At 43.0% G+C, this 144,179-nt stretch overlaps 8 protein-coding genes, 1 long non-coding RNA gene and 1 other non-coding gene across 17 annotated transcripts in view; 5 read left to right on the top strand and 5 right to left on the bottom strand.

Annotated features, from left to right (window-relative positions):
* bco1 (beta-carotene oxygenase 1) overlaps nucleotides 1-14,007 on the bottom strand; it is a 68,776-nt gene extending 54,769 nt beyond the window's left edge. Inside the window, exons 1-11 of one of the 2 annotated variants that reach the window (XM_060044872.1) lie at nucleotides 13,850-14,007; nucleotides 13,563-13,691; nucleotides 13,314-13,443; nucleotides 13,032-13,179; nucleotides 12,477-12,627; nucleotides 11,780-11,994; nucleotides 11,254-11,505; nucleotides 10,077-10,179; nucleotides 9,752-9,846; nucleotides 8,206-8,317; nucleotides 7,502-7,676 (exon numbers count right to left, since the gene is read on the bottom strand). In XM_060044872.1, the coding sequence (XP_059900855.1) occupies nucleotides 7,531-7,676; nucleotides 8,206-8,317; nucleotides 9,752-9,846; nucleotides 10,077-10,179; nucleotides 11,254-11,505; nucleotides 11,780-11,994; nucleotides 12,477-12,627; nucleotides 13,032-13,179; nucleotides 13,314-13,443; nucleotides 13,563-13,691; nucleotides 13,850-13,913 (1,545 nt within the window). In that variant the 5' untranslated portion in view covers nucleotides 13,914-14,007 and the 3' untranslated portion in view covers nucleotides 7,502-7,530. Of the gene's footprint in view, nucleotides 1-7,108; nucleotides 7,677-8,205; nucleotides 8,318-9,751; nucleotides 9,847-10,076; nucleotides 10,180-11,253; nucleotides 11,506-11,779; nucleotides 11,995-12,476; nucleotides 12,628-13,031; nucleotides 13,180-13,313; nucleotides 13,444-13,562; nucleotides 13,692-13,849 lie in introns of those variants that run through there. The other variant, XM_060044871.1, reaches the window with a different exon arrangement.
* A 3,133-nt stretch (nucleotides 14,008-17,140) lies between these two features.
* LOC132452692 (TLC domain-containing protein 4-B-like) lies at nucleotides 17,141-32,097 on the bottom strand. The gene is made up of 7 exons (XM_060045427.1): nucleotides 31,793-32,097; nucleotides 28,662-28,831; nucleotides 25,218-25,307; nucleotides 24,917-24,975; nucleotides 24,562-24,656; nucleotides 20,746-20,819; nucleotides 17,141-20,247 (listed from the first exon to the last, which is right to left on the bottom strand). Exons 2-7 carry the CDS (start codon nucleotides 28,814-28,816, stop codon nucleotides 19,899-19,901), a joined length of 822 nt encoding a protein of 273 aa, XP_059901410.1. The 5' UTR covers nucleotides 28,817-28,831; nucleotides 31,793-32,097; the 3' UTR covers nucleotides 17,141-19,898.
* Nucleotides 32,098-33,736: 1,639 nt separating this feature from the next.
* Nucleotides 33,737-109,289, top strand: LOC132452695 (uncharacterized). 2 transcript variants are annotated; one of them, XR_009524469.1, is made up of 4 exons: nucleotides 33,737-33,855; nucleotides 34,084-34,257; nucleotides 36,861-36,902; nucleotides 107,470-109,289. It is a non-coding gene; the product is annotated as an uncharacterized LOC132452695 (long non-coding RNA). The 2 variants fall into 2 exon arrangements; XR_009524468.1 differs by lacking the exon at nucleotides 107,470-109,289 and adding an exon at nucleotides 38,705-39,052.
* Nucleotides 82,103-110,349, bottom strand: LOC132452694 (receptor activity-modifying protein 3-like). The gene is made up of 4 exons (XM_060045430.1): nucleotides 110,024-110,349; nucleotides 97,732-97,761; nucleotides 91,168-91,330; nucleotides 82,103-83,805 (listed from the first exon to the last, which is right to left on the bottom strand). The coding sequence occupies exons 1-4, from the start codon at nucleotides 110,073-110,075 to the stop codon at nucleotides 83,550-83,552; spliced, it is 501 nt and encodes a 166-aa protein (XP_059901413.1). The 5' UTR covers nucleotides 110,076-110,349; the 3' UTR covers nucleotides 82,103-83,549.
* LOC132452691 (uncharacterized) lies at nucleotides 91,811-97,497 on the top strand. The gene is made up of 9 exons (XM_060045426.1): nucleotides 91,811-92,561; nucleotides 93,011-93,169; nucleotides 93,690-94,284; nucleotides 94,406-94,482; nucleotides 94,625-94,814; nucleotides 94,985-95,106; nucleotides 95,201-95,429; nucleotides 95,517-95,663; nucleotides 95,738-97,497. Exons 1-9 carry the CDS (start codon nucleotides 92,253-92,255, stop codon nucleotides 95,986-95,988), a joined length of 2,079 nt encoding a protein of 692 aa, XP_059901409.1. The 5' UTR covers nucleotides 91,811-92,252; the 3' UTR covers nucleotides 95,989-97,497.
* On the bottom strand, nucleotides 96,250-97,137 carry LOC132452693 (P2X purinoceptor 7-like). Its single transcript, XM_060045428.1, has 2 exons — nucleotides 96,710-97,137; nucleotides 96,250-96,554 (listed from the first exon to the last, which is right to left on the bottom strand). Exons 1-2 carry the CDS (start codon nucleotides 97,135-97,137, stop codon nucleotides 96,374-96,376), a joined length of 609 nt encoding a protein of 202 aa, XP_059901411.1. The 3' UTR covers nucleotides 96,250-96,373.
* A 791-nt stretch (nucleotides 110,350-111,140) lies between the features above and the next one.
* zmp:0000000991 (mucin-2) lies at nucleotides 111,141-124,450 on the top strand. The gene is made up of 5 exons (XM_060044705.1): nucleotides 111,141-111,419; nucleotides 114,666-114,766; nucleotides 114,931-115,069; nucleotides 117,223-117,268; nucleotides 117,925-124,450. The coding sequence occupies exons 1-5, from the start codon at nucleotides 111,316-111,318 to the stop codon at nucleotides 122,803-122,805; spliced, it is 5,271 nt and encodes a 1,756-aa protein (XP_059900688.1). The 5' UTR covers nucleotides 111,141-111,315; the 3' UTR covers nucleotides 122,806-124,450.
* Nucleotides 124,451-125,053: 603 nt separating this feature from the next.
* Nucleotides 125,054-129,627, top strand: LOC132452231 (protein MFI-like). Of its 6 annotated transcripts, none has more exons than XM_060044708.1 (11): nucleotides 125,054-125,233; nucleotides 125,450-125,505; nucleotides 125,629-125,725; nucleotides 125,963-126,125; nucleotides 126,241-126,294; nucleotides 126,532-126,736; nucleotides 127,573-127,703; nucleotides 127,840-128,016; nucleotides 128,278-128,333; nucleotides 128,712-128,753; nucleotides 129,538-129,627. In XM_060044708.1, the coding sequence occupies exons 3-11, from the start codon at nucleotides 125,710-125,712 to the stop codon at nucleotides 129,579-129,581; spliced, it is 888 nt and encodes a 295-aa protein (XP_059900691.1). In that variant the 5' UTR covers nucleotides 125,054-125,233; nucleotides 125,450-125,505; nucleotides 125,629-125,709; the 3' UTR covers nucleotides 129,582-129,627. The 6 variants fall into 6 exon arrangements, with proteins under 6 accessions (XP_059900691.1, XP_059900689.1, XP_059900693.1 ...); XM_060044706.1 differs by having other exon boundaries at nucleotides 125,059-125,233; nucleotides 125,963-126,055; nucleotides 126,527-126,736; XM_060044710.1 differs by lacking the exon at nucleotides 129,538-129,627 and adding an exon at nucleotides 129,326-129,511 and having other exon boundaries at nucleotides 125,059-125,233; nucleotides 125,963-126,055; nucleotides 126,527-126,736.
* Nucleotides 129,628-129,835: 208 nt separating this feature from the next.
* Nucleotides 129,836-129,907, bottom strand: trnac-gca (transfer RNA cysteine (anticodon GCA)). Its single transcript has one exon. It is a non-coding gene; the product is annotated as a tRNA-Cys (tRNA).
* A 116-nt stretch (nucleotides 129,908-130,023) lies between these two features.
* On the top strand, nucleotides 130,024-132,029 carry pomp (proteasome maturation protein). Its single transcript, XM_060044712.1, has 6 exons — nucleotides 130,024-130,181; nucleotides 130,471-130,568; nucleotides 130,877-130,937; nucleotides 131,296-131,397; nucleotides 131,504-131,597; nucleotides 131,748-132,029. The coding sequence occupies exons 1-6, from the start codon at nucleotides 130,179-130,181 to the stop codon at nucleotides 131,813-131,815; spliced, it is 426 nt and encodes a 141-aa protein (XP_059900695.1). The 5' UTR covers nucleotides 130,024-130,178; the 3' UTR covers nucleotides 131,816-132,029.
* The last annotated feature ends 12,150 nt before the right edge of the window (nucleotides 132,030-144,179 follow it).

Here is a 144,179-nt window from a genome sequence, read left to right as displayed (position 1 = left end):
ACAGACACACAGACACAGACACACACACACACACACACACACACACACACACACACACACACACACACACACACACACACACACACGCACAAAAACAAGATGTGAAATGTTAAGGATCAGCCTCACCAGCAACCACTCCCTAATCAATCATTATGCACAAAAAGACGGTCTCTTCTCTGACCAAGAGAGAGGATTCACACCAGTTACCCAAGCACAGCCCAGGTGGCTTAAGCGCCCACACCGAATGTGTGTCTGACGATTTGTTTAAGAGGAATAAAAGGATTCACTTGTTAAAGGACAGATGCTGTTGTTCATTCGCCCTTTCCCTGTTGTTGACACTCTTGTCCTGTTTGTCCCCAGGCCAAGAGCAACTAACACCTTTAGGCTAGTGACAAACAGTCAGAAAGGGCTTTAGTTTTTGAGATACCCCTACCGGAGGTAGAACTAAACCCAACAATGTTTTTCCTCATCTCTAAGGTCTCCCATACATGAAAGTGATTCTTGGCTAAAATATTTTTACTGCTAAGATTGTGAAATTGACAGATATTGTTATATACCTCCAAACAAAAAAAGGCCTAAAATATAGCCTGTCCGTATGGGAGTTAAGACAGATAAACTAATGCAGAATGATAACACAAGCTCTGAGAGCTTTGAGACTTGGCAAGTTTGTAGCCAGGGAGTCACTTCACCTACTGGAAAAACCTGGATGTGAATATCTTGATGCATGAAGTAGATGGAGACCTATAAACACATACCTAAAATAAGCGGACAGTGAAAAAAATGATTTCTATGCAGAATGTTATCATTTACTTTGTAGTTGCTTTTCCAGGCATTATCATAGGAACACATAAGATGGCTTGTTGGAAAGGTGGGATTGTGCTGAATCCAGCAATACCAAACATCTATATATGGTATGAACAATGAAAATGGTATGTCACTCAATGTATGAGGTGTCCAAAATGAAAGAAAATGAAACCAGTCCAATGCCCAATATCAGTGGTCAGAGGAATGTTGATAAATTCAATAATACTGCAAATTAACTTACATGAGGTAAGTGCTGCTGTATATTATAATACATTTAATGATTATATTTTTAATATGGCACATTGTATTATATAGTTCATACAGAAAGAAAGATCCAATTGAATCAGGTTATAATTGAAAAGAACACCTATATCAAAATATTTACATCCACTTGAATTTCTTTGTAGTCAAGTAATTACTGAATAATGGGAAATAATGTTGGCAGCTTTGGTCTCTCCAGACCAGAAGTGGGCAGTAGAACCCACTACCCCCTTGATGTGACCTTTGATTTGACCTTTGATGTGACCAATGATGAAGCTAGCTACATCATTGTCTTCATGGATATTTTCCTAAACTGACAGGTAAATCATTGCATTACAATCATTACATTTCATGTCAAAAGGCTGACCTAGAATCATACAAGTAAATTAGTGCTTAGCCCTCTGTAAAACATATTGAGGAAAAGCATGGAGCAGGTAGAGCATGACAGTAAATCATATGTCAGCAGTGATCGTCTATCACGTTGTCAATGCAGCAAGTATGTACCAAACACCCTGTATGATTTTGTGAACTGGTGTGTTGATTCACGTGCCCACAGAGGTTACCAAACATGTGATGATGACCCAGCTTCGAAGGACAATCTGTGTGTGATAGCAATCTGTCATGATCTCATTGGGCAGAGCCGTCACATCCATACGTCAATCACACTGGGACTCGCCATTTTGATTCATCATGAGTTTGGTAGTAAGACACTCATCGATGAGCTCAGTGCAATGGGGCACTGTGTTTCCTATACAGAGGTTAGGCATTTCCTCACATCTGTGGCAGCAGACCAGATATCAAGGACAGAAAGAGGTGTCTACATCCCAACAGGCCTCACTGGAGTCGCTGAACATGGAATTGTTGATGCAGCCATCGACAACTTTGACCAAAATGAAGATACCCTGGATGGGAAGCATACAACTCATGCTATGGCTTCTGTTGTGTTCCGAAGAGGCCAAGTCTCCACAGCAGATACATGCCTAGCACAGGTTCCAGAGAGGTCCCTCACCACCTTAAACACATTCGACCTGAATGGAGATACACTTCACAGGTACTTATTTTTGACATTGACATTTTTTTTAAATCAATTTTTATGTTTTAATGTTATGGTATCCACTTATTCACATGCACTGCTAAAAATATAATGGGTGGATGAAATGTTTAATAGTGAAGTGAATGTATGCTGTGAAGTTTTAAAGTGATATAATATTCAATGCATATGATCACAAGATTATCCTCTCATTTCAATTGACAGATACATCAAATCAACAAAGCGACCAGAACCACCTGAACTTCCTGAGTTACTAAACACAAACACAACAGTCTCTAAAGCAGCTGAAGACAGAGATCTGGTATGGAAGCTGTCCCGAAATGTAATTGAGAATCAGCAGCATGTCCCTTCATGGTCTGCATTCAATGCCTTCACGTCAGACACTGCTTGTTCAGTAGCCAGTGTACTCTACATGCCCTTCATAAGAGAATCACCCTCAGAATTGTCCACCATCTATACATCTTTGATAAGACTTGTACAGCTTGCTGCAGACCTGGGACAGGACCATATTCTTGTGACTGCAGACCTTGCTATTTATAGTAAAGCACAACAGATAATGTGGAGCAAACCACTTCCTTTACAAGGAAAGATCACAATGAGACTGGGAGGTATGCATATCACGATGGCTTACCTGGCAAGCATCGGAAAGCTGTATGGCGATGGTGGACTCTTTGACATACTTACTGAGTCAGATGTGTATGCAGAGGGAACAGCTCGACAGATGCTTCAAGGGAAACAGCTGGCAAGAGGAGTAAGGAGCATAAAGCTAGCCTCTGAGGCTCTGTTCAGGCTCTTCTGGAAAGCTGTGTGCAATGACTGAAGAACAAGAGCAACTCCTACGAGATGTACAGCATGCATTTCATGGTAATGACAAGGCCACTGCTCAACAGTTCATCGGTGAGGTGGAGACTGAACTCCATGAGATTCAGAAGAAAATCCAGAAGTTCACAAACGAGGGAGTTAAGCAATCAGCAACATTTGGATACTGGATAATGTTCCTAAATGGTGCTGATCTGTTGCTACGGATCCTTCGCTCAGAACGCGAAGCTGACTTTCAACTTCACCTGAATTGCATGTGTGAAGTTATGCCTTGGTTCAGAGCTGCTGGAAGGACCAATTATTCCAAGTACATGCCTGTCTATGTTGCAGAAATGAAAGCTCTTGAACATGAACAACCAGAAGCATACACATTCATGCAGCAAGGTGGGTTTGTTGTTCGCCGGTCTGAGCATCGAAGCTTCAACTGTGTGGCATCTGATCAGGCACTGGAGCAAACCATTAATCGTGAAGGCAAGAGTCAGGGTGGAGTTGTTGGTTTTACATTGCGAAAGGGAGCTCTCACAAGATGGCTGATGACAAGACATGTGACCACAGCATATGTGGATGCCATGAAAGAGCTTTGTGACACTGATGCAAAGGGCCAAAAAGTACACCAGGAGCATGGAGCATCCAGAACGGAAAGAGACGAGAGAGACATACAGAAGATAATGGAAGCTGTGGAGCAGAGACAGAATCCTTTTGATCTTGAAAGCATTCCTGAGGAATTGATCAATATTGCAAGTGGTCAGGTTGCATCTGAGAAGGTTGCAAAAGGGCTCTCAAGCTTCCTCCAAGATGGTGCAAAGCAGAATGCCGTCTTTATTGAAGAATGTCTGGCAAAATCAAAAAGAACAAAGAGCTTCTGGGAGCCTGAGAAAAGAAACCAGTGTGCAACCTTCAAGGATATGAAAACATCAGTTGGAGTCCAGTCTAGACAGGTTCACATGGACTCAGATGTGCTCTTTCGAAGGTTACTGGCTGTTTCCAAGCAGCGAGAGGTGTCCATGGAAACTGTGATGTCTCATGAACTCGCAGCTGTCCCGCCCTCTTTGTTTTATGATGATGGAAGCATGAGGAAGACAACTAAAGCTGACCTTGCCAAGAAACTGGAGGCTGTTGTTGAAGAGTCACAGCAGCTGCCAAATGTTGACGTACCATCAGCATACATCATCGATGGCATGGCTCTTATACAGACTCTCCATGATTCAGCCTTTCAAACATTCAACGACCTGGCCGAGTGTGTCTGGAAAAAGATCACAATGTTAATGGGAAAGGAAGGCATCAGCTGTGTTGTTGTAGTGTTTGACAGATATGACCATCAACACTCAGTCAAAGATCTAGAGAGGCAAAGAAGAGGCACCATTCAAACCACACGAACACATATCATCACAGGACAAGCAAGTGTTCCAAACTATAGGAAATACCTTAAGATAAGTGGAAACAAGGCTGCTCTATGTAGCTTTGTGAGTAACTACATCACAAGTACTGGGCCGATGAGACTCTCTTCAAAGAACACAGTTATCTTGGCTGGTGGATTTGATAATGGTGAGGAAGTAAAGAGGGTTAGGAAGTCAGGCATCGACAATTTGACAGAGCTTTACAGTGACCAGGAGGAGGCAGATACGAGACTGGTGTTACATGCAATACACCTTGCAAGGTCACATTCTCGTCTAATAGTCAAATGTGATGACACAGATGTGCTGGTTTTGCTGATCTACTATACAAGCAAAGGAATGTTTGGATCCTCTGCAGTTTTCATGCACTCTGGACATGGCCTGAAGGAAAGATTCATCCCAGTCTGTTCAATCACTCAGAAGCTTGGACCGGTTCTTTGTGATTGTTTGCCTGCATGCCATGCCCTCACAGGTTGCGATACAACAAGCAGCTTATACAGAATTGGGAAGACCACTGCCTTCACAAGACTGAAGTCCCATCTGAGTGAGCTGAAGGAAATTACTAAGTTTGGACTTTCTGGAAGCCTGCAAGAAGCTTTGCCTGTGGCAAGAAAATATGCCCTGCTCCTGTATGGCCAAAAGAAAAGGGTGGATGGACATCTTTGCACCAATCTGGATGAGCTGAGGTACACACTTGCATCTACCACAGATGCATCTGCAGCAAATCTACCTCCAACAGAAGATGCCTTCCAGCAACATGTGTTGAGAGCCTTGTATCAAACAGCAGTGTGGCGTCACAGCCACCTGGCCAGGCCTCATCTCTGGAACCCAGTTGGTAGAGGATGGAAGCTCAGAGAAGATGGGTCCATTGAACCTGTGATGTTCCAGAAGGAACCAGCACCTAAAGAAGTCAGAGACATCACCCATATGTACTGTAAAGATGGAAAATGCAATGATACCACCAAATGCCAGTGTCTTGCAGTGGGATTGACTTGCACTGAGTTTTGCTCTTGCTCTTTTCCAGACTGTCCAAATGTGACTCATTTTGTCACTGATGATGATGTGGATGAGTGACAATGAAATGTTATAGTTTAAGTAATAGTTTTATTAAAAGGCTCATCAATGCCAAACTGCAATCCTGACTCCTGGTCTCCTGTGTGTGCTATTGCCAGGCCCTAAGCCATAACTAGACTCGCCTCAGATAGGACACTACAGCACATTGCAATGCAATGAGTTCTTTCATTTGGGACAGCTAAAACATCTAATTATGAATGGTTGTATGGTTTATTTTATATTATATATATGATATATTTATATTATATTTTTATATTTGGTTGGCTGGATTTAGCGCAATGACATCCTTCCAACAAGCCATTTTATGAGTTTCGAGGACAGTCCAAGTAGTCACTGTAAACGTGTCATCTTTCAATTTCAGTCTTTGTTTCCATATGAACTGTATAGATATATACAGTATATATACAATGTGCTATATTATTTGTGTCATTATTAAATGTGTAGTATAGAGCAGCACTAACCTCTTACTTAATTTGCAATTTGCAGCTTTGGACTTTTATATCAGTTTCATTTTCTTTCATTTTGGACACCTCATACATTGAGTGACATACCATCTTTATTGTTCATACCATATATACATATTTGGTATTGCTGGATTCAGCACAATCCCACCTTTCCAACAAGCCATCGTATGTGTTCCTGTGATAATGCCTGGCAAAGCAACTACAAAGTAAATGATAACATTCTGCATAGAAATCATTTTTTTCACTGTCCGCTTATTTTAGGTATGTGTTTATAGGTCTCCATCTACTTCATACATCAAGATATTCACATCCAGCTTTTTCCAGTAGGTGCATTGACTCCCTGGCTACAAACTTGCCAAGTCTCAAAGCTCTCAGAGCTTGTGTTATCATTCTGCATTAGTTTATATGTCTTAACTCCCATACGGACAGGCTATATTTTAGGCCTTTTTTTGTTTGGAGGTATATAACAATATCTGTCAATTTCACAATCTTAGCAGTAAAAATATTTTAGCCAAGAATCACTTTCATGTATGGGAGACCTTAGAGATGAGGAAAAACATTGTTGGGTTTAGTTCTACCTCCGGTAGGGGTATCTCAGAATTTGGGGGGCATTGTCACTAGCCTACTTGTTGAAGTTAGCCCCGAAGCGGGAAATAACCTTAGTTTGTCTTCAATAAATGTAATTTAATTTAATTTAATTTGAAACAGAATACAACTATATACATTTCTTTAACAAATCTGAAGCTTGTTACTTCGTGTACACCCTGCCGCGCACAAAGACAGTTTGTCCTGCGCAAGAGCACAGAACCGCAGATATTTATCTCAATAACAAGGTTAGTGACTTGATAACATACAGGGAGAAACTGGGAAACTAGACTCTGTCCATTTTTACAAGGCCTGAAGATAACGTTTTGGAGCTTTTCTTTATCCAGTGAACTTTGGCTACTTTTCTTCGTCACTGTCCTGGATTCTTCCAACATATCAAGACATATCTGCAACCAATGCGTCTGACCCAGGGGGTTTGCATTGGGCTAGCACCGTAAAGCGCTCAGTGCTTGTACTTTGTTCACAAGGGGTAAAAGCCTTTGCATCTGATTTTTCAGATTCTTTATCTCAAGTGGTTTGAAGTTGACTATTGGTAACCGCCTCAGCCCCTGCCAAAACGCATTTAATATTAATTTTTATAGAAAAGTTATTCAAAAAATAAGCTACAACGCAAAGGAAACACATAAAAGACTGAATAAATTCAACTTAGAATGTTTATTGATATGCATATGCTGGAAAACAGACAATAGTATGTCAATATACAATGCTGTCGATAAAATATCAAAATTCATAAAATACAACATTAACAAATACTTGAGGTATCAATAACAATCAATAACAAATCTTTCATTGTTCAAATAAAGAAATACAATTGTAAATACATCAATCGATAAAACAATAGACGTAAGTCAATATGTTTAAGGGTAAGTGTAAGTTTAAGTATTTTTGAGTAAACAATTGATCGATGTTGTATTAGTTTGAAAAAACAACAGTGCATGTATATATATACTTATATATATATATATATATATATATGTATATGTGTATATGTATACATATATACATATATATACAATCACACCCACACACACCCACCCACACACATGTGTTGCTGGGACTATTGCGGGATGAAATATCCGTGCATGTCTCTATGGAGTTCGTTATTCATGTAAGCCCGAGCGACCTCCTTAAAAGTCTTCCCGTCCAGGACCAGGATGAAGCCAAGCTTTCCCGGGACGGTGCAGACCGAAGCCAGCACCACTCCTGTGAGGGGAGAGGAAAACAAGCCTTTCATTAGACCAACCGAAATGAGCATATTAATACATTTGGTGTATACGTATAAACCATGACACTTATTTATAATATGTATTTAAACTTTCAGAGTAGACGTTATCGATCTTCCCGTTGAAGGGACGCTGCTTTAGGGCCGTATATGTCTTGCAATCAGTTAGTTGAAATTATATCAACACAGTACCATATAATTCATGCAACATCCCGTTTAAGAATCTTTGAAGCAATTTTGCTCGTACCTTTACAGACAATGGGGGCCGACGTGAGTGTGTGCGTGTCCTTATCCATTGCCTGTTCATCGGTCTTATTGAATGGAAGTCTGAATGTTTCTCTCAACATAACAACCAGTAAGCTGCAACTTGAAAACCTTTGATTTTTGTAAACCAGTCGTCGGACCCTCGACAGCCAGCACGTTGCCCAGCTTACGGTACTTGGACCACAGATTGAGACACACACAAACACACACCCGCACACACACACAGTAGAAGTATGAGTGACCCACCATCATCCTCAGACTCGGCATTGGGTCGGGGGATGAACACAGGCTCCGAGGGCCAGCAGTTGTCCTCGGCCCATCTCACGATCTCCTTGGTCTCTGTGTCCAGCTTTCCGAGCTGAAGAAAGGGAAGGGGACGGGCGATATACGTTTTAGGAGGAGCTGAGGCCTGAAGTACGTGTCCTCAGTCAAAAAATAATGCAGGAGATCTAGTTAGGTTATATTTTAAAATTATACAAATCAAACGTATATGAAGGACATGAAGTCATTTTTTAGGGACCCATATTGACATTTTAAAAGCTATGAATTGTTTTATTTGAGAGCATCATGGGAATACACAGGGAGCAATTTACCAAGCATACATTCAATCAGACAATGAGTATGCATGATGCAGTAACAGCAGAGGAAACAAAGGAGTGACCATCGTGGAGAGTTTTGAATAGGCAATGGCTGAAGTCGGCCATGGAGAGACTAAGTTAATTTGCAATACACTATGGGTGAAGTCGTTGCAATACACTATGGGTGAATAGCTCCACAGAGTCAGTGAATAGCTCCACAGAGTCACTATGCATTGCAAATGCATAGTGCATTTGCAATACAGTATGGGTAACTGTCCTGCAGTTCCTTTAGCTATAGGACAGTTAAAGGAATCTGCACAACAAAGAAGTCAGTACACAGGTATGACCTCAGTATCCCACTTTGTGGCTACAGTGGAAATGCAAAATACAAAACTCTTATCCTCGAGAGAGGAAGGCAAACATCTCTCGGTCCAGGGAGAATCTATACGAATTGACTAGTAATTATGTAACTTAGATAATTTGTATATTTTTAGTATATATATATATATACAATGTTGTCTGATGATAATAGTAAGAATTTTGCATTGCCACCGTAGCGAGATTTGAAACTGAGGCTATGCCAATCTTGTGACCTCCTTTATGGAGATTCCTCCTAGTTGTCCAGCATTTCCGCAGGCATGTCTACTTTATAGAATATTATTTGGCCTCTCTGGCCACGCCTTTCCATAACAGTCTCCATGATGCTCACACCACTCCACTTTGTTCTGTCAATATCAGACCTAACCGTTTCCATAACTCTGTTTGTCCTGTCCTTTTAACTGGATGACGCATGAGGAAACATAAAAGCCACATCACATCCAGTGAGGAACGGAAAGCCATTCCCTTCTGAACCTCTCATACGGTGAATTTCTCCCTCAGTGGCACGGAATGATTGTTTGATCGTTGGACCGGACATTTTCAACCATTTCCACTAGAACGGCTTGGGATGTGCCTTTTTGGATGTTCTTGCCTGTTGCGGCAATGCTCAAGTCCTTAACTTCCCGGCTTCTGTTACGTCAATTGTCAACTCTTAGTTCTGCAAATGGCTTCCTAGTTCTGTAAATAGAACGCTGGCAGGAACAAGCTGTTTCCCACATGGAACTATTCTCTGGTCGTCAGCAGGAATCTGCCATATTGTGATGCATTAAGCTGGATGTGGCTGTAGGGATCAAGTCATGCGGTCGTTTAAAAACAGAGTCATGTTTTAACCTTACCTCTGTGGCCACTGCAGACTCTTCTGTACAGGCGGCATAGACAAAGCGATGCTTCTTGCCATTGAAGTCATAGTTAATTCTGGGTAGTTCCAAACCTATGGGAATGCAAAATCGTGTTTTTTTTTTTAAAAATACTTGGATTCTAAATTAAAACTTAGATTAGGTAATTTTAGCAGCGGCTTCTACCCAAAGCCTTTTTTAGTTCATGTCATTAATGGGCAGGTAGGTGCTATGCTTGTTGCTCAGGGACGGCTTCAGTTGGACTGCAGATATCGGGGTTTGAAACCAGAACCTTTCGGCCAGGTATGATAGAGTCAAGGTTTACCTTCACAGAGCACTTCAGGCGTGCATAACAGCTTTCCGTCTGCCTCCTTGACAGCGGTGGCTGTGGTGAGCGAGTTTGTCACCAGGTTCTGTCCAGCGGCCCCCTGAAGACCATAGGAGACACACAACGACGTTGGGAGTTAGAACCTCTCTACTTTAAGGGGCAGGGCTGAGTTTGAAGCTCCCTTTAGACTGCAGCCATCACGTTTGTTCAAGAAGCAGTCAAAATATGTCAGCAGTCTGCCTAAGGCAGGGCTATTCAACCTCCTTAACAAGTGGGCCAAAAAGGAAAACCGCTGGTGGTTCATGGGCCACACATACAAAACTTATAATGTCAATTAATCGATCAAGTAATCGATACCTCACGCCCATCCCTAGTTCATACGTTGTAAGGCCAATCCTGAGACACTCATGCAGCTTCTCACTGGTCATGGAGCAACGTACCCTTGTTTTTTCATATGAGAAAACTGGCAGCAAACAAGCCGTGATTTGAGTTGTAGTGCCTCTTCACCTTGTATTCCTTCATCATGGAAATGGCTTTGTTGCACACTAAACACACCGGTTTACTACTTGTGGCGGATGGCAAAGTAAATAAATATTTTTCAGTCCAAATCGTTTTGAATTGGCGTTTTTCAACATCAACCTTACGTTTTTTGGCTTGGAAAGAGACATCTTGGAGCTTTTGTTAGCCTTGCTAAAGTGAGTTTCTCCGTGGTCCGCAAGCATAACATGCAAAGTGAGCTTGATTGAGGCAATGGCAGGTGTAGACAGAGTGGAATCCTGTTGCCGTAGCATACTTTGCGTTTATTGGCTGGTCATATATATTATATTACACGCAAACCTGATTTGCAGGCAACAATTTTCCAATTTTTTTATTTATTTATTTATTTTTTTTAGGTCTGCAGGCAACCTCTTGCGGGCCATAAAATAAATAAGAAGGGCCGTATTCGGCCCGCGGGCCGCTAGTTGAATAGGCCTGGCCTAAGGGGTTGGGGTAGGTATGGAAGTGCTTATAAAGGCATATTTTGACAATGCATCATGGTAACCGGAAGGTTGCTAATTCGTCGTCGGTGTGTGAATGAATGGTTGCAAGTCGCTTTGGATAAAAGCCTCAGCCAAATCCCCTAAATGTAAATGTAAACGTAGGTGTGTGCAGGGAGAAAAGTGACTGATCTTACCGAGTCCACGTGCAGAGGGAGCGCGTATCTCCGGTAGACGGGCTTGCTCCAGCCCTTGCTTTCGGGCTTGTCCTTCTGCTTCTGCAGGTAGAACATGTCGTAGAGGCTGGAGTCGTCGTAGCCGATGACGTCGAAGATCACATGGCCATTCTCCTCGAAGGCGTTCACGTGGTGGTAGATCACCATTTGTCCCGCAAAGTATTTGGTGGCCACCTCTTTGCCGGTCTTTCTGTCTATCAGGTGAATCAGCGTCTGGCGAAGAAGAAGAGAGGATATCCCATTATATCCAAAGTCCTTAAATACAATTAATCAAATATATCGGAGCAAGAGAAGTCAAGTTGTTTGACGGAAGATTTACATTGAGGACCAAAAATCAAGTTAGTGATTACACTAAGGATGATATTAGAGGTCAAAACTCAAAGCAAGCCACGACTTAATCCAGTTTGTAGTACAATATAGTACAAGTTGTATCCATCAGACATAATCACGATCACTAAATGCAACTCTAATGGTTTTCACTGATTACATTTTCCTCTGGACAGTGTTTGAGACAGCTCGCCCAGTTGACCCCGCGCATGTAGGCGGTGGCCATCTTGAGGATGTCCAGTTTGAAGGGCTGCTCGATGAAGATGAAGTAGTTGTCGGTCATGCCGAAGCTGTGGTAGTAGCTGGGGCTGAGGAGAGATCGGCAGGGCACCGTGCACAGCACCTCTGCCTTCTTCAGCGGAGACTTGCCCGTTTCTGGCGGGGAAATAGACAAACAGACGGGTGTTGGGTGTCGCTGGTCGCTGGTCGCTGGTCGCTGGTGCTAGTTGAAAGTAGAAAGTAGCTGGGCAGTAGCTGGGCTGTAGAAAGTAAACTGTACGGATTTGTGGAAGACCGGGTCCAAAACCCAGACAGATCGACGACCGGGGAAATATAAAAGCCAAAGGCCGGAAACACACACTTTTCATAAAGTATCCTTACATGAATATATAGTATCAGGTTTTGCATGTGTTCGATTGATATCAAATGCTGATCTGCAGGTGTCTAATAGTCACTCATTTCACCCTGTTACTATTCTGACTATGCACAAAAGTACAACTTTAACTATTTCAATGCTGAACCTTAATAACAGCTTTGATGGTTTGATGTTATATGGCATTGAGCGGGTATCGGGTAATGCGGGTATGAAATCGGGTATGAAAACAGAGGAAAAGTTAGATTCCGTCAGGCGTGGGTACCTGTTTCTGGAGCGGAAGGCACTTTGAACAGAGTGTACTTGGTCTTGCCCTTTTCTGCTATCGAGGTGCCAATGTTGTAGGTATTCCCCTCTTTATCGTAGTGTGGGTGGGAGGTGACCATGTTCACCGCAATATACTTCAGATAATCCACCTGGAAGGGGGAGATACAAGACAATATGACCCATTTTGTGTATAAACAATCATTACTCTATGGGTGGGTCTTAGGGTGGAGGAAAACACCAGCTAGTCTGTTTTTTTTTTATAACGTTTGTCTGAATATGTCCACCAACTACATATTTATCTCTGGCACTCAACAACACAGCAAGATGAGATAGTTTGGCGAGTTGGTGAAATGTACTACTCGTATTTGCCCCTCCATTTGTTGCTTTGTTTTACCTCCATAATAAGATGTGTGTGTCCGTCTGTGAGTGTGTGTGTGTGTGTGTGTGTGTGTGTGTGTGTGTGTGTGTGTGTGTGTGTGTGTGTGTGTGTGTGTGTGTGTGTGTGTGTGCATGCGTGCGTGCGTGGGTGCGTGCGTGCCAGTGAAATTATTACCTTTTCCTGAGTTACCAGGGTAAAGGGATCAATTTTGCGGATGTAATTTGTTTCAGACGTGGCAAAGTACTCATTTCCGTATCTGATGAAGTTACTTGCACCGTTGTCCGTGAAGTCGGGTACAGTGTGGTTCAAAAAAGTAATCGCCCTATTTCATGAAAGTAAAAATAAATGAGAATGTAGGTTAAAATACATTGCTAAATAGGCCGATAATAAGTGTCAGTAACCGGTAATGGTAAAGACATGATTGTAACATTAAATCTGGCAAAGTAAGAGTCTTACTTGACTATGAAGTTTTTGTTTGGATCTGGATATGCCATGGTTCCCATTTCAGACACAACGATTCTTTTGGCAGCCATGTTTGCATTATATGTATCGCCTTGAAGGTATCTGCTCCTGTATATGACTTGTCCTTTAAAAAAAAATAAAAATAGCATTGAAAGTTGAGTAGTAACTAATATGTAGTATTACATTCCAAAAACACATTATCACATAGGGGTCTCCTTTAATCATGACGCCACTGAAACATACCATCCTTGAAAGTGAAACTCTGCATTAAAGCCATCCCGTCAAACCAATGGTTGTAGGTAGTCTCCCCAACGGTGAACATTCCGGGGCCATTGCGCAACAACGTGCCGGTAAGCCAATCAGGAAGGCTTCCTAGAGAGCCACACAAACAGAGATACACTTAGAGGCGAACAACACGTGACGTATCGGAATTAAAAGGAAATATTGATTGACGCGCCGGGAGCGCGTTTAGGCTGTAATGATGTAACGAGGCAATAATACAACGTTAAGAAAGGAAAAGGAGACGCTACCTTTGACTTCTGCGGTGTAGGGCTCCGGCCTCTCCTCTATGTTCCTTGACAGGTGAGGGTCCATTGTTGCTGAATGCTGAACTGTGTGGAGACTTCGACAAAGTCAGGCATTTATAAAGGTATCTCTAACCACTCCCTTTAAGTCCTATTGCCTGGGTGGTCATAACTCAAGGCACGGCTAAGGGCTTTATCTCGAGTGCTTATTATCTTCTGACTTGTAAAGTGGATTTAATACAAAGTATGGGACTATCGGTGGTTCTTAGAATCGATGATAATAATAGGCAAAGGTTAGCCAGGCAAAGGTAGTCTACTTGTAATTTCGTTGCGTTTCCTAACCTGCTCGTTTATGATAGCCTTCGTGGAAACCCGCAGTCACCCAAATCATTGGATTTCTTCGAAATAACTTTGATTGATTTATTGAAAAATTTTCCCCGAATTCCCAATAGCCTACAAAGGTTATTAAACCCGTGCATACGCATCTATAACTGACCTGGAAGCCACGTGTTTATTTGGTTTGCGGTCAGCCCTTTGTGCTACCAATTTTACATTTATTCATTTATTTTTAGATTTATTTATTTAAACGACAAATAAAAGTTACTGGAAATGCTATAGGCTAACCCACCTCCATATTTGGAGATTAAGGGCAAAGGCTAGGACAAAGAGGTCCGGTTTAATTCTACTATGAGGATACACACGTAAACTACCAACAAAGTGTGCGAATCTTAATACCATTATAAACAGGGCATTGGCCTTAGTCCTACCTCACTTTATGTATTGTTTTCAGTGATGATTTGGAGATGAGGATAATCAACACAAATGTAGCATCCTATTCCTAAAAATAATTTTTGACAAAAATTCTTCATACAAAACAGTCTTAATTGATACCGTGAGTATCTGTGTAATTCATTGTTTAAAGAGATTGTAGTTTGTCTACCAACACAAAGATAATGTAGCACTTTTCTCTGCGCTATGATTATTAGACTACCTGTGATGCGCCACTGTCAGGGGACGCTATGCAGACTATCCTATCATAGGTAGCCAGTGGCGTAAATATCGACGGTGCAACCGGTGCAGCTGCCCGGGGCCCAGACGGCGTCAGGGGCCCATGGAGGAAGAAAAAAAAAAATATTGCCCAGTGCGGCAAATGTGTCGGGGGCGCCTTCTGGTGGCGCCCTTAATTAATTAACAAAATTAATTAAGGCCCCCCCCCCCCAACTGGACTAACAGAGGTGGTTCTAGATTCTACCCAACTCGAAAAGCCTTGTCTTCCAAAAAAGCATAATCACAAGCAGGGCCGACGGACTGCGGGGGAAAGTGAGGTAGTCGTGGGGGGGCCCAAGGCAGAGGGGGGGCCCATGGCAATTAAAAAAAATATATATAAATAATAATAATAATAATCTGTTGAATTATCCACCAGCTCATAGTGTTAGTAGTCGCACACGGCCACGGGGGGGGGGGCCCATCAGTACCTCTTGTATACAGGGCCCAGGATTTGGTGCAACGGCCCTGATCACAAGAGCCGTGCTGAAACACGTGTACATCTTGAGTTTAATTTGAGAGAGGGAGAGAGCTTAGGGCCCAGAAGGATTTCATGATGGCAGCAACCTGAGCCTTATTTGTGAGTTGTTGTAAACAATAAATACATTGAAAACGTATACATTGGCTGATCGACCTAAAGTTAGGGCTCGTTCATAGTAATAGTCTCAAGTTGAATCTGCTTGGTTTGTCTTGCTTTCGTATTTGTCCAATGCCCTCAACCTGGCCACTCACGTAAGCTTCAAGTCAGTGTTCGAGGTGACAGGTGGAATTTGGACCGCAGTACCCATTTCAAACGCGTGGTGTCAATGGTACACATAGTAGCCTACCTTTAATTGGTAGGTTAGACATGCTACAAATGGCTAAATGTATGCTTCACTGCTGCACAATTAGTATTTAATCAGATTGATGAATTAATGACAGTAAATCTAAACCGGCAAATTATCAGTCCACAAACCTATTAAAAACCAAGTCCTACTAATCTATGCCTCGGTCAGGGCGTTAGGATTGTTGAAGGTGTCGTTGTGTAGGTCTATGCTATTAACCTACATCCAAATGTTATCGTAAACTGGGTAGGCTAATGGATGCGTGACCTGTAGATTTTCATCTACGGGGAGTCTTCCAGATGCAGTTTTTATACAATGAAACAACATTGACCTCTAGTGGCAGTATAAAAGCACTGCGTGCTGTCGTCTCTTCGTTGCGCCTTGGGGGGTATGGAATGCCTGTTTCAGCTGTTGCATTTATTTAATAGGCTTACGTATAATCAAAGTATGTTGATGCACATAAGAAAATTCTTCAAACAAGGGTAGATTTGCCCATCATTTGGTGGTGAAAATGGAACTATTGTTATCAAAAATCAAGGTAGGCCTAACATTAACAATTATGAAGTCAGGAGATTGGCATGAGCTCAGTATCAGTCTTCGTGTCAACAGTCGCAATGCAATTGCCAACTCACTTAACACCTTTCAATTGGTGAGAGAAAGGAAGCTATCTCTTGGTGCTAGGATCCTTTTTACAAATGTCTTTTAAGTAGTCACAATTAAAGACACAATGTTAACAACGCTATATAATTTGTTCATAATTGTATCTTATCATTTGGATACATTTTTCCGCGACAGAACCTAACACCTCTCTGACTCATGGCTGCCTTTGTCTCCCCTCGGGGAAGAAACGGGTGTTCTGAGCCTCGGTGTAACGCATGGCTGCATAACACTTCTTCTGCTTGTCTCCTGTATGGCTAATAATACTCCTGATTGTGTGCAATAGCTGTCTTCTACTCACTGCTTATACTATTCATTATTTCCTCTGTACTACAATTGACATTAGTTTATATTTGATCATTCAATTAAATGACATTAAACTCACTGCATAATACATAGCCAGGTTGATGTACAAATGTTGATACAATTTTATGCTACACAACTTTTGATAAGCAATGGACTGGTTGACCTACTTCATCCAGCAATCAATTATATGCAGCACAACTGAACATTTTCCTCAGTTTACTCTTAATCACCAAATATTGAGGTGGCATTATAATAAAAGATCGAGGAAAGTGTTTTTGCTCAACTGCCGCACATACACTTGGTTATTTATTATAAATACCACAATATATGTGTAACATGGTCACTGGACAAAGAATGTAACAAAACATTAAGCGGTTTATAATTGGCTTCACGTGTGAAAAGCCCTTTATATCAGCCGAATAAATAGGCCTACGTCAAAGCAAAAAAAGGCAACAAAACGATGAAATACTTTATTATATTCAGTTTTTTATTTGCAGAGCCCAGATTGTTATCAACTTTGCTGATTCGATTTCAAGTATCATATCCCACCACAGGCTGTCCATGTGCTGGATAGATTTTCACTCTATCGGCATCGTCACCAACTGTGGCGTACATTAGGTGGCACAAGGATATGCTTCAGGTCAGACGCCATCTGTACATGTACCTCGGCAAAAATAAACACAAAAAGATTACAAAAATATATAGGCCAAACGACATACAGCTTGCCAACACGCGTTTTGTCTGGTTAACTGTGCAATACCCCATCATGCAATACCACATGCAGTAATAGAGGGTGCATGACGACCATATGCCATGCATAACCTTGCATACAGAAACCACTGGTATTTTATGTACTTGGAGAGCCTTTAACAGACATATTATCTCCCAATAATATCAAACCCAGAGCAGACACAGCCACTTTTAGACATTCATTCATTTACAATCATTCAACATCATTAATCCCTTTCTACTCCCAAAACCCATTTTCTTCATCAGGTGATCGTTCACTATGTTTTGCCAAGCCAAACTCAAGCCAAGCCTCTGCTTTAGTTTGTAAGGGGACTTCAATGCATGAAAGCAACAGCGAATGAGAACTTCAGAAACAATGGAACAACAAGGAAAATGATGGCAGAGTTTTGGCACTGTCATGTGCAAATCTCCATGAGGTTGGCATGGTGACATGTTATCTCAGATTCTCGTTGCTAAACAGAAGTTTGATAACGTTGTGGGGTAAACCCCCTCTTGAAGTACTTCCAGCTGTAATAGTAAAAGGCTTGCCCATGTTTTTTTTTTTTTTAAAACAATCGTTGACGTGGTTTATATGCCCGGCTTCAATAAATAATAAAACGTCCCTCTTATAGACATTGGCAAACAACGGCGAAAATCACCAGCAGAAAATAAATTGAGCGTTAAAAACTATCGTCCTGATTCTGAGAAGATATCAGGAGTAAAAATCAGTTTACTTTGCGATGACCTTGGGACCTTGCTATTTTTACCAAAGGCATATAGGCAGAAAAGGCTATGCTTTACATACCAAGGCCAAACTTCAAAACTTGGATCCGCTGTTTTTGATGATGGTTTAAAGAGGTTGTATGTGTAGATTAAATAAATACTTCATTTGGAAGATTAGGTCAATTTCAGAAACGTTTTTTCTTGCATTCAACACAAACATCAATAAATACATACTCAAATGTCAGCATCTTCTGTAATGAATAGTTTAGTTTTAGGATATGATAATGCAGCATTTTGATTATCTTATAAATCCATACAAAATAAGAACAAAAATCCCAGGGAAAGACGGGGTAAGAGGGAATGATCAATTGCACCGTCAGGAACAACAGGAGTTTTGACGTTGAATGTTCATCCCTTTGGCATCCGATCCGATTGGCTCAAAACCAACAGTAACTAAATAGCTTGTGAATCAAACCAAATTATAATATATTATAGATACACTGGACGGAAATGCATCAAAAACCCAAAAGCTACAACTGATTTGAAATCCTGCAAGCACTCACACTAGTTTTGTATTTCAATGTATCTCAGTGCATGTGTAAACTTGTTGCCAGGTATTTAATTCTATGTTTCCCTGTTGTGTCGGATTTATTTAGTTTCCTTCACTGTGTGCTCACCATTTGGCCACTTTGCACTGTACAGCCCTTTTGTCTACTACAGTCGTCTATGTAAATCTGCACCACCAATAAACTTCATTTGATTTTTTTCTTATTTGTATGGTCATAAGATACAGGCATCAGAGATTATACGTGTGACGTAATGTTAAGGAGTGGATGATGAGTATTTTGCAGTAACCACTGCTTTACCGCTGTTTCCGTACAATCCGTGTTGACATTCACGCTCCTTTATGGCAAGTCCTATGGCAGTCAGGCTACTGGGCCACCAGCAAATAAGGGCCCAGTCCGATGAGGTCATTGCACATCAGTCTCCGTTAAAAAAGAATCCACAATCCAAAATTTGACGTCTAAATAACGTCTAAATAGAAAATAAATATACACTTATAATCCTAATGTTCTTGAAATATTAACCTACCCTATGTCCATAATTCAACAGGGACGTGTGTGCTTCGTCCCTTTTGTCCGTATTTTCACTTGAGATTAATTCTTCAACCTCTCTAAAATAAAAGCAATGGCAATAAAATATCTGCAGTGTAATCCCACAGTGACGCGACAACAGCTGGATTTAATAGCGGGAAACCAGACACAATCTTACCTCAATAGGAAATGTACATCCTGTATTCCACCACTATTCCCCAATAACTTGTTCCTCAAGGTCCCCATCAACAGTGACAAAAGATAAAATGCATTAAAGAGTCTATATTCTTTCTGAGCTTCCAACTGTGAAAGAGTAAAGTGAAGGATTGGGCCTAAACCCCAAGAAGCCTATCAAGTACGTTTCCCTTCCCATGACAAAATATGTTCATCAAGGTTCTTCTCCGCTTTCCCTCACCCTCAGGGGTAAGAAGAAAGAAGAAATCAACACAACCATAGCATTAGCCGTGCAGGGTATTATCGTTCCATCCATGGCTTCAAATCTGTCTGGTGTGCATGACGTCCACAAGTGCACAAACCACAACTCACTGCTCCGAGACCTCAGCGAGACTTGCCCAGCCCCTTTTACTCTTCAACACAGGAGGTCCTTAGTTTTGCAGGACAGTTTTGCAGTTTCATCGGTCGCCGATTTTTTTCGTTTTCGGTACTCCTCTCTCCCTGTTAGTCCTTCTTTCCGTTCTCCTGGGGTGGCGGGTGTGGCAGCTGGGGCTTGAGGCCGTGAACCTGTTGTCCCTGCTTTCCTGCACGCAGCACCCGGCTACATCCGCGGGCGATCTTGTGCATCCACATGACGTTCATGATGTCCAGGCAGATGCTGGAGCCGATCCAGGCCACGCGGCCTCCCCAGGGCACCAGGTAGTAGGCCGCCGTGCCGTACACCGCGCACATGCGGCCGTAGTACACCGGCATGACGGCGATGCGCACCGCGAAGAACACTGCTGCCATGGCGACGCCGTTGGCCATGTTGGACCGTGAGGCCCTAGGGTAGCCGAGGACCTCGAAGAACCAGCTGGGGGGGGGGGGGGGGGGACCAACGACAACGTGGGGAGAACAGCGTGAAGGGGTGTGGTTGGGTGGGTGTGTATTGGGAGTACATAATTATTTGAAAAATATATAGCTTCCTACGACCCATTTTTAATTTTAATTTGTACTCACTATTTTTGACACGGTGAAGCACATATCAAAATGATGTACAGCTCTACCACCTGTGGCCCTGCTATAATAATTAGGCCCCCAAACTTTTCCACAGAGGTGTCATGGCACGATAAACACTTGTGTAGCTCCACAACATTCAAATCAGATACTTTCCATTTGTGCTGTCAAACGTATGGCATCTTCACTAGGGTCGTCTATACTGGCGCACCACACTAGAGAGAGGTGACCGGCCCCATTCCTAAATGGATCAGACTCCTAAATGAGTGCGGTACACCTATGTTTGTCTCCTACCATGACACACCTCTGTAAAAGAAAAGGGTCTATGCCAGGTTGAGGGTTAAAGGTGACCTACCGCTGATTGACACACGGGGTGGAGAACTCCGCGAGCAGCCGGAAGTTAGCAAAGTAAGGCAGCGTTCCCTGGCCCTGGAAGGACAAGGTTAAGAGGGAGACCACCAAAGGGGAGGGGGATAAAGAAAGGCACATGTCGCTGAGTCTCTGGGAACTGATCGAGGTTGAACGATCCTCTACCAAGGTGGCACAGATTAGTAAAGAACCATCCAAATCGAGCTTTTAACAGCTTGTCAGTTTCACAATTTAGCCAATGGGTTATATATTTATTTGAATGTTGCCCATACATGGACGGACATGTAATTGTCCCCTTAACTGAAATAGATAACATCTACGTCATTTTATTAAAAAAAACATCTTGGGATTCTTAGGGTGGGGGAAGGTTCAATCATGGCTGCTTTAAAAATAGTTGAAGGCCTCTCCAGATATAGAGCAATTATTTTTAGGTCTCAGCTCAGTCGTTTGGGACACAAACGTTTTTTTACAGACCAACACAAGAAAAACATGCGTTGTTAAATGTATCTACAGTTTATCTGGGTTCATACTGAATGTTAATACGAAAAGTTCCCATCAACACAATAGTCGACATTGCATCACGACAGTTATGTTAGAACTATCTAAACCAGTACATCACAACAGTTATGTTAGAACTACGTAAACCAGTATCGACACCAGAGCAATGAAAACACTGCACAGGCTTTGATACACATACAGTCAGCCAGCCACTGAATGAAAGGGCAATATACAGCCATGCAGTCAAATAAAACTAAAACAATACGGTTGGATTTCAGGTTCACATTACTAAAGGATCAGGTCCCGGTTTCCATATGTGATCATCTGTATTCTCGTTTATACAGTTGCCCTAGACAGTGTTTAGCTGGACACACGTGTTAAAAGTATCGGTAATGATGAACTATAGAAGCAACAAACCCACACATTATGTGTGCATTGCCGAACATTAAGATTCCAAACTCTTCCTTGTTTATTTGTCCATCTATGAGAGGGTGCATTGATATTTGGGAAACCCAGACCTTAATCCAAGTAGCTTTGATCCCTAGTGTTTTCTGGTTACACCTTCAGGTCATATTACTTCTACCTCCTATGTATCGACAGACCGACTAGACCAGAGACCGTGACTTACCTTCCAAGGACCGAAAGAAAGAGCAGGTCACCGACACAATACTTACTATAATGCAACACACAAGAGTCGTCTTGGTATGGACTCTATATAAAGGTTAGGACACACACTTTGCCTCTGTCTCTCTCTCTCTCTAGCATGAGTATGCTAGTACCTCTAGGTACTGGTAAGTCCATACTGTGACTGGGCATCCTAGGTATCCTCACGGTTGCAGCACAACAGCAATAACCGCAGACAAGACAGGAACAAGGGATGCCTACCTCCCGCCCACCTCCCTTAGGTTACTGACCCTGGTTTCTCTAAACCTTTTTCTTTAATTTTGCTTTGTTAAGACAGATTATTATGGCCATAATAACCCACGCTAAGGTTTGGTAATTTTTGCATGAAGAATTGGAAGAGAAGATTATGCGTGTTAAAGGTCGTATTAGCAATAGAGACACCACAGAAGACAGGACAGAAGACTGACAGATATTATATATATATATATATATAAAGAAGAAAGAAGACTTCACTAAGGTTGGAAGCAGTACAGAAAAGCCAAGATGTAAAGAGCATGCGTTTAATAGTCACTCGTGGAGGTGGGAAACTTTTACTATTGTCATTATGTCAACATTTTAATTAGTTGAATGTATTAATGGTTAAATTAGAAAAACTCTAATTGTACCGCTTAAAATACAATTTAAATAGTAGAGATCTGTAATATAAAACAATGAACATTTAAGGAAAGGATCATTACTAAACTCAAATTTGTATGATCTTCATTTAAAAAGGATCTCAATGTGTCTCTTTGATATTATCCTATGATATCAAAAGAGTACATACTCTATGGTGGTCTGTTGGGCATTGTCTGTATCAAACACAGAGAAACGTAATACATTAACTAACAACACTGACATTTGACAAAAAAGAAAAAGACTAAATACAACAGGTCCAACGAAGAAGGAAAACATATCCAAGTAATTTGAACACCTCAATTATACCAATAGGTTGCCAATTCAAACTTTGTAACGCACAGAACAAAACTGGTATTTCTGGGCCGAGGTTGTTGTGACATTGACGAGTGTCCAGTGACAGTATGGCCTTCTTTATTTACACTGCTTCATGTTTTTACCTAATTACTAATTAGAGTGGTGACGTACTTTAACTCAATATGCACTGCATGTGCCAGAGATCTATCCAGTTTATATTTAAACATTAAGACATTACATCCCAAAACTCTTGCAATCATTGAAAATACAGGAAGGTTAAGGCACTGGGGATCAAACCGTCCAGCAGTCTTACGTGATGCGTCACATACGAGATAAAGTTAACCTGTAAAGTCTGTTAGGCAATGACTACCGGCTGGGTAATGGTACAACAAGGAAGTCATCGAGAAACGGCTTAACAGCTATGCGCTGGCTATAACTTTTTCTTGAGCACATTTGAATTGCAGTTTAAAATACTGACGTTAAGTTGAATGACCTTACTACATTTCATACTGCTTTCTTAGCAGGACAAAACCAGTATCTACACCATACCATAGTACTAGATGTAAAATACAGGAAAGCCTCTGTACAATGGGCACATTTTCTGAGCATAAGAAAGCACAGGTACAGAATCAGACTTTGGCACAAGAACAACCGGTAGGTGGTGTGTGGTTAGGTAGCTCGGCGATAGGTAGGAAAGGCATGTGGGCGGTTAAACAAGTTAGGAGTCATTTGTGGCATGCACAATTGCAGCAGCTACAGCATTCCCCGCCACCTTCTAGTAAGCTCTGCCTGGGAGGTTTCGAGTGCATGCAAACATGGGGTTATAGCCCGGCATTCGGTTCAGCTAAAGCAATGGCGAATAAAGTGCAGCTTCGGTTCAAAATCACACAACACTTAAGATAAGGAGGTCAGTAAGAACAAGACGAATGAAAAAAAGTAGTTGAGAAGCACAGATATTTTAAGAACAAGAGTGGGGTTGGGGGGAGGAGCATTCCATGCAAAAAATACCATCCGTCATTCATCTGCATTTTTCTTATCCCCCTGTTGACCTGGTGGGCTGTCGGTGCATCCAACCAAGAGTGAACCGTTCTCACCGTCTTGAAGCTGGTAGCCAACACGAAAGCTACGTCTGGAGCCAAATCACAACAACCTCATCTTTAGCCATCTACTGCTTAAAAGGACCACTAGACTATCACTGGCGGAAGAGAGCTTCAGATCCATGCCATTTATCATTCTTCTATCCACTCATCCATCAATTTATCTGTCTATTGAATCCAGGGTCAAATCAACTCAAAAGAAAACATTACATAGACCAACATTCACTTACTTAATTGAAAATGTACACCACATTTTCCATTTACTTTACACTCAAATCTGACTCAAACCGACATCCTCTACAGATCATATTTCCTGGGTACCTGACAAGTACCTGTCCACAACGGCCACTTCCTCATTCAATCCATTCCAAGTTGCCATTCCCTCTCTTACAAACCAAATCAGGTCATACACAACCTCAGCTTGTTGTCAACTATACAAACACTTCCTTCTCAACTCTCTCCACTAGTGGTGATGCGACTATCAACAGAGGGAACGCTAAGCTATGCACGGGCCACCCTAAGCTCCCAGCTTCACAGGAGTACAGCAGTTCACCCTTGGTTGTCTCCTTCCCGTCTTGGCTGCGCGCTCTGCTATTGGACAATAGGGAACTCACCAGTACATAGTAGTAAGCATACAATGCTGCCAGATGGTGCAATACAAAAAACTTGTCGCCTATCGCCTTCCAATAGTAAAATATAAGCAGGAGATCTGTAAGGAAGGGAGAGGAGAAGGAGGGAAGAAAAAAAAGAAGGAAAACATGTTAAAAGGTGACCTTTCCCCTTTTCAAATCCCATTTGATAATGGTTCCCCAATGTGTTTGCCCACGGTAAGCCAAATCAAACAGTTAATGGTTGATTCATGCCGCAGTTCTCTTTGATCGTGCACTGTGAGTCTATGGTGTGACCTCCCCCACCCCACCGCGCTCACCTTCATGCAGGAACACATGGCTTAACTACCGTTTGTCTCACCAGATATGAGGTAGCCCGTTGTGATGGCAACGTTGATCTTCACCAGCGTCGGATCTCCCCTGTTGACACAAACCGAACAATGGTTCACTGTGAGGCAGGGGTTATTTACCAGACCTTTTTATGATGTGACCCAATGCCAATGAACAACAAGAATTTACAAAAGTGAATACATTATGCAGTTCTGTTCTATTATTATCATTACATGTTATTTTTTTAACTAATTCAATGTCAAATTTTTCTCTTCTTTACTAAACAAGAAAAAGGAAGAAAAATAAATAGGTTAATAGGTGAGCTCTCTCACCATACTGGGTCTTCGTTGACGAGATCATCAAAAAACAAGATGTAGAGACAAAACAGCCCCACCAGGAGCGCATGCAGTGTGGACACCGTCCTGCAAGAGAGACAAACACACACACACACACAATTTCACTTTGAGACGTCAACAGGAGTGTTTTAACAGTCTCTTATTGAGCAAGAGTTAAACAGAGTGCTTAACGTCTTTTCAGGGCCCCATGGTAAATGAACTGCCTGGCAGCCAAAGGCTGGCGCTAGATTGACGATTGGGCAGTGAGTTTGTCAGTCCTTCAACGCCCCTGACCCCGCCCCCCCACCACCACCACCATCACCAACCCACCACCCCCCACCCCCCTAGCACCCAAGACTTCGGCCTCAGCGGAGGCTGGGGGGCAGCCAAGCGGTTCCTGGCAATCAGTCAGTGAGCTGGCCAAGAGTTCCAGGGCTGCTCTGGGAATTCACGAGCTCAGGAGTGGCAGTGAGACGGTCGGAATAAAGTGGGTCTGACAGAGCAAGGCATCATCTACGGCCCCGTACCCATCCTGGTTAACGTGGGTCCAGATCGTGTGGAACAACACTTGAATCTGGGAATGTGGAGAATGCTCAGAAATGCAGATGGGCCACGGATATGACGGTAGACGTTGGCGATGCACAATAGCACAAACCACGTGGGGCAGCAGCAGCTCAGGAGGTACAGCGGGTTGGCTGATAACCGCAAGGTTGCTAGATCAATTTCCCGGGTCCTCCTAGCGGAGTGTCGAGGTGGCCCTGAGCAAGGCACCTAACCCTTAACTGCTCCAGACTGGCTGGCTGTCGCCTTGCATTGGCTGACACAGCCTTCAGTGTGTGAATGTGTGCATAATGGGTGATTGTTAGGCAATATTGTAAAGCGCGTCGGATAAAAGCGCTATATAAATGCAGTCCATTTACCCACATTCTCATTAACTGTGCAAAACTAAATATAGTATTGCCATCAATTAAGCCTCAGGAGCTTAGAATAAAAACTAAAATATCCTGAAACAATCTTTCATGATTACAGTAAGATTGATATAGACATACAAACAGTGATTTAGACTGAGATGAATGTCCATAGTCCAAATAACCTACCATATAAAAAATATAAACAAATATTTACCAGGAATTTCGCAAGATAAGAGAGCTGGGATGCATTGAGTTATCGATAATGATCTGGAAAGGGTTCCTGGGATACAATAAAAAAGGAAATTTCCTAATTCCACGAACATACAAAATAAGGACAGCCTTTATTAACAACCACACCACCATTGACAATTACAATACTTAAAGGTCCCATGGCATGCTACTTTATGGATGCTTTAATATAGATATTAGTGGGCCCCTAAGACAGTAGTTGAAGACGTTCCCGAAATCCAGCCGTGGTGCAGGATTGCAGCCACTACGAGCCAGTCGCACATTGAGCTTTCGCCAAACGCACCATTTCCGTATCAACAGTAGGGCTAGAACCGAGCGAAAAGAATACAACCAACCCCCCTTGCAATGAGCAATGAGTCTTCCAACCGAAATCAATGGATTTCGCTACCATACTTGATGGTAAAAAAGAAGATGAGGATGTCTGCATTGCCTGGGGAGAGTGTAGACTCTCCCAAGGCAATGCAGACATCCTGAATTGTAAATCCAGGGTTAGGGATTATTTACTATCCATGTTAAAAAGAAGGAATAATGCCTCAGATTACATTTTTTTTTATATTGAATATGCTTAAAGGAAGCAGGATTATTTTTCACTTTATTTTGTTTTTACACATTTGAAGATTTTATTTAAAGGCACATTTGTCTTGTTATCTTTATTATTGTTGTCCGAAAATGATCCGACCCGTGACTCCAAAACTCTGTTGCACCCCTACGAGGCGCACACAGCCTCTACATATCTATATCATATAATATATATTATATGATATATTATATAAGCTATGTGCGCCTCAAGACGATATTAAGAATCTGAAACGACTGCGTCGGGTTCTCCGACGTCTCTGGTTCTTCCACGTCCACATCAATCTGAAGTAGACTGAACCACGACATGGAGGAGCGAGGGATTGTTGCCCACGATTGTTGACAGCGGTTGTCTCACGCCGGAGCCTTGCTGCCCAGCGCTTAGGCACCACCGCCTCCTGCAGCGGGCAGCGCCGAGGCGGTGGTCCCTCGGCAGCGGGCAGCGGGGCTCACGCGGGAGACAATCCCTTTCTCCTCCATGTCGCAGTTCATGTACTTCAGGGAGCCAAGCCAAAGTTCCTTTCCCCCAAATTCCTTTTCAACCATGGCTGAGCTAACCCCAACTACGAGTCTCGTTGTGGAAATACCAGAGACGAGAGTCCGACGTGTGATGCGCCATAACACCAACAGCAGAACTGTTATCCAAATAACAAAGTGTGTACAACACTTGCGTTACAGTCCCGGAGCTCTATATCTCAATAATATCATATAATACATATTATCACGGCCAAAAGCTGGGTGCGCCTCCAGACGATATTATGAATCACAAACGACTGCGTCGGGTTCTCCGACGTCTCTGATTCTACCACTACCAAATCAATCTGAAGTGGACTGAACAGCACGCTGCCGGCTGCCAGCTGCCAGCTGCCAGCCATGGGACCTTTAAACGCCATCGAGAGATTGCTATGCTCGATTCAAGACCGTGGCTTTTTTTTAGTTCTAAAATCATTTCAATGTAAAAGGAAAGTGTGGCCTCGAGATGAGTGTTCCTGATACAGGTGGCCATTCATCACATAAAAAGGTCTACACACAACCTGACAAAAGCACATTTTATTTCAGGAAGGAAGTGAGAGTGACACGACTAATTCTCCCCCAACCACAGACTCTGTGGCGCCATCTCTATCAGTAAGTATGAGAGAAAGCGCCAACATGCTTTTGAGAACTTGCAACTTGCATTGACCGTACAGCATGCGTTATGGCGCGATGCTAGCCACCACTATGTTGCTATAAAGAGACCTCAAGTTTGAAATATAGTCTCCACGAACCCAGGCATTTATATTTAGCTCTTGCACTACAAATGCTTGGAAAGCAAGTGATATACATCTTGCTCTTCCTGGAGTGGCAAGTTAGCAGAAAAAAGCAGTTGACCTGAAATAGGCCTATATCAAATCACAAATCCAACCTTGACATGATATCTAAAAACACAGCTGAAAGTGGTTCTCAATATCCATAAAATAGTATCAATCTCATACATATAATATTTAAGGAACAGTGTGTCCCGTTATTCAAAAGTTATTTATTATTGAGATATATATATATATATATATATATATATATATATATATAATGATGTACAAACAACATTATAATTCCATAAGTACCACCAACTCCCTTTCTTTTGGCCCCCTACCAAACAAATACGTATTGACATGCATACGGGGTACTGTACCCCTCAACAGAATGTACCCCCTCCCCGCGGGCTCACCTGGAGTTCCACTCAACCTTCTGCTTGTCGCTGAGGACGTCGAAGCCCGGGCTGATGCGGGTGGACACCCAGGGGCTGGCCCTGTGGAAGAGCCACTGGAAGCCCAGGAAACTGGTCACCGATATGGCCAAGATCAGCTGGCTGAATGTGTCCATGGCCGCCCTACCCTGCTGTGAGTGTGGAGGGGGAGAAACATAGAGAAGAGGTCATTTCGATAAACAGGATGATTTCAACTGAAAAAAGCGATCTCCACTTCATCACTTCCGTTGTTTGATGTGGTTTACTGGGTTGGTTGTGAGGCTGAAGAGGGAAATGCCCGACGGTTGAATTCAAACTGCTCACCAAACCCAAAGAAGATATATTAAAGGGAAACAAAACCTTGTTTGAGCTAGGCCCCGCCCACTGTCAAATCATAAAAATAATACAAGGAAGCTTCAGTCGCACCTTTTTTTATTTACTGCAAGGACTATGTGGCTGATCAGGCTTTCACCATCACCACTCATAAGATCGCGGGAGGAGGAGGGTGTAGCCAGAATGTTTGATTGACATTACCTTGAAGGCCATCCATAGTCCATGTTTAAGAGATTTGGACCAAGATCAATCGATATCACACCTATTTAACCCACTACCTCACCTCTCATCTTTGTTTTCCTTTAAACAGTCAATACTTACCCTATAGATCCCTAGGTGTGTTAAAGATGCTGTAGGTACAATTCAAGGTCTATTATTTGGGCGTAATTTGTTTGAGATATAGTCGTAATAAATTCACTTTCAGAATATCCATTTCAAGTAGACTGTGCCTCTGTATGAGTCCATTTAGATTTGAGATGGCACCCAGGACATTTCTATCAAATCAGGGCATCTCTCCCCTGATTGTTTAGGGAATCCATCTTTCCTGTCAATCGAAAATAATGTACTCTTCCCCTCTTCTCCCATTACAAAATTGTTAAAGCAATAAAGGACCCACCAGGTGGGATATTGAGTAAAAGTGGCCCTTCAACATGGAACATTGTACACTAAACCGACTGGGTCGTTCAAATCCAGCCAAACAGTCTTTCGGTGATACACGCCAAAAGATAGCGATTTGTCCAAAGGACAAAAACGTATAAAAGGTCAATGTTTAACTAAATCTCATTCCCACTTTAACGCTAGCTGGCCTACCAAGTAACTTCTATGACATTTGAAAGTAAGTACGGGTCCACAGATGTAGTTATTGAACAGGTTATTTAAGTTGACATCCTAACCTTAATTTCCCGTTTGTGACTTACACTTGGAATGCAGTGACAGTGACATCACTTAGGTATGAATTGTGAATGGAGGCAGCGTCTTAGATCATCATGTGTCATGTAAATGCAAACACCTTTTAATGGGTTACATCTTCATCACGTGTAGCGCCCACGCTAAGCTCACGCTTCAAATACGTGTGCGTGGCAATGTTTTGCTCAGGGACACCTTGACACTCAGCTAGGAGGAGCAGGGGTTAGGACTAGCAACCCTCCGGTTGCCAGTCAACCCCCTGTACCTCCTGGGCCATTACCCCCCCACGTTTGTCTGTGAGTGACTGAGTGAGTGTGTATGTTCTCTGTTGTGATTAAGGAAAACTGTATTATTGCATATAGTGTGTACATAGCCAAGGAGATGATACCAGTAAACACTTCAGCATACAAATTAAATGTACACTTCATAAAGAAGAGTCTTATTAATTTTAAAGAAATTTGTAATATATCATACGATATAAACACACTGCATAAGCCGTAATGAAGAGCCATATCCTTTTTTGACCCATTAAGCATTATAGCATTAGAGGCATAAGTACTATTATGGTAGGCCTACAAAGTTGCGGGAAAATTAGTCCTTGTTTTTTCAGCAGAGGTAACTTAGATTAGTTAAAGTTTATATACATAACATTTAAAATAGCTTGTAGCTTAAAATGACCTGGCCTATCTATAGTCAATGCTGTTTGATAGTGATTTCATTAATGTTATCCATCAAATCACATTGTTTAACTTATGTAGTACGCAAACAAAAAAGCTGGCCATACTACTCTCCCTTTGTTTACATGCCATGTTGCACTGCCATATTTTCACAGCAGCCTCTGACAAACTACTGACAGACTGCCATATAGAATCGCTATTTTACCTCCAGTTGAACTGACTAAATAACTACTATACAAACACATAACAACACAATTATTAATACATCACTGCACATCATCATTTGACACTCAATGCTGTATTAGGCGATAACATCGTTTTGAAGGTGTTGCCCAGACTAATGTCTGTTGTTGCAAATCTGTGGGCCAGGGAAGCCATGCATTATCTTCAACATGCAAACAGTCATACTTGTTAGGCAGGTTCCGTCGGGGTGGCCAAGGTCGAATACCCTATGGTCGACTTAAAGAGGCAGTGCAGGGAGAAGCAGAGGCAGAGCACCCGTTGCACGGACGGTGGCCTACCTGTCTTCATTTGAACCTAACTGTATAGCAACTAAATAAATCGATGCCCATACAATTTTAAAAGTGGATTCATAAGGTCTCAATGAATTAAATAACTCAAAAACTTTAGCTTTAATGAGATGGAAGCGAATTTGTATTGAAAATACATAAACGTCACACTTTGTACGTAGGAATGGCATCGTTACGCGGATAGCGTTATTGCATAGTAACCTACATAAACAAAGTAAACAAAGGTGTTGTTTGATTAGGTATTTCAGAAGCAAATACATATTGCAATACATCTAAATCGTCCCTGTATGCCGACATAAACCCACAGCCATTGCATATAACGTAGTTAAAACCTTTCGGAAGCCAGCGTTAAAATGTCCTTGCATAACATGGGTGGATCTTTTGATAGAGACGAAATGGTTGCCTGCGAAAAGCCCCGTCATAAATCATAACGACCCGGCAGATCTGGCACAATCAAGACACCAATGCACAGTGTGCGTGTGTGTACGGGTAGGTTGGATGGATGGACAGCCCATGCAATCGATGGCTTGCGCGGCGCCGCATTGCTTGTCACTTCATATGCCCGGAGAAAAACAGGGTCTCACATCGGTGTGTCTACATGCGTGTGCGTGTGTGTGCAGTAGGCTACATAAACACACAGGCCTACCGCGACCTTTGACAGTCTTACCTTTTCACGCTCATCAAGAACAGCCCTCACTCAACTTCCTATGGTACTCAGTCGATCGGGGAGTGTGTGGTGAACGCCGAGGCTGTGTCGGATCATGTCGACGAGAGAGACAACTGCCCGCACACACATGGACACACGGTGAACCACATGTCTGCCGCTCGGTGTCGATAGGGTGCTCGCTACTAAATGAATTACATACAAAACCGTGGCGATAACCGCCACGCAGTTTCACGTCCGCATATGGAAATGATTGGGGGAGGTTAGGACGACCACGCTCACTCCTGTTCTGGCGCTCTCTCTCTCTCTCTCTCTCTCTCTCTCTCTCTCTCTCTCTCTCTCTCTCTCTCTCTCTCTCTCCTCCCCTTATTGGGATCGAGTTACAGCGATTTTTTTTTAGAAACACACACACACACACACACACACACACACACACACACACACACACACACACACACACACACACACACACACACACACACACACACACACACACACACACACACACACACACACACACACACACACACCAAGACTCAATTGTGCCTATTTATAGCATGAACCAAGTATTGATGTTAAAGGCACTCAGTCTAAACCTATAATTTCAACTAATCATAATATGCATCCCACACAAAAACATTGAAAATAAAAACTATTACGAGTAAACCCAAAGTAGGTCATAGAAATTCGACATGTAAAAAAACAAAGGTAGGTGGACAACCTCAGCCTTTTTTAAGATGTAGAGGTAAACAAGGCACTGCAAGCTTTCCATTTAAATGAATGCAGAAAGATACCAACCAGCTAGTGTCAGAAAATGTTAGTTCAACAGCTCTAGCCACCACAGCTCTGTCTGTCTTTTCAAGGCCCACTTGTCATAAGAAAATATAATGGGGAGAAATCCATATTGAGATTTGTGTGTGTATCACGTTGGTGTTTGCACACTGCTGCTAGCAGCAGGCATTGCATGTGCACACACAATCACAAAAAGCACATTCATGAAGCCTCAAGTATTCTCATGCATCATGCAAATAAAATTAAAATATTTTCCCATGCATCAGCAAACATTCTATCCATGCAACCACTTTAAAGACAATATGGAGAACGGTTTGAAAGGCTGTGTCTGTTGGCTCAAAGAAAACTGTGCTTTTCATGGCATGGTTGTGCTTCAGGCAGCAAGGTTGCGAAAGTCCAGAACATCACATGATAAAGGCAGTGTGACTATATAACAGTCCCTCTATGGCTCAAAATCTCCTAGTTATTCGATTGTAGGGTTTGAAAGATGCTTCTGGTTGATTGCCTTTTGATTTCCAGTATCCATCATTACACTCCCATTACACACAGATGGGAAAACCCAAAGGGTCAGATGTATTATAATGTGGGGCTCATTCATGATATAATCATGTCATCTGTATAATTTATTGCTAAAAGAAACAACAATTGTAGCCTATTTTGTTTATATGAACTGTAGGCCTTCTCATGTTTTTTCTGTCCATTTATCTGTCTATTTTCACATCTCATTAGCCTAAATTGTTAAACATAAATACTAACCTTAATATTTTTATAGACAGATCCTTTTGAAATGTTGAAATGATGATTGGGTTGTTTATTGCACTTTTCCAGATTATATATATCAGGTAATACAAATTGGCTATCTTTACATTTTACGTCATATATACTATTTATATTAGAAAACAAAAGGCTAGTCAAGGCCGACAGTGGGTTAGGGGAGAGAAGAAACAAGGAGTTATGTAACAGACTGCAATAATCATTTGTAATCCCACTGTCTTCGGACCAACCGTGCGATTTTATTTTAACAGTTCTTTATATAGGAAGTACCCATGCTATAAAACTCCTTTACGGTTGCATATATTAGGTTAATTTCTCTCAATTCTGGACTATAATGATTTTTTAATCCTCCACTCTAATATTATTTTATTTGATTAACATTGTTTTATTTAATTGCCAAAGTAACAAGCTTTCTGCCGCGCTACATTATGGGTAAACGAAAATGGTCACGTGACGGGACGGAGGGGTTGTTGGCGCTCCGTCAAACCGCTGCTTTCAGTGTATGTCTTTCTTTATAGGTCCATGTGCGTCGATAGCGTGGTAAAATTGTAAAAATTTAACTATTTTGATCTTCGTCAAACATATGTTTTCTTCCTAATGTAACAAAAAACAACATTTACACATTGTAGTGACAGGATACCCACTGAATAAATGGAAGGCTTGCTAGCTAACTGGTCCTAATGATCGTAATTGAATTTCTGCTAATTGAGCTCATTTGTATTTTGCAGTGACAGTGAATGTCCAGGACCCGCATATACGTTTAATTTCGTTAAACACAGGGGTTCAAATCACTTTTCCATCCGGTGACCTGTGTGGAGGTGCCTTTTACCCAGGAAAGCAACTATTTTGTGGACAGCCTAGTTTGAAAAAACAACTACAAACAACGGATTCTGAATTACGAGGTTAGTAAAAAAAAATGTGTTGGTGGTGTAAACAGTTAAAGTTGATGCCACAAGTGCTTTCTGAGTTACCCAACAGTTTTATTTTATTTCTGTAGTCCCCAAACAATGATTCTGTTCAACAAAGGGCTTCCCAGACTAAATTCAGTGTCAGATAATCACAATTCACAAAGCAGAAAACGTATACAAGTCAGCTCTCGCCTAAAATGTATCATTAGCTGAGTGATGCTAGGCAGTGCTAACTACTGTTAATGCAATTATTACTCTAGCCACTAGGTGGTAGCAGAGGGCTTCATTTAAACTGCCTCTCTGTCGCTGTACATCAAACCAATTCACTGGGTTTTGATAGATATATATTTGGTAGGCTTTGAAATATAAGTATCTTATAATTTCATTAAAAAAAATAAAGATTTACGTAACTGCATAACTTTTGGTAAAGGTGATCCATTTAGGCCATTCAGCAGCCAATAAGTCCCTGATAGTTATTCCTTTGTTCATTAATGTGTTTTTATAAACTCTGCATTGTTCTTCCAACAAGTATTGGTATTGCCCTCAAGATGTTTGAACGGCTGATGACAACGTAAAACGTAGTCTCAAAGGAAATCCACTCGTCTCAGTCACGTGCATCAATGAGAGACGTAACCTGAAATGTGTAGTCTTTTTCCTTAATGCTTGCCGTTTTAAAATCATCTTCAACTCGTAGAGCAAAAACTGGGGCAATTCAAAAATGACACAAGCCTCCTAGAAACAACATCACACACACATACATACACTTACACATGCTGCAATTTGATTGTTTATGTACTTGCAGTGCCTTATCGGTTTACCATACATTTCCTAGGTGGTAATATATCATTGAAATCATTAGCTTTTGAGTTATCCACGTAATAGACTCTTAACCCATGAGATCTCTCAGCAATGGAACCAGAATCAATTAATTCAGATTATATGCGTACAATATACATATATTTATTCAGCTTGAAGCCATGGATTATTTCCAGACTCAAAAACAATAAAAATGCAAGCAAAATGACGAACTCTCAAAAGGTAAATCGCCATAATAATTTATCTCGGGATATTTGATTATATCCCAACCGGTCGATTGCACTGTTCCGAAGCGGAGCACCCCATTCTGTCAACCACATAACTCTAGCTATCCCTCCTTATATACACATTATGCAACAACGAAACACAGAAACACTACTCAGAAATCCTTGCAGCCATTTGAGTCATGTGTGTCCCCAGGCCATTCTCTACCACAGAAGACTTCGTGTGCTGTGATTAACATTAAACGACCACCAAGGGAGATGATTCGGATGTTCAGATGTAATTTACGTACTCATTCCTCAGCGTTTTAGTGTTTCCACCTCGCTTCAACCCACTGTGTCCCCGGACTATGGGAACGCTCCGACCTCTCTGACATGACTTTGAGTGTTTTGGATGTAGCCTGGAGCGATGACTCTGGAGTTTTATAGTTGACCGGATGACTACGTTTGCAGCAAATCAAACTAACAAAGATGTGTGACCTAAGGGTTTGGCCTATCAGGGCGACTGCGAGTGGGAGGGCAGACATGCCAACTTTAAAGGGGACTTATTATACCACCAGGTGTGACTGTGATGAGCCATTAGCAGATTTTCAAAATGGCTAGTAATGGCTAATCACACTAACCTGGTGGTATAATATTTCACCTTTAAGAGGGCCGTGACTCGGTCAATGTGTTGTGTATGAGTACTACTTCATACACAATGGTGACCTTATAAAATAACTCATGTCAAGGCAATAAACAAACTGAAAGCAGCACACAACATTTTATTCACAAAACTCCAGTATCAACAACACAGGTGTGCGACTGAAAACGATGTATTCAGTATGGGCACGTTTTCTGGTAGACATGATTTAGATACGTGAAATCTAACACGAGTTTCCCGCTAGGGCTAATCATGTTTGTGTGCTATGAGCATACTTAGCTTTAATTGGTAGAAGCTATGCATACCATTAGCCACTCTTATAATCAGCGATGTAAGACGGATATGGTAATCTACACTTAAACATCAGTGCCAATTAGCTTTGTTATTGTTCTGTGTTCACATTAGAGATCCTAATGCCCAATTCCGATTTATATTCACAACCTGACTGTTGACGCCAGTGTAGCATTGGAGATCAGGGATCAGAATTATATAGGATCTTGAAATACATTTGAATGTGGCCAAAATTAATCAAATGTTAATATAACAGGCACATGCACAATGGGAAAATCTGGATAAAAAATGCCATTATTTCTTTATTTAATACATCCAAACGACCCCTTAAACATATTAGCTGATCTTACTACAGCCATGACCATATAGCTGTGACCTAGGCGAACCTGGGCTTATTGCATTTCTAGGGTTACGCATCGCATCACAAATCAAATTGTGTCCATTGCCATGCGAGTGTGTGTATGCGTGCGTGCGTGTGTGCGTGCGTGGGTGCGTGTGTGTGTGTGTGTGTGTGTGTGTGTGTGTGTGTGTGCGTCATGAAATTCATTTCTCAGTTGTGAAAGTCGGTCCAAGAGAGAGAACAGGCGTATTTGAAACTGACAGGATTTATTTCCCCTTCACTGTAGGAAAACCACTCGACAGAACAGAACAGATTTTCCACATCGCAGGTGAAACAAACCCAAACCCTCTTCTTTTTCTAACACATCCAAAAGTGTTTAATTTCCTCCACACATTTACAATTCTCACACTTCCTCCACGTCAACCCCGTATGGTGTGCATAATCAGGGTTTAATTGGCTTTGTAGATATAATACTGGAATCGTGATTCTCAAGCATGCACAGTCCTTAGATTTCTTACCTGAAATCATAAAGGGGAAAGAGCATGCCATCACGGCATATTTACCATCTTTCAGGTCTCCTGCAAAACGACACAATAAATACACCATCCGCAAACTTTTCAGCTGTGCCTCGATCAACCCCATACTCAGTTTTAGGGAATATATGTGAATGTGTGATGCATACAAAATACATAAACCACTGTCAATATAACACTGGATGTCTATGTGCATTATTTCTGTTCATATACACAGACACAATCAAAGCTACATATGCTGATTGAACAGTGAGATGATAAAAACCGGCACATATTCCCGCATGCATGCACAACACACCATCACAAGCTAGTGCAGACTATAAACCATTTGGGGATTGTTCTGGTGAGTGTTATTGATCCATTGTACAGCCGGTACAGAACCACCAGCAACTTGTGACGGACCACATTCACAGCGGGACTGGAGAGCTTGAATCGGTTTAACAAGGTAGTCCGGGTTTCAAATTTAAAGTTAAACATAGTCAATGCACCATACTCATGTTTCTGTAAGTCTCGCTGTCTCTCTTTGAAAGCAACGCCTTAGCAATGGATGCCCAACAGGATGCCCATTAACCAAATAGCTATGATTTTGTTTTCTTTTTGTATTATAACTCATGGGATGATTCAACCAGAAAACTAAACTGGGTACCCCCAGCCCAATCTGCTGGCGATTCAAATTCGCCCTGCAGGAGGGTCTGGAGAAAAGCAACACATTTATTTTTGCTTCGGATGTGTTTGTGGGGAGCCAAGCTGGCTATTCCCCCCTGGCGCGCTATTGGCTGGTTTAACACAATGACGATAGGGAAGCGACGGCAAGCAGCCAATTGCGTACAGAGTTGTTTGAACTAGGCCCGTTGATCACGCCTCTTGTGCTTAAGAAAATGACAGCATCTTAACCTGACCAAACTCAATCTAAGATTGAGCTTGGTCTGGCAATAGCCAGGCTACCAGAAATCTGCTTTTGCCCTACTTTCGTCAGCGGTCACCTGGCGAGTCTGCACAAGTTTGTCTATGTGGAGAAAACCCAGCTCTTGGGGTTTATTTTTCGATGGCTCTTATTTTCTCAGAAAAACAGCATTTTGTCACAAAATAGCATAACTTTAACTTTGTTTTTCGAAGTAGAAAATTGTATCTAGGCTGATATGCCCTTCTCTCGAAAAAACCCCCTCATAATTCATAGAGGGTGTTCTGGCTTACGTTTGTGTAGGAACTCCCATTCAAACTGTAAGAACTTAAAGTGAAACCGGGTCTAATTAAGGGTGCATAATTGATCTACAGAAAGAGACAACCGAGTAATCAAACAAAGCGACATCTGGCATCACAGACAAGAGAATTTTAATTGGATGAAGTGACGGATTGCTTCCTCTTTACATCCACTACTTAACTCTCCCCTACTTAAAGTTGGTTGAAGGTATAGGAAATGGACCGGTCACACTATAAGTCCTTAAAGTGTGTCTCCTCCATCAACTCCTTTATGCTTTCTCTCCCATTCTTGATTTATTCTACCCCCTTTCTACTGAGCAACATTTTCCCAAAGTATTAAGTTGGGTGAATTTATTTCAGTTTATTTCAGTTTTCTTTTATCCTTGAACTTATTCAGCTTGGCAACCTCCATCCCCCCCTTGGTCTGTCTCCAGTGGGGTGGAACGGAGGGCCCCTTACCATGAAGATGAATGATCACTACTGACTGCAGCGGCTGACTGCTCACATCTGTCACTCAACTTTTATTGAGAAAGACGCATACGGTTACACACTATGATGCCCAATCAGTTAAATGTATCCACCTCTGAGTTTCTGCATTTGAGAACAAGCTTTGTTTGTGGTCTGATAGAATGTGACACTAGAATATGTTTGAGTGGTGTGACATCGGTATATTACACATGTGCAATATACTGATGACCAGGGGCGGAGTGGGGCACCAATAGCCACCGGGAGAATCCCCCCCCCCCCCCCCCCCGCAACATCGTTTTTTGTTTTTTTTCTCCATCCATTAAAAGAGAAAGATCAGTTAAGTCATTAATTCGTCTGAAATATACCAGCCAGCACATACACATTTGACTAGCAGCTTGTGCTAGCTCCCGCCTAGCAATAACGTCAATGGTGGAGCTCTGGCTAACAGTTTTTCTATCAATTCGTTAATGCCTGACTTCGGAATAAATTCGTTATTTATGAGCACTTAGATGCATCCCCCCTCCAGCATCCGCTTCTTCTTTAATCTGGCCTTTTCAGCCCCTCCTTTCTCTTTTCTCTTCTTGCCTTCCATGAGTGCCACAACAAGCAAAAGCAAGCAACCACGAACTTGCTCGCCTTCTCTGTCTGACGCATCTTTAGGGTCATGCCATTAGACGTGGGGCCGCTCATATATCCCCCTACATTTCCGAAAATGGACTTGACCTGCAAGCTGTTTATTGGATAAACGCATTTCCCAATCCCAGGAGTCTTTGCTCCATTCTACGTCAATTCAAGAACAAACAAATTAAAGTGAACTGTAGTTCATATTATTTATGGCCATGAAAGTTCTGTAACGCCTGAATAATGAAGATTTAAATGAAGTAAAAAAAAAATAATATCAAAAAAAAAACAAGTGGTATATTGGTTGGATGTTCTCAAGACATATATTGTTTATTTCGGGGATTTTCACGGCGTGTTGACGGGGAATAAATTATTCTCAGGGCCGGCTTGCAGACGCCTCGCGGCCGCTCACAGCTGTGGGCCGGTCCACCTGACCTCGCTGACCGTTACACAATTGTGGGCCGGTCCACCTGACCTCGCTGGCCGGCCGGCCGACCAGGAAATCTCCCGATCGTCCCGACGGCCAATCCGCCTCTGCTGATGACGCAATCTAATTATGTTTAAGTAGGATATATAGTAAATATTGCATCTCAAACAGAAAATACCTTAGGCAGACAGTTATTATGATATTTATAGTATTGCATTTTTATTTACAAAATGTATCTAAATTATACCCACTGTATACAACATTATAATGTCAGTCCTTTATTTGTCCTGTTTTTGCCAAAGGCTTCTGTCGGTGAGGCTCGTTGAACCTTCACACCAATGTCTACAGAAGATTGTTGGGGTAAATAAAGGTCAACTCCAAGGGAGGGCAAAGTTCAAAGGGCAAGTAAGGTGTCTCCAGTGACCTCGAGAGCTAACCCCAAGCAAACTAAGAAAACTCATATAAACGCCTCGCATATTCAGACAACACAACCCTTAAAGAACCTTACAGAAACACTGCGAAAAGACAAGGGAAGTGTTTCCAGAGACATATGGACACTGCAATTATAACCAAGCATGCAATAACAATCTTAAATTAACCGAAAAAACGTTACGTTTTAGTTCATTACCCACACCACTGATGCGGACAACCGATTTCAGTGACATAATAAGTCACAAACCGTGGAGGCAACAACAAGTGTATCCATACGTGCTGCTGATTTGAAAGTTGTCGTTAGGGGTAATTGCAGTGGATTTCTGTCAGGGTTTTTGATGTCTGAAATTGAAGCACATTTTCTAAATTTTGCACGTGTTGAACTTGTCACGTTGATTATGTTTTCTTAAAGGAGACATATTATACCACCAGGTGTGAGTGTGATTAGCCTTACAAGCCGTTTCGAAAATCTGCCCCATATGACATCACTAGTGGGGCCCACCTAGATTTGTGCTGGATAGATCAGTCTACTAACCTACCCAGTGGACTGCAGTAAACGTTGCTCATCTATCCAGCACAGATCTAGGTGGACACGCACACTATTGATGTCATATGGGGCAGATTTTCGAAACGGCTTGCAAGGCTAATCACACTCACACCTGGTGGTATAATATGTCTCCTTTTTAATTGCTTGCGTTTTCACTATTTGCATGTGTTTTCTTGAGTTGCAGTGGTTTGAGCTCTGAGGGCCATCGGAGATGCAACCAAAAGTGAAGCTTTTGGTTGCTAGGGCTGCGCACATTCTCCCGTCAAGTTGGTTTTTTATAGATCACAACCTTGGCATGGAAAGTCACGTACGCCAATTTCAGCCCCGTTTTGTGCATACGCAACGGTTATAAATGAGACCCCTGATGACTACAAAACCAATCGGCAACATCACAAATTGAATAATATATAACTTCCTCGATTTTTGCACAGGCCTTGTAAAAAAGGAAATTAGGTTAATTAAAGTAAATTGTACTTTGCTTTCGGTCAACACTAATCTAATCCCACATTTTACTACTTGAGCAGAGGAAACTGAAATTTCCGGTCCAATACAAAGTTATTAAAAAGCAATTACATGTTGTTGGCACTGTTTATACAATTATTCTTTGAAATGGCCGAAGGAGAAGTAAAACACTGCGGAGGCCATCTGCATAAATTAATATGAAAATAGTCTGGCAACAGAAACAGAAAAGTAATTGTATTGCCTTGAGGCCGTTTTACTACATCCTGGATAAAACGAGATGGCTCTCAGAAATGAGGATGTGGGCTTGTGATGATGTGTTTACCCGACCGCTGGCGAAAATGGTTCTGCTTAGTGACATGATTTGAGGAGATAAGAGGAGATGGGGGAAATGGAAGAGATGGAACAAGCCACAGAGACAACATGGGGACACCACCTGTTGCATACCTTCTGTGTGCCAATGCATCCCGTGCATCTGTTCGGTTCCTGCATTACAAGCATCCTAGGGAACCTCTCCATTTTTTCAACCTGGTCTATTTGACCATCATCTTGGACTTAAGTGACATATGAGGACATCAATTTTAGAAATTGCTCCAGTATTGAGCAAGGCTGAAAGCAAGAGTGCTTCAGCCATTGCCAGCCGCAAAGCACGGGCTGCAATGTAACCAGGGATGAAATGGTTACCAGTTTCGCGATAAATCATGATAAGACGTTAGTTTACTGTTCCAAATTTGAATTATCATCTCGGTTTTTGCAAAAAACTGTCGGACCTCTGCCCTGCCAAAGTGCTCGCAAGGCTCATCATCCCATCAGGGGTAATTGGTAAGAGTCCAGATGCGCTACTCTTTGAAGGGATCGTAGCAAGGGGTAAATAGAAATGCTCCTTGGAATTTGATCAAATAAAATACAACCTTTTAAATATTGAAAAGTGCTAGAACGACCTGTCAGAGATATGTGATAGTGTGTAGCATTGGATCAAGACAACAATTTGTTCCTTATCTTTGTGGTGCACTGGTAAATGGAGGGGTTGGTCTTATTAATGTTGGCAGAAGCAGAGGGCAACGATGAAGAAAACACAGAACCGGGCAAGGCAACTTACAATGCCTCACTGGCTGCGAGCAAGAAAAATCTGTGCATGAAATAAAAAAACACAATGAAGTGGCTATAAAATCCTTTAACCTATAATCCAATGGCGATTTATTATCCTTCTATCCTATAAAAGTAACATAGCGGTACAGGGAGATTTACATAGGCCAACAAAAATATGGACACGTATAACTAAAGGTGCGGAGTAGTGCTGTGAAAAACGTCTCAGTTTAAATGTGCTTAAACGAGGAGGCGATGTCCGGGACCTCTCTCTGAGGCCAACAGCTCTGCTAAAAGTCCTTCCTGTTGTTTTCTATAAAACTCATCCCAGAGTAAATGATCGAACAGCCATCGTCATTATTCACACAGAAACAGCGTTGATGGTAGTGTCAAAATGCCTATTGCATCGTGTGTATTTGCTACGCCCATAGGCTGCTGCTAATATCTAAACAACCCATCGGATGAGTGCTGCCATTGCAGGAAGGTCACTTGAGAATTTCTCTTAGGGTAATTGTTTTTTCATGGGTTGGCACGATTAAGATGAGAGATTGCCAAGTAGAGACGTTTTTGAATCATTTGTTATTTACCTTAATTGACATGCAATAGCTGAACTCCCGGGAATAAAGCACTCTCAACATTTAACCTTTCCCTCCCCAGATCCCGTAATGAATAAGCCTTCACATTATGCCCATAATCATTGTGAGTGTCAAATTTGAATACACATACACATATCAAGTGAAGTTAATGTTCGCATAATAAGATGGGGTTCACTGGAGATACAAGACTTACAAATTGCTTACAGGATGTGTAAAAAAGGAAATACTAACGGTATAACAGTTCAACTATTTCACCTTTGTCTGTATTTGTATTGCTGGATTCTAGCTTTGTGCTTAAAGATATCACCGGTTTCATAGTGTCATCCTTTTTATTACATTGCAGGGATTATTGCGTGCTGGTGTCACGCCATTGTATTATGATACCATCTTAGTCAAGTCAGCATTAGCCTCCCTCATAGGCGCAAGAAACACACACACGCACATGAGCAAGTGTGTGTTTGTCTGTTACACTGTGAGTGACAGTGTGTGTGTCTGTACAGTAAAGAGTGTTTGTCTGTCTGTCTCTCTGCTTTTGTGCGTGTGTGCGGGCCTGTATGAGAGAGTGAACAGGTGCTTCCTTCCCCCTTTCCCCACCTGCTGGTGTAACACTCACACACTTTAATAATAGACTTCCTCCTTATTGTGTCAGTGAAGCTTTTCCCCATCGCACTTTTATTTATTATAAAACAATCTTTAAATATTGGTTACCTTGTGGTCCACTTATTCTCTGCCATTTTTACGTGGGATAATAAACAATGTTTGGGACCATTATATAGATTTTACTGTTCATCAAAGGAATACCCTTATGTTAAGACTGCATTGTTTTTATCCAATAGTGCTTATTTTATTTGTATTTTTTCATCTGTTTGACATGTTTTGCATTGGCGATCACATACAATGTCAATTAATAAGGTTGCTGTGTGTGTGTGTGTGTGTGTGGGTGGAAGTCTGTCTGTTTCTCGCTTATTGGCAATAAAATAACCCCTATAAATACAATGGCATCTCCAATACGATAGAAGCATCCTACTGAAAGCTTCCTGGCCATAATGAGCCTGTGTAGCTCCGGTGTGCCTGCATCCCTTCGGACTCACAGAATGTAGTTTCCACAGGATGAGTGACTAAATACCGCCACGTGCAGTGACACAGTCCCAGTAATGGGTTTAATGTCTGGTCCAGAACTGGGAGAAAGCCTTCCCACAGCCAATTTGATCAAACAGCACAGACAAAAACTGTCGCCGTATGCTGAACGGAAAGCAGGATAAAACCGACTTTATCTTGTGAAGGCGTAAGGGTGCTAAAGCTGAAAGGTTAAAGGTTACAGATGTTTTGAAAGGCACCTTCCCGAACAAAGTTATTTAATTGTATTTAGTAAAGTTGGTATATGCTTATTTCTTAAGTTAGTAAGTGATTAAGTTTCAAGCAAGTAATGTTCCTTCTCTAAGTAACTCATTTACTAGGGTGACATTTCTAAGTTACTTACTAATTGACTCGGGTTAACTAAGTTAGTAACAAAAAAAAAAATAGGGTTAATTGACTTAGTAACCAAGTCAGTAACTTTCTCCTATCTATAACATTCTCCATTATATAAGATAGTGAATAATGTGTGGCCTGCACTTGGTCTCAAAACAACCAGCAATTTGAATGGTTCATTTCATCATTCTCTAGTAATTGGCAAGACCTCTGTCTCTCCATGCATGAGTGGGTCATTAGCAGAATAATACCAGTGCCTCTTACTACTGTTAAAGATATTTAAATAAATGAGACTTGGTAGAGAGATATCTTGCTCCTTTTAAAGAGGATGATAAGGCAGTGCTCTTTCTTGCTGACCGACTACCACAAAGAAACCAGCACTGTAGCAAGCTGCTCATTTCAGATCAAGACAGGGGTTAGGTGTCTGAGCATTTAAAACCAACCAAAATACAAGTATGTTAAACACTTAACATCCCAAGTCGTCCATACCAATTCAGGGTTGTTCGAAATTGAGTACTTTAGTTCAGTAGCAAAATGTACAAATAATTGTATGTTGAATTGATTGATTAAATTCGGTAGCTATCGTTTGCAGTAAACCCTAACAACACAGTTTGTCAGCTAAAAATGGTCTTGGTGCTTAATGCTGAGCTCTGCGTAATGCATAGCCTGCAATAGTCCAAATATTCTATCATACCATAGTGTAAATCCCTCTGGGAACAATTGTACATTTCTTTACCCAGTTTTACTTTACTTTTATCACAGCGTGTCACCTTCTGATTTGACACTGCATTCACTTGATGTATAAGACATATTGACATGCTCAAGCATTATTATTACTTTCAAATCAGCATCTATAATTAAGCAGAAAATGAATGATATGCTCCATTTCAAATAAGAGCTTTGTTGGTTTATAATTAAGCATGCACGAGTGGATCCATCCAATATGTTAGCTTATCCCTCCAATGAGTATAATGAAAGCTGGCTGCATCGTGAGTGATGTATGGCTTTGTGATCCACAATACTAAATGAATGTACACGACACGTATATGTAAAGTACAGCCAAAGCGCGCAAGAGCCTGTGAGGTGAGATATGCTCTTGTTTACATAATCATAGCAAGTCGCGTATAGAACCTTGTAATTTGATTAGATGTTATGACGTGTCCAGTGAATTTGGTTGCATAATGTGCAATGGTTTAATTGCAGTTCCATACTTGAAGTGAATGAAAGTATTTCAACGTTTCGTAGATTCCGAAGAAGAAAGCCTGGTTCGCTTTGCCCTTGTGTGCCTCGTTGCTTTCAGCATCCTATTGGGAATACATAGAGGAAGGAACAGGTGCTGACGTTTATAGCTGCTAATTAGAGCATGCGTTCGTGTGTCAGTGTGCGTGTGTGCGCACGTGTGTGTTTGTGTTAGAGATGCTCCTTCTGACTAATTTAACCAGAAGTTTTGTGAACAACTAGCCGACAAGTCTAAAGGAAAGAAAAGTAAATTTAACTCATTACAATCTGAGGCCAAGCATTGCAGGGAATGTTTAGACAAGCTGTTATTAGAACAAGACCCAATTTTAAACAAGGCTGAAAACCGTTCATCACTGCATATGGCTCCCATTGATTATATGTTGCCCATCACACTAGTTAAATATTATTAGCTTGGGGTAAAACAGTTATGACGTTCATAGCTGTGGAAATAAAAATCTGAATAATCGTCGGAACTAAATCTTGTTCTGTCAATAAGTTAATAACAAAATTATTACTTTTCTATGGATTCTGCTTACTGGGCTTACCGTGGCCAAGTTTAACTCTAGTTCATTCTCTAATTGAAAGCATGGTCGAATTCTATGGCGGGTTACATATGTTATTTTGGTTTGGAAGGTTGTTTATGGCCAATCTCACGCTCACGGGGTCTTGTTCGCGAGTGAGGGTACTATGGAGCGTGAGATTGGCCGGAGAATTGGAGCAGCGGGGGCGGTAATGCGTTCGCTTTACCGCACCGTTGTAACGAAAAGAGAGCTGAGCCGCAAGGCAAAGCTCTCGATCTACCGGTCGATCTTCGTTCCTATCCTCACCTATGGTCATGAGGGCTGGGTGATGACCGAAAGGACGAGATCGCGGGTACAAGCGGCCGAGATGAGTTTTCTCAGAAGGGTGGCTGGCGTTAGGGATAGGGTGAGAAGCTCAGCCATCCGTGAGGAACTCGGATTAGAGCCGCTGCTCCTTTACTTAGAAAGGAGTCAGCTGAGGTGGTTTCGGGCATCTGGTAAGGATGCCCACTGGGCGCCTTCCTTGGGAGGTGTTTCAGGCACGTCCAGTGGGGAGGAGACCTCGGGGAAGACCCAGGACTAGGTGGAGAGATTATATCTCAACACTGGCCTGGGAACGCCTCGGGATCCCCCCGTCAGAGCTGGTCAATGTGGCCCGGGAAAGGGAAGTCTGGGGCCCCCTGCTTGAGCTGCTCCCCCCGCGACCCGACCCCGGATAAGCGGTCGAAAATGAGAAAATGAGATGAGGTTGTTTATGGAGCAGCGTGTTTTTTGTTCATGTGGCAGTTGGTTGTTTGACCGGAAATGTGAGTTGATTTGGGTTGCAGAAGTCCACCACGTTTTAGATAGAAAAGGAAAGCGCGCGCGTGTGTGTGTGTGTGTGTGTGTGTGTGTGTGTGTGTGTGTGTGTGTGTGTGTGTGTGTGTGTGTGTGTGTGTGTGTGTGTGTGTGTGTGTGTGTGTGTGTGTGTGTCAGGTGCATGATGAATTAAACTGTTCTGATGCGGGACAGGCTGTTTTGTAGGGTAAATATGACCACTGATCCACCCCAATTAAATGGAAACTGGGGCACTTTGGTCATCGTTTACATTATTAGGCCTGGCTGCATCCAAGGGCTGACCCATTGTGGATGCCCTTTTTTTTGAGGGGGGGGGGGGGGGGGTTCAATTCTGAACATCGCCACAAAACAATATGGCTAAATATAGGTCTTTAACTGCGTTCAACTTTTGAACTTTTGTTTATTTTTCACTGCAGAAATAAGAACGGGTGTCCCTAACATGAAAGCCTGGATGTGAGGTGATGTAATGGTTGCAGAGAAAATGGAACAATGTGTCGGTTGTAGGTCCTTTTTATTTCTTATTTCAAGACCAAAGCACTTTACAGCACAGGTCCTAGGCTCAGTTGTACCTCGAAATGCCTGGTCTTGACACAACCAATATCGACAAGAGTATCAGCTTCACCGATTCAGGAGGAGCGCAGCTTTGTGTAATTCAATTTCCTGTAGAGTCCCTGCAGTCAGTCAACGAACCGGGGCCTCATTCTCTTATTGAGATGTATCGATCCTAGCAGGCCGTAGAAACCAGCTGTAGAAAGCAACAGCTGGCATGTTATACATTTTTGTGTGTGTGTGTGTGTGTGTGTGTGTGTGTGTGTGTGTGTGTGTGTGTGTGTGTGTGTGTGTGTGTGTGTGTGTGTGTGTGTGTGTGTGTGTGTGTGTGTGTGTGTGTGTGTGTGTGTGTGGACCTGTTTGTCTGTGCCTGTGCAATCCGGTTTGAGTGTGTGTGTGCAATCCGGTTTGAGTGTGTGTGTGTAGACCTGTTTGTCTGTGCCTGTGCAATCCGGTTTGAGTGTTTGTGTGTGTAAGGCTGTTTGTGTGTGCCTGTGTGATCCGGTTTGTGTGTGCGTGTAAGGCTGTTTGTGTGTGCCTGTGCGATCCGGATTGTGTGTGTGTGTGTGTAGAGCTGTTTGTGTGTGCCTGTGCAAGTGTGGGCCTGTGTTTACAATATAAACAGAGATACACACTCAGAGGATATTGACCTAAAACAGTGTGTTTTTCCTCTATGGAACACAGGGGAAAGAATCCACCAGGATACGGTTGGACTGAAACACATCCCATAATAAGTCATTCCTTCCAGGTGCGATTTGGCGTACGTGTTTTTTGGTGAGGATCACACTGTTATGTCCAACCACACACTGGCCTGGCGTGGATGTTGTTATTTACGCTGGACGGGGAAGACTCTGATAAAAAGGTCTCTTGGAGACGTTCCATTCCTCTGGCGACGAAGCAAGCTGGGGACAATGGGAGGATATCCTTGTACTGCGCATGCTGGTTTACTTCAACCATCCCCCCCCGACACCCACACACACACACACACACACACACACACACACACACACACACACACACACACACACACACACACACACACACACACACACACACACACACACACACACACACACACTATGGCTGGGCGATTAATTAAATTTTGATCGCGGTTTCGATTTTAGCGCCAACCGATCATAAAACTAATATAATCGAGTTGAAACAATTATTATATATATTTTTCTTTCGTGATTTCAATATTAACCAAAATAATCGTGATTATGATTTTTTCCATAATCGATCAGCCCTAAGAGACACTTCAAATCCTCCCTTATTTCTTTCAAACTAGGATAAAAGTTCTCTCCAGGCTCATCACCACTCGTACGGACAGCAGGGTCATGTCCTCCTCGTCCTTATTTAATTTTCATCTCCTCCATTTCCACGGTAGCATCCGATTCTCCTTAATTCTCTGTTGCGATTTCCTCAGCATTAATGCCTCCTAGCCTTCAGGGCTAGCCTGCACTCTGAACACTGCACGACACGACTATCTCTTATCACTGTATCTCACTCTTAATACCGTATCGCATGGAACATTTGTCTCTAAGAAACACAAAAGATCAAACTAAAAACGGAATAAATATTCTAGCGATTATTAATGCTCATATGGTTTTTAATTAGGTTGAATCATGAATGCGATAAACCTATGAAATATGCATAACAAAGGTGGGAAATAGCTGCCTAGTGCCTGCATAATTTAAATCAAATAGCAAATGTACCTAACTTTAAATGAATCAAACCTTGATAATTGCGTTTGAATCCCAAGCCCACAAGGCTACGTGAAGGAAATCCTTTCATATTGCTTACTGCTTTGTACAACAGCCTTTTATGCTCATGAACACAGGTAAATTTGAAGTGTAAAATAAGTGTTTTCAGCAGGCATCGGATCCGTTGTGCTGTTTTTAAGACGTGTTATGTGGTTCCTGGTTGAGATAAAAAAGGCTGTCCGGGTTTCTCTCGTCAGGGAGCACATGCACTTACCGGTAGTTCCTTTTGATACGAGGCCTGGAGGCTGCAGCGTCCAACGGATGAGCAATAACCTTTAACTGAAGTTCTCTGATCTCTGAGAACATGTACTTTCTTATATTATTTTGGGTGTTTGTGTGCGTGTGTGTGAAAACAAATCTTGTTTTTGTGTGTGTTCAGAATAGTGTGTGTGTGTGTGTGTGTGTGTGTGTGTGTGTGTAAGTGTGTGGACAGGTTTTTACATACACATGGGTGAGTGCATGCACACACCCACACACACACACACACACACACACACACACATACACAAATAAAAACGTTTGTAATTGGTTAATGAGGCTAATGCATCAGAGGCAACAAAGCACACATACACAGACACACACAACTGGAGAAGCCTTGAAGTCCAGATCTTTCTGTAAACACATTTCACGCTTTGAATTTTAATCCAGTTTAAAGTTAAAAAGTGAAATTTACATAAATAGACATCAATCCTAGCATACTATAACATCTGAAAAGAACATTGAACAGTGCAAATTGACTGAGTGAGTGAGTACCTTATCTGATTTAATCATGAGGGACTAATTTGCCATTAGAGAAACAGATAAATCATTGTGGCTCAATACACCAGACAGAGTTTATATCTTTATTGTAAAAATCTTTTAAAAATCCTTTTACATTTTTTAATTCCCTTTGCCTCCCTTTGCGGTCCTTCCCTGTCAATCAAACTGAATTTCATGCTATTTATATCCAGGAGAGGAAGAGAGACAGATCCTACCTATGATGCTTGGTGGTTCAACATCCAGACGCTCAGATCTCTCAACTTTCATGCCTTCGCTTGTACTTTACATTTTACACAGCTTACTCCGTACGTCACAGCACCGAACAATGGTCTAATGTATGCTGTTCTTCCTTCCATAATACACTTTGATCTCCCTTTTATGTTCCTTTGAGCCATCTCTCTTTCCTGGAGCATGAGTCCCACCCCCTAGTGTAGTTGACAGAAGAGATGATAGTACTAATGCTTGAAACGCTGTTCGATAAACACTTTGTTGACGCGGTTTGGCACTGCTTAGATATTAACAGAGATTAGAAGCATCATTTGGGAATGGATTTTTTATTTGTCAACGGCTGACGCTGTCAAAGGCTGACGCTGCCAGACGAACAAAGTTATGTATGTTTTCTCTAAAGTGGTCCTTCGGAATTCCTGGATTCCTCTCCTAGATATAGGGTTAGCCTTACATTTTCCAAAGAGACGTGCAACGGTTCATTCACACACCAAAATCAACCATGCAAGGAGAGAAGGGAGCAGGAGCAGTTAGGGGAGCGGTTTGGGTTAGGGTTCGCTGTCTTGCTCAGCGACATCTCAACACTCGGCTAGGAGGAGCTGGGAATCAAACTAGCAGCCTTCCGGTTACAAGTCAACCTGCTCTTCCTCCCACGCTAAGCCAAACCTCATAGATCCAATCGAAAGTGATGATGGATAGACTCTTAAACCTGTCTATTGAGCATCTCAAGTGCTTGGTATTCCTCGAGGGCCTGCTGAATTGGCGCTTTTCGCAGTGTATAGAGGGAATCGCATCAAGATTCACAATTTCCCACGGCAGGCTTTGCTAATGGGGTGGAATCCACATCTATTGACCTAGCCGTCACTGTGTGTGTCTGGGTCTTTTTCTGCTTTCCTGTCTCATTGGGCCCATTCTTAACGCTGTCAAACGTACACCTCCCTTACCATCAAACGTTTCCTCCTCTGCTCTCTTCTCCCTTCTCTCTCCCGCCTGTCACGATCACTGCTGTGTTTGCTGTGGGGCCGTCAGGTGTGTCACATGGTTAATGGGCCGCTGAATTGCGCGACATGTTGAAATGGTATCCGTCCTAAGACTGATCTCTACCCCATCCTAACTGTCTTGTTTCCTCACTCTGCACCCCCTCCCCACCATTCTCACTGAAATCCAATTATTGCTCTTGCGTATAGAAAAACCACATTGGGCCCTATCTTGCACCCAGCGCAAATGACTTTCTACACCGACGCATGTATCGTAGCTAGTTTGCACCAAGCGAATAGCTGTATAACTCGCGCCACTAAACTTGCGCCCTGAGAGGCGTGTCGGTGAAAAGAAGAGGCGTGTGACGGCGCAAATGATACATGGCACTATCTTACAGATCGATAAAGCAGTTGCACAACTGACGACAAATACCTGGTCTAAGTGCACTAGCGGAAAGTTGGTGTTGCTATTTTCACATACCATGGTAGGTCGGAACTCCAACATAAGCTTGCACACCAGTAGGCTATACACAGCACAAACATGCAGACGATTTGCCTAATTAAAATATTATGATGATGATGTGGATTATGAAAAAATAAAATAATAATAACAATAATAAACTCGAGCAAAGTAGGATATATCCAAGCCTTCCAAAACAAAATCTTGTTTTAGGGTAAAGGATAACGTTGGTTAAATTAAGAACAGCTTATACAGCGGTAATAAGTTGTATTTAAATCAATGCATCTGCAAACACCGTACAGCAAAAATATATTTTCTTGACGCAGACCCATAACTTTTAGGGTTGATGAGTATTTGATCGTGAGAAAACATCGTTCTGCCGCAAGTAAGTTCTACCGCGCATTCATTCAGTGAGACTGAATGAATGCGGGCGCGAGTGCGTGTATGTGTAAAAGAATGAATGAATGCGGGCGCGAGTGCGTGTATGTGTAAAAGAATGAATGAATGCGCGCTTGCGTGTGTCCATCCATCTCTTTAAACAGACGCAAACTAAACACGTAACGCATAATACAGTCCATGGCAATGTAGCCTATATTAACGGGGGGACACATGCATAATAGGAACACATAACGATAAATACTGGTAAGAAACGATGTTTGTTAATTTATTGCCGCATATCATTGAATAGACCCACAGTTGCGGCCACAGGACCGCGTATCATATGTGTTAAGTTCTCTTTGCCGAAGTTTACATGACGATTCAGTGTTTCTGAAGAAAACGCTATTCCATTTGTGAATTAGGCCATATTATTTGGCCATAAACTGTGCCATTTGAAGTTTGAAATTCATGTGAAATCCTGCTCATCGGAGACTGCAAACGCGCTGTCAAAATCTCAACTTGTCAGGTTCAAATGCGCTCATGGCTCTTAAAGAGGAGGGGAGATGGCACTCTCATTGATTTATTGCACGTTACGCACAAACCACACCTACGGGTAAATAGGCTACTTCAGGGCAACCCTTTTTAGATTTGCAACAAGTCATTTTTTCCGCCGGTATAATAGCAACAGCGCCAGAGACCTGCCCATAAAGCTTCTTCCGTTTTGCGGTTCTCACTTGCGTTTCAGGCCGTTAAAATAGGGCCCATAGGCTCCACCGTGCATGCGAGACTCATCACCTGAACCTAGCAACGTGTGACTAAAGTGTGACAGACTACCGACATGACATCCAAGGTTGTAAGAGAGACAGGGAGGCGTCCGCTACATGGAAAGAAAAATCCAAAAAGGAAGGCTGGGAAAGAATGGGAGCAAAAGAAGTCTAGATAGTGAGAAACTGTTAGGACTAACTGGTAAGGTGCTCGGTAGTCTGGCTGAACGGAAGTGGACAGCGTCTATTGCCTAGCGTCGGATTTGGCCGCGACTCCTCCCCTTCCGGTTGCTGGCGTTCCCGTATTGTGCTCCCCCTCAAACTCGGAAACTAGGCAGTATGGCGAGTTTTGAAGAGGACTTTGACGGAGCTGTAAAGTTGGCATGTTCTGCTCTTTCCGTCGAAAATTGCAAAGAACTGCAAAAGATTTGCTTACAGCATTTGCTGAGGAAGAAAGATGTTCTATTTTGCATGGACACCGCTGCTGCTTCCCGGGCTTAGCCCCGCCCTAGACGATTGTGATTGGTTTAAAGAAATAAAAACAGTTTCCCCACGGATAGACGGCTCGAGGTAGCGTGGCTCCAGACCATTCTATTTGCTGTAGTTTGGTCTGGCTTTGCGAGACTAGGTGCTCGGTGGATCACAGCCGGTGGCGGTATTGGACATGAATGATGCCCTTTATTCATCCTGACTGGAGCCGTTTTACAGGCCCCTGTATATTAATCATCCAACATTTACAGTAAATTGTTTTCCAGAAGGAGAGGGAGCAAGATGCGTTGCCATGCAACTGCTTAATGATGTCAAAAAAAAACAGAGGGATGTTTTTCAATCATGGGTTGACAATGGCAGAGATCCATCATAATTATGTGGATTTGGAATGATTGTGGACGTCCCACAGTCTTTTTTTCACACCTCCGCCATATGTTCGTGCATATCAGTGTGTGTGTGTGTGTGTGTGTGTATTGTGTGTTTGTATTATTTATTAGAATACTTCATGAGCTGAAGGGTTTTCTTACGTTTACCGAGACAACCCAGGCGGGAAAGCAAACATGCGACTCAAACGGCGGGAGAGAAGGAGAAAGAGCCGTCATCAGACCGACAGGGCAGCCTCACGAATAAATCTGTGTGCAGGCACGCCACTATGAGGATGCAGGAGAGTCCCTCCATTTACTTGAGGACTCTAATTATTAGAAGCTCAGCGTGCTATAGCGTCGTGCCAAAACATTGATTTAGGGTGATGATGACAGAGCCTCCATGAACGAGAGCCAAATGATTATGAACGGCTCAGTACAGCGCCAAGAGGAGCTAAGGGGAGTTGGGAAAAATGTGTTGTGACAGAAATGTAATGGATTCTATTTTTTTTATATATACAATTATAACACGCTGGCAGACTTGAAGGATGATTTGATGATCTGGTTAAGAAGATCTGGTTTATGTCTCTGCAAGAGGTTGCAGTCAATGAAGCTCTATCTCTTCTGGACATATTGTCAGCAAATTCAAGTTGCAAATATCAGAGATGGGTGATGCTGTCTCTTGTGTTGCACACTAAAATCTAAGATGTGTCTCCATCATTGTGATCCATCATGTCTGGATAGCGCAGTGATTACAGGTTCAATAGCCACCCAACTTTTTTCCACACAACATATGATGCTTTCTTCGTACTGTAAGTCAGTGGCTGTGCAATCGTTCTTCGTTTCTTCCCCCTTAATAATTGCACATTGAGGATGTATATATTTGTTAATGGTTTTACATCAGGGTTTGATATGTAAGGGGAGTGCATCTGTGTGTCTGCGGCTTGTGTTATCCAAGTATTCCTTACGCATGAGACCATTTGTAGACCTGTAGTTAGGATAAAGGGCCCTGTTCTTCAGTCATCGGTATCAGTCAGTACTGCTCTTTTGTTACACATACAGCCTCTTCAAATCGCTGACCATCACATCTTTTCAAGCCTTGTAGATTGTATGTGTGCGTGTGAGTCAAGGATCAAGGATTCCACACATTTCACATAGGAAACAATAAGATGGATAAACTATTTTGAAGTTTACGGCAGTGGCAGAAGCACAACCACTCTAAAGTCTGGCCTTCACGTGAAGTGAACGCTTGGAATTTATTAGGGGTCCAAGCCAACAGGTTGGATCCCTATTGTTTTTGTAAGGATTCTTCTTATACTTCCCGCGGTGAAAGTGGGACTACAGCCCAAACCGTAAATGGTGCACACGCGCCAATTACATGACTAGATCCAGAATCGGCACCGCTACTCAGATAACAAAATCCAGACACGCCGGTCCCTAGGTGGCGCTATACCAAGGAATACGCGTTTGGGGCTATAACTCCCACACCGAACCTCCCACAGTCCAAAAACTTGTACACACAGATGCACTGGAGTCTGCTGCATCTTTTGGCCTAGGCCACGCCCATTTGCGTCTGTGAATATTTTTCGCTAAATCGCGAAAACCGCAAAACTGTATTTTCGCTGCTACTCCCACATTTCTTGACCAATCAACACCAAACTTTGCACACGGCATCTTCAGACGCACACGCAAAGAAATCATAGACAGTTCTTTGATCCGACCTTCGACGACGAAACGGTAGAGTTTTGAATATTTGTTTATTAGCTAAATTAGACGTGGAAAATTAAAAATTAAAATAAATCCAAAATTAGACATCGGATCGAGTCCAAATTCTACACACATGTCGGTGCTAACCTTAATGACGTTCGATAAAAATTTCGGAAAATTTCGCCATTAGGGGGCGCAATAAACGAGGAAATTGTATATCTTCTACAAAATTTCGCCGCGAAAACGCTACACTGACTTCTCGCTACTCCTACCACAGTCAAATCCTTTGTATCCACAGGTTCAGGGTAGCGTTTTGAACACATGCTTCGCGTTGTGCCGGCGAAATGCACATTTCTTGTCGCGTTGTGCCGGCGAAATGCACACTTGGACCCCTGCATAACTGCTTGCAGTTCTAGTTAAATATTGTCTCTAGATTTGGAGACTTAATGAAATATATGTGTTTCCCAACCTCCAAAGTTCACAAATATAAAGGTGAGGTTCAAAATTGTCTTTGCATATTTTGACGAAACTCATCTTGCAGCCACCAGCTTTCTTTATTAGGGTACCGTGTTCGATTCTTGAGTGCCTTGCTGTTTACATTTCCACGACCTGTAATATATCCTTGAGTGTAATCAACATGAAGAGTTTTTCAACTAATGGTAAGCCTGTGTAATTACTTTCAAAAGCCAGGATAAACGGAAAAAAGACTATTTATCGGTAGAGTAATATTTAACTTGACCTTTTCAGAAGGAATGCTTGTGGTTGAGAATATATTTGTGAATCGTTTATCCCCACTTCAAGATGTTCCTATTGCCTTTGCCGAAGTCCGATTTTTTTTTTTTCCCCTTCAATCTCAATAGCCTGGAGTTATCCAGAAGCACTCTCCACTCAGAAGTGGTTACACTTGAACTCTTGTATGGAGAGAGGTCATTTATATTAATTCAATTCCCTTTAAACTCTGAAATAAAAGCTCTTCCCGTCATCTATCCCTCCTCAAGGGCAGGATGAGGACTTGCTTGGAAGTCCATATTCACTCATCAACGTTTTAGTTCTGCTCTTCCAATTCTTGACCCATAATGCAATCAAATACACACACAGCCATGACTACCGGTATGCTGTTTTGAGTACACAAGGACAAGGTGGATGTCAAACTAATTCTCAGTCAATCTTCTCTCCTCGCTTCTCCCATCCAGGAATACCTCCCCCCCCCACACTTTTTTAAAGGAGACAGTCAAAAGTTCTTCATACAATAGTAGATAGAATAGAGTTTTCAGTCACTCATGGACAAAATGTTTGATCCGATATAAATATTTTATGCATCCCGTAAATATATGAAGCATGGAGTTTAATTACTGACTATAGTCCAGAAATAGATCAAGTATTATTGAAACTGTTACACGGACAACAAAGTATTTAAAAACAAGTCATAATAGTTTGGCACATCACTATTAGGCAGACAAGGTTACTTTTGGAGACTACATTTTAGGAAACACTACACAAGTTGGGCTTCAGGGAGAAAACATAATGAATAACTCGCTAAACCTGCTCCCGATGGCTCACTAAGGCCCCGTCCACACGAAGCCGAAACAGGCGAAACCGTTACGGTTTCGATCTATCCGGTTTCGCAGTATCTCCGTAAAGACGAAGCCAAGCGAAACCGGGTAGATCTGTAGAAACGCTGTAGTACACATTCCAGGCCCATGGAGCGCTGCTTCTGCTACAGAAATCCTTGTTGTTGTGAGTTCTGAGACTCCGCGGGCTTAACAGTCATTGGCTAGAGGGTCGAGGGGTGGGGCGATGACGTCATGGTTTACGGTTTCAGTCGGTTTCAGGCGTCCACACGAATCCAAAACGAAACCGGGTAGATTTGAAACCACCTCCGAGGGTGGTTTCAGAAGTTTGCGGTTTCGGTCAGCGGATTCGCCGGCTTCGTGTGGACGGAAGGCTGAACCGTACAAGACCTATGCGGTTTCGCCATGAAATCGGCTTTGTGTGGACGGGGCCTAAGCCTGACACAAAACGTAATAAACAGATTAAATGGAAGTTCACATTATGTCCCATCCCATGTTCCACTATAAATAAGCATATAGAAAGTACAGATCGATATATATGTACAGTAACATAATCCAACCAGGCTCTGTCAAGTTATGACAAACCAAGGCCAAAACAATCTGCATCACGTGTACTACTAGATTCAAGCACTTGTATGCAAACTATTGGCATAAAACTGTCTATTTCCAGTAATGGTTGGATGGAAGGAAGCTGGAATTGATTAATTGATTAGTCAGTTGGTTGGATGCTTGAGTGAGCAGACAGAGCATATGACCAGAACCAGAGTGTCTCACTTTCCGAGGGAAAGCCACTGAGACCTCAGAATCTCTTTTCATATGAAAAATGATTTCCCCTTAAAGGAACGGTGAGAGGGTTTTTCGGAAGCTACACCATTAAACTGTGTGACTTAGCAGAGCACTCTCCTCTTCCATCTTGCTGATTCCATTTCCTCCATCGCAGGAGGATCATTTGTCTTCTCAAGTGCCACTCTGCTCCAGGGACAACCGCCAAATTATCAAAAGTTGAGAAAAAAAGAGCACACTATTGACCAGCAAAGCGAAAAAGCAAGGACACAGTGCTTTAGCAGATTTAGGAAAACCCAGTTCTTGAATTGGGTCGTTACTCACTGGAGTCCGGAACTGCATACCACCACTCATTGGTGAATCTAGGTCCGCCTGCTATATTTAATTTGCATTAATTCCCATCTTAAACACTAGTTTTGTCGTTAAAAAAAAAAAATAGTGATTGACGTAGCTAACTAAGTTAATAATTTAAAGAAAACATTCATGGTATTTGTTGAATAAAAGGTTTGTATTGTGTTTTTTGTACACCGCTGGAAATGATCAACTCGTTAAATAGCATAAACATACTGGTTGGTCATTTATTTAAGTCCAGCCCAAAACAGCACTCATTGAGAGCACTGGTACCTTTCTGATTCCAGTTCAAGCACTGAACATTAACCAGTAAACGTGCACATGGATATGCATTCATGCACACAGCGAGGTCTTCGGTTGAGAGGCTAAGGTAAACATAACCTCATTATTTTTTACCTCCCAAAACACACACACACGCACGCGCGCACACACACGCGCACACACAAGATCCAACTTTTTACACACACGCATATAAGATCCAACTTCTCTCTCTCTCTCTCTCTCTGTCTCTCTGTCTCTCTGTCTGTCTGTCTCTCTGTCTCTCTGTCTGTGTGTGTGTGTGTGTGAACATGAAGTCCCATTACGGCGCCTTCCCATCAGCACACGCTTGAGTGGAAGAGAAAGAAAAAGGACACGGTGGATACCTAGTACAGTCCCACACAGGTCACAAGGATCTGAACTCTCCCATCAGCGCTTAGCAGTACCAGCCGCACGCGCGCGAGCACAAACACACGCGAGCATGCATGCACACACCCGGTTGGAACTTTACCCCCCCCTCCCCCCCCGACAAACCCATCCGTGCCCCCCTGATGCCCCCGTGGTACTGTACGTGAGATATTTTAATGTGAGACACGTCAAAGTCATTATTTCGACCCTGTTCCCATGTAACTCTTCTGCTTCAGTCATCACAATCCCGTTCGCATAATGACGACCTAAAAAGAACAACAGGACTGTGGCTCACTGAAGCCGGGGATCTTTTCTATTTCCTGTTCTTCAGAAAAAAAGGATGGTGGCAGTGAAAAAATTACAAAGCGGTACTTTACGCTGAGAAAACGAAGGCCGTAGTGGTACTGGTGGAAGAATAAATGGCTTTGCGTTTGTTTTCTGCAAAATGTTCCCATGTCAGGGCGCTCTGATTTGAGGGACATCTGTCGGTTCCCCTTATTTAGTTGAATAATTAATGTTTTTGACAATTGAGATTTTGGGAAAAAAGGGACAGTTGAGCTGTTTATCGGAAGAAGTGTGACTCTGCTCTCAGCGGAAAAAGAATGCGAGTGCAACTTTTTATACAGAAAGTGAAGCAGATAATAGGTGAGATAGGGATACAAAATAGGAAGAAAAGATGAGAAGGAAGAGAGCAAGATGCAGTGGAGTATTGAGATGGTTCACTGGAGGGTGAGTCACCGTCTCCCTTAGGATATGCAGCACTATATCCGTTAGTCACTGTCACAGCCTCAACGGCTTTTAAATGTCACAAGGATACAACAACTCCCCCCCCCCCCCCACCCACCCCGAATTGCCGAGGTGAGGGAAGGGTGTCGCCTCGGGTAGTAGTAAGGATGAACTCCCCAAAACCAACTGTGGTGAAACTAAGAAAATACATAAAGCAGAATACCAATAAGCGCAGCAGACGCCATATGGAACATCACTCACTACTGTGCATAGCGGTGAGGATTCACATCCAATTAGCAGCGTAGCAAAGTATAACGAAGGGTTTCCTGCCGGTTCTGCGGCTCCAATCTGGTTCAGTGGGTACTTGTCCATGGAGGGGGTGCTCGTTAAGCAGCCTCAACTCGTCCCAGTCAGACTGATTGTATGCTGCACACCTGTGGCGCTTGCAGTAATCAGGGCACCCGGATTAGACAATCTATCACCACACGCACACTGAGGGAGACACCCCTGACGGATCGCTGTGGAACACCTGCTAGGCCATCCCTTCAGTAAGCTGGTTTATGCAGCGGCTACATGTATCCTGGTGTCGGGGGAGCCCAGGAAACCAATGAGGTAGTGTGTGGCAGGAAGCCCAGCCAAATTGCCCCATAAACATCCTCTGCACGTGGGGGACGTGTTAACCCTTCTGCAAAAAGGGTTAAGGGTTCTGAGGTTCTGCATGCACTGAAGGATGAAAACTATAAGAGCATATAAACCATGTCAATATAAATATGAGAATGCAATCATCTGCTGCTGCTCATGTGCCAACTACTGCTGCTGTGCCTGTCATGCCATGTCATGCTTACAATCTCTGAAGAGTGTGTGTCTGCCAAATATCATTTTTCCATAAAGCTGTTTCTATTTCCTTCCCCTTTTTTTCTCTCTCTCTCTCTCTCTCTCTCTCTCTCTCTCTCTCTCTCTCTCTCTCTCTCTCTCTCTCTCTCTCTCTCATATATTTATATATAGACATAACAACCACACACAAGTAAACTGGCATGAATCATACGTTTCCGCAGCACAGTCTGGATTGTAGATGTCATTGAAAGTACATTATGAAATATGGATAGTTTGAAGGCTACCGACAGTAGCAAGCAAATCACCAATGTGTACACAGAAGTTTAATGGAAAGGGACGCAGTCGGCTTTCATCATATTTGATCGCACACTCTAGCTGACCCCTGTCTCTTTTCTCATTTTATTCAGAAAGTAACATTTAAAACGGGCAGGCGTACAGTGACCCTGAAGCGATCGCACATAGTTTCTAATTAAGAACTGTAAACCATGTGTGTTGTTCCTGCAGTTGTGTCACAAATAATATGGGACTGTTTTGGGCGTAGTTCTTTACAATATTCTTACTGGGATATTATATAGTTATATGCAGTGCATATGTGCACAGATATGTAACATGCAAGAGACATTTGCGGCAAATGTATGGGAAATACATACAAATACAAATTCAGTTGCACAGTTCATGTGTGTTTCCTGTGTGATATTGGCCGGAAAAGTGCTTTCAGAAGTTTTTTTTAAATAATGTATATCCACAAACACACACACATACATACACACACGCGTGGGCACACACACACACGCACACATACATAAACGGATACACACCCACACACTTCTCACAATTGCTTTGATCATTTAGACACCCCCACTGTCACAACCCCACACCCACAAAGCCACACGCAGATGTATGCAATCAAGCAGCTCAATTGTAAGCCACCATGAGAACCTCACCCAGTAGCATCTTGACAACATCCTGTTTCCCAAGAGATGGACTAGGCTCAGTAAAAGGCTAATAAACTACCTTATCAAGCATGTGTGTGTATATTTATTTGTTTTTTTTGTGTTTGCCTGAGTAATTGTCAGTGACTGCATTTGTGTGTTCTGATGAGTGCGTGTTCTTGTATATCTATGTGAGTGTGTGACGGTGAGTGTGAGGGTGTGTGCGTGCATGTTTGCGCCGGTGTGTGTTTGCCTCCGAGTCTCCATGAATGTTTACTCTGTGGCGTTCCCTTTGCCGAGAGCAACCAAGGTTACATGTCATTGGTCCTGCCTGAGCAGAACATGATACATGATGGGACACTGCCTCACATCAACAAACAAATAGGGGAGAAAGGGGGAGGAGAGAGAGCGAGTGTCAACGTCTTCACCTCTCTCGCCCTGTGTCAGTCAGCCAGGCACCGGAATACTCCTGTTTATTTTGCTATCTCTCTGAGATTAGCAAACTCACATTGGTTCGGTGTGGTTCTCTCACTTCCCGGGGAATATGCATTGGGGATTTGGGGCCGGGGATTGCAGAATAATAACACTCGCATCCCGTATTTTTTTCGCTGACATTTGATTTCGCTATTCAAATATCACAGATTTGGTTATTACTTGATACTGAAAGGTCAAAACTCTATTAATATGCATGTGTGTCCAAAGACTTTATGTGTGCATATACATTTATGTTATTATATTACTAAATGATATTACTGTAGGTAATTGTATTATTGTCACACGTTTTGCTTGTTTTACCAGAAATCTTGGATTGTGTTCTCCCTTCTCTCTTGTGCAATTGTGGCATTCTAGTCACACATAATCTTCAAATGTCGTCAGTTTGGTTATAATCCGCGATGATGTGTGAATGTGTTCATTTTGAATTCAGTTGAGCTCATAATGAATCTTAAATCCCCAACACCAAGCTAGAGGGAGACATAATTAACAGGTTGTATTTGCACTTTTTTTGGATTACACCTCCTTCTCTGCCTGGGCTTCAGCAAAAAAGCCCAGACAGAGGCTTCTATGCTACGACTCAAGAACCAGGTGACCAATAGTCACAGCTTCCGTCTGGGTGATTGAGTTGATTTGCGTAGCCCACCGGGATACAACCCCCCCCCCCCCCCCCTAATGTGCCGTGTTATTCATAACCAGGTTGTTGTGCTTCTTTGACAGTTATCAACTCCAACATTCATCATGCGACTCGGCCAGCAGGGAGCCTGCTTTATAGCTGAAAAACCTCCCTTCTTGCTGTGTTTGTTGTTATGGGGATTTGTGTTTTGGTTGACAAAAGGCTTATCAATCTACTGTGAGTTAAGGGAAGGATGCATTATCATTCTTGTTTTTTCCTGTCCAAATCCTGCACAGCACACGTATCCAGTGTGTGTTATTGCAAACGTGTACACACGTATATGCAGAAGCCCAGGTCAACTGTTGGATAAGCCTGCACAAAATCAGGGATTCCAACAGAAGACCTATGTAACCCTGCAGAGACCACACACACTCCATGCAGAGAAGTCATGAGAAAGCACTCATGATGCACACTACTCTCTCGGAGTGTGTGTGTGTGTGTGTGTGTGTGTGTGTGTGTGTGTGTGTGTGTGTGTGTGTGTGTGTGTGTGTGTGTGTGTGTGTGTGTGACACCAAATTACAAACTACCACATTGGATCTGGAGATTGTGTGGTAAAGAGCAGCATCTGTCCTCACATCAGGTGAATCATCTTCGGAAAAACCTTGAACTCCAGACAGAGTTCACAGATACACGAGAAGGAGGAAATAAAGACACACACACACACACACACACACACATTAACGAACACACACACACATTAACGAACACTCACACGCTCACTTTAATTTGTCTGTTTCTTAATAGATGTTTGGCATGTTGCAGAATGAAATGTGTGCAACATGCACACATTTGTGAAACTGCATCGTCCACTCCCCTATTAGCCCTGTAGGCAAATTGGTGAGGGTCTAGCGTGATGTACGTCAAGTACCTACAAACTAGGCGCTCAATTACCTTCATAACAACAGAAGTAAGTGCCACAGGCCTATAATCATTAAGACAGGTTATGTTTCTTTTCTTGGGCACTGGAATGATCATAGCGGATTTAAAACATGCAGGTACCGTTGCTGTGTTAAGAGACCAGTTGAAGATGTAAGTGAGTATGGAAGCAAGCTGGTCTGCACAGCTCTTTAGAGTAGCTGGTGTCGCACCATCAGGCCCTGCTGCTTTATTGATTTTCTGATGCCGTAGCAGTCTACGGACATCATGCTCTGGGATGGAAAAGGGGGAGTGCCCATCCAACAGCGATTGTGGGAGAGCACTAGTCTGGGCACCAGACTAGTGCTCTCCCACATTCGCAACTTTGCCTTTCTAAACTTTTGCAGAATCCGCGCTTGCCTGCTATGTTGTTGTTGTTGTTATTGTTGCATTAATATCTCTTCATCCACTATAGGAGAGCCTTTTGGCTGAGACAATTACAGAGTGACCAGGGCGGGGGGGAACAGATCTGTCTCCCCTACCACCCCCCCACACATACCCCCCCCCCCCCTAACACACACACACACACACACACACACACACACACACACACACACACACACACACACACACACACACACACACACACACACACACACACACACACACACACACACACACACACACATTAACGAACACACACACACATTAACGAACACACACACATTAACGAACACACACACACATTAACGAACACACACACATTAACGAACACACACACACACACACACACACACATTAACGAACACTCACACGCTCACTTTACTTTGTCTGTTTCTTAGTAGTTGTTTGGCATGTACACTGCTCGGTATCATGGGCCAGGAGTGAGATTGGAGTGCACATGTGATCGCTTACAATGATTTGATTACAACTTGTGTACATTAGTTGAAATAATATCCAATTTGGATGCAAATAGGTCAGGTTGTGTTTATCAGTTTTAAGTGCATGGGAACATCCATTGCTCACACTTATACATACTTTCCAAAGTGACACGCACGCACACAAACACGCACACCAACAGCCTTCTTGGCAAGGAAATTCTTGCAAAATAAATCTTTAATCTCCATGTGTTATCAAGATAAAAAAAAAAGAGAAAAAATATAAAAGCTATATTGCTAATTTGCCTGTTTATACTTTATGTTTGTTTTGTATGTCTTTCAGTATGGCTTGTCATACCGTAGTTATAAAAAGGGCAGGTGGGGTCACGTGATCTGCACTGTTGTTCTTTGTGTGTGAGTTTGTGCCATGTTGCTGTTCCTGTCCGCATTGCACGCCAAATACATCACGACTCAAGAGTCCGGGGCGCCGTCATAAAGTATGTCTGTCTCAACATTTGAAAAGCTAGCATGTCCCTCTCTATTAGTGCTTTGATCAAGGGAAGGCACATTACAATTCTGCCTTCCCAAACATTACAACATATCGGATGGTGTTATTGAGGAACGTTATTGAATTTGGGGAAGTTAGCTATAGCATATAGCACAACTGCAAAACAGAAAAGAGATAAACGCTCATCTTTAAAAGTGGAAAGCAGTCAAACAACCGGGTCAAATTCAGTTGGTTTTGTGCGCAGCATGACCAACACACACAAACACACACACAACAAAACAATTATTCTGGATGAAGCGACGCCATGTCTCTCCAAACACCCCAGAGTCCGACCGTGGGCTGGTCTAGCTCCGTGATCGGGCCACACAAAGACTGGATTGTGAGTTCTTCCATTGTGCGGCACGTTAGCACGAGGCCGCCCTACACCTCAGAATCGCCCACCCCCCTCCCGAACCTCTTTTCTCTGTGAGAGGGGTCATCCCGTGGTCAGTACTGTTGGGCGCGTCCCATCCCATGGTGCGGTGATGCTGTTAGGCCGGGACGCGGCAGCAGTACCGTGCTGCATGCCTTTTGTGTGGGATGGAAACAGTCGTTTAAGGCGAGGTCTCTGGTACTTCTGTCATTTGTTTGCCTCATTGTTTAATCTCTATAGTAAATTAAGAAATCATCAGAATTGAATAATTGATGTGATAATTCTATTTTCGTCAAATAATTGAAGGGAGTGACATTGCATAATCGTTGTAGGATGTTTATTGTGCATTAATATGCTGGAAGCTTTGGCTCTTCACTTGATGCGGACTCACGAGTCATCAGTAATAATTATACAGAACGAATAAGCAACAAATAAGAACAAATAAACTTTTGCAGAATCCTCGCTTGCCAGCTACGTTGTTGTTGTTGCATTAAAATCTCTTCATCCACTATAGGAGAGCCTCTTGGCTAAGACAATTACAGAGTGACCAGGGCGGGGGGGAACAGATCGGTCTCCCCTACCACCCCACACACACACGCACACGCACACGCACACACGCACGCGCGCATGTACACACACAAAGGCTCTTCTTAGCGAGGAAAGCTTACCAGCCAAGGCTGTGTGTGTGTGTGTGTGTGTGTGTTTGTGGATTGCAACACCTAATCAAGGTGTCGTGTTGTGTGATTCATAGCCAGACAAAGTGCTCTGTGACTCTGGGAGAGAAGCCATTAGTGTTGACCGCGGAGGAGTAGATTAATAGGTCAGCTATGGGGTGTGTGTGTGTGTGTGTGTGTGTGTGTGTGTGTGTGTGTGTAGGCGTGCTGCATGCGTGTGTTCTTTTTGATCAAATTTATTATATTTGTTTTTGATCGATCCACTTGAGCATATTTTGAAAGAAAGTTTGAAATTGAGTTTTCCGGAGTTTAGTGTTTGCAAACCTCTTTGTTTCTCCTGCAGGACTGGCGTCTCTACTGCCAGGTCTTGTTATGTTATCTATGTCTCTTGCCATTTTTTACTTAGTCAAACCAACTGGGGAAAACTTGATGTCGTACACATATCATTGTAATCCGTTTTTTTGGGAAAGGAAAAAAGGTTATTTATAGAACATGAAATTATTCTAGCATTGATAGATATTGATACTCCTCTTAAAGGTGACATATTATACCACCAGGTGTGAGTGTTATTAGCCGTTATAAGCCGTTTTGAATAATCTGGCTCTTCTGATATCACAAGTGGGCGTGTCCACCTAGATGTGTGCTGGACAACTGAGCAACGTTTGCTACAGTCCTGCTACAGTACTGGGCAGGCTGGTAGACTGCTCTATCCAGAACACATCTAGATGGACACGCATGTGTTAACCGGCATGTTTCCCCTGACAAAATGCCAGTCGAGTTGACATGGCGCGGCTCCCCAAATAGTCCCCAAATTGTCGTTCTCATCCTTAATGTCCGTTTACGTGCGGCTACATTGCATTGATGGTTGTAAATAATAAATATTTAAATTGGTTTGAAATTGTTTCATTGTTTACAATTCAATTCTACCACATAAATCCACATTTAACATGAGGTTCATCGTTAACAACTAAATGGATTATACAACAGACAAAAGCAGAGAAACAAAATATGCAGCAATTTGTGTGCATCCTGTTTTAAATCACATTTATTTAGAGAAGCTAACCTTTCGACAGGCATTAGCATTTGATCTATGGATCAACAAATGTCACGGTTAGGGGTCGACCAGCATGGAGCTATAGGTCACATCGGATCACAAGCCATCTGCATGGCCTTATATTAGTGCACCCTCAATACTGAGCCTGAAGCACAAGCACCCACACACACACATTCACACGCACGCGCACACACACACACACACACACACACACACACACACACACATTCACACACACACACACACACACACACACATTCACACGCACACACACATACATACACACACACATTCACACGCACACACTTTCACACGCACACACACACACACATATACACATACATACACACACCCACACACACATGGATGTCAGTCGTGACTCTTCATGGGCCACAGTGGTCCATGTGAGGCGTATAGGTCAGCTGGGCCCATTGGGTGTTCTCATCAAGCTGAATAAACAGCACAACCCCCATGATATGCACGAGAGTCTTAGGTCTCCATTAACCAGAACCTTACATCATATCTTGTAAGGCTGCAACTTTCCATTCAGTGAACTGTGGAGGCTTCTGACAGTCTTTGATGGAGCATTAAAATGGAAGCTGTCAAGAGGAAAGAAATGTCTTTCCAAAAATCTTTGACTGTTGATGACACAGCATTTTTTTTACTGATACTGTGGAAGGAGTGTCGCTTGTCCAAGCAAAATAAGATGAATGGTCCAAAAGCCATTGGACCATTGTATGTTCCTCAGTAAAAAAAATTACATTGAAACCTAGGGGGAAGACTTTGAAGATCGAGTTGCATTAGATGACTTAATTGAGCAGAACGGCAAGTATACAACAAAGGAATGCCTTTGAGATCTCCAACATGGAGGGGAGACACCCTGAATGGGAAGCGAACCCATTGCAAGATCTCGCACACAAACACTGCTCACATGTTCGCACACTTTCTTAAGGCCATATGAAACACGAAAACAATAATAGCCCTTTCATTACTCCCCCATGTTATTCATTATGGTGCATGAAAGACCCTATCGTCTGCTTCCAACGCCTCTGCAATGTTTCCTCTTTCTCATATGGTAAAGACTTGATACAATGGCCTGTGTCCAGCCAAAGGGGGCAGAACGGCCTTCCAACAACGAATCTGGCTTGTAGCCAAACACTACTTAAGTTAAGTTAAAGTACGGTAATCCTTTATTTTCCCCTTTTGGGGGAAATTATTTTCTCTGCTTTTGACCCATCCGGGAGCAGGTGAACAAATGCACACCGGCATCCCCGGAGCAGTGGCCAGCCGCAGTGCAGCGCCCGGGGAGCAGGTGGGGGTTTCAGGTGCCTTGCTCGAGGGCACCACATCCATGGATGAGGACGTACGGGAGGGCTGCACAACTACTCCCCCTGTCCACATTTTTTGTGTACCGGTCGGAATCGATCCGGCCACCCTCCAGTTACTGGTAATATTCCTTCGGAGCTCATTCCGGCATATAATTATATCAGAAGATGACCGCCTATTGATTAAATTAAAACATACAGTTCTGGAGTCTGAGTAATTTAGCTCTTCTGCTTGTTATATTTCACATGATTTCCCAGGAACGAGTGCTTTTAACCAGTGTCAGAGATGTGTTATGATTGGTGTTAAATCAAGAGAAATACAGAGCCCTAGTTAGCAATAGCCACTGTACAACTACAAAGCAAGCTGCTGAGTCTGGGGGTCTTGGGTTTATTCTACTGTGCCACTTTTAAAACCAGAGGCCACCAGCCATATCCAAATAAAGACCATTCTACTTAATTATAAGACATGGAACATCATGAACATTTCCATGAAGCGTATTTGAGCATCGTTGGAGATTTGTCTTTATTTTTTTCTTTGAAGTTGGGCTATTAGCAATTTAGTCACTGTAATTAAGCCGACAACGACAACAGGAAGTGAGGTAACGTAAACTCGTTCCCCGGAGATCTCTGGCTCTAGTTAAACTTTTTTTAAAACACATCCGCGCAGAGACATGGATACTCGCCCCAGACACACACCTGCTCTCATAAAGAGGTTGCTAGTACGATCCCCGGCTCCTTCTAGCTGAGTGTCGAGGTGTCCCTGAGCAACAAACAACGTAATTTCTCCCGAGGAACAGGCTTTGCCTTGCGTGGTTGACTCCGCAGTCGGTTTGAATGTGTGTATGAATGGTTGAATTTATCCAAAGTCGCTTTCGATAAAAGCGTCTGCTAAAGGCCCTAAATGTTAATGTCAATTTATACTGAACACGCCAGGTGCATGGAAAATGTTTTGTACTATTGCAGAACCACCCAGACACAAAATCCATTACGTGGTATTTGATAGCAATCATCTCAATGCTATTATCTTCTTTAAACCCAAAGCAGTGGTACAGTAAACCTGGCCATATGCATTTAAACATACACGCACATTGTATTGGTTGAAAACGTGTCTGTGCATTTACCCTAGCATGTGCCTTCAACCAAGCTTGTAAAGAGTAGTGGATTCCGGGTGATGGGGCTTACAAGGAATCCATTAGGTTTTTAAGTGAATGGACTGGCGAAGATAACAATGCCTATGTTAAAACACAGATATTGGCTTTCAGTCGTTGTAATAATAGCCCCTGTTGAATGAGGATATATTATTATCCAATAGCATTGCACCAAGTAATAATGGCGGTGAAAAATCGGCGTTAGCATTTTTACTTTTACAAAACGGTTTAGCCGCCATTAAGAGAAAATAGATGTTACTTTGTGCTTTACAGGAATGTTTACAAACAACATAGTGGTAGCCATTAATTTGCAGGCAGTGTTACTATTTTGCACAGTGCGGTTCTGTAGCCTTCTGGGAGCCTGGGAGCCTTCGATCTAACCTTGAAACCTTGAATTGTTAGATCTATCTAGACCTATTTGTGCATGCATATCCCACATCTATGACGTCCACGTTATCTGTTAAGGAGGGAGGGGGGGGGGGGGGGGGGGGGGAGACTTAAAATGCCCAAACCAGTTTTTTAGAAGGCATGCCAAAACTTGCAAGATCTGAAATGTTGTCTTGAAATAGACTCTTCAGTAAATCCCGTCGGGGTTTGGGATATTTTGAGGCACTTCCAGGAATTGTTCATTTCCTCAAAGCATTGGGTCAATACTATGCGAGTTGGGGCCAAGACGAGCCTGTGACCTGCGCCAAGTCAAAACCCAAGTCAAGACCGGCGGCTTCCCTCAGGTCTTCAAAACACGGCACACAACTTCAACCAAAAGCAAAAGACAAAATAAGAAATCCACCAAATAAATAAAGAGTGAAAATAAACTGAAACTTTAACAAAAAAAATGGCGGCTACATGATGAACTACCTGAGGCAGTGGCACATCCCTCTCACGCCGTCTCCTGCTCTCTGCCCTCGGCTACCTTGAGGTTGCAGAGACTTTGGGGCTGGTCAGGTGACGCGGTTCACCTGGCCAGCTGGTGTAAAAGCTTAGCTATGGTTGGACATCAACGCAACGCAATGAGTCGCTTCGACGCAGTCGTGAACCTGTTTTGGTTCTGCGTCTGTTTTTTTTTTAGCGGACCAATCAAAGCCCTTGCTGCTGCGTCACCGCGGCGCAAGGTTAGAATTTTTGCGAGGCGCACTTCAGGGCCTTGCGGCCTAACCAAGCCTTCATCCATGCTACGTTGGTCTCTCTATTCTCCAATGTCTAGCTTCCACCAATATTTAGGCCTTTTTTTTTTTTATCAACATCCCCATCCCACATGGCACCCACTGCACCGCAGCTGCTGATATAACCACCTACGCTCTTCATTTGATTCTTGTGGTAAATTGCTCTTTTGTTTCATATAAAACACCGTTGACTGACAGTTGTTAGCCCAGGAGGTCTCCAGCCTGGTCTGCGCAGCTGTCGGTTCTTGGCTCCTCTGATAGCCCGACCAATTTCCAACCGCTAATTGTGTCAGCTCTCCCCGGGGCTACAGCAAATCTCTGCTCCTCCACCCGCCCGCCTCCATCCACCCACACTCCCACACACTCCTGCCGCCCCTCGACTTGGCAGAGCTCCTTATGGATCTCCTAGCTCTGTGTGGAAGGAGATGAGGGTGGATGTAGAGAGGGAAGGGAGGGAGCTGGGGGTTATCAGGGACAGTGATCTCGGAGGAGTGGGCGGGTAATCCGACGGCGCTGTGGTTCCATTGAACACACCCAGTGTGAGTGTCTTGACGGTATTCTGCAATTGATCCTCCCCAACTCAATCATCATTTGCTGTATAGCAGTTTATTATTGTGTTGGCAACCGCTTGAGCTTTAACAATGAATCACCTCAATGGCCGTTATCGCAGTGATGTAGAGCTTAGGTCGGGCCCAGAAAACCAAGCCCGACCCGACCCGAGCCCGTGCGCGTTCTGTCTGAGCCTGGCCCGGCCCGACACATTAACTGTAATTATGAGCCCGAGCCCGATTTCAACCTGACATTGTATTTAATACATTGGATGCGTGTGAGTGGAGGAGACACGTGAGCTGCATGCGTGGCGTTTTTATTTTAATTTTTTTACTTTTTGTAACTTTGTTCACATTTGTTACTTAGGCCTAATCTGCTAAATATATATAGGCCTATAATATTTCGGTTTATGGCATAGATTTCTCCTCAGATTAGGCCAATAAAGCAATGATTTAAGGCATACCCGGCACCCAGCAGTGGCCAGCTGCAGTCCAGCGCCCCGGGAGCAGGTGGGGGTTTCAGGTGCCTTGCACATCAAATGTGATGAGAGAGAGAGAGAGAGAGAGAGAGAGAGAGAGAGAGAGAGAGAGAGAGAGAGAGAGAGAGAGAGAGAGAGAGAGAGAGAGAGGGGCACAAAGGGGATATATATATGTATATATATCTATCCCTTTTGTGCCTTTGCCATAATCCCCTGACATCTCCTTGAGTTTCTCCTTGTAAGCCCTGCTGCTGATTAGCAAATGGGGAATCCTCCCTCTGACAGCCAAGTTCTCTGACCCAATTTGGAAGTTAGCTTCCCACTGATGAGGAAACCGGGGGAAGAAATGTCCATTATAACTAACCTTTCTAACGCGACAACGAAGAGAGAGCGGCAAGGTAGACAAACGGGCCTGCTGAAGTTTCGGCCCTGATTTAGATTCATGTCAAGATTGAAGACACATATATGCACCCCCCCCCCGCCCCCCTCCAATAAAATACCTCCATGGCATGGTGAGGGGCGTCTTCATGAGAAAGCGGTCTGAAGGGTAGAGGTCCATGGTGGGACGGTCGGGCCCCGTGGGACCCCCAGGGGGGGTAGTCGAGGGGCGGGCTTCATTGTTGTGTTGTAACGCCTCGCACGGTGTTGGGTGTTGGGGGGGGGGGGGGGGAGCCTAGGCAGGATGCAGGCCGGCGGGGCGAGCCAAACAGAGCTTAATCTGTGTGTAAACACAGCGAATCTCAGAGTGACCCCCAAGACCAAACACCAGCAGGAGCCAGACATCCTCCACCAACCCGAAAGTAAGAGCCTGAGACGGGTGGGTGTGGTGGAGGTAAATCCAGATCTATTGTGAAGGCCGGAGCCTGATGCGGTGCAGCACAGTGGACTGGTCACCGTTGTAGCCCAGCCGTTCCGGTCTCCCTCGAGACATACTGTTCTGTGGATTTCACTGTTGTGTTGCCATGACATCATCCAGGGTGAGGTCACCGGGGAGTATCGGTTCACATATCAAGATATTTCGACAATCGGGGTGTTTCCTCCGACCGCAAAGTCCAGTATGTCCTTTGAAGGAATGTAGTTTTCTTATTATTTGAACTGGTAGTCTCTGTGTTTTGACACAATGTTTGAATACAAAAAAATAAATCCAACTGTCTACATTTGATTGAAACTGGCCTAGCATTTCAAATGTATAATGGAAGAATCCTCAGATGTAGACAACATTCTTAAGATAATCAGTAATTTCATGCATGGTTTGATGTCTGGATGTTTTACTAAAGAGCAATGTGGGAAGCATGTGAAACAGAAATACAGAGCGAGACTCTGAAGAGTGGCGGCTACGGAACAGGAGTTTAATCCCGCTCTGACATTGTAATTCTTGTTATAAGTGAAATATCAAACAAGAAAATCACAGCTTTTCAAATTCGGTTCTGCTAACGCCTCCCCCTCCATTATGAAAGTTATTTCTAATACATATCAAATAGACTATGTGACAACTGAGAAAAGTGTGTGCTCAAAATTATATAATATTAGAGAAAAAAATCAAGAATTGTAATGTCATCCTGGACTGAGGATATGTGCAGCCATATCTCTCTCTTTGTGAGTACTGACCACTCGGACTCAACATTTGGTTATAATAAACGTTGACAGAAGGCTCCATGGATCCACACAAACAAGAGCTGCAGACCCTTCAGGCCCCACAGAATACACATCCCTCCCCCTGGAGAGTTGCTGGACCCTCCCTCTTGGACAGCCGTACTCCATCCACACGCTGCTCCCTGCTCCGATTGTTTACTCTTCGCTGTACTCCCTCCACTACAAACAAACTTTGATATGTTTTTCCATCGTTTTTTTAACAGAGGGGCTACGAACGGAGAATATTAAATAAACTGAAAAAGAACGTGTACGTGTGTGTGTGTGTGTGTGTGTGTGTGTGTGTGTGTGTGTGTGTGCGTGCGCTGTACTTTGACAGATTGTAAATTCAAAGAAGGTTTGCAACCTGCACATTTTGGTAAATTGTTCAGCACATCTTCAACGCTAAATGGATAAAGTGCCCCAGGCATTAAGTGTAGCCCAACAGGGTGAAAGGATGAAAGCTTTATCCAACAGAATATTCGTTCTATTTAACCGATGCAGATGCTTCAATTCGATGCAACTATTTCGTTACGGTTTCATGCCAGCATTGGGCGGTTAACTTAAGTATTTTGTTTGCGGGCAAAGATGCAGCTTATATTTTGAAACATACAACCCTTTTTAACCCTCCTTTGGCTTACAGAAAATGTGCCTTTATTTTCGAAAAATACGTTACACCGTTACCCCTTATAATTTGTCATGTCAGAGCCGGACATAAAGCAAGTCAATGGGAAAAGTGGCATGAAATGTATTTCGGTAGATGTTAGTCTGATTCATGTACATTATTTTCTATGCTTCACCAATTCAAGAACCATGCCATGCATTTGGAATTACTACCGTAAGACATTGTACTACACCAGATCATCCCACGCCATATCATGCCATACTCTGCTTGTGTGTTGAGTAAGTGCATGCATGGAGGCACTTAGTCATTGCACTAAGCACTTTAAATTGCATGGGCAATGTTTAAGTTGAGAGTGCAATCTCAACTTTTAGAGGAGGAGATAGCATTCATTTCTCAAGTGGGAGAGCGAGAGAGCGAAAGAGGGAGAGAGAACGGGCAGCGACGGAAAGAGTGAGGGTGTGAGAGATCAAATGAAGCATTTCCTTAGAGGTTGATACAGCTTCCGTAACTGTGTGCCGTCGTTGAGGCCACTCACATGTGCCCTTTCTAACCACGTGGTGAGTTTCTCACAACGGAAGAGAGAGCACGATGGAGAGAGAGGGAGAGGGAAAACTTGTGTCAGAGATCATCACAGAATAAGAGACGTGTAGACCTTGTGTCACACGACAAGGTGAACTACCTTCGTGATGAAAATACGCATTCCCTCCCCGGTCAACTATTCCCTCTGTCTGTCTATCACTCCCCGTCCCCCCCTCCCTTTCTCCTCTACTCTCACTCTCCATCACTCAATCCCCGTCTGACTCTCCATCCCTCTCTCTCTCTCTCTCCCTTCCAGTCTTGCTCTCCCTCTGTCTTTATCCCTCCCTCTCTCTCTATACCTCTCCCTATAGCTGCCATCTCCTGAGAGGGGAAGGCAGGAGAGAGGAGGAGAGATGAGAAGAGATTCAGATTAAACTAATGAGGGGAACAGCAGAAGCAGTCAAAGTGAGGGGTAGATTGGCGACGAGTGGCAAGCAGAAACGATGGGGATGAGGAGAACACACACGCACACGCACGCACGCACGCACGCACGCACGCACGCACGCACGCGCGCAGATGTCAGCCTGGTTGATTGGCAGGGGGAGTATGCCCTTGCAAAGCTGAGATTGCCCTATTGGAATACATTTATTTCCAATTGGGGACAAACGTGAGCTTAATGTTCAGCTGAGAAAAAAAATAATGATTGTCTATTAAAAGGAATAAGAATCCTTAGGTTTGCAAAAACGTTGGCAGGCATGCGCAGACACACACCATAGTATATTTATAACTATGTTCCAATGCACACCTGGGCACTTGTTGTTTTGTAACCCCCAAGGGATCTGAAATGTCAGTCGGAGGTGACCCTGACAGCTCTAGAAGTGTTTTTACCCTGGGTAGATATATAAGTAATCTTCCATCTGACACATCCACGTCCCCTGTGGGGCTTTTTAGCATTTTCAGATGGTATCCTCTGGCATGACTACCAACACCACCATGACTACCAACAAAGTCATCACCACTACCACCGTCACCACCACCACCATCGTCACCATTACCACCATCAACACCACCATCATCGCCATCACTACCACCACCATCAGCAACACCATCGCCACCGGTGCCACCACGATCACCTCCACTACCAATGTCACTATCACCACCACCATCACAACCACCTACCATCATCACCACACTCACCACACTCACCACCAACACTACCACCGCCACCACTACAACCAACATCACCACCACCGCTTACAACACCACCACCATCATCACGCACAGCCCCTATAAAGAACACAACACATTGGTCTCTGGTGGAAGTTATCACCAACCTTAAACTTAAATCTCTCTCTCTGTCTCTCTCCCTCACACACATGCGTACGCATAGACCCACGCACACACACAGTGATGAGAGTGATAATGACTATCACAGCTAAAGTGACCAATTTCCATCTCACCTGTTTCAGTTTGTTGCCAAGGGAATGCTACACGCCACCTCTGTGGCTGCCCGACAACCATTGAATTGGGCTCTTCCAGACAAAGGACACCGGGCGGGGATGGTGAAGCAGACAACAATGCATGACAATGGTGCCCCAGTTTTCCGTGCTGGAGTACTATCCCTGAGTGTGTGTGCGGTGATGGCCTGTTCAACCTGTAAACATTGATTTCCTCAACGTGCGACTGGTGTGCGGCCTCACCCGGACCCAGGATCCAATCATTCTGACGGGGGGCCAAGCAAGGCTGCCTAAACCAGCCATCATCCACACACACTCCCTGACATTTGTTAGGCTTGTAATGCCGCTGTCTTTTACTGCAAGGCAATACATCTCCCTCAAGGCACTTTAATGTTCAGCAGGGAGAAGCTAGATGAAAGCTAGTTAGGTAGCTAATGTATGACAGACAGAAAGACGCGTGGGCATTATAAGTTGCTCTCCTGCTGAATAAGTCATTGATCTGATCTGAAGTGGTCCCTGATCCTATTCCTAATGTGAGATGGCATCCTATTCCCTGCTGGGAGTCCCGTGCTTGACCTTTTGCTCTCAGAGGCTTTAACGAAGCGCCAGGGGATTTTTTAAGTCATTATTTTATCTCCTATCTCCGGCCTCATTAACTTTAAAGTAAATGTAAATCCACCCTATTCTGACTAACCAAGGAGATATTAGAGAAAAGGGAAGCTACGGGTGGATCGGGGTGGGGGGGGGTCTGGCTGATGATGTCACAGGACATCCTGTTAAGAAACACTTCAACGTCTTTGAACTCCAGCCAGGTCCAGAAATCCGGAAAGGGGCCTTTACACAGCGGGGGCCAGAGAATAGGACAATCTAAGCCAAGTGTGCCAAAGGAGGACAGATACAGATAATGTATGGTAACTATAATAGGAGTTCATGTCTTCAGTGAGTGATGAAGCTTATATTTGCCATATTTGGCCATCTATAAATATCCCAGATGTATATCTTTGTGCTTGTATACCTTGTGTGTTTGTGTGTATTTGTGGGTCTATAGATTTATGTCCGGCAAAGCACATACATTTGTCAACTTTTATATGTCGTTGTTGACATAAGAGATGACATAGGAAGATATATGTTGCTTTGTTTATGTGTTTTTGTGTGTGTGTGTGTCCGTGTTCTTGCGTGTGTATGCGTGCCTGCGTGTGAACCTGTGCTCATGCGTGCCAACGCACATGTAAACATGCTAACGTAAAGGATGCTAGCTTTGCGTGCCGCCGTCTCTGTTTGGGTAGACGTTACATTCAGAGGATGTGTATGTGTAAACGGCAGCGTGTGTATTATAGGCATAAGGGCCCCCGAAAAACAGGAAGGCAAAGCATGGGGGTGACTCCCGCTTTTAGAAAACGGGCTCCTTTGAATGTGGCGTGGGGCAGGATGGGACACCTAAGCCCGGCCCAACAGAGTCAGCACAACGCAGACCCCGACCACAGTGACAGAACACCTCGGGGAACACCAATGTGCCTTGATGCAGAATCAAACTGATTATCGTTCTATTGTTGGAACACAAAATGCCGGAACTCAGCCTTTTTATAAATGTGCATACGGATGAGATGGTGTTTGAAATTAGGTCTTTTTTTTTTGTATTGGCGCACTAAAGCGAACAGACGCCAGACAGTGTTTGTGGTTACCTGGACATCGTGCAATGTTTGCTTGCATAGTGTTCTAAAATGAAGGTCAACTGAAAAAGATGATGAAGTAGATTTTATCGGAGTATGACGCTCTTCTTCTTATTATTCTGTTACCATGACATCCATGAAACTCCTTCCCAAACTCGGACCTCGCCCAAGCTGAGCAAGTGTGATTTGTATAAATCTTCTGATCAGATTTTTGATTTTCGTTCGGTATAGGGAGGTCGGTAGGTGGTTGTTTTTTTGCAATACCAACCTGACTGAGGTTAATGAATGACTCACTTGGATCAAGCGGGAAATATTAGAAATAGAATGGTACGACATAAGAAAGAAGGAAGAATAAAGTCATGAATGATTAAAGTCATAAAAGTGTCAAACAGATGGGATCATTTTGGTTGGACCATTCGCTGTGCTAATTGATGTGTCTACCAGTTTGTCTGCTAAGCTGCTGTGAAATATGGTGAGTAGTGGGGCTAGGATAGAAGGAGAGTAGTAATAAATACATGAGATGTATGATGATACTATGTATGCAATGATTTATTCAAACACACACACACACATACACACACACACACACAGACACACACAGACACACACACACAGACACACACAGACACACACACAGACACACACACACACACACACACACACAGACACCTAGACAAAGGCAAATATAGACTAAAATAGACAAACACACACACGTGTAGCCAGACACACACACATACACACACACACACACACACACACACACACACACACACACACACACACGTAGACACCTAGACAAAGACAAATATAGACTATCATAGACAAAAATACACACACACAAACACACATAGATACGCACATACTGAAATATTGATCAAAGTTTCCCTGACGAAAGTAGGGAAACACTTGGGCTTAGCTCAAGTGCTGCATCACATTACATAGTGTATGGTGTGTCCCTGTGTGTGGCTCTGTGAATGTGAGTATGTGTGTGTGCACGTATTAGCTTTTTGGAGTATTCTCTGCCTTTTATATAAATTTTTGCGTATGGAGAAAATATGTGTGTTTGTGTGCGTGCGTGCGTGTGTGTGTGTAAGTGCATATGTGAGAGTGTGTGCTGACATAAGCCAGCTGGGCTGTGATTTGCCATGCAGGGGCTTTAGGGAGGAGGAGTACAGAGAGGAGAGGGGAGTTGCCAAGACAAGAACTGGAGAGAGAGAGTCGGAGGAGAGAGAGAGAGAGAGAGAGAGAGAGAGAGAGAGAGAGAGAGAGAGAGAGAGAGAGAGAGAGAGAGAGAGAATTCATAGAGGTGCAATCCGATGGTGTCTCTCTGACACTGGCAGGGAGGAGGGTAGACGAGGGATACTTTCACTTAAAGAGTTGGTGGGCGTGCTGATGGCTGAGGATAATTCACTGGTTGTAATCCCCTTCCGTCCCCTCAGACACTAAAACACCTCCTATACACATACTGTACACAAGCACTGACATACACAAGACCGACACACACACACACACACGAGGACACACTTGCACACCTGCCCGCACACGCAAAAACAGGCACACACACAAATGCACACACCTAGACACGTACATGCACAAGCATACACAAAGACAGGCACACACAGTAACAGACACACACAGACAGACATGTACACACGTTCACACACAAACATACATACAGGCATGCACACACACACACATACACACAAACTCGCCTACGGGTAATCGCTTTAACAATAAAACCTAAGCAATCCACATGCATAATAATACATACCTTCTCAGACGGTTAAACTATCTGCACCTCACCATCGTTTAAAAGGTTTTATCTTCTAATGGAGTCAAACCCAACATGCTTTGTTAACGTAAATCCTTTACCACGCGAAAAAAAGAAATCCCTTCCTACACACATTGTATTGTATTGCACACACACACACACACACACACACACACACACACAGTCACCCTAGGGTAACCTATTTAACAACAATATCTAAGCTATCTGCCGGCATAAGGAGGTGAAGGGGGAGAAAAAGTATGCTTGCTCAACATTTCCCCGGAAAAAACCAGGGCTTTAAAAAAAAACACTTACTGCGATTGATGGAGTTTGGCAGTGGGGGAGGGGGGGAGGGGAGCCGGGGGGAGAAAAATGATGATGGGATGGAAATATAGGAAGAGTGCAAGAGAGTGGAGAAGATTTATGAGGCTGGGATAATTGCGCGTGACTGCAGAGGAGTATTAGTGTTGGAGGGAGAAGACAGAGAAGAAGAGAGGAGAGCAGTGATTGGTCAGAGGAGACAGCGGGGCGGTGGTAGTGGTGGAGGGATCGGAAAGAGAAGAAGAAGAGAGGAGAGCAGTGATTGGTCAGAGGAGACACTGGGAACCAGGCAGGGTGAAGCACCCTTGGGAGGATGTCCTGTTTAGGTCATATGCAGCGTTTTTACTGTGGGAAAGCAGGCAGCGTGTGTGTGTGTGTGTGTGTGTGCGTGTGTGTGATTATGGGTGTATGGTTGTATCCATGGTTGTGTGTGTTTGTGTGTTTGTATGTGTGTGTGTGTGTGTGTGTGATTATGTGTGTATATGGTTGTGGTTGTGTGTGTATGTTTGCGAGCGTTTTTATGTGTTTGTGTGTGTATGGTTGTATCTGATGTGTGTGTGTGTGTGTGTGTCAAGGTTGTGAGTGTGCATGTCTGTGTGTGGGATGAGATGTTCTCTGAGCTTCCACTGTTCACACTTGGGACTCTTCCCTCTCTCTCTCTCTCTCTCTCTCTTTCTCTTTCTCTTTCTCTTTCTCTCTCTCTCTCTCTCTCTCTCTCTCTCTCTCTCTCTCTCTCTCTCTCTCTCTCTCTCTCTCCCCCAACATAAAATCATACTTGAACAAACATGTTACATGGAATACCATTACTGCTATGGTGGCGAGGTCATAAATCAGATGACAAAAACATGTCATGTGACCCATGCCGTAATTGACAAGTCACACTGTACACAGCAAGTTAAAAATAGAGGGGTCTATTTTGGATTTAGTACTTTGAGTGGGTGTGTGTGTGTGTGTGTGTATGTTTGTGTGTGTGTGTGTGTGCTAAGTACCCGAGAGAGACTGAAATCCAGTCTTATGTGGCTAGGCCGGGGTTAATAAAACTTCTATTGTCTTGATTGTCAAATGGTTGGCATTATATCTGCCTCAGGGGACAGCTCAGCTTTGTATTTTCACACACAAAGTACTACAATATCTATTTTTAGAATGAATGAATAACCTGGAAAGTCAAGGTATTCCAGGGTCTTTGACTCCCAGGGGAAGGAGTCTGAGTTCCAACCCCTTAGGCATGGGAAACAACATAACAGTCCCAACCCCCAGTCTACCTGTAAGGATCCTTCATCAAGATGCCCAAACCCTTAACTACTCGCTAATGGCCTCTATGTAAAAAAAGTAATATCTAAGATTAAAATGATATGCATGATAAAGGGCTCTCCAGGTAATAGTTATGAAGTAAATAGATTGAATTTAAACTTTTCCTCTGACCGTGAGGGTGTACGTATGTGTGTGTGTGTGTGTGTGTGTGTGTGTGTGTGTGTGTGTGTGCACATGTTTTCTTTGTGTGTTTGTGTGTGTGTGTGTTGAATTAGACACCTCCACCACATGTAGCCTCCGCACATTCCCATGTGCCCCCCCCCCCCCTTCGTCCCCTTAGTCACGCCAACTCACCTCCAAGGTAGTGTGGCAAAGTCTCCCTTCCTGCCCCAGGCTCGGTCAGAACCACTTGGTCGGACCCACTTCCCTGTATTCTTCTGTCAACTCTGGGGAAGAAGATAAAAAACAAAGACCTCCACTTCCTTCCTGCTTCCATGACTGTGTGGCCATGTGAAAGGCCACCCTTACGGGGCACCACTGTGACCACTCAACCCCACTTGACCCACCCCCTGGCTCCCAAAGCCCTATTGTCCCCCCCCCCCCACACACACACACACCCATCCCACTGTTATTATTCTTGCACAAAAAAAATACAATGAAAATAATAAGGAAAACTATTAAAACCAACAATCGTGTCCCGGCATTTCCTGAGGTTTGTGTGCTGAAATAAATAAAGCGGAGACAGAAATTGTTTCGATTGTTGGCTGGGGGTCACGTTGGAAAACTAGAGTCTGACAATGTTGTTGACAGCTTCCACTGTCCTGCCTATGACAGCCGTGGTTTTATTGTTCGGGCCATCGGCTCTGTTTACTGGACATGTTGGTGAGATACTGCCGTGGCCGTCTGGGTTTACTCTGTATTGTTTTCTGTGTATTGTCTGACTACTTCTGCGGTGGACATGGTCTGACTCCGGATCTGTTGCTAACATCGGCTGATCTGGTGTTTATTATTTGCAAGGCAAACCAAAAAGCCTCTGAACAAACAAACACAAACTCATATCACACACACATATTCACCATCAGGGCCTCTTGCGTTCACACACACACACACACACACACACACACACACACACACACACACACACACACACACACACACACACACACACACACACACTCCTATACAAACATGCATCAACTATGCACATATTAGCGGTGAGATTTTGCAGGTCATTTCTCTCCCTCTCTCCCTTACTCAGAGCAGCTCAATGTTATTCAGCCTCGACACTGAAGGGCATATGTCCCCTTAAACTATAAATAATTCAACAGCAAGACCTGAAAATGACAACATTTGCATGCCTTTATTTCTGAATTTGAAGTAGTCGTCTTTCAATTGTACAAACGGCACATTCATGTACATATTTTATAGCAATTTACGGAATTGTATAGAAATGAATGAATGCGGTGTAAGGATTTTTCCGAGAAAGGAAAGCATGCACTTGCATCCAATTTAAGTTTTTTGAGAATTGGCAAAAGTGTGTTTCATTTATTAGCATTTTTTACAAGTTCCGAGGTTGGTGTCAATACACCTCTGGAGTTTGCAAAGAATAGACGTTTCTCTCATTTTCATGAGGTCAATGATTTGTTTAATTGACTGAAGATTGAATCAGCTCTTTTTTGTGCTCAGTCGCACATTCCAATGACAATGGTTGGACAGGGGATCACATGTGAATAAGTAGTATGAATAATAATAATAATAATAATTCTTGACAATAACTTTCTTTGTAAATGTCTTGAATGCTGGACGAAACCTTGTAACATTGAAACATTGTAATTATCAGTGCTGAAGGATGTGATTTCCTTGCATATTGTGAAAATAGCAGTTCCAATCATAGTTAACAGGATATTACAGAATATATTATGCACTGGACAGGAGAGATACAGTAGAATGCGCTCATAAAGAAGAAGATAAAGTTGAAGGTAACTGTACATGTAGTAAGAGATTCGATTTTAACCCTTCTTTCTCTGCAGATTTGATCCTTTTGTCAATGAGTATCACCTTGGGCAAAGAAGAAGGTTTTATTCCATGTGTCAGATGAGTTGTGATGGTTATTCATGTCCTGCCTGCAACAGTTATCCCCATGGAGGTGTCCAATTATCCAGAAATATCTCGATGTGACCTTTGCCTACTTTCAGTCTCTTTGGATTAAAGACACATGTAAAATCCTTTTAACAGGATGAATCCACTTGCAAACTCGCAATGATAAGTTAAAAGCACAACACTAGAAAAATGAATGAACCCTCTGGAAAAGTAATGCGCTACTAGGATTGCAGTCATGAAGATCAAGACCTCCGTCTCTCTTATGTTTAATTCCTCTTTGGTCGACCTTCCAGAAGGGTCACAAATAATGTTCCGTGATTAATGAGTGCATGAGCTGCACGCAGTAGCGTTCCACCCCCGTCCGTGACTCGCCTCTGATGCCTAATCATCCAGTCTCTTATCGGGAAAGCGTTCAGAGGGGAATCACTGGGGCTTCAGTTCACTACAGAGACTCACCAGAATCCAATGTGTTACCATTTGAGTCCACAAAAAGAAAATAAAAAATTTACCCATTTCCCGGTCCAGTCGGGAGGCTGCGTGGTGTGTGCTTGTGGACTGAGCAAGAGGCATAGAGACCCGACCTGGCCTTTGGACCTTCCCCTCCATCCCCTCCCATCCATCCATCCATCCATCCATCCATCCATCCATCCATCCATCCAACCCTAAGGCCCACTCCCCAGCCCCCGGGCTAGCCCAGCAGGTCGCTGCGTTTGCTGCACCAGACCACCAGGGCGATCATGGCCAGCGTGAGGAAGACGGGCACCAGGATGAGCGCCAGCAGCTTCTCTTCGGGCGGGTCCAGCCACACCACCCGGTCGAGGCTGCAGTTGGAGAAGAAGTGCTTGTGGATGCGGATGATGTAGCCCTCCACCAAGGGGTTGGGCCAGTAGCAGTGGATTCGCACAGCCCCCTTCTCCGTGCATTGGGTGAACTCGTGGTACTGCCTGGGGGGGGGGGCACAGTGGGAGAGATGGGTTAGTATAGGTGATGCATTACAATTTCAGTGAAAGAAAAAAGGGTTTTTTCTGAGGTTATTCTGAATTTTTGTTTGCTATTTTTGGCTCTCGAGATGTGATGGTGTTATTTCAAAAAATATGTTTCACACATTCCTCGTCCCCCCTTACAACTTATTTTACAACGTTTTTGTGTTTTATTTTTTTGGAGTGCAGCCTCAAAATCATTCCCTGTTTTTTTAACAAATACCAAAGTCAATAATCAAACCAAAAATCGTTAGCGTATCTGATAGTGTTGGCAATTGACCCGGCCTTGGGCCATTCTTATATGCTTGCTATGGATTTTTGCATTAGCCTGCCAGGGTGGCGGATACTGAAACGCTTGCTCAGACAAAAAAGACTTCAGTGGTTTATTGATCTGTATCAGCCAAAATAAATAAATAACAGAGTGCACAAGCGTGTGTGTGTGTGTGTGTGTGTGTGTGTGTGTATGTGTGTGTGTGTGTGTGTGTTTGTTTGTCAGTGTGTGTGTGTGTGTGTGCGTCCCTTGTTTGTGCAATCATTTCCGGCTTAATGCCCCTGTTGCGCTGCTTGTCTAAAATGACAATCAGCTAACAGCACGTCGTTAATTTTATCCTCGGCTCAGCTCCTAGATTCTCTACTAATCCAACTCAACTTACTCCTTTTCTTAACACAAAGTTACACGATCGTATTGTAACTGATATCGGATCATATATTAAATGAACAGTAACTTCATAAAATAAATACAATCCAAGAAATATTGTGGAAACAAAACACATCACTGCACGCACACACACGCACACACACACACTTAAATATTACTAGTGACACTTTCAGTATCCTCCTTGACCTTTTCCAGGTCATTTCCTTCAGTCTGTCTAAATCACTCCCTCCCTACCTCCCTCCCTCCCTCATTCACCCACCCACTCACTCCCTTCTCCAGTACAGTAACATCGGTTGAGTGTTTAATTGTATTTACACAGTTGAGAAGCTAATGGAACACAGGGCACTTCAACCTGCATCTGGATGTGGTTAAAGCTCTTAATGTATGTGCGTCTCTGGGTCAGAGCATCAATATTTATGGGTTAGACATTGACCTCAGTCCCGATGCTGTTTTCAAAGAGACCTTTGCTTAAAGGTCGTTTTAATCAAATAAAGGCCCATTGGCTGGGATATACTGTATATAGGTGTATCTATAGGCAGTGCCGGCGCTCCGCACACACAGGTCACGCACTGCGCCTAGGGCACCAAGTGCCTGGGGGAGCACCAAAAAAAATAAATAATAATCATAATAACGCGATATATTTAAAATGAACATGTGTAAAACGTGTTAATAGATAAGCAATACAAAAGTAACATTTGCTTGAGAAAAAGATGCGTCTCCTGTGCGGCCCTCTCTCTCTCCCCTTGGTGCCCCCCTCCCCCACATCCCAGTGGTATGTTCGACATCATTCTCAAGTTCGGCAGACACCTGTGTTTGGACATTGCCTCGAAAAGGTATCAAGAGTCTGGGGCGGATTAGAGAAAGAAGAAGAGACATCGAGATGATGCACACACGTCGATGGCAGAATTTTTTTTAAATAAAAATTGCTAATTCTGTAACATTTAGTCCTTGTATGAATGTCTATGCTCATGCCAGGGTTAACGTTACTGTTAACGTCAAAAAACTAACGTTAGCTCCTATATTCTTTTAGCCATCAGAAGTCGTCAGCCAAGTACTAGCCAAGTTTACTTACATAGGCCTTCTGCATTTCAGGACGTTTATTTGGCGTTTGTTATGTAGCCTACGTTATGCTAGCATGTGTACTGTGAACCAACGAGTATACAATTGTGTACTGTAGTGGAAAAAGTAATGCTACAGATGATACTTTAAAGTAATGAGTTGATGAATGGAGAACGGCTCTTGGTAACTAGGGGTTGAGCACCGAAACTCGGTTCCAGTAGGGAACCGGTTCTGACGTAAACGGTTGTAATGAGATCGAATAAGAACGCACATTTCGGTGCCTCGTAACGATTTTTGATTTGCTCTGTTGTGTGGTGTGAACTTCTTACCATCACAAACCAGTTGAACAAGCTACTTCAATCAAGTTCCATGCAGCTTGATATTGTTGTTAGGCTCATTGACAGTGCCAAAAGTAACCTCACCAAATACAGACAGTCTGAGTTTGACGAGGCTGTGTCAACTGCTAAGGAACTCTGTGAGGCCCTGAATATAGAACCAGAGCTTAAGCAGAAAAGACTCACACGCAAAAAGGCAGTTTGCGTATGAAGCTGTTGAAGAGCCCTTCAATGATGCCCTTAAAAAGCTTGAGGTCACATTTTTCAATAGTGTTGTGGACTCTTCTTTAATGTCACTGCAGGAGAGGTTTGAGACCATGAATCAAGTCAAAGAAAAATGCTGCTTGATTTCAGCAAAGGTAAAAACATACCTGCGTTCATCGATGGGGCAGGAGCGTTTAAGTGGACTGGCCGTCATCAGCATCAATCGAGACGTGGCTCAGAAACTGTCATATGATGACCTGATTGCTGATATTGCAGCCAGGAAATGCAGACGTGTCCCTCTGTAGGCACTGTATTATTTTATATATTTAAATGTTTGGTGCTATTGTTGATGCACAATTAGTGTAGTCTTTTATCAAGATTTTAATTCCTCTTATTTATTTGCAAACATTACATGTTGAAGTTATTTTGGAAATAAAGAGAAACGTACTGACAATTACTGAATTGATGTCCATTTTTGGGGGGCACCACAATACATTTGTGCTTAGGGCACCCAAATGGCTAGCGCCGGCCCTGTCTATAGGGGTCTATATAGATACATGGACCCCAAATGGCTGTAACATGCAGTCCCAAAGAGAGTAGAGGAGTTCTGTTGAGATTGCATGGTTCCATCTGATGGAAACTTAAGAACATCAACAATCGTGGATTTTGGAAGATTTTTTTACCTCTGCAACCTCACTTTTGCGCAAACTCACTTGTTACTTTTTCAGCGCAGCCATCAAACATATTTGAAGACATCTCAAGAAACCCATCCACCCATATCTTAATCTAAAGCCAGAATTTATTTACTTAGACTTTTTTTTCGATTTTTCGAAGGAGAGCCATCCAAAATTCGCATTTGCAACAAAAATGACGCCTATCTTGCAAGAAAATGTTGTGTTGCTTGGGTACAATAAAAAAATATTGAAATGAAATGATTAAAAAGTTGTAGGAATATATCTTTGAATGCTTTTGTGTGTAAAAACTAGAGCTGTCAAGCGATTAAAATATTTAATCGTGATTAATCGCATTAATGTCATAGTTAACTCACGATTAATCGCAAATTCTTTTTCTATGCTAAATATCCCTTGATTTTTTTGTCCCATAATTCTTCTCATTTTAATTCTCTTATCAACATGGTGAAGTGCATCGGCTTGCCTTGTGCAAATGATTTTTTATTGATAACAACATTGGCATATACTGATCAAAACAGGACGATACAAAAAAGAGCCTATAGTGCAATTAAACGACTGCTTTGAACAAATGTCATTTGAACATAGCAGTCAGGCTACTGCTTCTTTGTTTTGAGCCAAAGAAAAAAAAAAAATCAATTACGTTAATCGCGCGTTATTTTTTTTAACGCCGTTAAAATTGGTTTGCGTTAACGCCGTTAATAACGCGTTTAACTGACAGCTCTAGTAAAAACCCAACACACAATTGTGTCTGGATGAAATAATTGTGTTTGGTGAATTGGGGAACTGGGCAAAACTCCCAGGTAATCATGCCAGGTGGGTTGATTGAATTCTGGCTCGATTTGCTTAATGTCCCCACTAATCGCTCTGGGCCTGCCTGCAGCGCAACGAAAGACAGGATGTCTCCATGGCTTGAAAACATACATTGTCACAATGATTGAGATGGAGAGAGAGAGCTAGACAAGAGACATAGAGACAGAGAGAGAGAGACAGATTGACAGACAGGGGGAGACAGCGAGAGAGGCACTGGAGAATAAGAAATGAGGGTACATAACGGCGTCTACAGAGATGTTCTCTAGTGTTGATCAACATAGAGGCTCTCTGGGAAATAACAGACTGTGGAAGCTATTTTCCCGATGGAATACAAGGCAGCAAACTGGTCTTCTTTAAATCATTATTTACATAATTTTGCATCATAAACAAAGGTGTATCATCAGTTGCAATGGATGGTGGGAATTCTATGCCTACCAGACACACAGATACACATACAGACACAATTCATGATTGCATACAAATGCGGGCCAAAAGCTAGATATGGGCACACAGAAATATGATGTGTGCCCGTAAGGAATAGGAATAGAAGTAAAATGTGGAATGTTTCATTGATGAAGCATCTAAAATGTAAAATAAGTTTTCTCCTATCAACCCCAAACCATGTTCCCCATGTTCATCTGTCAATAGCCCCAATCTTAAAATGATAATTGGCTATTTGAGTGTACATTAGCATCTTCTGGAATAGACTGTAATGACTTTAAAAGCACATCTGCTGCTGAGCCGCAGTCGAGGTGCTTTCCGGACAGACTGAGATTTCCGGCGAATAAGACCACTTAAAGGCACCCAGTGCAACTTTCGAGGCTTAATAAACAATAAACATTCAATTTCTAGTCTTTTTTACACGTAGTAAGTTTCAATAACTCCATACCATTACATACCGACATTTAAGCAGCAAAGATGAGACGTCGTTGTGTGGTGAGAACTGATACAAAATCGATAACAACAACAATGCCGCCATTTTCTTTATTTTTTGTAACCTACAATAAATAAAGCAGGCTTCCAGTCAATGGAAAAATGGCTTCTCCCCACCGGCGATTGTTGTTGTTTACGATTTTCTATCAGTTCTCACCACACAACGACGTCTCATCTTCGCTCCTCATTTAAAAACACCCACTCAATGCACTTCATTGGTCATAACAATTGACCCAACCGGTCAAAGCTCACACAAATATTGAGATCATTCACTCTCTCACCCTCTCTCGGTTTAAAAAAATAAATGAATGTTGTCCTCACATACCTCATTCTAGCAAAAAAATTCTCTCTCTCTCTCTCTCTCTCTCTCTCTCTCTCTCTCTCTCTCTCTCTCTCTCTCTCTCTCTCTCTCTCTCTCTCTCTCTCTCTCTCTCTCTCTCTCTCTCTCTCTCTCCCTCCCTCCCTCCTTTGCTCTGTCCTCTGCTCATCACCAAGCAGACTCTCCAGTGACTCGCCCACGCAAAATGTGCACACAACACCCCATCTGCTGATATACACCGCAGCGTTGGGTAATTCAGATATCAAAACACTTACAAATGGAGGCACGTACCAGTCTGAGGAAGTCACTGAATTTAGGGCAGAAGGAGGAAGTTCTGTCTCTCATTTTCTCTTTCACTCTCATGATGTTTTTTAATTTGGAAATACATTTGGTTTTATGTATCTACATCAATATTGTTGGGCTGTTTTGTCGAATAGGGTTGAGCAGCTTGAGTTAATTATTCTTCGGGAGTGACTCGAACAACGTTATTAAATATTGACGACTACTTCTCAGTGAGACGTACGACAACATGTAATTGAAGATAATGTTAACTGAAACTAATGCAAATCTGTCCCTGCTTAATTCATACTCATCCCAATCCTTAGGATCCATAGGGAATACCCAGACAGAGAGCGATTCGAGTTCCTAACATATGTATATTATTATATATTATAAAGTCTAAGCATGCAATACAGGATCAGGGTACAGAACACCCGGATATCATGTCAACGTGGTAAGAGTGCAACAAACAGACACACATCTTTCACACTCGGACATCCGCATACTCCATCAGTCCATCTACATCCCCTTTCTACATCAAGATCACACTTACAAGGACAGTGTGCTCAAGCACAAGAAAAAACAAAGTCATCGCTCTGCACAGCACTGTGACTCAAACAAAAGTTATCCATCAAATATCTAGCGTTCTCTCCTATTTACATTGGTAGCCTTTTGCAGTAAGAACACACTGTGTGGTTCTCAAAGAGAGGAACGGCATCTAAACGGTTCAGGGTTTACCATAATTTTACCCCCTACAAATAAAAAAGGCTGAGTTTGAGACAAACACTCATGTAACTTCTTCCTTTTAAACAAGCAACCACGGCGCCCACCAACCACTAGTGTTGTTTTGATTCGGTGAGTGTTTTTGCGGTTATGTTTTTTTTCATCACTCTTGTCTCAACTACCATCGACTACTTGTCCGCCTCCCCCGCTCTCTGCTGCCGAGCAACTCCGACTCAACGTAATTAAGAAAAAAGGAGAAGAGAGGCTGGCAGGGGGAAGCGAGAATAGAGATAAATAAAGACAGAGACAGAGAGTGTGAGAAAGAGTCAGAAAAGAAGGCGGGAAAGAATAGAGAGGTAGAGAGAGAGAGAGAGAGAGAGAGAGACGAGTGAGAGGAAGAGCAGCAGAGTGATTCGGAATCATCGCTGCGAATTTGAATTTGGCAGAGAGAGATTGAGAGCGTGTAAAGAGAGTGGATGAATTGCTTTGGTGTAACTTTACACCGATTCTTATTGAACTCTGTGCTTCCTGAACATGAAAAAGGAACTCGGGGCCTCCTGTTTTGCTCCCAGGACAGAGATAAGGGAGACGGGGCGAGAGGGTTTCTGACAGCATCCCCGCCGTTGATCTCAGGAACAAACTTCCGTTCGTGCTAATGTTGCACAGTGGCGCCTGTCAGTCCCTTAGAGTGTGGTACAAATTAAAATCTGTGGATTGGAGGGAAGATAATGCTGAATATAGAAAACCCCGGTGCTGTCAGATGGCACAGGATCCCCATAACTCATCACAAGTGCTGAGAGCAGGTGTGAGGTTGTTTTCTGTGTTCCTTTAAACAATAACTTAAAAAAATTCCATGCTGCCATCAATTGTGCTGGCAGAACACTGTGTCCTGCCCACCAAATGGCAGAGCAGTGTTTTAGTCATCTTAGTAAACCGAGGGTTTGCTTTTAATCTCTTCCTTCTAAGAGGAAGCTTGTTGAGATTGAAACTGCGCTTAAGGCAAGGCAACTTTATTTAAATACCACTTTCCATACACAAGGCAGACTCAAAGCGCTTCACATACAAACATTGTCATACAATAAAATGAAATAATAAGATAAGATCTAGAGGATGAAGATTTAGCAAAAACCTAAAGCAAACATACAATAAGTTGAAGTAATAAAACAAAGGCAAAGCAAAAATTATTAAAAAAAAAAAAGTTTAGCAGAAGGCTAAATCAAACGTAAAAGGTTAAGGGACAGGGTTCACAAAAACAAGCAGGCCGGCCTGCGGAGCCCACAGTGCAGGTCCCCAGTGCCCTTCACCACCACATACCTGATGAAGTGCGTGAGGTTGCAAAGGTTCTTGGGAGCGATGTGCCCCATGTCCTGTTTGAAGCGCTCCCCGCAGATCTCCGTCTGACTCAGCAGATGGGTCTCATTGCAGAGTGCCATTTTGGGCCGGGGGGGGGTGGGCACCAGGTTGAACGTATCCCCCTCTGGAGAGACCGCCGGGGGGAGACAGAGAGAGAGAGAGAGAGAGAGAGAGAGAGAGGGAGTATCATGAGGCTGCTTGACGGATGGATGGACAGGTATGTCTCTTAGTTAACGGAGTGAGTAGCTGTTTGGAAACCGTGAGGGAATAGTAATGCATGCATATAGGGTTATGGATTGATGCAAGGGTGGAGTGAGGGGTGGAATGAGTTATGGATCGATGGAGGGATGCAGAGATGAAAGGGGTTATGATAAATGGCTGGTTGGTTCGATGAAAGAGGTAATGGCTGGATAGATTGGGTAAATGGATCGAAGGTAAACGGATGGATGGATGAATTTGATTAAAGGACAATTCCGGTATTTTGAACATTGAGCCCCCTTTCTGGTTTGTTTAGGCTGAAATAGAGTGGGTGACACCGAAATTTTAACTATTAGTCCTTTCTCGGGTATTTGGCTCATTTTGAATCGCTCCTGCCTCCTTCACAATGGTTGTCTATGTGCATACACCAACCTGTCATCCCAGCAACCCTAAACGTTCGTTTTCGAAAATGTGCAAGTAACCGAGTGGTTAGTGGCATTTGTGAAGTTTAAAAAAAAATTATCGGCGCAATATATGGTTTATATCCGTGTTAGTTGCTAATTGGAACTATTTTTTCAGATACCTCACAACCGCATATAAACTTCCGCTCGCTGTGTAACCAGCTGTGTAACCATGGTTACACAGCTGGTTACACAGTTCGACCACCTGTTGACGACAATATTCCAGAGGAAGAAGAAGCATAATAATAATATATATAGGTCTATATGTATATATATATATATATATAACTAATATAATATATAATAATAATAAGAAGAAGACGTTCAACTTCATTTTCTGTCGAGTTCAAAACCAAGGCATCAGCTGTGGTTACCGTGCAGTCGATTATGGGAAGAATTTGTGCGGTCAGAAACTGCGGGAAGATCTCTAGAAAAAGGAGTTGTCATCGGCTTCCTCTCAACACACCTAAAAGTCATAGAGTCAGAAAGTTGTGGCTTTCATTCCTCGGGTTCGACATAAACACCCCAGTAAATGTACTTCGGGAAGCCGACCATCGCGTTTGCGCCTTTCACTTTCGGCCTGAGGACTACCTGAAATCAACAAGTCATCGAAAGAAGTGTCCGAAGAGACTGCATCTGAAAAGGGCAGCTGTACCGACGCTTTGTGGACCAACGCTAGACGAAAAAGACCTCGGGGTAAGCTAGATCATGTACAACGTTATGTTTATGATTAGTTTAGGTTGAACATCTGACTAGAACTGAAGGTTACACGGACCAAAACAGCGAGTTCGTTGTTGCTGCTTGATGTTTTTGACGATGATTCTGAAGTTAGTCTATAGGCCTACTAGTATTTTGACCTAGAATAGCGTTTTTAAAATGTTTTTTTGATCGTAACGTCTCCTAAAGAGAGCTGATGGGGTATCCACAGAGGTTAGATCAGACATGGGCATCATACGGCCGTGATTTTGGCCGTGATATATAATATATAGATATCTATAGCCCATATTATATATCTTATATTATTATATATGCGACCATGCATAACATAATCGCTTGAACCACCGTTCAAATGGCAGTCTGAGCCATAACAACAATATTTGTGTCAGTAATGTTGATGAGATGTTGTGTTTTGCAACTTGTTACAGGCTGTTGGCGGTGTGGTGGACCAGCCTTCTACCTCCAGCATATCCTTGGTCCTCACCAGTCCACAGCCACGGCCTCACCAATCCAATAAATCCCCAAGGAAGTCCTTATCTGGCAGTTACCTTGCTTTCCCTGTGATCAGGGAGAGGCTCTCACTATCTGTAAGTTATATTGTTACTATATTGTTACCTTACTTGTGGTGATACAATGTTTATTAGGTGAGTGCTGCATGCAGCGCTCAACTATTGTATCTTCTTTCTTTCTTTCTTTCTTTCTTTCTTTCTTTCTTTCTTTCTTTCTTTCTTTCTTTCTTTCTTTCTTTCTTTCTTTCTTTCTTTCTTTCACACACACACACACACACACACACACACACACTTATTTTACATTTCTGCATTTTTAGCAATGCTTTGCGCTTTTCATTCAGCTGTCACTCTATTTGTTTTCAACCATTTCCATTTTCTCAAATGTTTACATTGTTTACTCCATTTAGACTTTTGAACTTTTGTTCAAACCCCATCACTTGATTTAAGACATACGTTTCTTTATGTCTTAAATAATCTATGTGGCTTTATTAAAACATATTTTCAACCTCACTTTGCACTACAGCACATTTTCTGCAGGAAATGCATTTTCTAGTTATCACTATAATTGTAAGTATTCCTTTGCTTCACTTTTCAACAGCCAGATGATTGTGAAACTGAGATGCTTCAAATGGACACAAGCATTTCCTCAGTCATTGAGGATGACCCAAAAGACATGAGCTTCAGCCTCAGTCAACAGTCAAGTTCAAGTGAAACCTCCAGTTCAAGTGCCTCAGAAGAGCAAGGGGAGTGGGATGAAAGAAAATGGATTGTGAACGAGTCTAGCATCATGCAACTGTTTAGAACATGCCATATATGTGCCGCACAAATCACTGATAAAAAAGTGACAACTACAGGCAGCCAACTAAAGATTGAATGGACATGTTTGAATAATCATCATGGCAAGTGGGCATCATGTCCTGATGCAAGAGGAATGGCACAGAATAACTTGCTTGTTTCTGCTGCTACGCTTTTCTCTGGAACAACTTTCACTGAAGTACACGAGTGGGCCAGCATCCTAAACTTGCAACTCTTGAAGAAATCGCAGTACTACTCCATCCAATCCGACTACCTTATTCCAGTAGTACACTTTGCATACAAGGATCATCATGAGAATCTCATTAGGCGACTTATTAGACAAAAGGCTGAAGGCGAGTCCATAGAGCTGTGTGGAGATGCCAGGTCTGACTCACCAGGTGAGTGTGTTTTTTTTCTTTAATACAATAACATGGAGGTATGGATTGTAAGACTGTTGGAAATGTTTTCCTCTGGATAGTAAGGAGGACTCACATGTTGTCACGCTATTACATTCTACAGGCTACAGCTGCAAGTATTCCACCTATTCGTTTCAGCTTCTATCCAGTAATGAGATCATTCACTTTCAACTACTACAGGTAAAACTAAAATGCTGCTTGTCCGATTTGTGAAACTATACTCTGGGTGACAGAGTATAGATAAAGCATTATTCAGTGGGTGTATTGTATTTGTTTTTTTGCTATTGCTAATTCATTCATTTCTATTCTCTTTCGTCAATAGGTAACGGAAGCTAGCAGTTCAGTTGCCATGGAGTCCCAAGGCTGTAGGAGGGGCCTCAACCATCTCATTTTCAATGAAGGAGTAGATATAGACCTCATCACTACAGACCGGGCCACATCAGTTCGGAAAATAATGAGGGAGGAATTCCAGAATGTTCACCATGAATTTGATCCTTGGCATGTATCAAAAGGTAAATAGTTGTATCAAAACAATGTAAATTGTGATTGACTCAATGACTCATCAAATCATAACCTGATAGACCTTCCATGTATCAAGACCACATATCTTGTACTGTGAAGGAGAACCTTCACATTTGGCTCACCCACATTTGTGGTAATGTGTTTCATTACTATTACACAGGCATAAAGAAAAAACTGGTAGCACTCGCCAACAAAAAGGAAAATCAGGTCCTGCAGGGCTGGATTCGGGCGATCCTCAATCACTTTTGGTTCTCATGCTCATCTTGTGGTGAGAGTGCTGAGGTAATAACCCCAATGCATAAAGAATGTATAAAGATTGCACTGAAATCCCGTCAGAAGATTATCAAATAGTCTTGAAATGTAATATATTCTGTAGGAACTGAAGCGACGGTGGACCTCAGTCCTCCACCACATCTGTGGGGAGCACACATGGGAGCAAGATGGAAGAAAGTGGGCATGCCCTCACCCTGCTCTCAACCCAGATCAGCAAAGGACAAAGCGATGGCTCCAGCCAGAGTCTCAAGTGTTCAAGTCTTTACGGAATATTGTTGAAGATAAAAGACTTCTGAAAGACCTTGAGCAGATGACTCGCTTCAAACATACAGGTATATAGCATTATGAAACAGATCTATGCAACTTTTCAACCTATGTAGTCACTCTCTCAATGTCTAATGAAACACTTTAATTTACAGGATCTTTGGAAGTGTACCACAACGTTATGCTAAAATATCTGCCGAAACGACTGCATTTTCGGTACGACACCATGGTAGCCCGAACACAACTAGCCATCCTGGACAACAATTACAATGTCGGCCGACAGCAGACAGAGACTTCAGAAGGTATTGAGATTTCATAAGTAAGCCCCTAAATGTGTTTGTCACAACTTGGCTAAGAAATAATGTTCTCTGTGTAGGACTTCCAAGATACAGTATGGTGTTCCCAAAACAGAGCAAGGAATGGGTAGCCAAGAAGATCTATGAGCCTACTAGTCAGTACTTCACACAACACCTTGTGAAACTCGTGTTGGAGAGAAGGGAGGAAAGAACACCGGAAGACATTCCACATGTCCAGCGGCCTGCAAACATTGCCACTAAGGAGAGACCCCCCAAGGAAGATTTAATCAGGAAACATCAATCCAGATTCCCTCGCCACACTGATGTTTGAAAAACCAAGGATCCAGATTGTAAATTTGTTTATATGTCAGAATCAGAATCACTTTTATTACCCCTTATTGTACAGTAGGCTACACAAGAGCAAAAGTATTAGGCTTGGTTCCTCAGCATAAAGAGTGAAGTGTAGGGTGTTCAAGTGGTAGTGTTGTAAATGTGTTTGTAAATACAGTCGGCCTATGTCTACCTTTACCCATTAGGAAAACATGTTTAGGCCTACAGACACTAGTGCACTTTCTAAATAAAACTGCAACGATTTTTGAACAAAAGTTTTTTTATTGAGAAGAAATTAAAAAGTAAACGCAATGCAGTTAGGTAGGAACAGAAGGTAGGAACAGAAGGGTAAGATATACATTGGAATAAGAATAAAAATAATGAATTCAGAATAATTCCTCTATCTCACTGGGTTTAAACCCAGCATACTGTCCAGTGGGGGATGGGAACGCATTCCTAACAGCCCACACCACGCAACTGGGTAATGCAAGGCGATTTCCTCGTCCCAGTGGTTGACCTTTGAGGGCCCACTCCAGAATGACTCGATAAGCCACAAGTCGGTATTGACTGAGGGTAACAAAACATGGATAGAGCAAAGACTGGGTCAGTAACTACTAGTAATGAGACGGTGGCACCGTTTTCAAAAACATTATAGTCGAGATACATGCGAATTATACAAATTGGCATCTGAATATGAAATACATTACATCAATGTAGCTTACCTATCTGACAGTTGGCCATTCGGTCCTTCGGGTGTGGGGCGTTTCTTCCAGTTAATTTTAGGGACCCAGAAGAAAGTCTCCAGCACGGTTTTATTTAGGAGATGGCGCACTTCATTTAGAGAGATGCAGGGCGACACAGTCTCGTCGACCGAGACATTGAGGTTGGCCATACCAGCTGTGACGACAAGGTCCCACTCCGTGCAGCACCTACTTTCGTGCTCCGTCGGCATCTGCCTGCACTTCCCACAGGCACACCACCAATTTCCCGCGATCCTGGGGACCGCTTCAGCCGGAGCTTCAGGCGCCTCCGTAGCCCTGGCCTCCATCTCCCGTAGCTCCTCTTGGGTGTATTCTGGTTCATACAGATATCCTCTGCCGTCAAACTCAAAATCGAGTGCGTCCTCCAGAAGCCACCTTTCATATTCCATTTTCAATGATTTTCCCTAATCCGAGGTGCTCAAGTCACGGTACAAGATTTCAAACCAACGTAAACAGCCCACCTTTCCGGTTCGGCGGAGTAATATCAACGAGCAGTAATGAGTCTTCCAACTGAAATCAACTGGCGATAAATGTGCAATAAAACACGACAGAAACCATATATTGCGCCGATAATTTTTTTTTAAACTTCACAAATGCCACTAACCACTCGGTTACTTGCACATTTTCGAAAACGAACGTTTAGGGTTGCTGGGATGACAGGTTGGTGTATGCACATAGACAACCATTGTGAAGGAGGCAGGAGCGATTCAAAATGAGCCAAATACCCGAGAAAGGACTAATAGTTAAAATTTCGGTGTCACCCACTCTATTTCAGCCTAAACAAACCAGAAAGGGGGCTCAATGTTCAAAATACCGGAATTGTCCTTTAATGATGAACGCATGTTGTATGGACGGATGGATGTTTGGATTAATGGGTGGATGGAAATGCTGGAAAGTGGCGGAAGGTAATCCTGATGGAGATGGACAGGCAGTCATGTGGCTTCATGCAGCATGTGATGGCTCAAAGGGAAACCGATTCTCACTTGTTAAGGCCCCCGTCATCCAGGCGTTTACTGTAAAGAGAACATAACAAGTGTTATAAGCCTGTGCTAATTAATAGGTGAACAGCCTTATCCGAAACAGAGAAACAGCCTCTGTCCTTATGAAACATTGAGCAATCATGAATCGCAGATGTGATTGGTCAGCTGCATGGGTGCAGCTATATGAGGAGAGCATGGTGGTAAGGGAATAGAAGGATACAGCAGTACATCTTTTCCCTCTGGGCTCTCTCTCTATTTCCTTTGGTGTTCTCATAAAAGGAATTAATAGTTGGGTCTCTGGGAATGAAACGTCTGCAGACAGCAACAGCAGGAAATTGTTCATCACCTGCGAACTCTGAACAGGCATGATGGTGTACTGAGTGACGCACACACACACACGCACACACACACACCCCCAAACAACACACACACACACACACACACAACACACATTTCCTTTAGTTCTGATCTCACAAGATGTCCCTGAAGTCTTTCTCTGACCTCAGGCAATTCATTCACTGTATGACATCAGGGTCCTTGACAGCTTCTCAGATTAACCCCAGTGGAGAGTGTTACAAAATGTTGGCGAACCAAGACGTCTTAAATGCATTTTGAAAGATTCCCATTTCATTCAGAAGAAGGGAACTTATTCAAATCATGCCCCTGGGGCCAGATGCCAAGTTTGCTCAGCTAAATTGAGTAGCATCCTGTTTGAGGATATAGGGAGTGTGGAGCAGGGTCCATAGATCCACACGGCAGGTTGCGATAGGAGAGCGGCTTCCGATATTCCCCGAGGTCAACCATCTCCAAGTTCACTTTTTGTAAATTAAAATAGATTGAAATTTACAAAATGTGGCATCATGGCAATTAAGTAATGTGCTGGCTGAGGAGAGCATTTGGGTCAGAGGATTTTCAATAGGATTTGGTTTTCCCATGGTGACTGAAAAGGGAATCTACCTGTCCAACTAACGCTGCATAGAACTCTAAAAACAAACCCTTGTGCTGATAAATTGATAATCTTTCCATATCTAACACATGGGCCATTTAATCGAGTATCTGAATATTGTATCGGTGTTAGCAAGGAAATAGCCTGATTACTGAAACTCTTTGGTGTCCCTCGATCATGTGTTCCTGTGCTGCCCTGCCTTTATAACTCATCGTGTGCAATGTGTAGCCTACATTTATGACAGAATTCAGCCTGAGGGGTATTGAGTAATATTTCTTTCCAGAGATTATTTATTCTTCCGCTAGGACTAAAGCCACTGCCTTAACTCCATGTGAACATTGAGGCAGCAACAAGAGTTCTTACTATTTTGCCAGCCAGGACTTTGAGATAAACAACCCATCAATCATGCCGTACAGTTTAGCCGTGGGTCTCAAGACAAGCTAAAAGCAAGTAGAAAACATGGGATTGAGCTTAACGTTTATAGATACTAGTTTTGCGGTCGCTATATCAACAACATATCAGATGATATTATTTCTGAAAAGAAAAAAGGGACATATCTATGTTTGACCCTTTCTTATAATGGTAATTGTAGTGCTGCAGTAAAATATCAAGCAATTAAGTTCATGATTTGTCACAACCCCCAAGAGCAGTGTAAGCGGTTGTGTCAGCTTCGATATTGTTTTCATTCGTCCTTCATGAACGCACTGCTTTGTTCATGAATAAATGCATGAAAATCTGTCTTCGGTGCCCACCCACATGATGATGTAAATATGAGCCTTGAATATTCGGCCTGTTCATCATAATGTAAATCCAACTTATATCCCTCTCTCCTCCTCCTCATAATACTACAACATGCTCTCTTATTTTACTGTGAGTCACATGAAGTGTGATGACTTCTTCGATACAATTGCCTGCGCGGGCTTGAAACTACGCTAAGTCCCCCACAATGAGGCTGGCAATGACTCTCCGTGATCAAGGAGCCGATTGGCTGAGCCGCTGGCGGTCCCGGATCTAGTCCTCGCTGGGTGTTTCATTCATTCATCGAAAGGCGGACGTATAGGAGGCGGACGGGGTAGCCGATGTATCAGCATGTATGTGGATGTTCTTCTGTTAAACCCATACAGGGATTACCATGTTTCAGTTTTTTACGTGATATAGGTGCCATGGAATTAAGTTGGGTAGGTAGGGAGAGAGGGGTGGAGGATGAGAGATGTAGAGTGTGTTTCGGTAGCTGTCTTAAAAGATGAATATGATCCAAAGATGGATTTTCGTGTATTGAGCCGAAATGTCTGCCGACTATCTTTTGGTATTTTTGAGCAACATGTCAACCCCTGCCTGCTCCTAGATATCTTAATAACCTGAGAGTAACTTAAAAAACAAAACTAAAACGTCTGTGTCTTTTTTCTGTGTTATAGAACACTTAAAATAAAGAGGAGGAATTCTAAATCCATCCAAATCTTGTTTGAACATATAAAACATGCTTTTCCCAACTTCTAAGCATATTATAGAGCACCAGTGAATCGTTTGTTATACATTTAAGCTCTGTTGTGACATTGTTGGAGAGATAAAAACAGTTGAGGCCCCGTGGATGATGAAAGGGGCCTCAGATCCCTCTTCAAACTGTCCTAGTTACATCATATAGTTTCCTTCGACAGCCTCCAACTGATTTGGTATTCCCCCTACCGTGTTTCCGGTTGAGAAATCTGAGGCTGTTTTAGCTGACTACCGACACAAATGAGTTTGAATGGAACCTGTGGATTAGCGTGAAGAAAACCTAGAAATAATGGCCACGTGAATAGGCTCATTGTGATGCTTAGCACTACACTGCGTAGGAGAGATAGTGAGGGAGCTGGGCGGGAGCGAGTGTGGTTTGGATCGAGTGCCGGTGTGTGACGGCAATGGGGGTGTGGTTTTATGTGTTTTAATGTGTTCACATTGATAGATCATAAAATCTTTCTAGGTGAATGGAAAGTGCTTAGAAGCTGAGGATTATTCTTTACCCGAGGCTTAACAGTAGGAGGGCCAAGTGGAGATATACGTACTCTAAATGAGGTAAAATCAGGTCAGTATTTTTATTGAATAATACCCAAGAGGGAACATGCATACTAGCAGGTATTCATGAGGTGAACTGCTACACGGCCCTGAGTTTTTCCCAATTGCAAAGTAGGAACAGTCTCCAATATTTCTTCTAATGTTAGAATAAAATCTCCATTAGTCTCGAGGCCTCTGCTGAATAATCGCTTGTCACTTCATAAAATGCTGCAAAAACCTTATTGATGCCAATACTATCCAATCCAAACAGCGACATCTTTAACAGAGGAGATATTCTGGGAATCAGTGTTTTCTCTTTACCAAGTTAGCCAAATACTTGCAACGTGTGTTACCAAATTCATATAGCCTTGGCTTCGCAAATCGTATAGTCTTCTTCGCCTTTTGAGTGAGTGAGAATTAGGTGTTGTTATTGTGGCTCGAGTGGCTTGTTGATTCGACTCAGTTGGGTTCTGCTTATACTTCATTTCATATTCAGATTCAAGCTCCTGTTGTTTTTCTTGACACTCAGTTTTAAATGAAGCAACACAATCTGGATCCTTTAACGGATGTGTATTAAATCGCAATCTCTTAGAGTGCTGTGGGGCCTCCCCTTGGAACTCCCCAACAGGAGCATGATCCGATATTTGTAATACTCCCAATATAACACAAGAGAAAACAGTGTACCTCATTGTTTTCGGGGAAACATAAAGTCTATTCTAGAGCTTTTTTATGAACCTCTGAGAAAAATGGGATTGCTTTGTCGTTAGAAAGTAATGTTTGCCAGAGATTCCGATAGCCAAGCTCTTCACATAGAGTGATTGTTGTTGACGCCCGTTCAGTGGGATTTGTTTCTTTCGCCAGGTCATTTGTCTACGTGAGGGTGTGATATGCAATTGAAGTCCCTGCCAGCAATTGACAGAGCTAACTCTGTTGACTCTGAAAATGTCTTTGTTATAAGATCAGAGGGTTGACCCAGTGGTGCATAGACATTCAATATTGAACAATTGTCACCAAACAAACTACTGCTACTCTCAAAATTGACATTCCTTGCCCGTCTGGCTGCCTCAAGCACTCGAGCACAGTCGCTGTAGTTGTGGAGCCTCACAATCATTATCGAGAGCCCTATCAATGGAATAGTCTGCCCCCTGTAATCAAATGTCAATGATGGCACCCATTGGACTCCTTACCCTCCCTGGAAGGAGGGATCCTCCACTCTGCGTTCCATCTCAAGATTTCTTCCTTGCTAATTAAGGGGGTGTTTTCTTGCCCACCGAGGGGCTAGGGTTAGGGGGTGTCATAGATATATGGCCTGTTAAGCCCTTTGAGACTGTACCTGTGATCAAGGGATATCCAAAATGAATTAAGTTGAATGACTTAATGAATTAATTGAATGCTTACGACTCTCCCCCCTCCTCACAAAGCCCAGATACTCGATGCACACTCTCCAGCTTGATTTTTTTTTACCGGCCTTTGTGGTCATCGTGAGAGCTTTGGAAATCCATGCCTCCATGAAATGTATGGCCACGGTGACATCTGAGGATTCTGGCAAGTGCCTCTTCTGAGATTTTTGCATCTTCATCTGCCCTACTGGTCATCCAGACACTCCTGCAGCAAAGCAGTAGCTTCTTCCCGGTAGGAAAATACGTTTTTCTCAGCATTTGTGTCCTCAAAGGATGAAAAATGCTGTTCCGCTTCGTCAATGCGCTTGGTTGTGTCTTGCAGTTCATTTGAAGTCTCTCCTATTGTAGGAAGGGGATCAAATTCCCCCTTATTGTGGACGTGGCCTTGATCATTGCCAGGCTTAATTCAGTCTTTATAGTCTCTGTCATGCCATATTTTGCTCTGTCTGCAGTGCTATCTGAGGTGTTCTTCTTTTCCTGGGTCATGTTAGTAGTTTTAGACTAAGCTCTTTTTATGCTGGCTTGGTGCTTTACATTTCAGTAATTTAGAAGGCACTTTTGTGCAAGTTGATTTCTGTGAAGCTGGTACTAAGAATTAGAAATTTGTACCCAATTTTCTGCCTTAATAATTTTAAGTAAGTTTCGTGTTCTCTGAACTTTCTGCCTTTCACTCCCTTTGTTGACATCCTGAGGACGAACAACTAGTATTTGACCTTGAGGTATACAAGGTCAAATACTAGCCGTCTAGTTTGTCGTCTCCCTACAGGCGATACAAATCACCATTTGACAGATACAACCAGCTTCAGGAATGAACACTACAGGTTTGGAGTTGAACATGATAAGCATAGGCTGTTAATATCGTAGTTTAAAAGGTTGACTTTAAATATTGCATTGACTGAAGGTCCGCGTTGGATTTGAAATTTGTGATAAAAAAAAAATAGCTACTTGGGTTTCAACTTTGTATTGTCCCTCAAACAAAAAGGATTTGTACAGAGCGCTATGACTATAAATACCATAAATAAACAAATCAATACATGTGGAGGGCAAAAAACGGATTTTCAAACAAGGTGTACAAGCGTATGGCTGTATGCCTATAATACACATCAAGACATAAAACATCAAAGAGAGATGGAGAGAGACAGGGAGAGAGACAGGGAGAGAGAGAGAGAGGTAGATCGACTGAGAAAAGTGACAGTCGGAACAGGATGCGGCCTCTCTCACAGTCCACAAAGATATTCTTAACACCAACAAGTGTTCCAGTATTTAATGTGCAATCACATTAAATACTGGAGTGGGGCTGGAGATGGATGGAGAGAAAGGCAGAGAGAGAGAGAGGGAGAGAGAGAGAGTGTAATTTAAAATGTCCATTTATTTTATAGTTGTCAGCTTTTCTGTAAACATATGCATTTCATTGTGTGTACATTCCAGCGAAGCATGTTGCTTTCCCTTTTGGCAGGTATCAATTCAACACGCTGCATAGGCAAACATGTCTGAATGGTTTGAATGAAGGAAAGCAGTATATGGATCTTGAGCAGTGAGCTGATAGCACGTCTAGGGATGCAGAGGTATATTCCATTCAGGTTTCTGTGTGTGTGCGTGCGAGTGGATGGGAGCCTTTTTGTCCATGTGCTGTCATGCGTGTCGATGCCTGTATACATTTGTTCGTGTGGGTGTTTGTGTGAGACGTGATATTTGCGTTGTCACACGATTTTCAATGTAGGCCGTTGGTTACAGATAAAGAATCTCAGTGGGATTAGGAAACACCAAACTGCCAGGAAAGCCAGCGGCCTTTTCATTGAGAAGACAAATGGCACTTCATCTCAATCAGGGAACATAATCAACCGAAAACAGACCAGCGAGAGTTTCCAACTGTGATCCCCTATGCAGACAATATTCGGCATCACCGATCCTAGTCAAATAATATTGTGCTGTTTGTTTTTTTTCATTGTCAAACTAAAAGTCTAAAAGTCAAACAAAAAAATTGAACACATTGTGCACTTTCATTAGTGCCAGCAGAACAAATATGTAACCGAAATAAACAAACAAAATAAAAACAATCAAGCAAAATTATCGCAATGTTGATTCTGAACGCCTTTTGAAAATATCAGAAAATACGATCTCTGCAAGTAAGCGTTTCCACAATACTAGAACAAAAATGTCAATCTAGGAGGGGGGCGGGTGTGTGTAAAGTACAGGCTATGCTTTTTTGGTCCTTCCTCAACAGCTGAACAACTTATTAGAATTCAGAGCTGGCAAAGATGTCGCTGTTACCATGAGAACATCGCCTTCACCACTGTGAAGATGGGATGGCTGCTTCCATTATGTGTGGTTTTTGGAGTGCTGTGAAAACTGATAGACTTTCTCTTTCCATCTGGATGAATAGCCCTTGTTCCTCCCTCCCTCCCTCCTTCTCGCCATCACAGTCGACTGAAAGCATATATTAACTGGCTCTGAGTACAAACAGGGCCTGTTTTTTTTATTTTGTTTTTGCATTGAAGCAGGACATCACACCTGCTACATGCTGCTAGTTGGTGGTTGCTCTGCAGCTTCAGTTGTCGCAATTGGTAGGAAGGCAAATACAGATGGAGAGACAGTGTAGCGCAGCTAGTCATAAACACACACACACACACACACACACACACACACACACACAATATCACACACTAAATTACCAAACACGATAACAGAGATGAGCGATAAGCTCTAACTGGGTTTAAGCGACGACTCTATAAACGCACAACTACATCACCATACCGGATCAGCTGTGATAACTCATGACACCTCCTTACGTTTGTACTGTCTCTAGCTGAAGCAAAGCAGGCTGTCCGTCTTAATGAACTTAAGTTCTCCCTGTGCATTGCGGTGTAGCCAGGACAGTATGCCCTTCCCCGCGTTGAATAGCTATGTAAGCAACTGGCACGTTCAAGCATCTATCTCATTCCTGCCATGTGTAGGAAGGAATCCTCTCAGTCATGTTCTACCCCTGACCTTATGAAGGCAGTTCTATGTTGACAGCATATTGTTCGGAGTGATTGGTCTATTGCATTTTCTTTTTCTTTTTTTTAAATGCCATATAATTTCCATAACCGTGTCAAGGTGTATAGCCATTACCTGTCATGATGGCTTGTAATGGAGGTATAATACTAGACAAAAAACCGAATGGAGAACATTGAACTTCACGAGCCCACGCTGTTGTTCATGACGCCTCCAGAAATATCCATTCAGTTACGTTCAATTACAATCGCCCACTCTTTTGTGCCTTCTTCTGTTGCGCTTCCTGCACCCACTCCGCCTCAGCCCCATCACGTTCCCCGGCTGTCTCACTCTTGTCAGGCGGCGCTTCTCAATACCCAGGACAACACATCCAGAACAGGGAACATTGATTCTTCTGCTGCTCCTGCCTTGTTGTTGTTGCCAGTAGAGCCCTGATCCACCGTAGCGTACAGCGGTGACCCCCTCTTGCGTGAGGGGAATAGAAGAAGGGATGTGATTTGTGTTTGGTGAAAACCCATTTTGTGAGTCTTCTGGGAAACTGTGAGCGGATACCACAGTGACCCAACTTGACTTTACTATTGATATTCAGTGTCTACTGCCCGCTAAGTCATCAATAATAACATCCACAGTTCCTGGAGCCTATATGCTGTGCTAAGGATTGACGCTCAGGGTCTCCCACAGCTGTCTTTAGGCAAAACGCAACGCCTCCGCAAGATGACTGACCTCAAAGCGAATTAACTTTTCACAATATGAAGACGACGCGTCTTCATTTTGCATATTCCATGTCATATTTCGCGTCCGTTCATGATAGCATCTGCATTAAATTTGACAGACTTCAAATTGTTGAGATCACTAGCATAATCTACGATCATCATTTCAGTTTAATTGTTATAAAAGGCATAGTCATCCATCAGGTATTAATTAATTAGAGAACGTTTTTAATGAAGATGGTAGACTAGTTGAAGGGGAAGGATTCCGTCCTTATCGTTGGCCACCGAAGAGCCCATGAGCAATGATCCCCCTAGGACTAATTCCGGGAAACAGTTATCAAGTGCACAGACTTATTTCGGCAAAAAGGCAGGTGCAAAAAGGGAATTAGCCTCAAAGAGGTTTGAAAAAAAGAATTCAGCCTTTTTACTCCTTCACCCGAAACCGAAAATTTTGTTTTGGGCCATTTTCGGTGGCCGAATATTCGGCGCATCCCTAAGATCCACTGAGTCTCTCAGAGTTCCTATCTCCCATCGAGCAGCACTGAGTAACTCAGAGTTCAGCACTTACCGATGAGCGCGAAATATCTGTGTGGATGCTCCCTCAGAGGGAATAAATATTTAACAGGAGGTCATTGAAAAATTAATAACACTCTTAAAAACATTCACAATTGACACCGGTTGATGGGATATAGAAGTAGGCCATGACTATTATTTATGCCCCGCATTGAGGTTCTGACACACTGTAAAAACATAATAACTTGCCGTTCACCTTGCCGTCAACTTATTCTCATGGTGAAATATTATTCGGCTGTCTTTTATATGAGGCTACCTTCGTAATGAAAGTAAACAAGAAGCTTTGCAGACCTTTTAAAAGCAACTGCCTACTCGGCCTTGAAACTTTTGTGCTTTAATGAATGGCAGCAGGGTATAAAATCGGGGACATTGCGTAAACATAGGGATGTGAAAGCAGAGTATAATTTCACAAGTACACCCTCGAGTAGTAATAGAGCATTTGTGCATCTCAACAATATCAATGAGCGCAGTCTCAGTGGATTATACAATTGTTTTTTACAACTGTTTATTCTATACTAGCATTGTGAATAAGTTTGCTATGTGTGTACTATGACATTGAAACGGAATAGAAACCATGTATTCAAAGGTAATGTGTCCTGCAATCATCGATAACCCTAGAGCTGCTTCTGGAATGCACTCTGGATATAGCAACTCGAAAGAGACTCGAAAGAAACTGCTTGAAAAGCATAGAGTGTCAATGAGTCCATCTCTTAGCAGAGATCCAACAATGCTTGTTTTTCTTTTATAAGAACAACATTCTGTTCACAAGCAACAGGACCGACATAACCCCGTAGGCACTTCCCCTTGTTCTCTGGAGCACATGCACACTGCACAGCTTTTATTACTCCTTCATCCTAGAAAGCAGATGCCTCACAGTTAAAGGCAATCTTTTCGTATTGTTATTACTATTTCTATGTCACAGATGCGCTTGCAAAAAAAACCTCTGGCTTGGTTTCCTGCGCTGCGATCACTCCGGTCTCTTTTAAAGAAATCAAATCCTTATCTCGGCAGCAGTGTGGACGTGGGGAATGTGTTTGTTTTTTCTACCCGCCTGTACTCCGTCTGATCTCTGACTTCTTCCCTCCAGATGGAGATCTCTATGGGGGAGGAGGAAAAAAATGACCTGTCTAGTCTAGACAAGGTCTAGCGCGGGATGCAACCAAGGCCTTACAGTAGGGAAATATTGCTCCCTACCCGTCCTGCTTAAGACGACACCAAGGAATCACATCACCAAACCCTTTCACACACAACCCAACACACAGATTAGCAGCCGGGTCTGTAATAAAAAACATCCGTTGAATTATAACGCTTTTAACCAAAGTGTGTGTGTGTGGGGGCGAGGGCATGTCACACATCATCTATGACCAGAATGCGGCCCCTACTAAGGTGATGCAGAGCATCCAAAAGTTGCCACACCACTCACGACAACTCCTCCCGCACTCGCACTGAGGCAGCACAGGTTTGACCCTTAAAATGGATTGCACAAGAAAAGCAAGTGTAAGCCAATTTCCTCGGTGAAGGAAGTAAACAGAACAAATAGCATTGGCTACAGCTGTTCTGTGAATGGCAAGGATCCAAAAGGAAGACGAGGCCAGCGAGCTTTGGCCAGAAGAAACAGCCCTAATCTCTGCATTTCCACAAAGCTTGACACGTATCTTTATTTAGCTGTGGCCTCAGTCCTCGAACGTCGGTGTGTTTTAGGTTTTATTATTGAAAAAGGATGACCTTTCTCTCGCCTCGCCTTCCACCAAACCATCTAAATGCTAAACCGCCCACTGGATGAAACACAGCTATTTCTATGATCCACGGCAGCCACAACGGCAACGGGTCACCATGGCAGGGTTCCAAGGCAAAAGCGAAGTGGGACAGTTATTTTTGAAATCCATCTCTGAGTTCAAAACCATTTTGTGGACCACAGAAGATATTGAGCCGGAGGTTAGTCTGTTATGACCTACATGGAGGAGGTCGAGGCTGAAGAAGGCAATGACCCTATAAAGGGGTGGAAGTGAGATCCAATCCTAACCAGGCAGTACCAGCCCTGAATATTATCACTAAGACTCAGTCATCCATTGCTGATTCGTTACATACTGCAGCCCCTCTCTGCAACAACACTGCTATATGTAAATCATATGTGTTATGCTTATTGCAGTGGTCTGGCTTGGTCTGTCACGGCGGGCCTCTGTGTCTTTCCCTTGTTCTGTGTCTTTAAGCAGGCAGGTTGGATGGTGGGGCTGAAGACTAGCCATTAGAATGATCCAGGGCTATGTGTCCCAGATCATTCTAACGGCTCTCCAGCCAGCCTTAAAAGGCTCACAAGTCCCTTAGAGACGAGAGAGAAGCCCTCCGGGCTTCTCTCTCGTCTCTTAAGCCCTGGGGCTTTTCTCTTACCGGCAACTACTTCATCTTTTTGACTCTGGTTTTTCCACCTCAGAACACCCACCTAACCTACTTTCCTTTTCACTCACACACCTACATGACAGATTTACTGACTTTTACTGACTTCTTCCTATTAAATGGAAGCTACGATACAATCGTCCCTTCCATTAAACGACACAAACTCTACAAGCCACGAGTTTGTTTCGTTAAATGCTTTTTTATAATAAATTCTTCGTAATTTTTCACTTATAGTGTGTGTGCCTCCATTTTTGTTGAGGCCCTTAGCCAGGTCATAACTCCGTCGATCATACCATCTGACAATGTCAGTATCAAATGTGAATTTTAATTGCTTGTGTATAGACCTAGTCAGTTTGTAAATGTAGAACCATATTGTAATGGATTCATAACTGCTTTTATTCTGCCCTCTCAGTATGTGTTGGTTAAGGGGGTTTGACTCCACCAAAAAGGATCTAGATCAGCTCCCCAATGTATGGTTCATAAATCGTTGATACATACCCCTACCAGCTCCTTAGTGACAACCTGTAATCTCTGTGGATTCCTCAAAGCGTCTCCTAATTGATTAAATAGTAAATGGCAAACTGCTTTACAATTCATTCCCACGTACCCTAATTATGATAGTGGTAGAGTATAATGAGTACATTGTATTCATAGGGTAGACATTTACATATATGCCAAAATTGCGCTTTCACCATTCTAGGCAGGTCTTTCTTGCCTTGTTCTTTTTTTTTTTCATCCATTCCTACTAATTGTCACGCATTGTTTTTAAAGACACATTATAGCAAAGGGGTCCCCCACCATGGGGGTGAGAACTCTGTTCTCAAATTAGTTGAAGGGAGATTGCTATATTTGATGATACATTTATTTTAATGGGCCCTGATCCAAAAGTGATGATATGTCAACCGATGATTCCTACACTAATAGGCCAATTTTGCCAACTACTTAGCTGGAATATGATGATGATATTACGGGCCAGATGTTGATGGGTAAAAAACAATGTGTGTGGAAGCAGGTTCAAAAATAAATGTCTGAAGGACATTTTCGCACTGAAAAATTAGGTCACGGGTCAAAGAAAGCAGGGAATCCGTATTAGCCGTTGGTCACGGATGCATCGATGGATTTGTACACGGTATATGTGCCACAGTTATCGATACCGTATACAACGCTACTACACTTAATGCCATCACAAGGTAAGCAGTGAATGACAGGTGCGAGGAGGTAGCCTCATGAAAAATAATCGTACTCACCCAAAATCCCAAGTGCAAAAAGTTTGAGTAAAGCAAACGCATTAGTATCCATCACGTTAGAGAAATTCCGTCCCAGAAGTCGGACTATCAATATAACATCCGTGAACCCGTTAAAATATGTTTGTGGCGAACCATAATTACTGTTCCGAATGAAGGACAAAAAAAATCCGTCGTCCCTTCTGCTTTCTTTAGATGTTGTTCGCCGAAATACAATATAAATGCATCGATTGCCTCGCACCCCCCTTATTGCTCGCTGGTTCTCTCATGTGTTCAAACTGATCTGGTGCCCGCTCACTACACTCACCACAACACACTGCCCCTCGCATCCTCTTGAAAGGAGGAGGGAGGAGGGAAATAGGCAGACCGGACCAGAATACAGCATGGAGACCAATTAGGCTTTAAATTAAAGCGCAAACAGATGTTTTTCTTTTTTTATTTAGCCAGGTTTTCGATTGCCCTTCAGATATTGAAGGGCAATCAGATATTTTATATTGAAGATTTTGTATTAGGCCTATTTGAGTTTTTCTAGACTTATAGGCCTATTGGGCACATGATATGGTAGATTTGCGTGTATGTGTATATGAAGTGTATGTGTTATTGTATTTTTTTCTTCAGGAGATTTTGCTTATCTTTTCGCAAATGCGTTTACAGGATAAGCACTTTTACTGTTGCACTCTGCAAACTCAAACGTAAATTGGAACATAACGCAATACTGACATCTTCTGGTCAATCTTGGGTATTGTATGATTCCAACTCGTAATAAAAATCAATGTGCTAATCATAATGACAGAACGCCTTTACTTTTCTACATTTCTGCATTTTTGCGTTGACTATTTGCAATAGGCCCAATTGCTCTTTGTCCAATGAAGTATGCAATTAAAATGTTTTTTTTCTTTTAAGTAATGACATATTGGCTGTAATGGCAGTTCAACCCAAATCGTTATAAGATAACCTCCGAATTAATTATTATCGAAGCAACACTACAAACATCGACCAGAGAGTGCATGGCTGCACCTGTCCTCAAGACCTGTCCAGCCTTGGGAAAGTTTCAACAAAAGGGGGCGGGTTAGACTTCTCTCGACCCCATGGTCCCAACCACCGTTCCCACGCAGAGCGTTCAAATGAAATGACTGCGTGCGTGGTATTTTTTTTTGCATGTTAGTCAAATGTATTCACCACTGACTACATTGCTTTCAATTGGGCTTCCCCCTAGCCTGCCCGGTGTGAACTGGGAGGACTTGGGCTTCACGGAGGAACGGTCTCCTCCGGTTGAGATTACTGGTTGAAGGAGAATGTCATCGAGTGACGCGGGAAAGTTGGGAGGAAGAAGACGAGCGAGCGAGTCTGCAGAGAGTAAACACACGGGCACGAGCACTGGGACGACGCGCAGCACCAGGTACGTTGTCTAGCCTTCTTTGGTTTTTACTATTCTATCCTATTATTTGTTTCAGAGTAGTATTTTCAACATTCAAATCGCTATTTGTTCGACTGGCCCATCGTTTTTGGTTCTGGGTTTATTTCCTGGTCTTTCTAGTTATGCGGCCACTTTCTTCTCTGCGAGTTTAGCATATGGACATGGCCGTCATGGGGAGCTGTCTGAGGACACGCAGTGGCTGTAAACTTAGAATGTTTTTGTATGTTTCAAGGGTTGCATATTGGTTAGTTTTGGATAAACGTGGCAGGCGTGGATATCAGTGTTTGTGTGTGTGTGTCAAATTAATTTCAGTGCTACGTTTACGCGAATATGATATCTGCCTGTGGCGTTGAAAACATATTGAAAACAAATATTGTATTTCTTGCAATTAAAAGCCACTGTGATCGAATCTCTTTACACATGTGCCTACAATCTCGACAACCATGCATTGTCTAGGTAATATAGCAATTATATATATATTAAAAAAATAAAGATTTGTGCCGATGGCTCTGCATGTGCAGAGCTGAATGGCTTGTAATAACCTTAAATAGCGTTGTACAGGCTAAAACAAACACATCCTCTAAGAAGGCTGACAGCTGCTGAAGGAGTGGCAACCTGAGAGCAAGTCTCACTTTGTCTCAGCCATGATTTTCAGACCTGGCAAGAAACGAAGCGTGTTGAGAGCTTCGTTAGGAGAGTGGGTGTTGTGGGGGCCTTCCTGTGGTGATATTATACATTGGCAAGGATGAACTCTGGCCGCCTCCCTCTATAAAAGCCAGATATAGCTGAGGCACGCACGGACAGTTGTCCAAACAAGAGGCTCTATACAAGAGACTCAACAAGACAAATTCGGACTGAAATGAAACGGGAATGGGTCCATAACTGGCCGTGTGTGTGTGTGTGTGTGTGTGTGTGTGTGTGTGTGTGTGTGTGTGTGTGTGTGTGTGTGTGTGTGTGTGTGTGTGTGTGTGTGTGTGTGTGTGTGTGTGTGAGACATTCAGTCAGGTGTGTCTTTCCCTTGTTCTGTGTCTTTAAGCTGGTAGGCAGGTTGGATGGTGGGGCTGGAGACTAGCCATTAGAATGATCCAGGGCTATGTGTCCCAGTCAGGTGTGTACTTGGACCCTAGAAACCCCTGGAAAAATACTGATGAATGTAGGACCTTTCGCGGACAACATATAGCAAAGGATCAAAGATTTATAAATGCACATGCTGTGGCAGAGGAAACAGCTCAGAACATGCAGAGCCATGGGAGCAAAGAGCAAAAGAGGGCTTTATACACAAATATTATTTCAAGAAGGCGATGGCCAGTGGCTAACAATGGAAAGAAAAACAGGGCAACACGGAAAAGAAAACATTAGGCACAAACACAAATTAACACAAAACACCAATGGAATATATGAACAATTCCTATAATAATAACGAGCCATAATCTTTATATATATATTTACCGAGCAATATTTATAATATATTTAAATTAAATTAAAATTTTCCATTAATATAAGTTTTCTATTTCAAGAATAAAATCCCATGTGCAACTGTGGTAAGCGGTGTAAGCGTGTAAGCGTACCACAGGTTGAAAAACACGTATAGATGACGCTACCAACTTATTCAGTGGTTCTCAACTGGTCTTACCTCAGGACCCACTAGTGTCCTTTTGTTATTAATTCACTAACCCAAAATAAATCATTTAGCAAACGAAAAGCTGTAACATTGGGGCTAAACTCAATATCATTGAACCTTGAATTGATGATGAAACAAATGTTAATTAATGGGTTTCCCTTCTAAAGATCAAGCATAAGCTCTGCAACCCAGTGATATTGCCCTCTCGATCAGTTGGGAATCACTGATCTTATTATTGCAGGGAATTTAATTAAAACCATCAGAAAATGTAATATAAGGAAGTAGAGTTTTAGAGAGATCCAAAAGGGGAATGAATTTTTGTCCAAAGACTGACTGTTAATGTAGAGTTAACTCTCCAGTGCCTTCGTAATCACTTTTTTATAAAAATAAACAATTACAGTATTATGTAAATCTCCTTGTCAAGCCCCTGGAAATGTCAGAGCATGCCAGATGTAGTGGGCCATAGAGAGACATGGATTAAAGTTCCTCCAATGTTGACAAAGGATGGCAGAACAGGATTTTAAACACTTTAAAACCATGGCAGTAACTCTTCAGGAGTGCACCAATATTTTTCGCTCGATGCTCGACTTGAACCAGTGTATTACATTACTCAATTCAATGATGCATGCATGGTCACATCATGTACTAGCTTTATTCGTGCTTGACCGGGCAATCAAATCCTTATATAATGATTTAACCATGATACAACGCGCGTCGCTATACCTGTCTGAAGAGGGCGTGTGCCGGGTAATAAAACAGTTAAGGGCATGCCTATTTCAGGTGTGCAGACTTTCGAAGGGATGTGCCTTCCCAGTGTTTTAATCTGAAACCACATGTCAAGTCATGTTAGGGCTTAAATCAAAACAGACATTATAATTCTAATGAGGCCAGGCAATCTCCCCTCGGGCAAAGGTGGAGACAGCGAGAGGAGCCAGAGCCCTGTTGCCCATTCAGTTGGAAGAGCAAGAGAGAGTGAAATCAAATGCATGCACTGGGTGTGGACAGGGTAGTGCAGTGTTTTGGAATTTAGGAACTAGATTTAAAAAGTGATGGGATGGAGCTAAATAATTTATGGCGATGCTTTCGTTGCATCACACATAAGTGCGACCACCGGGAAAATGGCACAAACAAACGACCTACGGTTTATATTTTTGTACTGTTCTTGTTACTATTTCACATAGTCTATTCATAATAATTATATATAACAGGAAAGGATTTATCTTCAACAACTTTAACAACTCTTTAACAACAAGTCGGCAGATTTGTGTTATTACCTGTCCGAGGTGGGGTTAGTTTGAGTTTAGTCTATGATGCCAAACTGCAGAAATGAATGGTGAGTCTTATGTAATCCAGTCATCCTTATCTGATGAGCTTGTGTGCACTGATTGCTGGAGAAGTCCCAGAATGGCTCCACCCATGGAGACGGTTGACAGTTGGTCTCTCTGTGTTCATCCGTTTGGGTCAAAGAGATCAGGCTCATCCTGTAATACAGTCTATAATACACAGTCTCGAAAGGTGAAAAAGACCCATAGGATTGTAACTATAACATGTTTGTTTGGGACAAGATGGGACACCATCTCATACTTGTTATTGGCCGTGTTTTCCAGTGACCAACGAGAGGAGACGACTTGTGAAGGGATTCTGCCGGAGCAGCACCTTGGTGACAAGACTGAGCCGTCAGAGTGCCAAACTGAGACGCTATACAAAGGTCAGCCCTCACCTCAACCACACACACACACACACACACACACACAATCTTTTCCCCTTGGGTGTATCAATGTCTCAAATTGACTCGTAACTTTAATGTATCACATTTTTGAGTTCAAAGTGCATTGTTGACTCATTAAAGGATCTGTTGCCGTCCTTTCCCAGAGCACAGACCCGGGGCAGTGAACGTGGTCCACGTGACCTCCTTCTACTGTAGACTTTCTGCTCCGCCAAGCACAACACCTGCCTCCGTGGGGGGCCTCCCTGCTACCAGAGACACCGTCCCACAACCCTACCCGCCGAGGTGAGCAGCAGGGAAACCATTCCGTTTATTTTATGTCTTAACAATGCATGGTTGAAACGATAACACACAGGGGACTGGATATATCACGGACTACGATATTTCCAACCCAGGCTGCAGGTTTCTGGGTTTGAATCCCAATCAACCTGTAAAGGTCTACCCCTGCCTGCTCATTAATGACATTTCAATATATTTCTCTCTTTGGAAAGCATCAGCTAAAAGACTGAAGAGTAAATAAAGACATTTTGAAGTATTAATAGCAATCACAAGACCAAAGAAAGAATATACAGGTGTGCATGGTAGGATAAAACCTACGCTCACTCATGCAAATAAAAATAAACTGCAGGAAAGGCTGATGAAAGGTTGATGGAATGATGAATGGAGAGCAGATGTATGGATTTATGAATGAATTAACAACAAATGACCCGATGGATATGCCATGGTACACTGCACTTTGACTGATATGCAGGCTGAAGGATGAGTGAGTGGAGTACGTTCTCTGAACTCGCTTAAGTGTAATCCTGATCACAGAGCATGGTGTGATTTGTAGCGCTCAAACACTATGAGCTAAAATGAAAGAAGCATGGTTCAAGCTCACAGCCGAGTCCTAGGACTCCTCTGGCATGCCTGGTACTCAGGGAAGGGGGGAACCCAGGCACATATTTAAACCCTCTATGAGGAATTCCCGAGGCCCAAAGCTCTGTCTGTACTGTAGCGGCCTGCATGTGAAGCTGCATAGTTATATAATTGGACAACAACATGCTCTTTAATGGCTACCTGACACATTTACAACTTTAGGTCTTCTCATAAAATTTATTACAATGAATTTAGAGTAGTGGAACCTGGTGGAAGCCAATGCCATATTTATAGCACACATATTTCAGGACAAATATGCATATGGGAGAGTCACGGAGTGTGCGTTCTATGTGACTGGTTTCTTTCTTCGCCGTTGAGGAGCAGTGCCTATCTTGTGTGGCCTTCACTGAACACCCTTTTTCTAACGACAATAAATGCAATTATTTCATACCGAGGTGTGAGCCAGGGCGTGTCAGATGTGACGGTAGTCTTATAAATGTTAAGTTGTTGACCTAACTTTCTCTGTGGGTGTCATCCAGCACATCATTCACATTCTACTTGACCTTTCCACCCATTGCACACTTTCTCTTACTGCGCCAGCACCACAGCCTGTGGCTCCAAACACCATTCAACATCACCTTATATGGACATAACTCACACCTCTGCTAGTGAAAGTGTCTGTGTGTGTGCGTGTCTGTCTGTCTGTGTATAGTGTGTTTGTCTGCCCATCACCTATCAGGTTTCTATTTAATTTTGTGTGCTGTAATGACACTAAGAAGAGTGGGAATACCGTGGTGCGGGGGCGGAAGGACTTAAAGTGGGATAGGAAGAGCAATGGCAGGAATGTCGTCCTCCTTGTTCGGCAACTCTCTTTTGGTAAATGTTAGACACCTGAGACCTGTAATCCCTCTGTCAGGAATATGGTTGTATAGTAAGACAAGAGTGGGACAATATGTGAAGAGAAACACTTTAATGCCCTTTTATCAAAAATGTTCGGCCAATTCTTCAAACACCTACAGACCCATCTCAAGTGTTACCAAAAGCTGCTGAAAATGTGTACTTTCTTTACTCCCTTTCAACATATTTCAGGACTGACATCACTTTTGATTCAGTGCCATTAATAGAAACTCATTCCAATGGAGGAAGTACTTTATCTAATATGTAACTGAGAAGTCCCTAATCAGTTATGTTTTTCTTTTTTGCATGTTTCCTGGGTGTACCTTTTCAAATGCAGATAAAAGCCATAAATGGCATTTGACATTGAATGCATATGAATACTTATCTACATGTCTCTACATTGTGTGGATTGAATGCATATGAATACTTTATCTACATGTCTCTACATTGTGTGGATACAACACTTAATTAAGTTATTGTTAATTCTCTTCCACGGTATTCATTCACTTCTACAGTGTTCAAGGTACACATTTGGGTCAAACTACCCTGACCTAACCTTACCTTTTTTTAGAACAGTTGAACTTCCATGCACCACAAACACAGGCTTCTCTTCAACCTAGATATCTCGCCACCTGTCATTAACCACCAATGTTTTTTTCTCTTTCTATTCCCTGCTCTACTAGTTTCCACGAAGCCCTGAGAAATGAACCTGATAGCAAGAGCTTACAGGTAAGCATCGACTAGCCAACCTCTATTAAAGATAATGGAAGCTAATAATGCCATAGGGTGGTTGGTCGATTTCACTATAGAATGAAAATAAAACAAAATTTAAATGTACTGTTCACAGTTTATTTTCAGTCCCAGTGCAAAGGGGACATGATATTTATTTTTTATAGATAAGATATCCTGGTATGTATTGTTTGAAAATCAAGAAAAAAATATCCTGACAAAACAATTCTAATCAATCTCATTAATCTGTTTGCTCAAACGGTTTGGTGATGTTATGAGTACAGGGTGTGCACCTTTGTTTTCTACCTCCCTCTAAATATCTTCTTCGCTCTTTTTTCTCGATAACCTGTTTGTCCACGCCTAAATCATTGTAGTTACCGAGTCATGGGAACATGGCTTATACGAATGCCGTTGTTGCATATTTGAAATCCCACAAAACGTTTTTGTATTCTCTCTGCATGTCCTTTGTCGAGTGACTCCATCTGATGTTGACATGTGAAAACTATTAACCTGAGATTATTTTATACATGCTATATGAATAGCTTTGAGGGATGTGTGGTAAACAAGTTGGGATCAGATTTAATGTTAATTTCTACAGTGATGTTTCATTTTGGTACATGTTGAAGACAAATTGTTATTCTGTTATCATTGAACAGGACCATGGCAATGCATCCCCCGGAGCCTCATTAGAAGAATCTCTAGGCCTGAAACCATCAGAGAAGACATCAGTCCTCATCAACAACCAAGAGAAAGCAGTCCCGGATTATGTTTCATCAACAACCACTCACACCTTTTTCCGTGAGATTCCAGAGTACGATTACGACCGTGGGAGTTTAAACACCGTTCCACCTGTGTCCAAACTGAACAGTACTTCAGTGGACTCGGTGGAAGACAGAAAGTCAAACTGGACAGAACTCGAGACTCCAAACATACTTGTGGGGTGTAATAAGCCCAACAAAGCAATGCTGTCTTCAGCCATGGTGTCAGTTCTTGCCCCACATTGGAGCAGACGGAACCAGCGGACTAAGAAAGGGTTATCCTCAGAGGACTTTGAAGCACAAAATGTGGCGCTTGGTCCGAACACTGGCGCTCAAACTGTCCACAATCGGTTTCTGGAACCCCACAGGCATTTCCGTGGTGAGAGGGATTTGGGAGATGGACCTCATGTTCAAGACCCATTGGTTGGCCACAGGAGGAAGATTGATGGTTGGTCCTCGTTCAGTGGGCCCTCAAGCCTAAACCTTAACTTCACAACAAAGCGGCTCACGCCCCGTACGGTTTCTGTCGACATGGATTCACATACTCTAGACAACAGAGACACAGTAGGGTGTTACACCAACCCAAAGGAGAAAACACCACCTCCGATACCTTCCCTCTCATTGGATCTACGCACAAATGAAAGGATTTCGCCAGGGGCTCATCAGCGTCCCCTGGCTAAACCAAGCTCCAAACCAACCACCAGCGGCTTCCTTCTTTCTCTTAGGAAAATCGGTTCGACTTGGAAGAGCCCATCCATGTCAGAAACGGGAAGCCGATCTCTGACCGGTCCAAACAGGGACCGAGCTGCAGTCTCATCCAATCTCAACCCTTCCTTTGCCTCACCCAGTAACAACTCAACACAACGATGGATGCCCCGCCCCTATTCGTCACACATTCCTCACGGACCGAACATTTCCCAGACAGACAGTCTGACAAGTCCGACTTTTTCGCATCCGCAGAAACCCATCTCCACTAATCAACCAGGCCCACAAAAAGAATTTAGTACTTCAGACAATAACACAGATCCAGCCAGGCTTACCCAGTATGAGCAATACACTATACTGAAGGGTCAGGATCTCCCAAGAGGCACTACACTGAGGTCAGGAACCTGGTGGAAGCAAGTGACTCAGGAAGGTGGTGTGCAGCCTGGTTTCAAAGACACTGCCAGCATAATCAACAATAACAGACATGAGACACACACGCCCTTAGTTACACCCTGTAATAGAAACAGTGACTTGGCCTCCTTGAGGCCAAATGACAACAGGAGCTTAAACAGACAGATTCCCAATCATGCGGAGCATACCAAAGCTGAAGCCATTAGTTTAGGCACACATGCCCTTGTTTTTAATAGACCACGAGGACCAGAAACTCTCAGGCGAAGCAATGCCGAGGATAGATCTGGTCAGCAGTCAGACACGTTCTCCACACAGTCTAAGGGCGTCAATTTGAATGAAAAACAATCACAGCAGCCGCATAGTTCACTAATTGAGGTGAACAAGGTAAATGTAAACAAAGCCTCAGCCAACATCATTAACCAAAATGTTTACTCATTGGATAAAAGCCATCTAACTGCACACACCCAGAGAGCACTACTTACCCCTTCACCAGTCAGTAGCCCTACTTATATGGATTGTACAATTTCAGAAAACACCTCCCCTAAGATTCTAAATGAAAATCAATCCATCCACACCAACGACACTCCGACCTGTCGTGAGCAAAAACCTGCCTCCAGCCAAGACGCTAGCTTCCAATCTACTGCATTACCCCGTTGCACCTACAAAAGACCTACACCTCTTGTTTTCGAGCGGACCTACCCCACCATAAGCAAGCATGTGCATCCTAAGGCCTTATTTATATACAAGGCCACAGTCTCCTCTAAAACAAACTGCAAACCTCTACTCACAGTTCCCACCTCTCCCCCCAACCCCTCCAGCACTCCTGTCCCATCTACCACCTCCTCCGTGCTCCTCACTGTCCCTGGGAAAGTCCCCACCGCCACATCTCCAACCCCTTTCATTGGCACCTCGTTTCTCCTAACACCCCCAGTGACTCCCACCCCTTCATGCTCCCCCTCCCCCTCCCCAAAATCCTCCTTATCTAAAAAAGAGAGAACATTCTTTAAAAGCCAGGACATTTCTTCTTCCAAGAAGCAATCCCCCAAGGGTCGGAGAAGGGTGACGTGGCAGGACTCAGTGGATCTGCAAAGGTCTGAAGATGACATGGGCCAGGCTTCATTGCCACCTACCCCAAGCCCACCACTAAAGACCAGCCCTTCGCCTCTAACTAGATCTCCTCATAGCTTAGAAAGTCTGTCTACCTTTTCTTTCCTCAGAAAAGGCAATTCAGCTGATGTCCCCAGATCCTCACCTGTCTTTTGGCCAATTCCCAAGGCCACGAGCGGAAAGGCAGAGAGTGAAGAGAGAAGTCAACAAACTGTGTCTGCTAGCCCTGTCAGCCCCATGGACTGGACCTCAGAACACACAGGGGGGTTATCCCCATCACCTGGCCCAAATAAGAGGTCACCAGACAGGGCTAACCAGTGGCAGTCTTACGTTCCGCTCTCTCTTCCCCCAGACTTCAGCTATAAACAACATTATAGCTCTCCACCTTACTCCTCCCTCAAGTCTGCACGTTCTCCCCAGGGGGAGGCGGAGAACCCTTTGCCCACATCTCCTCCTGGCTTTCAGCCACAGACTTTCTCACCATCTTCTATCTCTAGACCCAGTGCCCTATCGCCCGACCCAGCTGCAAACAGAACCTTAACCCAGTCCCAGCGTTCTCCAGACCCTATTTCCCCGACACAAACCGTACCTCTTCCTTTCCCAAACCGACCTGTCTTGCCTGAGGGCTTGAAATATGAAGGTTTGAGATTAAAAGAAGCTGACGACAAAATCAGGAAGCAGAGTTACAAAACCCCCAGCTCGTCACAAGAGGACAACAAAGCGGTTATGGGCTCAGAGCGTCTCTCGCTGCAGACTACACTACAGGATAAAACACTCCCCCCATCCACTGCGTGTTTGAATGTAGTTGAAACGCTTGTTTACATCCTTTCCAAAGGTAATTCGACGGACTCGCCGGGCAATGCCACACCCAGATCTCTGATTCAGTGTACGGGCAAAACAAGGTTCTCCATTGGGAAGAAACCGAGCATTCAGCTGAGCACCAAAACCAGTGGGGTTGGGGGTAATCAATACTATCCATTGAATCAGAACGCCCACACAAGCAGCACAAAGGACACTCCATTCCCTCTGTTTACAGCGACTGACAAAAGCAGTGCAAACGGCAAAGGCCCTTCCTGGAGGAATGAAAGCACCAGTAGACCAGGCGACAGTTTACCTGCTAATCAGGAAACACGTTTTGTACCAGACAAAGCAGCAATTGAACATGCATCCAAGGGAATTACCCAAATGGACCAAGGCGTCAGTAAATTAAGACGACAATTTGCGGGTCTGCTTTCTGATGATCTCACACGTTCTCCAAAAGGTAACCAAAGCTCTAAGACACCAACTATTAGTGGATCAAGTGTCGGCAACAACAGTGACATCACCATGAAAAGTAATGATACGTTAGAAGGGGATAAAGAGATGGACATACCTGGGGACACGAATGCTGAGGAGTTAGAGAGAAGAGAGACGGAAAAGGACAGATGGACAAAAAATAGATTTACTCTCGTACCAAAACAAGGGCTATGTAATAGGAGCAGTGATCATTTCTCGAGTTCCTCTCACATTACACCTGGAATAAATGCTCAGACCAAGTTTTTAGTCTCAAATCACCCATTTACAGAAAGGGAAGCGAAGGAGGAAAGGGCCAGCCCAAGACAAATGAGCCTGCCTATCGAAACTCAATGTCGGGATCCCGATCTCTGCAAGCAGTCACCGGGGGACTCTGCCTCCACAACGCTGTCTGCTAGTTCCAACAACAGGCCTCGCGCTCCCTTCACTCGGTTCTCCTCATCTCCAATCTCTCCTTATCTCACAGGCACTGAGATAGATGATAGTGTCTTCTACAGTCCCAAAGAGCAGACGCCCCCTGATGAGAGGGGAAGGTCGGTCTGTCCTTTGGGTACCGCAAGGCGGAAGATGTCCACGAGTCCATCCACCGAAGGTCCGGTTCAAGCGAAGGGACGCCTGGCGTCCTACTCTTCCTGTGCCGACCTGAAGTATGGCATCGACGCCGGACGCTCTATCTCCGTGAGCTCGGTGATCTCCAGTCGGCGTCAGGGCTCGGAGCGCATCTCAAAGGGGCTGCGGGTCCTGAGTGTGGATGACCTCTCTGAGCCAGCAGAGACATCAAAGTATGAAGGCCAGAGCATGGGCGATCAGGGAAGCACGAGCAGCTATCGACTGTCGTCTAGGCCAGGCGAAATGAGGTCGAAGTCCCTCCCTCGATCACTCAAATCCCTGTCCTGTTGGTCTTCAGAGGACGGCCCACCTAAAAGGCAGAGTCCAACAACTTCACCACAAGACCGCCCGTCAGGTCCAAGGTCCCGGAACACTGATCTCTTCCAGTTTTATTCAGAGGGTGGTCTGACCCCACCGCCGTCTCCGGCATCCCCAGCATCCCTGCTGATGTGCAAACCCCCCCGTCGGTCCTCCCCTCTGTCCCCTGCCGCGTCCAGGGACAGTCTTTCAGTAAGGGGGATGCCGCCCACCAGGGGTATGGTCGCCAGCCTCTCAGACTTTGACGAATCCTCAGACAGCAGCTCAGACTCGACCACGGACGATGAGTATTACCTGGAGTCTGAAGAAGACGACGACAAGGAGAGTTCATTGTAATGGAGCATGTTGCTGCGTTAAGGCCTTTTCTCTCATCTTAAACTATTTTTATTCTTTGAATCAAAGTGATGGGATAAGATTTCAAATGTGTGTCAAATCTATGTGTTAAAAAATGGGAACGGGTAAAGAGTATCTGAACAAACATTGGAACGAAACGCTTTATGTTTTTTGATTTGTTAATATGATCAAAGTGTGACAATGCTTTGGTGATAATTTATGCTATTTTCGTACTTATTTATCTTGATTTTGCAATGTAGGATGCAATCCAAGTCCTTAAACCCACATAATACTCCAAAATACTAGGGTACTGTGTATTCAAAATCTTTATTGTATTATATTATGATATAATATTATTTGCTGAAAAATAATAACTATATATATTTTTGGAATACAATAACAAGCTAATTAAAATATCAGTTTTAACAAGTGCTAAATGATAATTTCATAAGAATAGTTTGGCCTTAAAGAATATCAAAAGATTAGGAATGAATTTATATTGATGGGTGATGTTGCTTAGTAAGATCTTTTTTAGCCTTATATTTAAATGTTAATACAGATTTCTATTTCTGCTTTTATTTTTTTTACTAAAAATCGATCAAACCTTTGTGTTTTGTATTTTTTTCTTTAACTTTGTAAATGAATTGTCAAAGTCTAGTTTTATCTTTTGACCATTTAATTTGAAGTGTCTATTACTCACCCAAAAATCGCTCTCACCTTGAGCCCCCACCAGTGCCTGCCTACTAGTGTTTGAATCATTGGTGAGCTATATTGTGTCCATTGTGATATGATTTCGAGCCAAGCAAATTCTGATGCCATGGTGCATACTGTATTTTAAGACTGACATTCTTGGTCAGTGGCTTCATTGGGTGTTGACCTAATGGGCTTAACTACAGCAAATGTTACCAATGGGTGTAACACATTTAGCACTACATTGGGGCCTATTCAAAGTCTATGTGAAAATGTAATGCTGCACCCTTTCATACGTACTGTATAGCCTACTTCAAAGTTACAAGTCAAAGAAATAACAACGGTTTAATAGAGGAAAGAAAATCTGAAATTGAAACATCAGCGGACATAGGACAGTGGTTTATATTGTACAACAAATCTTGTTTTCCAGAAAAGACGGCTCTTGTTGGAAAATTGCAGGACTTCACTCTGAGCACTACAGCAGTCTGGTGACCTGTAGTAAATTAAATTACCTCTGTGTTTGTTTGTAAGATAGCGTAATGCCATGAATCTGACCATCTGTAGAGGAAGGCCAGTCGTGATGCAGCCGCTAGTGCTCTGCTTGCCTTCATCCTATTGGTTGTTCCTAATCCCCATCCTAATTGTATACCAGTGTTCTTCAACCTGTGGTACGCGAGGGTACTGCTGGCTGCTTCTATTCTTAAAATAGACACCGTTTATGTGGCATCACGTGGAATAAATTGTTTTAAAAAGATTTAAACTATTCAAAACGATGAGGTACTTTGCGGTATAAGCCGTGTCACGTCACCTTCACTTTCCACATTATGGCTTTTTAAACATTTGAAATTTTGAGTAGTGTCAGTTAATTCCATCTTATGTATAAAATGTTCAATTGCAATGTTGCCCATATATGTTTTGTGTTAATTTGGTTTGCTTAATAAACACAATGGGGGAATAAGCAGCGTTGCTTACTTTCTTTCCACTGTTTCCCACGTGACCATGGCCTACCAGTACAGTTGTGTGTGTATAAAGGGAGTGCTGGCACTCTGCACAGCAACTGCATGTTTATTCTTTTAATTTTTACGGTTTGCTTACGAGGTCGCCTGCAAAAGGTCTTGATGACACTTTAATTATAGCCTACAGTACACCTATAGTCAACGGTTGGGAACCACTTGCAGACTATAGGTCAATATGCTTGCATGCCAACTCTGTTATGGAACAAAGATTGAGTCTTCAAATGACACCGCCACATCGGTTGATCTGCATTGACAGAAATAGGTTGGCCCATATATAGCCACTAAAAGCGGAGGTGGTGCAGGACGTTTTTGAGAGTAGGCTAACAGAATGTAATCATTAATTAAGAGGCCTGAAACTATACATAATCTTAACATTTAAATTAATAGTAAAAGAACATTTTAAACGTTTGCTCTTAATCTACACCGGTTTATCCGTCTTCATGTCGTTATCTAAAGTTATGTCCATAGAAAAGGGCCAAGGGTCACGTGAACTGCTGCTATAGCAAATACAGCAGGCCACACAGGACTGAAATAAAGCCTGTATGGAGGGAGTGGCCGCCGGGCTGTCCCCACCTGGTGACTGCGTGCTCGCTGTGTTTACGTGCGTAACGCTACGTTGACCTGCATAACGTTGCCAGGTAACAAACGCTTCGCCAGCCGTAATCCATTGGGCCAATGGGTTCCAAATATGGTTAAGGGAAAATATTTATTTTACGTCGAAGGAGGTAAGAAGTTAAGCGTTGCCTACATTCACGGCATGAGGCGTGCATATTGTTTAGTTAATTAATTCTTTCGTTGTTTTGTTTTTTTTAAACGCCGATTCGTGACGCAAATAAGTCAATGGAGCAACGCCAGAGAGATGATTGAAAAATAATTGCAAAACTTTGATTCTGTCTTCCTTTTTTAATTCCTCTCTCTACCTCTCTTGCTTTGAACATAAGTTTCACCTGAATAGCTGACTTGACATTTCTCTGGCAAACCCCAAAAGCATGTGTAGGTAAGAGCTTTGGCCCGAGACTGAACTAGTTTCAAGATATGCACCGTGGCTGTGTCAACCGGCCATTTGATGTAGTCTACTTGTCTAATTTTCCTTCTTCTCCTCTGCTCCATGGCTAAGCAGCACCAGCTGTAGTTTGGAGGCAGAGGGTGTCCTAGGGGAAGCCGAGCCCCACCAGAGAGCAGCCCTGGCCATCCAGAGAGCATGGAGGAGACATGTGGTGGGTGTGTGGGTGGGGTGCTAGTGGATAATAATGATAATAATAATAATAATAAATATAAAAAAGCACATGTTCATACAGATACACTGCAATGAACAGTGGTTATATTATGGCGTACGGTGGCACCCATGTTACACAGATCTGTATAGGATCCAACAAAAAAACGCACATAGACATTAACAAACATTTGAATGTTAATGTGATGGAAATACCATCACCGCTTTATTTCAAATTTAGGACACACGGGTCTACGCCTACTTGAAAGGGACGATAAACTTCCGTTACCATGGAGATCCACGCGGGCTGCTCAAATCCGTCAATCCCCGGGAGGTAAGATAGGAGCCAATCAAATCAATGAAAAATCTGTCAGGAAGTTGAATCAACTCATCAAATATTCACGGTAAGAAGTGTAAAACCTTACTTAAAAACTCCCAGGTAGTCCTCAGGTGTCGTGAAATAGTGAGTGCTTGTTCTGATTCGACACTAACCACCAGATGGACATCCGTGTTTTCCAGGCTGCTCTGCTGGATGCTGCTGCGGGGGTGTACATCCGATTCCGTCTCGGTGGGGTAGGATCAACCTCTCGTTTCGGTACCTCGTGCAAAAATCCCCAGGCAGCAAAAACTCCACAGAACCATCAAAGCCAACAATGTTTTTATATCTTCCTTTAATCACACTGTTTTCTATTTAGCAGTCATCATTTAGCTGACATCATTTAGCATCATCTAACTGAAAGATGCCTACAGGTATACGCCTCTGTTTTGGGTCCAAGTCCCCCTAAACGCCGTGTTTCTCCTTCAGGTCAGGTTCCCTCCTAGCATCTACTATAAAATCTTCACCCACCGACCCATTGTGGACATGTGCGCCAACAGCCCCAAGGACTACACCCTCCCAGGCCATAAGTGTCCCGTGCCCAGGCAGACACACAATGGCCTGCCCCTGATCCCGGAGAACCGGTCCACATGGTACCGCAGGGTGGAGAACAATGGCTGGCGGCTGCTCTCCGGTAAGGTGAGACAGTTCCGGGTTAGATTCCCAATGTCCGCAGGCAGCCGATTTGTAAGCTTCCTCCAGCCCTACCTGCCTTCTCTTGAATGATCTGTGTCTGGATTCACCATCACAAGTCACTGGGTAAAAAGTGTTTTGAGAAATTACTTAATGGTCATACATTGTCATACAAATGAATGCATTGTAAAACCAGTGTCTCGGACCCCATATTTAATTATGATAACCTGTAAATCAGATTAAGAAGAGTTAAAGCCTTTAATGCACCTAGTAAAGAGCTCTGTAAGGTAGTATAATCTGGGCCGTAGCCAGGATTTGAATAATAGTGAGGTCCGGGATGGGGTTAGGTGGTTTTGTTGAGCGTGCGGGGGGTTGGCTCGGCTCGTGCACACACCAACAGATTACACACACGGAAGACACAAAGTAACAAGTCTCAACTGAATTAAGCATTTACTTAATTTCCTTTTTTTATCTCCTGCATGATTATAGGTTAGGGTAAACAGATCCAGCAGAAGCAAACATCCTTTCCAAATGTATCCTCAACTGGCATTGGGTTGGAATGTGGCAGGCACTGAATGTGCCTCTGGCTACCCCTGTGCCATCAAAATCATCAAAAATCAGTGTACTCTTGTTGTTGACAAAAGCTGTAGGCAGAACATGACATAGACTTTAAAACAATCTTCAAGTCGAGACACAGCTTCTACCAAGCTTGGCCCTCTGCCACAGGTTAAACCTTTTCCCTAGTTCTGGTTTCACCTACAGGCTGGTTATCATAGTAAGAAAATGACTGGTACAATTTGTGTTTTTAAATTGTTATCGTTTATTATTATCCCATTGAACAGCTGGGACCCCTGTGTAACCCCGTGGAGCTCGACGCTGATAAAAAGATGGAGTTCCACCATTGCAAGCTGCAACGGCGGCGGGATTTAGAGCAGAGGAGAAGAAAGAGGAAGATAGAATGGATGAGGCAGATGTGAGCGGTGGAGCACGATACAACTCCCTTCTTCCCTCTCTCTCTCCCTGCTCCTATATGTCTCTTGCCCACTGCCTTTCTCTCAGTTTACTTTCTACCTCTCGCCAATCCCCCTGCTCCGCTCCTTCACACACAGGTACAACCACGGTAGGCACCTGCAGGCACCTGCAGTGGATCCAGAAGAGGCTGTCTTGGTGGAGAGGTCTTTGCAGGGAATGATCCAGGACGTGGAGCGATGCGGAACAGCCAATCACAGCTCAGACTGGGAGGTGGACGAGCTCCAGGAGTGGACCACCGTGCTCAACTTTGAAGAGTAAAGAAAAAACGATTGACCTCGGCTTAATATAAATATTTCATATCTGGGGGAAAGGGACTTCTGGGTTTTTTAAGTGGAAGTTGAAGGTTTGGGGATTCTAAAGTGAAGTGAAGGTATTTCAGAAATGCTAGCAGCTGTCTGTAAACATTATCCACATTGTGTCTAGACACACAGTGTCTACTGGCCTACATGCATCTTCTATTGGGCTGACAGGTCGGCTGTGTTTCATAGGTATGTGTTTTTTTTTTTGCTTTACAGTTACATGACTGAGTGGACAAGCTTGGCGCTCAGTCATTCTTCGGAACACTTCATAGGTAAATCCTTTCTATTGTTCTCCCTTTCCTTTGAAGGGACACAAAAACATTCAGTGTTTACCTGTGGTCTGTAGGGATCCAATGGTGAGCAATAGTGCAGTTATCGGTTCAGTATTGTTACATATGGAAATACTGCCATCTACTGACCTATGGGGGGAATACCAGGTAGTAGTAGTAGTAGTAATAGTAGAGGGATCTTTCTATTCACTTTCTTAACTTATTTGCGTACTAAATAGTGTATCAAATAATTGTAAATAATGATTACAATTATGTAGCAGCTCATAGTCCCTGACCATGAAAACATCTTGTGTTATATCCAATCGTTTCATTTTAAGCCTGTGCAAAAACGTACTGGTTTCACATCTTGCCTTCTATCAGCACCACAGCAGCGTTTCCCTCATCTCCATCGAAGAAATATATGTGAGTCGGATGACGAGGACAGCTACAGGCAGGGTTCGAGTTAGGTGTGAGCCAGTGGGAGCTGAGCTCCAATAGAGAGAGGTCTGGCTCCCATGAAAGCAGCAAACTCGTATATCTGTGGGGGTCTCTGAAAATACTGTAGCATAAACATTTGATTACAAATAAAGCTATTTTCCCTTCCACATACAGAGTAATATTGACGTTAAAGTAAGGGATAATAGAACGCCGGTCATTATCGGGAAAATAACCCCACACAGGGCGAACCGGACTCCGACGCGAAACGGAGGTGTCTTGCTTCGACCTGAAGGGGGTAATTTCGATAATGAGCGGCTAATTGCCAAACGAAAAAATAACTTCACAAAGTGTCTTTTTACAGTTTATTTGTTACCATTCGTAGTGTCGATCAACAGAGGAATAGTCAGCCAAAGACGTTGCTTAGCAACCGACGACGCCGTTGTGAAGGGCCCATGCAAGTGAACGGAGCGTTCCATGGCATTGAGAAGAGTCGTGTCACATTATATATTTACTATATTTACTTCCTATATTTACCCCCCCCCCTCAACAACTTCAAGAGACCCCCACAAAGATGGAATCATAACTCGAACCCAGGCTACAGGGGTAACTGCTTCTTTGTCCATTAGACCACACAAGATAAGTTGGTGTGTGAAACCGATTGTAATGGAATATTGCCCAAATTGAAAATAATAAAACAGTTCACTGTCATACCAATCTTGCATTATATCTCGCAATCTTTTTGTAATCTATAATTTTATCTCACTTTCAGGTGTAAATAGTCAAGCTGGATCTAGTTTCGAAGATGGAGACTAAACCATGTATGTGTGGCCGAAACCAATAAAGCAGAACGGTCAACTAACTGTCTTCAGTTTCAGTTATTTGTTGTTTATATGAATTTGTAAGACATACATCATTATATGGTGTTATAATCCATAGCTAAATTTAGGATAATACTGGATATTTATTTTCCTACATTAAATACCGTCCCAATTTTAATGAATTCAGTTCTTTGAATAGATGGAACATCTGCGAATGTGCTATGCTCTAGCTGTCTGAAAAGAAAAGTGAGGGGGCACCCGGATTTGAACCGGGGACCTCTTGATCTGCAGTCAAATGCTCTACCACTGAGCTATACCCCCTACCATGCTCCTATCGACGCAATATCAGTAATCAAAAATATTCTTAGATAGGAAAATACACTCTAATTTGCATTTTAAACATATATATTGATTCACTCTATATAGTGCTTCCAAAACTGATTAGCGTATCCCTGCTTCTTTACCATATCGATCGATGTTACTACCGTATAATATTTACCCCGCCGAAACCGGACGTTTCGTCACAAATGTGCGACGTTAGCGGAAGTTTCTAATTTCTCCAGCAAAAGCGAAAGAGAGCAAAGGACTGACTATGGTATAATATTGTTTTATCTATTTATAACTCGTCTGTATTTCTGCAACCAAATTGTGTATTGTGTCATCTACTATTATCGAAAATGTCGCTACGAAGGCGTCCTCATCCTTAGTCCAATAGAGTTGGATGTGTAGCCCTGCTTGTTGTGAATCTGATTAGTCACTTGCGTCAGGCTAGCAAGCGTTAGCATCAAGATCCAGTCTCTTATAACATGTCGTATGTACTTATTTCTCGAATTATCCGGTAGGACTTGAAACATCAACATGTGGGGTATTCTTTTCTGTACTAGAATACTCGAGGACTCCGCTCCCAGCTGAAAGACAGCGTGCCGGTGACCGGCTTCTGCCCCCACGGGTCCTATGGGGTCCAGGACACCCTCCGCAGCGGGTAAAGCCGCCACGAGATGATAGTCGAGCCGTGGTTTTATTTGCCCTTTGAATGACGTCTATCGTGTGGGAATCGTTTTTTTGTTATTGTTTTATATTTGTTGAAATATGGGGTTTTACCAGAATGCTGAAACTGCCCCAGAACAGACTATACAGGAAATACAGCCATGTGAAAGTCTTAAATGATCATAACAAATATTTGAATGGGTAACCCTATATTTAATAGCCTTTTCTCTGTGTAAAAATACACATTTGAACGTGATCAAATGTGTCCCGTCTCCTCTTTAAATGTGTGCATTTGTGTTGCAGGTTTAGCAGTGTAAAAAATGAGATCCTCCCCAGCCACCCACTGGAGCTGTCTGAAATGAATGTAAGAGGATTACGCAGCAGTAGACTGAACACATTCACCACGAGTCCGAGAGACGTCCTATTCAATTGAACAACGGAATTGTGTTCAGTAAACAATTTTAAGTTATCTTTATATTCAGTATTTAAAGTAGTAGATATGGCTTTAATACTGTGATCGTAATCACAGTATCGTAATTCAAATCGTAATTCCATACAATATAGATTTTCTAATTTCAAAATACATGGCTGTATCTGTTAAATGTCACATTAAATGTAAACGTGCATACGAGTTTCACGTGAGTGAAAGGACAGCCAACAAATGCATCCGAACGATCTTTGAATATGTTCATATGTGATTGTTTGTTTTTCTCTGTGTGCAGTTCCAGGTGAACCAGGAGAAGATGAATTTCGCCACAGTCAGAAACATCCAGGGTCTCCACGCGCCACTCAAACTGCAGATGGAGTACAGGGCGGCCAGACAGGTAGACTTTAAACCTACACGTCGCTTTGGCTCTTGGTGTTCTAAAGGTGTATCACATCTTGGTTTGTTTGGCCATTAACCATCCCTGTAATCTTTTTTCCCGGTAGATTCAGCGGCTGCCGTTTTTGCCGAGTTCCAATCTGGCCTTGGACACGCTCCGAAACAGTGACGAGAGCATCGGCTTTGAGGACATCCTCAACGGTAAGAACCCGCTGCAATATGGCACTCCCTACTACTTGCATCCTCTTCTGCGAGACCATTATGACGCAAACGTCCAATAACACTTTAAAATATATTTGAGCGACGCTAACTGTGACCCCCCCTGTGCTGTTCTTTGTTGCTCTATTTCAGATCCATATCAGAGCGAACTGATGGGCGAGCCTCACATGATGACGGAGTACCAACTTGGACTTTTATAAGAAATGAAACCAGGATACAAATCATATACTCGCCTCCAGATATAAATTCCATTGTGTTATTGTCTCTGCTGGTAGCTTGTTTTTTCCCATTTGTTTCCTGTCATCTGAACCTCAACAGTACTGGTTGGACCGATTTGGTTGATGTACCTTTTTTGTATGGTTGCTGTACCCTCATCCTCCTGTGTTTCTAATAAACCGTTAACACAAAAATAAACGTACCATTTACTTTTTCATAGGTTATCGAACAATCATCCAATAGGAAATGTATATTACGTGAAGGAGGAAAAAAGAGTCGCTTTCAAACTATGTTTCAGACAGAGTATATTTGGAAGTACAAAGGACTGAGTTGTCGAGGCATACATTTTTTTTATCATTTAAAGCAATTGTGCAAACTCGATTCATGTAAATTCCAAGTTTTCGATTCATAATTTACAATAGTTGACTGATTCGATACTTGAGTACCTCCGCCCAATCCCTACTTCCGCTCAGTCAATTTCAAAACAAAAGTACCTAAAACTCGCCCTCTTCAACACAAGATCCCTCAACAATAAAAGCCTCATTCTCAACAAATTTATCACCGACAAGCGACTTGACCTCCTGTCTAAATGAAACTTGGCAAAAAACCCTGGATTACTTTGAACCCAACCAAAATACCCCTGTTGAATATTCTTACCTGGACAACCCACGCTCTGAGGGCAGAGGAGGGGGTATTGCTGATGTTTACTATCAAGACCTCCAACCCACCACACTCTCCATCCATGCTGCCCCATCATTTGAACACCTGGCTTTCAAACTACCCAGCCCCAAACCTCATCATTTCAATCATTTACCGCCCCCCCAAACCCAACCCATCATTCCTACCAGATCTCTCTGAATTCATCACTGCACTATCTTCAATCTCGCCATCTATTTTACTCCTCAGTGATTTCAACCTCTGCATTGACTCCCCGGAATGTTAAAACGCTATGGACTTCCTGGACCTACTCAACTGCTTTAGCTTCACCCAACACATCAACTCTCCCACCCACAACCGTGGGCACATCCTAGACCTGGTTTGCTCCACTGGCCGCCACATCCACAATGTTTCCAGCAATGACCTCTCCATCTCTGACCACTTGGCCATCTCAGTTGTTATTGACATTCCCGCCCCGAACCCAAACAGAACCGCAAAATCACTTTGTTAATTCCATCTGTCCAGTTTCTCTCTCCACCTACATATCAAACACTCTCTCCGGCCTCACCTTTCCTGTAAATCCAGCCCCCATGGACCTCGTCAACATCTACAACATTTTTGCCACCATAAATAAACTCCTCAAACCCAAGGATGACATCTCATCCTCATTCACCCCGGAGAAATGCAATAACTTCCTATAATTTTTCCACTCCAAGATAGAAATCATCCACAACCAGCTTGCCACCTCCTCTGCCACAAGCCTTGACTTAGAACCTCCACTTCCTTCAACCCCTGACCACCGGCTTTCCATCTTCTCACCCATAACCACAGCAGACCTCTCAAAAATACTCTCCACCATGAGATCTTCCACCCCCCCCCCCCCCCCGGACCCCCATGCCTTCTGAACTCGTCAAAGCCTGTTTCACCTCTCTCGCCCCACTCATCACAGACACCATAAACTCCTCCCTAAACTCTAGCACCGTTCCCCCACCTCTTAAGTTTGCTGCCGTCACCCCCCTCCTTAAAAAACCTGGCCTTGACTCCGATGACCCCAACAACTTCAGACCCATCTCCAACCTCACATTCCTCTCAAAACTACTGGTATGAGCCGTCGCAACACAACTCAAGCGATCTCTCCTTTCCAATAACGTATACGAAACATTCCAATCCGGCTTCCGAATCCTCCACAGTACTGAAACAGCCCTACTTAAAGTCAACAACAACATACTCTCCTCTGACTCCAGCTCCCTCACCATTCTCCTCCTCCTCGACCTCAGTGCTGCCTTTGACACCGTCAATCACTCCATCCTCCTCAGCCGTCTGCAATCCATTGGCATAACTGACTCCGCCCTCTCCTGGTCCACCTCCTACCTGTCTGAAAGATTCCAATGCATCTCCATCAACAACCACAAATCCCACTCCTTCCCTATCTCACGCAGAGTCCCCCAAGGCTCAGTGCTTGGCCCCATCCTCTTCATCCTCTACATACTCCCACTAGGTCACATCATCCGCCGCCATGGTCTTCAATTTCACTGTTATGCCGACGATACCCAACTATACATCACCACCAAAGCCATTACTCCTGCCATCCTATCCACTCTCACCAACTGTCTCACGGACATCAAAATCTGGATGGACCCCAACTTCTTCATACTCAACGGCAATAAAACTGAAATGATCATCTTCGGCCCAAAAACCATCATCCCCACCTCCCAGAACTTCTCACTTTGCATCGATGGTCACTCTGTCACTCCCTCCCCCCTGGTCAGAAACCTCGGCATCATCATGAACCCCACGCTCTCCTTCAAGTCACACATAAATAGTGTCCGGAAAACATCCTTCTTCCACCTCTGCAACATTGCATGCCTTCGACCCGCCCTTTCATCCTCAGCTGCCGAAACACTAATCCAAGCCCTCATCACTTGCAGACTCGACTATTGCAATAGCATTCTGTATGGCCTCCCCTCAACTATTCTTCAAAAATTGCAATATGTTCAAAAATCTCCTGCCCGACTGCTTACTAAATCCCCCTCCAGAGAACACATGACTCCCATCCTCCGTCGACTTCATTGGCTTCCAATCAAACAACGCATCAATTTCAAGATTCTCCTCACCGTCTACAAGGGCTTAACAACTTTGCACCCTCGTACATAACAGATCTCCTCCATCGCCACTCCCCCACTCGCCGCTTACGCTCCGCTGATGCCAACCTCCTCACCTCCATCACCAAGACCGAGTATCGCACCCTGGGGGACAGAGCCTTCGCCATCGCCGCCCCTACCCTCTGGAACTCCCTCCCTCTGGCCATCCGAAACTCTGATACAGTCTGTTCATTCAAAAGTAAACTTAAAACCTATCTCTACAGGACCACCTACAACATTTGACAAATCATCCTCCGCCATCTTCCACTCTCTCCTGCTCTCTTAATGTGTTGCCTGTTGTGGTGTTTGTTTTTTTTGTTGTTTTTTTGTCCCTTTTGTTTGATTGTCTGTACTGTCTGTATGTATTCCTTTCTTATTTGTAAAGCGTCTTTGAGTACTTAGAAAAGCTATAAAAAACGGATCAATTATTATTAGTGTTATAATTAAGTAGAAATTGCAGAACTGTCTTTTAAATAAGAAAAAGGGACTAAATGCACCTCTCGCGTAAATGTCGACACATAAATCGTTATCTTTCACATTTTTTGATAAACCTCTAGATGGCAGTGCTGCTTCATGTTCCTTATGGGTCACAACTTGACTCCTCTATGACAAAGCTAATGTACAATTACATGGTTATTAAAGACTTTGATAAAAGCACTTAAAACACGTCCCGTGTTGATAAAGGCTAAAACACTAAAACCAAGTGTACTGTCCCAGAGGGAACTTTGTGTTAAGCCGCTAGCACAGATTTTCGTATAAGAGAGAAAAGCTGCTTAATGTGACCATTAAAAGCTCAAGGATGCAGTCTTTGAAAACATAAACCCTTCTGAATTGCCCCAGGGCTACTGATTGCCATAAAACACTGCATATAAGACTATAAAGGTTAACCCATTTTTAATCGTGGTCTATTTATAAGTCTCCGATAACACTGCTCGGTTTAAACAAGATGAACATGCCTAATATTGCATTTCAAAGACCAATCGTTTTTTTTGTGTCCAATGATGCATATCATTGATGATTCTATTATAAGAAACTTGACGGAAAATTAAGGTTGTGCAAGGAAGAGTGAATTCAACAAGCTTCTGTGATGTTCGCAATGTTTATTTTTTAAAACATAAAGTTGAATGTTTAAAAAGTCATATTTGATACGACAAAGCTATCCGTGTTTAATTTATCAACGTGAAAAGGCTAACTTTTGAGTTTACCATTAAGTTGTCAACCAAACCTTCATAAAGACTCTTTTAGCCTATGCTGTGAATGCTGTCCTCACAAGGCACTTTGGATTCATCTGCTGAATGACTTCATGCATCTACCTCTTAGCCAAACCCATCCCGACAAGGTCAATATACTGCTTTCCTCATTAGCCTGGAACTATAAAGGTTGTCCTTAAATTAGGACTTTGTCACATGTCAGATGACACAAAGTAAAGTGTATTTGAACAAAAGAGAGATATACTATTTTTGGAACCACACATAATATATAAGCATGCTTTCAGGGCTTGGTAGGTTCTCCGGCTTTAATCCACAGCTATGATCCTTAAATGGTTTGTATACCATTCTGTATTTTGGGCTCAATATGCAAACCGCCCTGACTTCATCCATTAAAAGCAATGTTTCACGAGCAACCCAAAGTCTCCACAGTCATAATGGCGATTTCAGTAGAAGAATGTAAAACAGAATCCCTACTTAAAAGACAACCAAACTCAATATTTAGAAGGCACGGAGAACGACAGCCTCACATTAACATTAATCTACTTTAAAGACAAATTAGGACAGGTGCAACAAAAGGAACCTTACAATTGTAATCTTGGGGTGGACAAAACTGATGAATCCCACGAGTCAATAGCCCAGGCCTAAAAGTTTGACTATTTTAACTATTTTAGACCATTGTATGACAAGTCAGGAAAAAGACAACAGAATAATCAGATAAGGCCTATAGCTTAACATAGCATGCATGTTAAACATGTATATCCAATAGCATTTGGTATGTTTTACAGGAATACCCATCGGAACATATGGTATACATAACACAGCCAATTCTATCACAGTAGCTTGTTTCAGCGCAGTCTAACAAGTGGCTGGTGATTGGCGTAACTGGACTCAAATAGCTGGTCCCCTGTGGGCTCCCAGTGGGTGGTCGAGGCTATTCTCTGTTAACCAGCGAGAGTGGGCACTTCAGGCGGTGCATTGCCGATCTGGCGTCTGTCGGTGAGACGCTGGGACTGGGACCTAGCCCCTCATTTACAACCAAACCTGTAGTGATTCCTTGGTTTATCAATCGGCCCTTAAAGAAAATAGCCTTTAGTGTGGATGTCTGATCATGACCTCTATGATCAGAGGATGTGTTGGCTCACTTTGGGGTAGACGTCCCCAAATGGCAATATCAGATTTCCCTGTTTTCTTACCATGCATTTTTTAGGGTTAGTGTGAAGTTGTATATACATCTGTCGGTAGAAAGCTCTATTTATTTCTCTCTCTCTCTCTCTCTCTCTCTCTCTCTCTCTCTCTCTCTCTCTCTCTCTCTCTCTCTCTTGGAGAGAGAGAGAGAGAGAGAGCACGAGAGAGAGCACATCAATTGCTGAGCAGCAGCACAATAGGACGCGGCATCCCACCCTAAGCAAAAGGACAGGCTCCTCCTCCCACTGTATCCCCAGATACCAAGCAGCCAATCACAGCCTTGCTGTTGCAAAGACTCTTCTGTCTTTCCAATATCCCCAAGATTCCCCTCACCCTTTCTTTATTTCTTTATTTATTTTTTTGTTTTTGTTTGTCTGTCTGGGTTTCTTCCTCGATTTCACAGTTTGTATAATATGGTTGTAGGGGTGTCACCAGCCGTCGAAGGAATATCATGTCACTGAATAAAAGAAAGTCTGGCTTGCCAATGGCAGCTAATCAAGTGATTTTTTATGTTGCTTGTCATTCCAAATTGTAGGACTGCAATGGCTCCTTCGGTTGTCACCGGGTGGCATACGCAAAGTTGAGCGGCAGACACTTTTACTATACGATTCTGACAGGGTGACTGACTGGTTGCATTTTAACTGAATCTTCCGCAGTGCAAAACCACTTCTTCTTAGACACAATGAGCAGACAAAGTAAAGTGACATGAATCTCTCCAGGGTGGAGATGTGACCGGCGTTCATCGAATGTTTGTGTCTTTCTTAATGAGATGGGAAAAGCCTACTGCCTTGGCCCCAGTGTGGCGATCTGTCTTCATCCACAGCACACTTCACCTCCACAACCTCCATGCCAACTATAGCAGAGAAACTATCAGAGCATGGAGAAAAAAGAAACATAGACCCTCCTGGACACACACAAACGCACACACGCACAAATCACGCGCCAAACCCAGAAGCATGAGGTGAGAGGATGACAGAAAAAAGAGAGAGGAAAGAAGGAGGAAGAGGAGGAGAACCAGGGGGGATAAGGGGACTGACTGTGAGAGATTATGAGAGGGAGGGAGAGAAAACAAGAGGATGAAGAGAGAATAACAAGAACGAGTGAGATTGAGAGACCGACTGCAATGGAACAGGGATGGGAGGGAGAGAGAAATTAAGGAATTGTTCTGTATTCTGAGTGGAATATTGAAAACTAAAATGCATTTTTGCAATTATTTTTATTCATCTGACCACTTTCTCGTTTGCCTGGAAGTCTAATTAGAGACATCAAAGTGAGTGAGTGTGGTGTGTTTGCTTGTGTGTCTGTGTGTGTGTGTGTGCGTGTGTGTGTGTGTGTGTGTGTGTGTGTGTGTGTGTGTGTGTGTGTGTGTGTGTGTGTGTGTGTGTGTGTGTGTGTGTGTGTGTGTATGTGTGTGTTCAGCTGAGAGACAAAGTCAGACTCTGCACTCAAAAAGCCATGCATTGCTTTGATTGCCTTTGTATTACGTTAATGTGCATTGTTTATCAACAGGAGTGTGTGTGAATGCGTGTTAGGATGCCTTGGTCTAATATTATGTGTGTGTTTGTGTGTGTGTGTGTGTGTGTGTGTGTGTGTGTGTGTGTGTGTGTGTGTGTGTGTGTGTGTTTGTTTGGGGGGGGGGGGGGGTTGTGAAAATGTGAGCCATAGATGCAGAATCGCAATTCATGGTCAACTCACCGGACTTAAATATTGCTCTGTTTCAGTAAAGATACGTTCATCCGCAACAATTCCTCATTGATTCATGGCAAATGTCAAAGTAAAACATAGAAGTATAACTCATTTCTTTGGCCTCCAGGGTCAAAAAGAATAAAACGGGCCAAAATAAAGTCACTATGTGATGACAAACACCTGAGGGAGTCTGTCTGACTGATGCAAAAGGACCATGAAAGCCTCCACTGTGTTTGTGTGTGTCTCTGTGTGTGTGTATTTGTCTGTGTGTCTGTGTGTATATGTGTGTACGTGTAGGTTTGTGTGTATGCTTGTGCATGCTTGCGTGTGTGAAAATTCATACTTTTGGCATCTGCTTTTGTGCATAGAAAACGCCATTGTCCACCATGGCTGCAGGAATTAAACAGTTTGCTCTTTTTTTGTTTTTGATTTTAATCCCTCACACTATCTTTCTATCTCTTCAGGGCCCCGTTTCCCGATAACGATGGATCTTCGCTCGTACGATCATTCTCCCGATGGATCTTGCGATCCATCGATAATTTCTTTGTCGCGTTTCCCGAAACTCCTCTTAACGTGAACGCGCATTCGCTGCACTCACGACGTCGTAGGATTGTAACTGTCTACTGACACGGTGCTGAAATGGGCTCCGTAGGAGGGGGAGACGCAGGAATGTCGCAGGAAAATTGTGTTAAAAAGGGTTAAAATATATCCCCATCAAGGTCAACAGCAGAGTAGCCTACGAAAAAAATAGACTGCAATTATATGAATGCTAAAGACATTAAAACACAATTGATTAGGCTTAAACCGACATATATCAGTCCTAATCCTGAGCGCACGATCGGGAGGCGGAAGTTGCGCTTTAGATGCCTTCACAAGTCCAGCGGAGGGCTCCAGTTTTCGCCGGCCAAGTCATGCGCCGTGATATGTGTGACGGCTATGTTGCACAACATTGCAGCTAAGGCTGGGGTGGCTTTGCTTGAACCGGAGGACGTTGAGGACGATGACGACGAGGAAGATCGGTGTGAGGACGGCCTCCCTCATAACTACGCGGCTGGTTTTCATGCGCGTCGAAGAGTGATTGAGACTTTTTTTTAACCCCCTCCAGGCTCCACCCTCCCTCATGTCACTAAACATTCCCGTCAACGTGACCAATCCCCACCATATCCCAGCCTTTTGCCGGCTCCTTTGCTTGTTTTTTTATAAAAAAAAAAATTCTCTATTTTTTTTTTATTTTTTTTTATTTTATTTATTTATTTTTTTAAATTGTTTTAATTTAAAAAAAAAAATTACATTATTTTATGCTACGTTTTATGAGTAGCCTATGTCAGTCTGCACAAATCCCCCCACTTTCTCTCACACATTTTGAGTGCCCTGCCTGCGCAAACATTTTCTGGACTGTCCCGTTTTATTTTGGCCATTTTAACATCTTTATTAATAAATTAATTAATAATCTTTATTAATTACCAAACTAAGAACATAAAGGCGCAATGCGTTTTAATAAAACGGATCCAATACACGGAATGTCCGATGGTGACGCCACTGAGGCTATAGCTGACGATGCTCTTAGCGTCCTACGAGTAGGCTACCTACGAGCACCCCTGGAGTAGGCTACTCGTTAGCTACGAGCGTTTTCAAGACATTCGTTCCCAACGATGCTTTCGGGAAACGCGGTGAAAACTCTACGATGCCCTTTCGACGCACTTCACGATCCACTTAGGCTAACGACGCTTTCGGGAAACGGGGCCCAGGTAGGAAAAAAGAATCATACACTGCTTTGCCTTCATGCAAATTTAACCTCTGTTATTTTCTCTTTTGCTGTTCTCGCAATAGACTTCCAGGGTGTGTTTTAAAAGAATCTTTCCATGACTTCTCTCGGTCTGACTTGTGTTGTTGACTTTCCTGCCTCCTTCTGGCATCTCCAATACGATGCGATGAACTTTCCGTCTGTCTCTTCGCTACTGTCATTCAAGCACTTATTCCTCTCTTATCGCTGAAATGGTGGATGTTTCATGTCCAGCTGTTCCTTCCGACACTGCCAGCTACCTGGGAGCGGTGAAGTGCGGCCTGTCAAATTATTGTTGGTTGGCCTTGTGCCGCTCCTCTGCTTTTTCTTAAGCTTTTACACTGGTTTAGACACACGCACGCACGCACACACACACACACACACACACACACACACACACACACACACACACACACACACACACACACACACACACACACGTTAACCTAGTAAAACCCAGAAAACTATAAAAACTATACTCCAACATGTATGGATAATTCCTATTGTTTGTTATAACAGTAGATTTAAATAAAAAGCTGCCGTCAGCGGGCAGCATTGATAGGTCTCCGATACGCATTCACAGGGTCCACAATAATTGACTGTAAGCACTTCTAAAGTGAGAGTCTTTTCTCCACATCGTATTCCCTTTTGTCTTTCCACATTGACTCCATTCACTCATTTATACTATTTTGCCATGGATGTCCGATCTGAATCCTCCATTGAGGACCAGTTATTTCCTGTCCAGGAATACACAGAGGGGGGTAGACCAAGAATAGGGAGAAGGTGTTTTGGATGCCTAGATATCCCCATGTTAATGATTCATATCTAGCAAAACGATAAATAACTTGTCCAAGACGTCATTGGCAATATTTTGAGTCATTGTAGCTGCCTGTCATCTGGTTCGGGTGTTTGGGAATCAAAAAATATATAATTGAAATCTAAACTAATATGTGTTTATCTGCCATTTCCACACCAAGTGGAGCCACACAAATGATGCAATATATTTTTTTGCCTTTCACCTAAATAAGCAGTATCTGATACCAAAGTAGGTTCAAAAGCAACAAGTACCAAATATAAGGGCAGTTAACTCCAAACTAGGTTTCAAGACGAAACTCTCTCTCTTCTCCCTCTCTCGCTACCTTGCTTTCCCTCTCTCTCTCTCTCTGCCTCCCATCTCTGTACCTCTCTCTCTCTCGCTCTCGTCTTCCTCTCTCTGGTTTTCGATTAGTTGTTCCTTGCATGATTTCACAATTAAAATGATTATCTACTTGCCACAGTGGCCGTTGGACAAATAAAGTGAAGACCATAAAATTGCAATTATGGCCGAAGCACTCGTATTTCATCCTGTCCATTTTATTGCCTCAAGTATACCAATAAATCAGTCCGTTACATTCTGCTGCTGGGCTCTATCTCTCAGCTGAGCCATATCCCCATCACATCATATTAGTTCAAATCGTTCTGAAAGCTTGCAATATTGCACATCAGTGGGTTTTTGAATTTGAAGTAATAATAATATCGAACACTGTTGCTAAACCATAGTTTGTACGTGTCTTCTTTTGGCAAAGAGCTGGGAGGGGTAAAGTCTCTGGTTAGCCTATTGATGAAAAGAAAAAAGAAAAAAATATGACCTCATTTGAATTACCTGTTACCTGTACAATTTAGACTTTGATACCAATCATCATTCACTATCATTCCAATAAATGGAATATGTATGTCTCACGGAAACCTGGCAACCACAGAATTATTTGCTCCGGATAAATCCAGCAGCCGAGATTTGTTTACATATGCAAACTCGTTCGTTTGGTAGGGAAGGCGGCTTTCCACTGGTCTATTGCGAGAGTGATACATGAACGCCGCTTTGCCTACCTGATCAGACTTCCTCCGAACTGCTGCCGTGGTCTTACACAGAGTAGTATTGCGGCTCTGTACAGACCACCCAGACCTAACCCTAACCCATCACTGGACATTGGTCTTAAAGGGGACATATTATACCCCCAGGTGTGAGTGTGATTAGTCCTTACAAGCCGTTTCGAAAATCTGCCCCATATGACATCATTAGTGGGCGTGTCCACCTAGATCTGTGCTGGATAGATCAGTCTACCAGCCAACCAAGTGGACTGAAGTAAACGTTGCTCATCTATCCAGTACAGATCTAGGTGGACACACCCACTAATGATGTCATATGTGGCAGATTTTCTAAACGACTTGTAAGGCTAATCACACTCACACCTGGTGGTAGAATATGTCCCCTTTAACCACCCTTATTGCGATGTCTCCTAATACCATCCTAAAAGGGTTTTCAATGTTTAAAAGGGTTTCAATTTTGTTAACATTGAAAATATATTGATAAAAGATTTTAAAGCAACGTCAGAATGCTTCGATCAAACTATTTTTTCTAAATGTATAACCCCACTAAGGGCCATATCCTCGACTGATTTTGTTGTTCCGGCATCACACCATTTAACAGCACCTCTGCTGAGCTACTCCGCTCAGAATATAAAGCTGTCTTATTCAACACCAGCCGAGCCCTCAGTAAATCAAGGGTGCATCGTACCATACCGTGCAGCAACATCAGACATGTTAACCCAGAAGATCTCCTCTGATTCCCTCAAACCCTGTTCCTGTTCCTGCCCCAACTCCCACACACCACCACAATCAACATCTTCTACATTTTCCACACTTGATACTGCAGCCCCTCTGAGCACACAGGTTGTTTATCTGCCCACACCGCTCCTCGGTACCTGAACTACACGACTGGAGGCTTTAGGTTGGTGCCTCGAGAGGCTCTGGAAAGAAATGTTGTGAATATGTGAAGGGAATACTAATTTCAATCTGTAGTCCCAGGCCAGGAAAAAGAACAAGTGCAAACAGCCGACACAGCAAATAGCAACACGTGTTAAAAATATTGACACTACAGATGTTTAAAATCAAAGATGGATGTTTAAAGTCAACACAATACATTTTATTTTAAATCCTTCAACTTGCTGTTCGCCAGCCTGCCCAACAGCCGTCTCATGTCGGATACCTTGGCCCATAAAACCCTGATTCAATGACTTGTGCTGTTGTTTGTCTTGTTTTCTGCATTACATCTCTCACTTCCTCTTAGAAAAAGCCGTTTCCCCCTTGTCTTTAAGGTGCTGGTAGAAAGCTGGCACACCAGTAAGGGACGTCCAGAATAGCCCACACAGGCTAACAGGACAGATTCCATCTGCACTCCTGGTGTGAATCACTGGGAAGTTGGATGACAGCATAAGTGGTGAATAACGTCAAGCGCCCTGTGAAATACAGACCACCTCAGACGAAGAGGGGGACTAGGAGACATAGCTGAGGATTTACAATTGTGTGTGTGTGTGTGTGTGTGTGTGTGTGTGTGTGTGTGTGTGTGTGTGTGTGTGTGTGTGTGTGTGTGTGTGTGTGTGTGTGTGTGTGTGTGTGTGTGTGTGTGTGTGTGTGTGTGTTCTTGTGTCCCTGACTCTGCATGGATATCACGTTTATAGAGTGTGTACATGCAAGTGTGTTTCTGGGCTAAGCCTTGATAGGTGCCTGTGTCTGTGTGCATGTCTGTGCGCATGCATTTGTGCATGAATATGCATGAAGTCCCTTACATTAGAAAATATCAAAGAGGGAAAAGAGATTTACAGATGAGCTGTGATGCATGACATATTTATGTCTGTCTCTCTGCTTA

Source organism: Gadus macrocephalus, chromosome 23 (genome assembly GCF_031168955.1).
Source record: "Gadus macrocephalus chromosome 23, ASM3116895v1".
NCBI lineage: Eukaryota > Metazoa > Chordata > Actinopteri > Gadiformes > Gadidae > Gadus > Gadus macrocephalus.
This window is presented reverse-complemented; position numbering and strand designations above follow the sequence as displayed.

Coding starts and splice junctions, on each gene's coding strand:
- LOC132452692 (XM_060045427.1), bottom strand. CDS start 28,816: ATGGACACATTCAGCCAGCTGATCTTGGCCATATCGGTGACCAGTTTC. Junction 24,976..25,217: donor GTCAACGAAGACCCAGTATG/GTGAGAGAGCTC, acceptor TTGTGTCAACAG/GGGAGATCCGACGCTGGTGA. Junction 20,820..24,561: donor ATGCTTACTACTATGTACTG/GTGAGTTCCCTA, acceptor TTGTCCTTCCAG/GGCCAGGGAACGCTGCCTTA.
- LOC132452691 (XM_060045426.1), top strand. CDS start 92,253: ATGGGAAGAATTTGTGCGGTCAGAAACTGCGGGAAGATCTCTAGAAAA. Junction 94,815..94,984: donor TCCTTGGCATGTATCAAAAG/GTAAATAGTTGT, acceptor ACTATTACACAG/GCATAAAGAAAAAACTGGTA. Junction 95,107..95,200: donor CTTGTGGTGAGAGTGCTGAG/GTAATAACCCCA, acceptor TATATTCTGTAG/GAACTGAAGCGACGGTGGAC.
- LOC132452693 (XM_060045428.1), bottom strand. CDS start 97,137: ATGGAATATGAAAGGTGGCTTCTGGAGGACGCACTCGATTTTGAGTTT. Junction 96,555..96,709: donor AATGGCCAACTGTCAGATAG/GTAAGCTACATT, acceptor TGTTACCCTCAG/TCAATACCGACTTGTGGCTT.
- LOC132452694 (XM_060045430.1), bottom strand. CDS start 110,075: ATGGATACTAATGCGTTTGCTTTACTCAAACTTTTTGCACTTGGGATT. Junction 97,762..110,023: donor TTTTGCACTTGGGATTTTGG/GTGAGTACGATT, acceptor TTCTCTTTACAG/TAAACGCCTGGATGACGGGG. Junction 83,806..91,167: donor AACCTCACGCACTTCATCAG/GTATGTGGTGGT, acceptor CCCCCCCCCCAG/GCAGTACCACGAGTTCACCC.
- zmp:0000000991 (XM_060044705.1), top strand. CDS start 111,316: ATGTCATCGAGTGACGCGGGAAAGTTGGGAGGAAGAAGACGAGCGAGC. Junction 111,420..114,665: donor GGGACGACGCGCAGCACCAG/GTACGTTGTCTA, acceptor CGTGTTTTCCAG/TGACCAACGAGAGGAGACGA. Junction 114,767..114,930: donor AACTGAGACGCTATACAAAG/GTCAGCCCTCAC, acceptor GTCCTTTCCCAG/AGCACAGACCCGGGGCAGTG.
- LOC132452231 (XM_060044706.1), top strand. Junction 125,726..125,962: donor GAGCATGGAGGAGACATGTG/GTGGGTGTGTGG, acceptor TTTCAAATTTAG/GACACACGGGTCTACGCCTA. Junction 126,737..127,572: donor GGCGGCTGCTCTCCGGTAAG/GTGAGACAGTTC, acceptor CCCATTGAACAG/CTGGGACCCCTGTGTAACCC.
- pomp (XM_060044712.1), top strand. Junction 130,569..130,876: donor CAGGACACCCTCCGCAGCGG/GTAAAGCCGCCA, acceptor TTTGTGTTGCAG/GTTTAGCAGTGTAAAAAATG. Junction 130,938..131,295: donor TGGAGCTGTCTGAAATGAAT/GTAAGAGGATTA, acceptor CTCTGTGTGCAG/TTCCAGGTGAACCAGGAGAA.